At 39.3% G+C, this 144,179-nt stretch overlaps 1 protein-coding gene and 2 long non-coding RNA genes across 7 annotated transcripts; all 3 read right to left on the bottom strand.

Moving 5' to 3' along the window:
- Positions 1-37,619: 37,619 nt before the first annotated feature.
- Positions 37,620-97,687, bottom strand: LOC307184545. Of its 3 annotated transcripts, XR_013827741.1 has the most exons (5): positions 96,905-97,687; positions 96,091-96,286; positions 88,865-89,024; positions 85,566-85,688; positions 37,620-37,715 (listed from the first exon to the last, which is right to left on the bottom strand). It is a non-coding gene; the product is annotated as an uncharacterized lncRNA (long non-coding RNA). The 3 variants fall into 3 exon arrangements; XR_013827742.1 differs by lacking the exon at positions 37,620-37,715 and having other exon boundaries at positions 85,438-85,836; XR_013827743.1 differs by lacking the exon at positions 37,620-37,715 and having other exon boundaries at positions 85,438-85,688.
- Positions 97,688-122,730: 25,043 nt separating this feature from the next.
- Positions 122,731-126,926, bottom strand: LOC307184208. The gene is made up of 3 exons (XR_013827682.1): positions 126,891-126,926; positions 125,986-126,281; positions 122,731-122,904 (listed from the first exon to the last, which is right to left on the bottom strand). It is a non-coding gene; the product is annotated as an uncharacterized lncRNA (long non-coding RNA).
- Positions 126,927-128,916: 1,990 nt separating this feature from the next.
- On the bottom strand, positions 128,917-135,974 carry FAM170A (family with sequence similarity 170 member A). 3 transcript variants are annotated; one of them, XR_013827785.1, is made up of 5 exons: positions 134,032-135,974; positions 131,508-131,648; positions 129,975-130,701; positions 129,644-129,702; positions 128,917-129,039 (listed from the first exon to the last, which is right to left on the bottom strand). XR_013827785.1 is itself a non-coding variant. In XM_079918285.1 (4 exons), the coding sequence occupies exons 1-4, from the start codon at positions 134,099-134,101 to the stop codon at positions 129,696-129,698; spliced, it is 945 nt and encodes a 314-aa protein (XP_079774411.1). In that variant the 5' UTR covers positions 134,102-135,974; the 3' UTR covers positions 129,540-129,695. The 3 variants fall into 3 exon arrangements, 1 of the variants encoding a protein (XP_079774411.1); XR_013827786.1 differs by lacking the exon at positions 128,917-129,039 and having other exon boundaries at positions 129,540-129,702; positions 129,793-130,701; XM_079918285.1 differs by lacking the exon at positions 128,917-129,039 and having other exon boundaries at positions 129,540-129,702.
- Positions 135,975-144,179: the final 8,205 nt, after the last annotated feature.

The raw sequence follows: 144,179 nt of genomic DNA, 5'->3' as shown, positions 1-144,179 counted from the left end.
GGAAAGTGTTTCTGGAAGAGATTCAGCCACACACTTCAGACTATCTTTGCTTATTATGTACTGAGAATTTTTAACTGAGTCAGTGCCTACAGCTACTGGATCTATTTTTCATAAATTCCTTACTTATTACTTATATGAGGTTTACTTTATTCAAGTTTAAAGAATATTTCACATTAATTAGTAGTTTAATTTTTCTCCTGTGGGAGATGGAGTTTTCAATTATCAAGGAAGCATGACCTGGCTAAAAGAGCACCACATCACAAGTCAGGAAACCCATGAGCTCAGTTCATCCTGCTTGTTATCCCTGTAACCTTGGAAAACCACAATTTCTGAGCTTCAGTTTCTTCTTTCATAAAGTAAGGATAATAAAAGCTGAAATTCTCTGATTTACAGTAGGCTAGAATTTCTATTTCTCTAATTTCTATTTTTCAGTACAAATCACTGTGAAACGTAAAAATATTTTAGAGGGATAATTTAATTAAAAGTAAGTTGATTCTAAATTATGAAATGATATCAGACATCCAATATAATGGTATGATATGACATCCAATATAACTGGTTTGAGGAAAGAATTCAACCCAAATTTATTTCAGTTAATTCTGGGGAAGAAATTTCTTTAACTATGACAAGAGATTAAAAACATATCATTTAATAGTCTTTCTGAAAAGCAAGCTACATAAATAATACATGGGCTCTGATTCCATTTATTGTAAAATAAAACAAACCTTTATAACTACATTTGATTCAAAATGCATTGAAAAAGTCCACTAAGCTATATTCCAAACTATTGACAGTGGTTCTATATAAGGAGGTCAGTGGGTAGGAAAGGGAGGATTACCTACGGCAAAGGTCAGCTGATGAGGAGGAAGTGAAGATAAAGTGGGCAAGAGATAAAGGCAGTGTTAACTTTTTGTTCTATATAATTCTGTGTTGCTTGAATTTTTATAGTGAGAATTATACATGTCTCATTTAAAGAAGACACATTGTAAATAATGAGGATTCTGGATTCAAGGAGACAGACTAAGCCTCCACATTTCGTTGAAGAAATAACATCATAAACATAGTAAATGGGCTAGAAGGGCATAGATGGCAGAGTAGGAAGACCCTGAGCTCACCTCATCTCATAGGAGCACCTAAATTACAGCTATTTACAGAGCAACTGTTGATGAGAAAGACTGGACAACTAGCAAAAAAGATCTTCTACAGCTAAAGATTTAAAGAAGGAACCACAGTCAAGATAGATAGGAGGGGTGGAGTCATGGTATAGTCAAGACCCACACCCCAGGTGGGTGACCCACAAAGGAGAGGATAATCATAATTGTAGAGGTTCTCCCCAAGGAGCAAGGGGTCCGAGCCCCATATCAGGTTCCCTAACTCAGGGGTCCTGCACCAGGAGGACAAGCCCCCAGAATGTTTGAAGGTCTTTGGGGCTTTGAAGGTCAAAGGGGCTTACTTAAAGGGTGCGTACAAAATCTCACATGCTCCCAAACCCAGGGAAGAAGCAGTAATTTGAAAGAAGCCTAGGTCAGACCTACCTGCTGATCTTACAGAGCCTCCCAGAGAGGCAAGAGGCCAGTGGAGTTCACACTGGGGACATAAACACTGGCAGCAGCTATTTTTGGAAGCTTGTTCTACCACAAGGACACTGTTGATGGCAAGAGCCATCTTGGAATCCTTTCCTCTAGCTTATTAATGAAGGGACCTGACCTTGCACACCAGCCTGTGGGCACCAGTACTGGGATGCCTCAGGCCAAGCAGCTAGCTGGGCATGGACACAGCCCCACCCACCAGCAGGCTGACTTCCTTAAGACCCCCTGAGCCCACAGCCAACCCTAGACCGGTTCCGTCCACCAGAGGGCCTAGGACCTGGCCCCACACACCAGTGTACCAGCACTAGACCCAGGAGCCCCCATTGCCCCATAGCCAGCTGTTGAGACCTGGTCCCACCCACCAGCAGGCCAAAAGCAACTCCTGGATCCCCAGGAACCCACAGCCAGAGACCCCAGGACCCAGCTTGGCCCACCAGAGTGCTGGCAATAGCCCCAGGACCAGCCTTACCCACCAGTGGGAAGGCACCAGCCCAAGGACAATCTGGGACCCAGCCCTACCCACCAGGTGGCCAACACCAGCACCGGGATCCCCAAGTCCTGCAGCCAGAGACACCCAGACTTAACTCCACCCACTACTGGGCAGGCATCAGCCCCAGGACCACCCCAACCCCACAGCCTCCCATGTCAGTACCCAGCCCTTCCCACCAGCAGGCCAACACCAGCTCTAGGACACTTTGGGCCCCTCAGCCACCACCATAGGATCAAGACCCATCCATGAGCGGGTCAACACCAGCTTCAGAACATCCCAAACCCTACAGCCAGCCAGGTCAGGAACCAGCCCCACCTACCAGGATGATACTAGATCCAGGACACCCAACTCTGCTATCACCCACCCCAAAAGTAGCTCCCACCACTGGGCCAAAACTAGTCCCACAATCCCCCAGTGATCCACAGCCAGCTGCCTCATGACTCAGCCCCACCCAAGAGTGATGGGCAGCCTCCACCCAAGGCAGGGCCTGGCAATCAACCAAACCAGGGGACAGACACACCTTCCAGACTGCCCACAGTAGTCAGCCTGCCACAACAGAAGGACTCATGCAGCCCACGTAGGGAGCACCCCTAGAGCATACATAACTTTGTTGACCAAAGGGGAGTGTGCTGCTGGGACACATAGGACATCTCCTACAAAAGGCCACTTCTCCAAGGTCGAGAAACACAAACAACCTACCAAATACATAGAAATAAAAACAGCAAATTAGGCAAAATGAGGTGACAAAGGAATATGTTCCAAATGAAGGAACAAGATAAAAGCCCAGAAGAAGATAAACACACACACACCACACCACACCACACACACACACACACACACACACACACACACACAATAGGATATTACTAAGCTATTAGAAAAATTAAATCCTGTCATATGCAACAACATGGATTATCCTAGAGGGTATTATGCTACATGAAATAAGTCAGAGAAAAACAAATACTGTATGATTTCACTTATATGTGGAATCTAAAAAGTAAAACAAATGAACAAACATAACAAAACAAAACAAGAGTTATAGATACAGAGAATAAAGAGGTGGTTGCCAGAAGGTGGGGGTAGAGGAAGAAAAGAAATAGGTGAGGGAGACTAAGAGGTACAAACTTCCAGATGCAAAATAAACAAGTCACAGGTATGAAATGTACAGTGTGAGGAATAAAATAAATAATTATGTAATATCTTTGTATGGTGATAGATCGTAACTAGACTTAGAGTGGTGATCATTTTGAAATATGCAGACATATCAAATCTCTCTGTTGTGTGACAGGAACCAACATAGGGTTTTAGGTCAATTATACTTCAAAAACAAATACACATAGAAAAAGAGATCAGATTTGTGGTTACCAGAGGTGGGGGCTGGGGGGAAGGGGGAATTGGAGGAAGGGGGTCAAAAGGTACAACATGATAAATATAGTTAACACTGCTGTATCTTATGTATGAAAGTTGTTGAAGAGAGTAAATCCTAAGATCTACCATCAAAAAAAAAAAGTTTTTTTCTATTTCTTTAATTTTGTATCTATATGAGACAAGGGATGTTCACTAAACTTAATGTGATAATTACTTCATGATGTATGTAAGTGAAGTCATTATGTGGTACACTTTAAACTTATACAGTGCTATATGTCAGTTCTATCTCAATAAGAAAATAAAGCAATAGATAGATAGATGCTAAATGAATAGGACGATAACAATGCAAAGAATGGGGCATGGTTATCGCTCAACAAGGATTTCAGCAAATTTCTGGGAGACAAAGTAGATTCAAGTAAGTTGATAGTATAAGTCCAACTCTGGTGACAGAAGAAGACCAAAGTCCCAGCTCAAAGACAGTCAGGCAGAGAGAAATAATTCTTTCCTACTCAACCTTTTATTCTATTCAGGCCTTTAGTGGATTGGATGAGGCCCACCCATATTAGGGAGGGCAATGTGCTTCACTGTCGACAGATTCAAATGCTAATCTCACTTAGAAACACCCTCACAGACACATTTAGAAATAATGTTTTACCAAATATTTGGGCATTTCATGTCCCAGTCAAGTTGACACATAAAATTAACAATCACACTATTTAAGGAATGTCCAGGAAAAACCCAAAGACAATAGGGGAGACAAAAACAAGGATACCAGAGGAAATTTTAGCCTCTGACACCACAGTCACAGCAAACAGCAAACAGCCTAACTTCTAGCCAGATAAGCATAAAACATTCCACTAAAGACCTATATACCTAAGTTCTTTTACCCAGTACATCAGGTCTGGCTTTCAACCAAAATTTATAAAGCGCACTAAAAGGCAAAAATAAACAAACAAAAAAACACCATAGCTTGAAGAAATGGAGCAAACATCAGAACCAGAATCAGATATGGCAGAGATTCTGGAATTATCAGACCAGGAATTTAGAATAACTATGATTAATATAGCAGGTTCTAGTGGAAAAAATGGGAAACATGCAAGAACAGGTGGGTAATGTAAGCAGAGATGGAAACACTAAGAAAAGAAAATGATAGAAATAAACAACACTGTAACAGAAATGAAGAATGTCTTTGGATGGGTTCATCAGTAGATTGGACACAGACAAGGAAAAAAATCAGTGAACTTTAAAATATGTCAGTAGAAACTTTCAAACTTGAGTGTAAATTAAAATTTAAAAAAAGAATTTAGAAGATGGAACAGAATGTTCCAGAACTGTGTCACAATTACAAAAGGTGTCACATACGTATAGTAGGAATTTCAGAAGGAAAAGAAAAGGTGAAAGAAACAGAAGAAATAGTTGAAGCGATAATGGCTAAGAATTTTCCAAAACAGGCACCAAACCACATATCCAACTCAGAGAACACCAAGCAGGATAAATACCAAAAAAAAAAAAAATACACCTGGGAATCTCATATTCAAACTGCATATAAACAAAGACAAAAAGAAAATCTTAGAGAAAGGGTAACAAATGAAAAAAAATCTAGGAAAATAAAAGCTATACAGACGAATCATAACTTCCAAGCGTAGGAAACTAAAATGTGCATGATTTTGAGAGATTACTAAGGTATAAGAAAAAAATACTCCACTTGGCCTTGATGCTACATTCGCTCTCAAGTGTCATAGGGTAATGGCATTTGACCCACAGAGAAGGAAATGGAAACATATTAACATAGCCATAACGATGAAAAGACTTTTCACTGATTTTCAGATTCAAGAATTAACCTATAGAAATGAACAAGATTAATTATGGTTACAGTATAAATTGTAAATGTTTTCAATATGAAAAAATGTAAAAGTAGAGGTGTAGCTGTCAGAAATTGACAATGGAAAGAGCAATATGTACAAAAGTTACCAGCACAAAAACATCTATCTTACAGGGCAGGAATTCAAAGTAGACTATTGAAAGAGGATACATAAAAAATATATAGATGCATAAAACAATAGATAGGTAGATGGATACATAGAGAGATGATAGATAGATAGATAGATAGATATGACTGGAAGTTAGAGGAACTAATAGAATGTTTATAAAAACATTATGATTACTTAGAAGTATGGAAAGAAGAGAAAGGAGCAAAGAGGCAGGAGTTGTACAAGAGAGATAAATTCTTACCCTTAGGAATGTAGATAATGTCAGTAACTATTCTCAGTCATAAATCAAAAAGTAAAGGAAGAAGCATATTATTTAGAATTATGGAGGCAATGACTAGGAGAACTAAAAACAAAAGCAATTAAAATAAGGTAGTTGCCTCTGGTGAGTAGGACTGGGGATAGCGTAGAGTTAAGGGCAAAAAAACTTATTTATTATGAACTATTCTGCCTTTTTTATTTTTTAACATAGACCATATACTTCTCTGATAAAAGTAAAACTTTAACGACTTTAAAAAGAAAGGTTTAAAATAAAATTTAAACCTTTAATAGCATAAAAATCCTTTCATGAGAAACCCAGTCAAGGTGCTTTTAAATGGACTTCATTCATCTCAGCTAGCAGCATAGAACCCTACCAGAGAGGGTGATGCCTCTAGGTAGTTGGTCTTTTTACTGGAACTTCAGATACCCAGAGAAGGTAAAATAAACTTGACATATCCCTTAGCACAGTATGTTCACTACTGAAAGAAAAAGAAAAAAGAAAGAAAAGAAAAGCTGCCTGTAAAGTAGTGAGAGAAGATGTCCCACAGCGAAAACACTTCTCAACAAAGGACACTAAGAGAGGAAAGATTAATGCTGGACTTTGCCGATCGGGATGAATAAAAACTAAGGAGGGAAAAAGAAACCTAGAGATATGCAGTATAGGATTGGATTGTGGATTGTGCTACAACTGAAGCAGATATTTGGGCACCAAGAATGGGAACATAATCATCATGTTTTAAGTTCTTAAAACCTGAAGATTGTTATAAATTTATAATTATCAGTGAGTTGTTGTAAGGAGACAAGTTCAAATGCCAAATGTAGTGAGCATGCAGGTTTGCCAACAAAAAGGAAAAGAAAAAAGGATTTAGAGTTCAAGGACCCAGATTCAAGTCCATGCTTTGCAACTTACTAAGTACGGGACATTGGCAAAATCATGTAACTTCCGAAACGTAGTTCCCTTTTCTGTCTGTATCTCTATTCCTATCTTTATTAGGGATAAAAAATAATAACAAGAGTAAGAGCAGCAGTAACAATAGCAACAACAACAACAACCAACCATCCCAACATATCTGCTAGGTCTATTCTCATGATAATATGGTTTCATGGTTAATTTTATATGTCATCTTGACTGGCCACAATGCATCCAGATTAAAAATTATTTGTGGGTGTCTGTAGGACTGTTTCCAGATAAGCTTAGCATTTGAATTGAATAGACTCAGTAAAGTAGATTGCCCACCATGGGTGCATTATCCCGTCACTTCAGGGCCTGAATAGAATAAAAGGCAGAGTAAAGACAAATTCGCCCCATTTTTCCTGCCTCATTGATGGAGCTGGAACATCTCATTTCATCTTCTCTGGCCTTCCGACTGGGATTTACACTATCACCTCCCCTGCTTCTCAGGGCTTTGGACCGAATTACACCACTAGCTGTCCTGGAGACCCAGGAGATTGGCAGATGGCGAATTTGGGACTTCTCAGCGTCCATAATCACATGAACCAATTCCTCAAAATAAATCTCCTTTTTTCCTACTGGATATGTTTCTCCAGAACCCTGACTAATACATATGAGATATAGACTTAAAACTTTCAAAAGTTATGTAAGTATCAGCTATGATAACTGTCATCTGGGAGCAGGTTCCTTCTTCCCATGCTGTGGTTGACTACCGTGTGTCTATCCCTGCTGGGAGCTGAATAACTGAGGCATGGAGAACAACGAATGGAAGGGGGTCATGACAACAGCAGCCAGCTTGAAATAGCACCAGAATAACTAATCAACATCTATTAGTAAATTCTGACCTATTGAATGTAAATCTTGCCTATAATTTGCTGCTTATACCTGCAGGGTACTATGAGAATTACTAAGAAACATAAATGATATAACTAATCTATCACAATAGCCTAGAAATAGTCGACAAAACATTTTCTCATGTGTCCTTGAGGAATTTATAATTTTACGGATGGGGAGATAATTTTGATTAAAAGAGAAATCTATTGCAGAGAAGGAAGAAATAAATAAGTTGTGGAAAATGTTTTTAACATGGAGTTGGTAACAGGTTTTGCAGAAGAAATGTTATAATTGAAACTTTTTGGTTCATATTTATTTAGCAGAAATAAAATGTGTTATGCATGATTTCTAGCAAACATGTACCATTCAGCAAGGCAGTGGGAACATAAACAAGATATAGAAACAAATTATATGCAGAGGACTTATATTTCTGTGTCCTTAAATACTAGGTGAGTCAAGAATACAAGTTTAACTGATTAGGGCAGAAGTTTCAGTGTAATGAATGGTTAAGGATATGCTGCAGGAATGAGTAAGTCCTACAACCTCAGTGGTATAACGTGATAAAGGCTTATTTCTCACATAAAGTCTGCTGTGTTTCCAGGTAAATTTCCAAGACACTGTCTTTCCTGTGGTAGCTCAGCAATCAGGCTACTTTCATCTTGTGTCTCCATGATCAACATGCCAGAGAAAAAGAGAGCTGAGGACTCTTGCTTAGACAATCCAATGTTTTGACCCAAAAGCAAATCAAATCACCTCCACTCATAACCCCTTTGCCATAATTAATCATATGACCCTGCCCAACCTAAAGGAAGCTGAGAAGGCCACTTTCCAAGGTGTCTGGAAGAACAAAAGAACAGATATTCATGAATACTAGTAAAGCTTAAATGAACAGGCACCATCCCCTACTATTCTGCTTAGTGACTACTTTCTCCTATTAATATTATTATGCAAATGAAGTAAATAGAAATTAGTGGCAAAACACAAGGTCTAACTAGTTCAATTCGGAGGGAAGATCTGGAGAAGAGTCTGGATTAGAGAACCCAATGGATTAAGGGAATCTTGAAAAATGAAGATATATTGAACTTTCACTGAGATAACTATGATCAGTGTAGATAAATCAAAAGTTCCTGAACCCATGTTGTATCTCCTCTTTATCACTACCTTGACAGAACTCATTCATCAGTTGTTGACAAGCAAGGAAGCTTATGCTTGGAACACTCACTCAGCACCTTGCTTCTGCCAAGGACAATCTAGGCCACCCACAGGGAATGAGAAGCCATCCCTTAAGAGTCATAAAAGGAAAAAGTAAACAGGACAAAATGAGAAGTTGAAATAGAGGATGATGTTACTTTGTACAAGCAAATTTTCGAGGGCAAGATGATTCACTATACCAAAAAAAATGAAAATAAACAAGAGTTTATAGAATTTTGTCAACTGCATTACTTGCTGTCTGTGACCAGTTGCCTCTAGGCTCCAGCACAAATCTCTCCGGATGACATTTCAAGGAAAAAATTCAAATAATTTAGGTAACTGGACTTGGTTTGCGCTTGTTTGTTTTTGGACATATGGCTAGGAGTTCGCCTCAGTTTGCGTAGCTGATAAAAAAGAGGGTTTGGGGTTTGTGTTGGGTATTTTCTGTGCTATGTTTGTAAATGTTGCATTTATGTGCTGGTAGCTTTTATGGTAGCTTTTGATTCAAGGTCATTTATTTATACTGACATCAGTAGCATTTTCGAGCTATGGGGGTATACAAAAAAAGGTTACAGATTACACCACTAAATTCCCTTCTAACTCCTAAGGCATAAATGTGTCCCTTTTAGGCTTGGTTTTTAATATGTTTTGCAAAGGCAGGAATTCCTTTTTTAAAAGCCCCTTCTTTAAAAGAAAAATCGAGATTTTCATAGAAGTGGGTTTTTTAAGTACAGAGGGCTATTTCGCTCATGTTCAGAAAGCCATTCATTGGCCCCGAGGGAAATTCTGTTATGGAAGGATTGACAAAACTTGACACGATGGAGAGCAACTTAGTGAAACATGAAAAACCATCACAGTCATAGTCCCACTGAAACCCCTTTTTTTAATATTCAGTAGGGAATAGAAGTTACAGATTGATTCCTATCATATTCTGCCTTCTATCTGTTTTATAATTAAGAAATTTACTTGACTTTTAATAGGCCTCAATTCCCTTACCAGTGTATTAAGACCAATGAATAAGATGTTCTCTGTGGCTGCTTACCGTAGCAAAAATCTAGGTAGCAAAATTCATGATGTGGGACCGTCAAAAGAAGCATGTGGATTAGTTGCTAACATCCTCCCTTTCCTGTAAGTCAATATAAACTACCACGTCAAGATGAGACCCCTAAATTCTTAGCATGATAATCATGCTTATGGGATCTGGGGAGGCACAATGCTCTTGGGAAGTCTGGTGTCTTGCCTGAGTCTAGTAAATGACATCGAGGTTGGCCCAGGAAGAAGTAGAAGGAGAGTACTGGGAAGCCACCTGGACCCAAGAAAGGTTAAGGCCATTGGAACTTCAGAACATCTGATACTTTCAAGAAACTCTCAATCCTCTCCACCTTTCTGAAGGCAACACTCAGACCTCAGACAGAGGCAACAATTGAGGCTCCTATCACATCCACTGTGCTTGGTATTTATTCCTTCATTCTACTTTTTTCCTTCTATTTACTATCATCAAACATGACTTTCCAAAGGCTTTCCTGCCCATTTATCCCCCAAACTAGATCATCTCAGTGGATATCTATAGGTCCTGCCACGCTAGGATTCAAAAAATTGTACGACATGTAAGTCATCCTCTGTTTATCCTTAAACTCATCCTGGAGGCTCAAGAAGGTTATAACTCTCAATTTAAAAACTGCTGTGACTAACAACTCCAAATCTCTTACCATATTCAGCAAGAGTTCATTAACAAGTAAACTCAAGGCCTGACAGGTTATTGCTTTTATACAAATGAGCTTATTAACCAGCACAGTTAACAATATATTTGGTAGGCACTGAGCATTTCCTTAAGGAAGCTCCTAAATAACCTAATCATCGAAATTAATAGATTTCTATTGAACTGTTTACATGTTATTACTGGTAAATCTCATTAGCTAGTCAATGAACATGTTAAATTATCAAAACAAATAACCTGAACTAAACATAACAATTGTATGTTGCATACACGCTCTCTTCATTTTTTTTTTCAAATATTAATTTTTTTTTTAACATCTTTATTGGGGTATAATTGCTTTACAATGGTGTGTTAGTTTCTGCTTTATAACAAAGTGAATCAGTTAGACATATACATACGTTCCCATATCTCTTCCCTCTTGCGTCCGCTCTCTTCATTTTAACTGGGTACTTTCAGTTAATAAAAATATTTTCAGGGGCTTCCCTGGTGGTGCAGTGGTTGAGAGTCCGCCTGTCGATGCAGGGGACACAGGTTCGTGCCCCGGTCCGGGAGGATCCCACGTGCTGCGGAGCGGCTGGGCCTGTGAGCCATGGCCGCTGAGCCTGCGCGTCCGGAGCCTGTGCTCTGCAACGGGAGAGGCCACAACAGTGAGAGGCCCGCGTACCGCAAAAAATAAATAAATAAATAAAATTAAAAAAAAAAAATATTTTCAATCCTATGTCTTGCTAATCTGTAACAAATTGCTTCTTTATTTTCTATACTGTATTTGCACATTCACAAAATGCTCTCCAGATACTCTTGTTTTTGCTTTATTATTCCTTAAAAAATACACTGGCATTAACTTTGGCATTTTGTTACTTCATTCCTTCAGCCAACATTTATCAAGCACTTCTTTGGGCTGAGCACTGGGTATCTCTTCCCTGAACAACCGTAGTCACCTCCTCACTTGTTCACCCACAGTAACCTTGAATCTTCCAAACTATTTTCCACACTGAAGCCTGAGGCTGAGGCTTCCCAAGGCTCTTAGGACAAGACCAAAATGCTTCTTTTGGCCGCAAGGCTCTTCATGGTCTGGCCTCTACCTGTCTTTCCAGCATCATTTAGAACCACATTTTCCCTCACTCTCTGTACTTCAATCACGACCATGTTCTTTCAAATCCTCATGCTTGCCAGGTATTCTCCTACCCCCTGGTCTGTGAAGATGTTATCTGTTTTGTGTCCAACACCCTTCCACTACCCTTCATGAATCAACTGCTAATCATCTTTCAAAATTCAGATCAAGTACCACCTCATTAGCAAACTCTCAGCTGACCTTTCTGAGTGGGTCTATTACCCCTAGTATGTGCTCTCAACACACCCTTTGTCTAAATGATCACATTTGTAATCCAGATTTATTGCTGTGATAATTTAATGTCTGTCTCCCCTACTAGACTCAAAAGTCCAGAAGTCAAGATCACCATTTTATCTCCACTTAAAAGTGTAACGATGGGCACAAGCAGCTCTCAACAAATATGTATTGAAATAATGAATAAACGATAAATATCAGGACATTTGAAATTTCTGTATGATTAAAGAAAACAAAAACAAAGCTCTGCACAAAATGGCAGACTGGGTATGGTGGAAATCTGTCATTTGTGGCAGCCCAAACACCTCCGGACACCCTCCATTGTAATAGTTCTCCATATTGTTGATCCTCACGTTTCTCAAGATGAATCCAAAATCTCTATTTCCCAGAATCCCATTCTTTTAGCATGTAGACTTATATCTAGTTTCCATCAAACAGATGTACCAATGAGAGACTTGGAAGGCAGATTTGAAGATAATGAGGCACCAGGCTCTTCTGGCAAAAACAATTGCAGAGGCATTTGATATTCCACACCATACATAATGGGTGTTCTGATACTGGATCCTGGCTTTGTTGGTGTGGAGGAACAGGGAGAGGCAGCAGTGGGATTTCTACAAGGCTGAGCTGAGAGGAGTTTGGGCATTTCTCTTAGCTGTGTTACTTCTGACTGTACAGCCTTCACTAAAGATGGTTTACTGACACTCTTAGAAACTGCATGAGCTAACTAATTCCTTTCAGCTTCAGCTAGCCGGAATAGATTCTTTTGTCTAGCCAGAAACCCTAAACTGATACCCCTGAAGAAAATATTTGCAATGTGTCCATAGCAAACAAAAGACTTCCATAAAAAAAGCTCACACAAATCTAATTTATAAGCAACTCAAAAGAATTCACAGAAGCACACTGGCCAATAAACAAATGAAAACATGCTCAGCCTTATGTATGATCAGGGAAATACAAATTAAATAAGTCATGGAATATCGTTTTTTATCTATGAGACTGAGAAATACAAATAAAGATTAAAATATCCATCATAAAAAGGGATGCCGAGAAATGGGTGCTTTCATTAATTATTTGGAAGGAGAGAGGGTGTATAGTCATATATTTAAGCATTCTCATTAAGGTACAAACAAGAAAGTTACACACTATAGTCAATATTATTTAAAATTGTTCTGGAAGATCTAGACAATGTGATAAGACTAGAAAAATGAGTAAGAAGTATCAATGTTGGACACCAATAATTTTGATATGTTTCACTTGCATATGATATCATTTTCTACCTAGAAGAGTCAGGACAATCAAGTATTCTAATTATTTAGTGAGGTAGCCATATATAAGGTAAAAAATACAAAAAACAAAAATCAGCCTTTTTTATAATTCAGAAATAATTGGAAACTATAATGAAAAAATTCCATATCCAAAAGCAATGGAAGTCACTATAACACATAGAAAAGATTGTGAGATAGAAGTATACAAAGCCGCATGAAAAACAATCTATAAAAATGTACTATAGACATTAAGAAGAAAATTTAGATTAAAACACAAAGGCAAAGATATGCTTTTGGATATTTATTGTATCAATGTTCATGTAACCAAAAAATATAGGAAACAAATGTCCATCTATAGGAAATACAATTGGCATTGTGATACATCAATACAATGAATCCTCTCCAAAAGAAAACAAAAAAAACAAACAAAAACCTGGTAAAAAGAATGAAATAGAAACTCAAAGAAACAGAGAGTAGAGTGGTGGTTACCAAGGGCTAGGGAGTGAGGAGTGGGGTAAAATAGGAGATGTTGGTCAAAAGGTACAAACTTCCAATCATGAGAGGAGTAAGTTTTATGGATCTATTGTACAACATGGTGACTATAACTAATAATAAGGTATTGTATACTTGCAAGTTGCTAAGTGAGTATGTCTAAATGTTCTCACCACAAAAAAGATATGGTAATTATGTGACTTGATGGAGGTGTTAGCTAATACTATAGTGGCAATCATTCTGCGATATATAAGTGTATCAAATCAATGCAGTGTACACCTTAAACTTACATAATGTTATATGTCAATTATATCTGAAGGGGGAAAAAAGAATAAGGTAGTTCTATAAGTACTGGCATGAAAACTCACCAACCAAGTTTTGGTTATTTTTTTTAAGATGTAGAACAAAATGTGATCCAGTTTTTTGTTTAAAAAATATCCTTGATTGTATATATAAAAAATACAGACATAGTTCCATAAAGATATTGTATTGGACACCTCTTGTGCACACCTTCAATCATCCCATCACCTACAAGCTCTTCCTATAGCCCCTGCTGCTTCCACACAGGTTTTGACCAGCCTTACACAGGTACAAGGTGACCAGACCTCATTATAGTCCACATCAGGTACACCTAAGCTTCCTGCCCAAGGGTGAATTCTAAGAAGCATTTCCTATGGCTCCTTAGAATCTCAGGGAGCAAAGGGGACAAGAGAGAAACTTTCACTTTTTGCTTTGCACACTGTGTATGATTTAAATTTATTATCTTTTTAAAAAGCATTCACTTTTTTTTTAACATCTTCATTGGAGTATAATTACTTTACAATGGTGTTAGTTTCTGCTGTATCACAAAGTGAATCAGCTATATGCATAAGTATATCCCCACATCTCCTCCCTCTTGCGTCTCCCTCCCACCCTCCTTATGCCACCACAATAGGTGGTCGCAAAGCACCGAGCTTAAAAAGCATTCACTTTTGTAAATGATGAAAGTGTAGAGAATCAATAGGAAAATTACAAATTCAATAAAAGGTGTGAAAAAGAGAAGAATCTAGCCAGATGGATGGCCAGGATGAACAGAAATTTTGTGGAGTTATTTATAAAGACTGAAAACACAAGAGTAGCAGGATTAGCAGGGATGATGAAGTTCAATTTTAAACATAGTGAGTTTGAGACAATAACATCCAGGTAGTAATGTAATAGTATGAAGATTATTTTTCCATGATCTAGCCATATAAAAGAAGGACTTAGTGTATTTAATCATACACAGTCTAGCTGTTAATTCTGTTCAAACAAGATTTGGTCAAAATATGAGTTTTTAAGCAATAAGCAAAGTTAATTACATCATAAGATTTTTGAAGGTAAAATTTATAAAACTAAAAAATACAATTTGTTCTACTTTTACAATTTTGATCTTCTGGAAGGAGGTTTATCATTTAATTCTTAAGCATGATTGTCACTTGATATAGTATCTGAAACCACTGCACTATATTGTATGGTTTAAGTACAGTGAAGTTATTCTACTCAGTTGTTGAGGCAAGGCTTCCAAGGCTGGACTTCGAGTATTTATCCACTCAGTTTGACCCCAAACACCTATTCCCTTTACTCCAATTACCCAGATGTTATCATTTTCTATGTGTGCCGTTAAGTGAAAAGTTCGAACTCACTGGATTAAAATAGTTACAATAAATAAATATTATTTATTGTTTTATGAACCCGCTCAAAATATTTTTCCATTAGTTTGAATAGCATATCAAAAATGTTATTTTGGGGGCTTCCCTGGTGGTGCAGTGGTTAAGAGTCCGCCTGCCGATGCGGGGGACACAGGTTCGTGCCCAGGTCCGGGAGGATCCTGCATGCCGCAGAGCGGCTGGGCCCGTGAGCCATGGCCGCTGAGCCTGCAAGTCTGGAGCCTGTGCTCCGCAACGGGAGAGGCCACAGCAGTGAGAGGCCCGCGTACCGCAAAAAAAAAAAAAAAATGTTATTTCGGTACCAAATAAAATATGAGGCATATATCCCACCCCACACCTACTACTTTTTTATCTATTATTTTGTAGAAGAAAATATAAACATATATTTTTCCAAGATAGTACTCCACAGGATCATGGGACAGGGACGATGGTATGCAAAAGATCCCCCTTGCTGGTCTTTCCTTTGTCACCCTTTATTTCAGCTAAACTAAAATTAACTTTTCTTTTCCCATATACTTAACAGTACCACCTTGCTTTGCTGAGTCAAAGAAAAACATATCATAATTAAAACTCATGTTGACAAGACTAAATGCTGGGCATGTATTAAAGTCGTCTGGGCCAAAATAGTTCTTTGTAAATGGTAAAAGAGTCAAGCATAGTTTTAGTCCTTCCTGCCCTACAAACTAGGCCATCACCACCACCTCCTTTCTAGATACGTAGCGAACCTCAAATTCTTTCTGCTCCAGCCCATCACAATAAATCCTCAAGACATTACCTAGTAAACTCCTTTAAAACAAGATATAAACTTGTGATAATCTCAATAACTCTCTCTCCCAAGTATATATATATTTTTATAAGAGAAAAACCTTTAAAAATGTTTCAGATATTAGTATCACATTGATCAAGTATTCTAGGCAGGAGAAATCTTTTCAAATCCTCGAATTTATACTAGTTAGGTAGCTAGCTGACCCATGCATTATTCCTACAACCGTCTATGTGTAGGTTAAGACTTGGAGAGTAAAAATACAACGTGATGGAAGAAGGAACTATTATTTTCTTCAAAGGGAAAATGAATTTGTGCCTAACTAGCTGTTCCTCTTGAATTAGCTAGCCTCCTATCATTCCTGGTCTGGTTACTTTTCCCCATGTCCCAAAGCCCCAATCCTAAAGTCAACAACATCACCCAGATTTGGACACTGGGTACTTTTTTTTTTTTTTTTTTACGATATGCGGGCCTCTCACTGTCATGGCCTCTCCCGTTGCGGAGCACAGGCTCCGGACACGCAGGCTCAGCGGCTATGGCTCACGGGCCCAGCCGCTCCGTGGCATGTGGGATCTTCCGGGACCAGGGCACGAACCCGTGTCCCCTGCATCGGCAGGCAGACTCTCAACCACTGCACCACCAGGGAAGCCCTGGGTACTTTTTTAACATAGAAATAAAACAGTAAGTAGGACCACTAGTCACCATGTCTGCAAGAGAACTGAAAAACTAATATATACTTCCTTGCTCCACAGCTTGAGCACCACTGCTTTCCAAAAAAGGATTATAAATATTCTATTTTTCACATTCGACAACCGTGAAAATCAAGATACGCATTTAGTGCTATTTCTCTCTGAAATATACCACTCTTTACATAGAGCTATGCATAGAGGAGTGAGACATATAAAGTTTCTGTCCCTTGCACACAGGTTAGCAGAAGACAGAGATGAGGTTTTGACTCATGGCCATTGAACAGCAACTGTCAAGGGTGACTGAGAATCAGAAAAGACAGGCGAACAGCTAAATTTACTAACTCAAATCCTAACCCAATTTGTAGTCAACCTAGATAGAATATTTTTCAAGAAAAAAGGGAATATATCATACAAACTGTTCAAATACCAAGTTTAGGATTGTGAGTTCTGTTTCCCCTATAACTGTGAACTGCCTTCAATAGTCTTTACAATGAGGGAGAGAGGGAGACGCTTGACTTTCCACGACTTGGGCTTCTACTGGGTGAGTGAGACCTCCATTCCACATCCCTCCACCCAGAAGAAACAGTCAGAGTAACAATTTTACTCCAGCCCCTTACTGCTTCCTCCATATGAGGAGGTTTCCACACAAGGAGGTCACAAGATCTAGACTTGGAAATGAGGAGAAAAGTAGTAGGAGTCACATTTTGCCTTTGGATCCAAGCTGCATGCTCCCGTCCAACTTGAACTCTAATAAAGTTGCCGTTCTTTCACTCTCACTTGGATAAGAGATGAATAATTATGTTCTCCAACACACTTCTAAACTGGAGTAAATAAAAGATAATTCAAGCTTTCAGTTTTACACTTTTGATTCACCTATCATTACAATATTTTTTTTGAAAAAACACCTTCTAAAGATCATCAAATATTTTAAGCTATAAAAATAAGTCCAGAGTTCCCAATTCTCTGACCAAACTTATTCAAGATGCAAGAAAATCTGCTCTGCTAGGAGGCTGCCCTCCTCTAAGCTCAGCGATGATGCAAAACACATCTGCGGTCACTAAAACCACTTTCAAATTGAACCGCCTGATGTTTGTAAAGAGCAATGCCTTTAAAATGTCATAAGAGCTATAAAAAAACTGGAGAAAACTGTTTATTCCAAACAAATATTTTCACTTCGTCCACAGCAAACGTTTCTGTTTAATTCAAAGACCCTGAATTAGAACAGCGCACAGGCCAAGGTTACCTCTCATGTAATAAAATGTTAGACTGAAAAAAAGAGGCTAACCAGGGAGCTCCACGTGAACTTTGATTCCATAAATCAGTCACTGGATTCAGCAACCTCACTGCAGTTTAGTGGAAACTAAAGGCAGGTAATCTCCTAAAACCAAAAATAAGAAATAAGGGGAAAAGCATGTCAAGTCTCAAGGCCCCCAACACCCTCCCCATTACCCCCGGCGCTCCCCACCACCACCCCCTCTTTCCCACCACCATCCTAACCCTCACACTGAGACCCTCTCTTCCTCATCTTTAGCCTCAGACTCCACTCAGGCACACAAAGGGAATTCTTTACAGGATTTACCCCTCTGCTTTCTCTTTCTTTCAGATCATTTAGTTGACCTAAAATTCACAGTTGGTGAGAACGTTTGAAAAACTCCTTATCGGGTAAAGTACTACTAACCTAATCCTGGGTAATAATAAAACATTTTTAATATCAGGCTGATTTAACACAGTAAATGGTCTGCATATTGAAAGAATGAATGAGCAATTCTCCCTTAATTAAAATAGGCAAGCATTTATCCCCAAGGTTCTTGTAATAAAAGCAAAGTATTAACTAATATGAAAGGTTGTCTGTAGTCGTTTCATTTCTTTTCCAAGATGCACCATTAAAGAAATATCATATTATCATTTATATGTGGAATCTAAAAAAAAAAAAAAAAAGATACAAATGAACTTATTTACAAAGTACAAATCGACTCACAGACATAGAAAACAAACTTATGGTTACCAGAAGGGAAAGGTTGGGGGGAAGGGGGGGAGGGACAAATTAGGAATTTGGGAATAACATAATATACACACTACTATATATAAAATAAACAACAAGGACCTACTGTATAGCACAGGAAACTATACTCAATATTTTGTAATAACCTATTCTTTTTCAGATTATTTTCCCACATAGGTTATCACAAAATATATCACAAGATCTTCCCTGCAATTGCCAATTTTTTTAATATATAAAATCTTAGTTTTACTATCAACTGTTGATTAGAAGAAACTTCTCTGTACTTCAGCAACTAATCTGCAAAATGGGGACAGACCTTGTCCAGGTGATGCATTTCAGGTGCATGTATAAGGACAAATATAAAAATAAGAGGCTTAATTCTTCCTACTGCAAATAAGAGAAGAAATTTCCTTTCCCTCCTTTTCTCTCTGAGCATTTAATTTAGAAAATTTGTTACTGTAAGTACTTTCTTCTCTGTTTGAAGTGTATACAAATCCTCTTGAAAACTAGATAGGCTTTTCGTCAGCTTTGTGACCTAGGAATATCTTTCTCTAGGACCTGGGAGCCATCTCTTTGAAATGCAAATATCAAGAGAGATAGCACCCCTATACCCCAGTTTCAGTGAGAGAGTAGAAGTCTAATTTTGGTGGGCCTGTTGCTCCAGGTACAAAACTATCTCCTGTAATAAAGATATGAGAAGTTTGGTTTTCCTCTGGATAAACCTAATTAGCTAACACAGATGGTCACCTCAATTACCAGGTGAAGTAAGGATGATCTATGTGTGACAAGTGGCGGTGTCAAGTCCTCTTACTTGAGGACTAGTTATAGTTTATCTTGAAAAGATGCACGTAGTGGGTTGTCTTTGCTTGACTACAAAAAGGGTGAGATTTCTTTCTGTCCTTTCTAATCTGTTAGTGGATTGCCTGTGATATGTCTCACATTCTGGTTTAATAAAAGTGTTTCTTTCTCTACAACCTTTGTGGAAAGGATTTCCAGGTTGGGAGAAGATTTTGATTTAAATTCTGTTTCCCCAACACATGGGAAGAGCCATGGACAAACCCTCCAAGTGGCATATGGTTATGGCCAGTGTGGGGTCCCAAAAAGAGTGAAATAACACACATGAGCAACTGAATTGACCATGTGGCTTCATTGCCTCATTTGAATAATCGACCCAACCAAATATTAGATGCATGTTCAATACTCAGTAAAGTCCTATTGATTGTTGAGACATGCTATTTTAAGAGTGCCCCTATTCCTAAATTTACTGGCTTTTGTTTTATTTATCTCTAATTAACCAGTCATCCCCTATAATGGCTCTCCATTAATTTCATATGTCTATCCTTAATGGAGGTCATAAACTAGTTAGGTCATAAACATTGACTAACACAAATTCACAGAAGTATTTCATTTACCTCCACTATGTTTGAAAAGGATTTGAACTTGAATGCCTTTAGGTTTATGACCCCTTCTCTAGAACATCATCCTCCTTATGGTCAAGATATTAGCTAATATTGCTTATGCCTGCTTCGTAATGGGCATTCTTAGTACTTCTCCTGCATTAATTTCCTTAATTCTCACAACTACCCTTGGATAGATCATATTAAAACCTCCAATTTACAGATGAGTTGCTGAGGCACAGAAAAGTTAGTAACCTAAGGTCATAAAATTTGTAAAATATGGAGCCAGAATTCAAACCCTATCTGACTATCTGGCTCTGAACCAATGACTTCAACAATTCCATAATGCTCCTCGTGAACAAAAACCCGAACTTTATCATGCCACCTAAGGGATGCACAATTTTCCTAATTGTTTCTCGTTTATCTAAGTCTGATTCTGTTCCTATAAGGTAAACTGGCACAGAATTCCCCTTTAGTATATTTCTGGTTTCTAAATACTAACATAGGCTCAGATTTTGAGCCCTTAGGATACTCATTGCAGTCCTGGAAGTGATGAAGGAAGTACAAAGTCAGAGAAGCCTGTGAATAACTGTCCTGCGCTTTAGCATCTTGTTGCCCAGATATAAATTTCTTAGGCAGCCACTGAGACCCCACACTGGTTTAGAACAACAGAATGATCACCTATCTAGTGCAGTAAAAAAAGATCTGCTATTTTATTCATAATGTTTCAAAGGGTAACATAATAAATCTCCGTTGCATGGTAGCACTTCTCTCTAACAATCCCTTTACCAAAATACTCAGGAAGATCCTGGAGATTAAACCAAACGGTCACTAGGGACTGAGCGTTAACATCCATGAAGGGCAGAGTGAAGAGATGGGGCATGAAGAGCAATGTTACAATTGATACCACAGCTGTAAGCCAGGATTCACCAAGAACTATCACCACCCTGAAAGGGGGGAATAGAAAAACTCCAAAAAAGAAGACTATAAAGAGAGCTTTTCTCTGGGAAAGAAAAAGCAAGACCTTGGTGGGAAAGCCCAAGCCTGTACCTCTCATGGGTTTAGAATCAAAACATACAGTTCCTCAGAGGTGCGGAAAACTCTTGAGCTAAAAATTTAATGTAAACCTGGCACTACCCCTGAGGTGTTTGTCAGAAGCAAATGTAGGGCCATTCCGGAGTGAAGCTCCCAAAATCCAAGCCACAAGGAATTTTCACAGAAAAAAACAATCCAGACTAAAAATAATCTCACATTTTAAAATTATAAAGCTCATAAGGAAACAATTTCCCAAGACACATGAATCTTGAGACTAAGCATTAAAAATCTTTGGAGACAATTATCACCATAGAAAAAAATTATTTCCAAATCTGATCTCTTTGATGAAAGTTTAAAAAAATGCCTAATGGAAAAAAGTTGGAGTATCCCTCCCTGTGTTATCCTTACCCAACCCTAGAACTAATTCAAGTTGAACTTGAAGCTAATTCATTATTACTTAGAAATGTCTGACTCTAATCAAAGTAGGGTGTTCAGTTTCAGTTGGCACTTAGGTCAACACGATATGAAATGGAAAGTCATAAATGTTAGGACAGAGAAAATCCCCTTTGTCTTTTTCTCTGAGAAAGCTGGCATAGAATTATTTTATTTCTAATATTACTCTTTTGTTGAAGTCTTCTCAGCTTAGGCACTAAAATTTGCCATTCTCAGAAATATGTCTATAAAAGTCCATGCTGTGTTTACCTTTATGTTCACTCAATAAATACTCAGTGAAAGTTTACTGTGTATTTGTTCTAGATGCTGTAGACTGGCTGCTCCAGTTAGAGGGCAAGACTGAAAATAATTATTAGGAGTTAAACTCAGCAAAGAAATAACACCCAAGGTCAAGTCCATCACTAAATTCTCCAAGGGGTGAGTATATACAGGGAAGAGCAGAGTCTTGAGGCATAAGGCAGTGATTAAAGTTCAGGAGCAGTAGGAAAAATCTAAGCTGAAGAGAAAGAGTCACATTTCAAAGAGGAAAATGAACATAAGTTATTGAGAGATTCAAGAAAGTACAAAATTCAATGTCAGAACAACGGGAAACCAGGGCCATTGAACTTGGTGATTGGGAAATCACTGGAGATACTCATTAAACAGCAAAAATGAAGACCTTTACAAACAGGAAAAAAATGAGTGGTAAGGAAATGGCGACAATTAGTAGAAAGCATTCATTCCAGAAATTCAGCAGTAAATAAAGATGCTGACAGTTGTAGGGACAGCAACAGCTTATAAAAAGTTGCCTTTGAAGGAATGGAGTAAAATTAAATCAGTAAAAACTGATGACACTAATTCAAGAGGAGGTAACTAAAGTTACTTCCTTCAGGTATTAGAGTCAAAGATGGAGGTAGAGTACAGATGAACTGGTTTGCAAGACAGAAACAGAGACACAGACGTAGAGAACAAATGTATGGACCCCAAGGGGGAAAGCAGGGTGGGAGGGGGTGGGATGAACTGGGAGATTGGGATTGACGTATATACACTAATATGTATAAAATAGATAACTAATAAGAACCTGCTGTATAGCACAGGGAACTCTACTTCACTTTGCTGTACAGTACAAACTAACACAACATTGTAAAACAACTATACCCCAATTAAAAAAAAAAAGATGGAGGTAGAGGATTAACACTGAGGAGAAGAGACAGCTCTTCACTGGGCAAGCTCTCACAGATGTTAAGACATCATATGAAACAACACAGAAGCTCCTGTGAGAGGGGCTCAATCAGCACTGCAGTTCATATTCCTCTGTGGTGGAGGAGGGGAGGAGGGGAAAGCTGTGGGGAGGCCGTAAGGCTCCACAGAAGAGACAACAATGTGTGCGGTAGACCACAGCTGGAGGACCTTGGCTGTCTCTGAGATACTTATGAATGAATGAACGAATTAATAAATAAATAAATAAAACTAAAATAAAAAATAAAGCACCACTAAGAAGGAGTGAATCAGGTCCACTAAATTGGCTAGCAGGGTGCTCTCCCCAAATTAACTTTAGCAACTGAAAATGAGGCCTCTCATTACTTACAAAGCAAGGAAAGCTAACACAGAGCTAAGTTAGCTGGAGCTACTCCCACCCACCCAAACAAACAAATAATCAAACAAACAAACAAATAATCAAACACACAAACAAAAAAACAAGAAAAAAATTTCTAAAAAGCAATTATATAACACTTCAGTAAATAAAATATTTCTTTTTTGTATATTCTTTGGAAAGTATTATCATAAGCAGTTTTACCTTTTCTTTTGCATAGAAGAAAGACCCTTAGCTAAAAACACTTCTACAAAATTTGGATGTCAGTTTAAAGGTGAGGAAGAGGGAGCACGAGAGTATGTGCTCGGGTAAGGAAACTAAATCTACAAGAATGGCATGAGGCCCAAGGAGAGGCTCTTCACACATGGCCCTGAGTGAGAGCAAAACTCAGAGTCTGTTAGCACCGAGGATTCCCTTGCAATAATTAGTAGAACATGCAAAGGGTCATCAATGATTAAAATAATGATTTTTCGTAGGACAATTATGATGAAGCTCGTTGTGTGTAAATATGACTATAATGCAGATTTAAAAAACTAAAGTATATCAAATCTTTATCCCGGCTCATTTTTAAAAATTCTAACTCAGGCTAATTTCTCCTACACACGGAGTCATTTCTGAGCCATTAGTTGCAAATGTGAAGTCTTTTAACATAGACAAAAGAACCCTGTCTGTTACTGATATCTAGACAATATTATTTTGTGCCAGGGCACGTATGTTTACTTGTTTGACTTGTTTTGTTTTGTTGTGGTTGTTTTGAAATACAAAGGCAGGTTTTCAAGAAATACTCACCGGAGAACAAACCAATGCTTCCTAAAAACAACAAAAACCTGGGTTGCTCTCTACAGGCAGTGACTTATTTATTTTATCCACATTTGCCAGCTTGAAGCTGAATATTTTATATCCACCTGCTCAGGTGAAAAATCAGCAACACTTATTCCATTGAGACTCAGAGATAAAAAGCAATTTGATAAGTTTACCATATACTCAATCACCAGCTTTTAGCTCTGTTTGGTATTTTTGAAAAGTCTGATATGCTAGTTAGCAAAGCACAACACAGATTCAACAATGCCCCAGATTGTCTTTATGATTTTTTGTTCTCTATTTATTTATTTAATGGCTTTTTATAACTGTGCCCATTCTTGAAGCTTTGAGGCACACACACATATGTATGTATACCCACACACACAAATTTTCAGCAAATAACTGCAATGACATCAAAGAGAAAAATTAACAGGATTAAAAAAAAAGCATTCTTGCATTACCTTTCCATCTACATAGGCTCTATAGAAAAAGCAGTATTTCAAGTTCAACTGGAATCCCATGGACACAGCCTTAGGATACTATTATTGCATAAAAAAGACAGGTCATCTCTAAAAAGACAGAAACATAGGCTCAAGGATTCCCTCTTCTGCGAAAACTTCCCTAACCACATTGCAAAACAACAAACCATTAGAACTTGCATAATTACCAAGGATAATCTCCTTTAGGGAGACTCTTTTTTTAGTTTAACAATCCTTGGCATTTCATTTAAGTTTCTATAAGTCATTAAAATACTAATTTTTATCTTGGTTTTACTGTTATTACTAGTATAGAAATTCTAGGAAATATTAAAAGGTCATTTTTCCTATTTTTTCCCTGTGTAGGGGTCCCCAAGACCACAGCCAGCTTCAAAGATTCACTAGGAAGTCTCATCGGACTCAGCATACAGCTGTGTTCATGATTAATGCTTATTAAAGCAAAAGGTTACAAAACAAAACCAGCAAAGGGAAAAAGCCTATGTAACAAAGTCCAAAGGAAACCAGGTACAATCTTCTAAGATTTCTGTCCCAGTGGAGTCGTACAGGACTTAATTCCACTAGCATCAAATTATGACAACACATATGCAGTGTTGTCCACCAGAGAAGCTCTTGAGACTCCATGCCCAAGGCTTTATGGGAGACTGGTCGCATGCTCCCAGAAGTAAAGCAGGTGTTCTGCATAAACCATAGTGTTTGCACAAACAGACTGGGCACAGAGAGCCACTCTCTTATTAGGTAGGGAATAATGGGAACATTCCAGAAATCCAAGTTCCCAAATACCAGCCAAGAGACAACCCTGTAAACAGTCCTTTCTAAGGACCGTAGCCTCAGGCCTGCTATGTTAACGCTTTTCTGCCCATACCCTTAGAGATGGGATGGCCACAGTTTTGTGTCTAAAGCTGGAACCCTGTGGAAAACTTCAAGCTTTGAGGTGGGGTGGGGTGGGGGGGAGATGTAGATTCATGGAAGAGTATTAAACTAGATTTTCTTTGAGGAAGAAGAGATGACAGTATTGAATGAAAAAGGAACAACAGCCCAGTGTGTCTTTTCTGAGATGAAGAAAAAAATGAGGATGGCCTTTTAGCAAGCAGCAGGGTCCAATGTCCACCTCCAACACAGGATTGAGTACGGTAGCATTTTTCTTGAGGGCAGGTGATACATATGGATACCTTGCAATCTAAATACTAAGGGCTTAACTTTAAAAACCAAATCAAAAGAAACTTGAGCATATTCTTGGCAAAAAAGAGCAGAAATACCTCATGCTCTTGTGGACTTGAAATTCAAAGACCCAAGTGACAGACTTGATATACTGAAGACCCATGTCCAGGTTTTCTGAGTTGTATTATTTTTCTGGGGTTCTTATATGACTCCCAGGAAAATAATCCTCCCCTTCATACCATCAACCCCACCAAAACATTTTTTAAAAAATTTTGTTCTACCAAAGGAGATTCAAAGAGAATCCTTGAATTCTTTTTCTTTATTCTTTTTTTTTGTTTGTTTGCACAGGCTCCAGACGTGCAGGCTCAGCGGCCATGGCTCACGGACCCAGCTGCTCCGCGGCATGTGGGATCTTCCCAGACCGGGGCACGAACCCGCGTCCCCTGCATCGGCAGGCGGACTCTCAACCACTGCGCCACCAGGGAAGCCCTGAATTCCTTTTCTTTGAGAATGTTTTCTTTTAAAAGAAAAGGAAATTGATATTGGTCATCTAGCCAGAGTTAATTTTTATATGAATGTAAGAAATACAATTATGTGATTCTCTTTGAATCTCCTTCGGTAGAACAAAATCATTCCAGTTAAACACGTAATTACGTGGAAACTTCATGAGGAAGTACTACCAACTTATTTACTGATGAAGAAACTGAGGCTTAGAAAGAAAGATTGAGCAACTTGCTTGAGTTCCTAGAACTAGGTATTAGTAGATGCAGAGCTCAACCCCATTCTTGATGCCTTCAGAAGCTATTCATGTGACAACAGTACTACAGTACAGTATACTTTTTTTTTAACATACACCCTAATAGAATTTAGAAAAAAATGGGCATGACTCATACATACATTTAAGATGACATCTATTTTTCACTACAATTCAAGTAATTATAAGGGATGAAATGCCCTATGTATTATATTGACACCACATTTATGATTGTATTATTCTTTAAAATATACCCAATGGAATATAAATGTCACTGCAATTTGATCATCATCTGTTTGAAGAATTAATGAATACTTTTGTAACAGTTGGAAGTTTTGAATCACTCCTCTTTTTCTTTGACATGTATTCCATTCAACGTCACCAACAGAATTTTATCCTAACGTAATAATTTTTATGCTTAAACATCTTTCATGGATCATTTTATCCTACTCCATAATAAAAATATAAGGTTCTAGTAATGGATGGTTGTTACCGCCATGGAATGCTAGGAAGTAAAAAAAAAAATTTTTCCTGAATGGCCAGTTTCTTGTTTAGAATGACTTTTCTCAGATAAAACTGTTGCTTTTTTAAGGAAACATTACCATTACACTCACTTTCTCAGCACCAAGGCCAAGATTTCAAATCATCCTTTTGCTTGGAAGCCTAAGGGTTTCTGCACCCAAAACAAAGCAACACTTTAAGGTTGCAGTGGGTGAGAGGTTTCTGTTTCTCTACAGTGAAAGAAAAAGCTATTGTGAAACGTACACAAGATGAGAGGCCACAGCCCCACGCACACACCTTGACCGCAATCACACCACTTTAGGGCAGACCAACTGAAGAATAAAATACAAAAGAGAGTTGAGAAGTTAACAGTGAATTGTCTTAAAATAATCTGAGGGCCCAAATGCCGGGAAAATCTTCACAACCCTCTGGGAGTACATGTACCCTTGTTTGAAGAAACATCCTACCTATATGCTAGCTTTAAATACTGAGATATTACGTTGTGGTTCTTGGGCTAATTATATTTCCTCCACCTTGAGTGTAAAATGGTTCAGGCAGAAGTTGTGTCTTCTTTATCTTCTTTAGCAATGTCCTATAGTACCTAACATGGCATTTACTACATAGTACATGCTAATTAAATATTTGTTCGATGAATAAATGAATGCTATTACAAAGTAAACAAAATGTAGTTGAATGTCATACATTAATGAGTTAAAGCAGATTACAAATAGTATTTTTAGTAGGATCTCACTTTGGTCAAAAGAAGTATGTACGAATATGTATACATCTGTATTGGCAGATATTTCTAGGTGGCTGAATTTTTGGCCACTTTTTTTTTGGTAATCTCTATTTTCTGGTTTATCTACAACCGACTTACTTAAGCTTTATAACATTTCATAAAATGCACAAACAAAGCGATAAGTAGAAAAGATAGAACAACATCTGTTTAGGGAGTAATGTCCTGGAAACAGATGCACGCTGTCCTCAGCCCCAACAAAGGAAAACTGTTGGTTAACAAAGAATATTATGTCCTCTCTCCCTGATTTTCAGACAAACCATCATGGTCTTGAGAGGGGTCTGGGCATTTAGTTAAATGACAACCCACACTCAAATGCACAGAGACTCTGGCAGGCATTTTACTCATGTTCAAGAAGTAGCTTTTTTAAAGAACAGCTGCCTTACTGGTTAAAACACTGAGGAAATTTGTATTTCTCAGATTAAAAAATCCAGTAAATTTTCTACAACCACTTGGCTATAACAAGGAAAACACTTTAAGTTAGAAATGCTCCTAGCACATTGATCAGGAAAGAAAATGGATTTATCCTTAGATGCACAAAGACCAAATATTCTCAATTTCACATTATTGTATTCTTTTTAATAATGTGAATTTGGTAAACATATAACTAAACATTATTTACTGTTGATGAGTTTGAAGGATTTTTCATATAAATAAATTCACAAATCAAAAAAAATTTAATTGAATCAATAATAGTCACGTATTAAGGTAAATATGACATTAATATTTATCTCTTTTCAAACTACTTCTGAATTTACATTATTTTAGACATTTAGGAAATTAACAGCTAAAAATATTCTGACATAGCTCAAAATTGATCGGTTTTTTTGTTGCTGCCATTGTTTTATTATTTTCCAGTTTGAGCAGATAGATTCTGCAACAAACTGAATGTTTATGACCCCACAAAATTCATATGTTGAAACTTAACCCTCAGTGTTATTATAACAAAGAATATGACCTCTTCTAACCTCTCCTCAATTCACAAAGTAAGAAATAGAACACAAAAATAGGAAAATAAAGCATAAGGAATGGAAACTACAGAAGGGTGTCATTACATGTCAAATCTTTCTAAACTTTCAACTAAAATTTCTACTAGATACATCACAGGTAGGACTATGGAAGAAGGGCTGAATCACATCCTCTCTCATGTCCTGGAGAAAGAAGACTGAGAAGCCCAGGAGGTGAGTGAACAAGACCCTAGAATGAACATACTACTGCTCCTACAAGGAGAGGGGAAGCAGCTGAGATGAAAAACATAACTGGAGTTTGTCAGAAGCCACGGAAGACCTTCCTGGCCTTAGGGCTGAACTGAGAGAGGCATCTGAGCCACACCATCTCCTGGCGTATAGGTGACTATATGTTCCTAACTGCTGGTTGCCAAACTAAACATGAAGAGAAACTCTTCTAGACAGAGAAAGGCTCTCCACTGCAGCTCCATCTGAGTACTTTTGAGACAGGCCTGGGACCTGGGACCCTTTGCTGCAGTGCTGTAATGCTTGCACTCAGACACACCTCTCCTCAAGCCACAAAATACAAAGAAACTGCATGGGACTAAAAATACCTGCATGCATGCACAGTTGGGGCAAATTCTGGACCAAAAGATACAAAAAGGCAAAAAACCCAACTGCCGTTTCTGAAGAGCCGGGAGCAAAAACAACTGGGTGTCAGGATCAAAAGCAGGTACTGCTCGTGCCCCCCTGCACTCAACATCTCCTAAGGGGTGGGCAAACCACCTAAGCCACCACTCAGGCCTGACCCCTGGACACTCCCCTACCCTCACCCCAAATAAGCAACGAGCTCATCCCACCTTGGGGAGCAAGCAAGGGAACCTGTTACTTGTTTTCACTCCCTCCTGCAGCCGGCGCAGGGGTCTCAATAAAGCCTTGCCTGAATTTCTTGTCTGGCCTCAAGTCAATTTCTATTGATTGGGGAAAGCCAAGAACCCTGGTCGGTATCATTTTGATCAATGCCTTACCTCCCTGCATCCCACCACCACACAGGAACCTTGGCTTCTGGATTTCTGATCTAGAAAATTAATTGACAATGTGAAATTCCATCTTCATTTTCATCTAGGCATGCAGTACACAGAAATGGACATGGATTTCTTACCAAACTCACTTCATCTGCCACTATGAACAAATGTAGACTTCCTTCTGTAAGGATAAATAAATAAATAAATAAATAAATCTTAAGTTATGTGAAGCAGTTCAAATGAGAGATGACTCTGCAGAATCAGAATTAATAAGTTCCTGATTAATAAATTCAAGAAACCACTAATATATTTTTTATTGATTATCCATATAGCACAGGGAACTCTGGTCAATATTATGTAACAACTTAAATGGGAAAAGAATTTGAAAAAGAATAGATACGTGTACATGTATAACTGAATCATTTTACTGTACACCTGAAACTAACACAACACTGTTAATCAACTATACTCCGATATAAAATAAAAAGTTAAAAATAAATAAATAAATAATAAAATTAGAATGAAAAGAAAACATATTTTTTTAATGTTTTGAGTTTTCAACAAGTTTCAAGAGAACATTGCATCCATGAAACTAAATCAGATAGCCACCACAAGAAATATACATATATCTGAAATCATGTAAAACTGTACATAAATGGAAACTTTAGTGGAAAATTTAAGACTGCATGAAAGCAAACAATATATAATTAGCTACCATAAAAACAGCAAATTAGTGAGGCAGGAAACAAGTTCAAAGTTTTCTTGAAAGTTTTAAAAAAGATGAGAACAAAATAATGAAAGAAAAATAAGAGTTATGGAGAATAAAGTTGCTAAGAGAAAAATCTTAGAAGTTTTCACCACACACACACAAAGTTGTAACTATGTGCAGTGATGGATGTGTTAACTAACTTATTGTGGTAATCATTTAACAATATATATGTATTTCAAATCATCAAGTTTACAAATTAAATCCACACAATGTTATATGTCAACTTTATCTCAATAAACCTACAAAAAATAACAACAACAGACTACCTGTTAATCCATCGTTTAACTATATTGTAGTTTATTTTACTTTCTTCCTCTTTTCAGGAGATTTTACATTTTTTCATACACTCACTATTGCTAATAACTCTGTAATAAATAATCTTGTATATAAATTTCTGTATGTAGCTCTGATAATTTTATTAAGGTAAATTCCTGCCTGAGTCAGAAAAACATTTTAATTAATTTAAAATTTAAAAATAAATTTAAAAATTGTTTTCCAGTAAGACGAACTTTTTATGTTTAATCTTTGTGAATAATTTTATGTGTGTGAGATGTATATACATATATATATATATGTATCTAGCTGGGTGTATCTATACATATATATATATGTATGTATCTAGCTGGGTGGGCTTGCTGGATGAGTTCCATGTTTAAGTGGGGCTCTGGGTAGGCTGCCTGGTCAGGCAGGACTGCTGACTTTGTTCTGCAGTCAGGTGAGATCACTGGCTGGATGCCGCAATCACCCCTGGTTGGACCGGGCTGCCTACTGTGTTCACTGGCAGGGTGGTACCATTCGTTGCACTCTGTGATTGGGCAGGGCTATGAACTGGGCCCCACAATCCCTCCTGATAAGGTGGGTTACCAGACTGTGTTTCCTAACCAAATGGTGCTGCAGATGCAGGTGGGCCCACAGGCAGGACACTGTGGTCAGACAGGACCTCAGGTTGTGCTGTGCAATCAGGTGAGGCTACAGGCTGTGTCCTGAAGTCGGACAGGGCCACAGACTGGGCTTAGAGATGCTATGGGCCACTGGCTGTGCTCCGCCGTTGGGCATTGTCGCCGGCCTGGCTCGCTGGTCAGAAGGTCCTCCAGCAGTATCTCGCTGTTGGGTATATACCACAGCCATTAAAGCCCATTGACTGGGGATCAAATGTGGCAGAACTGCCAACTGAACAAACTGACCAGATGGAGCCACTGACTTGGCTCTGCAAATGGGTAGAGCCACGGGCTGGCATTTCTGCTCAGGCATGACTATAAGCAGGAATGTGTTCAGCCAGGATTTGAGTGCTGGTTGTTGTAAGCCCTGCCCCCCTTCTCTGTCTACTTCTGATCCCCAGGAGGAGAACCCCACAGGTTTTTCCGGTGATCCTCTTGAGGCGAAACCAGAGTGAGCCTTCTGGGATGCATCTCTCAACACTGGAGAAGCTGGATGTTCACCTTGGGCTCTCTTTTCCAACTGGAGAAACTGTAGACCTTGGGCGGGGGGAGTGCACTGCGCAGGTCTGGGGGAGGGACAGTGCAGTCAGAGTGTAGCCTCCACTGATTCTTTCAATGCGGCCCTTTTGGTCTATGGCCCAGGGAGTGCTTCAGCCTCACTCCCAGGTTCTGGGATTTTCACAGTGGTGTCTGTGGATAGTTGCTTGTTGCTCATCTTGTGAGGAGAAGTGAAATCAGGAACAACCTATGTCACAATCTTGATGATGTCATCTCAAGACCTTAGGTAGTCATTTAACATAATGTTTTTGAATTATATTTATGACATTTGAAAATGCCACCATATAATGTTAAATGGAAAAGATTTTTAAACTGAAAAAATTGACGCGGAAATGCACTAAACTGTTAGCAGCACTTATCTCTGGATATTGAATTTGAGGTGTTTTTTACCTTCTTATACTAGTCACTCGGTGCTTTTCAAATTTTCCATGAAATTTGAAAAGAACATTTTTATAATCCAAATAATTTATATACATATAAAATTTGTATAAGCATAAAATGTCTTTTCAACACAGAGCAACTTCTGATTGTGCCTGTCATATTCAAAATTTCTCTCATAGAGCATCTTTAAAATATTAAATGCTCTTTTTTCCCCTATACCTATAGGTAGAACATATTGTATATTTGTAAATATTTTGTGCTCTTTTTATATACACTTGGTTAGCTCTAAGAATAAAATAGTGTTTGAGCTGCACGATTCATCTTAAAGGACAAAGAAAAATATCTTACAAGTTTAGGTACACTGAAGGGTATGTAGTGGACAAGGATTACATCCTGCTATGAATCTGGTGAGTTGAACATGGGATAAATTACAGAATTATCTTTCTGCACAAAGCAATTTTTCCCAAACTTAGCTTTTATTAATGTTCATACTCTTCTTATTTTCTGTTCATTTAATAGTAAATTACCAGGTTATCTGAAAGCAATAATAAACTAACTTCTCTTTTGATTCTTCTTAAGGCAATTTATTTTAAATTACAGTTGGAAAATAAATGGAAAAGAATGCCCCTCTGCCTCTCTGAAGTACTTCTTATGTTATTGCTTTCCCTCTTCTCATTCCCCCCATCAAAACAGTGTCCCCGTCTTTCCATTAACCCTCATCACTTTAACAGCATCCCCTTTATTTCTATGAATGCAGTGGGCACCAACTACAGTGAGACGTCAGTGAACAACAGAAACATTAAGCCTTTAACCCACTATGTTAGAAAAGTCACTTACTGTCAAAAATATGATACATTTCAAATTGGAAGGCAGCCCTCTCGAACTCTACAACCCCTTACCTGCTCAGGATCCTGCTTGAATTTAGAATCAGCATCACAACTGGGATGTACCTGATTCTGATATATAACAAGCCAAACTCTCAAAAACAGATTAAAGATATCAGAAGGCGTGTATACACCACAATCAAACAGCTATTTCACAAAGCTGTTGAGCAGAGAGAATTGACTTTTTTAAAAAGAGGCCTGCGGACATCCAGGTAGGGCTTCTGTAGGTACCCACCTGTGCCAGGGATACTGCAGGATCAGGATGAAAGGTTAATGAAAGTAATTTTCCTAAGAAGGATCCATTGATGTTAACCAATATATTAAGGAGAATAACCACTTGTCAGTCTGTGGCTTGAAACCTAGCAGCCTAGCACGTGTCTACTGATCAGCTCCTCTCTCCAACAAGAATATCTAGGTTGGGAAACAACAGCTACAATGAGAACATTCACAGTGAACATACAGTCAGTGCAACGGGAAGTAGGTGGATTGGATGATCACTGGGGCACAAGAATCATCAGTCTGTGATGATCTCCACTATGAGAAACACCCACAAAGTCAACTAGTGAATGATCTCTTTCTGTGGGATCTCAGCTAAAGGAAAATTTGAGTACTTCTTGACCATTAGAATTAATTTTGTTAATTGAGCTTTAATTTACAAACAATGAATTGTATTTATTTTAAGTGTACAGTTCGATATGTTTTGATAACTTTATAAGCCCATATAAACGCTGCTTTAATCAAGAGAACTATTCCACTATATATGAAATAGATAAACAACAAGGACCTACTATATAGAACTATATTCAATATCTTATAATAACCTATAATGGAAAAGAATCTGACAGCATTTCTATACATACACACACACGCACACACATATATATAACTGAATCACTTTGCTGTACACCTGAAACATTGTAAATCAACTATATTTCAATTAAAAAAAAAAGATAACAATTCCATCATTGCTAGAAGTTTTCTCATACCCTTTCCAGTTTATTGTCCTTCCCACACAGAGGCAACCATTATTCTGATTTCTGTCACCACAGATTTGCTTTGCCAGGCCTTGAACTTCACATATATAGAATCATACTTATGTCTTCTTTGTGTCTGACTTCTTTTGATCAACTTAATGTTTTCGAGATTCATCCAGTGTGTTGCTTTTATCAGTAGTTTATTTCCTTTTACTGCTAAATAATATTCTATTTTATGGACATATATCACAATTTGTTTATCCATTTTCCTGTTGATGAATATTGGTTTTGATGCCAATATTTGGTTAGTATGAATAAAGCTTCTAAGAATATTCTTGTACAGGTCTTTCTGTAGACAAATGATTTTGTTCCTCTTGAGTAATTCTTAGGAACAGAATTGCTGGATCATAGTAGAAGTGTATATTTAACTTTAAAAGCAACTGTCAGTTTTCCAAAATAGTTGTACAATTTTACACTCCTACCAGCCATGTATGAGAGTTTCAGTAGTCCCTTATATTTGCCAATATTTGGCATTATCAGTCATTTTAATTTTAGCCATTCCAGTGGGTATATTATGGTATCTTACTATGCTCATAATTTTCATTTCTGTGATGACTACTGACGTAGAGCCCGTTTTAAGGTGAGTATTGGCCATTCCTATATCTTCTTTTAAGAAGTATCCAAGTCCTTTGCCCATTGTTTATTCGGTTGGTTTCTTTCTCACTACTGAGTTGTAGCAATTGTCAGACATATGTATTGTGGTGGTTTCTCCCAGTCTATGGCTTGCCTTTTTATTTTACTACCAATTTTTGTTTTAACAAGAATGACAATAATATTTTAATTTCTATGAAGATCCTGTTTACTACTTTTTCATTTTATAGGTAGTGTTTTTTGTGTCCTATGTGTGTCCTTTTATTTTTTAATAAACTTATATCACAAGACTATTCCCAGTTTATTAAAATATGATTGTTAATAGCTACATAGTAGTTCAGCAAAAAAAGTATTTTGTGGAAATATCAGTCATTTCAATTTTTCATCAATATAAATAATACAATTATAAATATTTTTCACAGATTTCTCTGCATGCATCTCTGATTATTTGCTTTAGACAAAATGCTATTATTGTAGATAGTGGATCAAAGGGTACATATTTTGATACCTACTGCTAAATTGGGTTTACCAATTTGTACTCCTACCAGCAGTATAGAAGAGTGGTTACTCTCAAGTTTCAAATATATGAAAATAAACATATATTTAAAATATATTTTTATATTTCTTTTATGAATCAATTTTGCCTGTCTTTTGAACATCTGGCTGGGGGGGGTGATTCATTAACATTATTAATCTTTTGATTTTCCTATATTGTAATTTTTTAGATTCATCATTGATACTGACTTGAAGAGTTTTAAGTTTTTGTGTACACAGGGATATCAGAATTTTCCTTTATGTTTTCTGTATTAGAGTCTGTCTTTTAAAAGACATTTCCCAGAATGAAATCCGGTATACTTATGAATACGAGTGGGTCTCTTACTACCAATGGTCAATGATGTCACCAAAGTAATGTAAAAACAGATACATACATTGATTCAACAGGAAACAACTCATATGCACTGAAACCCTTTCCAGTCACTTTACTGGATAGCTCCAATGAGACTCTCACCTGCAATGCCTGACTTCCCAAATCAATGGGGGCCATATTAGGTTCTCACAGAGCTATCTCCCTGTACTCTGTGTTGGTCACTTGACTGCTCCCTGGCCTCTGTGACTGCCCTAGCTCCATTTCTCCCCCTGAAAACATCCTCACACTCTATGACTAGTTTACTCAAGTCCTCTGCTCATTCAGCTTGAAGTGAGCAGAAGTACAGCTTCAATAACCCACTCTGTTATGGACTGAATTGTGTCCCCCCCTAGAATTCATGATTTGAGGCCATAACCCCCAATTTGATGATATTTGGAGATAGAGCCTCTGGGAAGGTAGTTAAACTTAAACGAGGTCATAAAGGTAGGGCCTGAATCCAATAAGCTTGGTGAAGACGAAGAAACGCAGACAGCTCTCCATATTCACAGACAGGAAAGGCCATGTGAAAACACAGCAAGAAGGCAGCAATCTACAAGCCAGGAAGAGAGACATCACCAAAAACCAAACCTGTCGGCACCTTTATCCTGGACCTTTAGCCTCCAGAACCGTAAGAAAATAAATTCCTGCTGTTTAAGCCACGCAGTCTGTGGTATATTGTTATGATAGCACTAGAAGACAAATACACTCTCCAATACAATCTTCTCTCTAAGAGTACCCTTATTTCTTCTTCTATACTCTTGATGTGGGTAATGGACTCAGAGTCACCAGATTTGTTTTGAATATCAATCATTTGAAGTTCTTCATAGATGATCCACAACCTTTCCTTAGAATACATCGTCCCTGAACACTCTGTCCTCAGTTTCAGAATTACAATTATGAAACTCATGAAAAAAATAGTACTTAGCCTCCTACACTATCTCAATTCGATTCTTGGACTAATCAAAATTCACCCCTGGTGCTGAGAAGGGCCAGTCTTTTCAAAAGCCCGTGGCCACCAATATTGGATCAAAATGAGAGTCTGTTAGCAAGGAAGAAGGATGGGAATGATGTTGGGCAGGCAGCCAGGAGTGCCCACAACAAGGAAGGTGTTTACAGGTGGCTTTAAAAGAAAAATTTCCTCTAATCAAACTGAGCTAAAATACAGAACTCTGAAGCCAATTCTTAACCATATGTAATAGTCAAACTGTAAATAGCCTTAGTCATGTTTAAAATCAGCTTTTTGTGCACAGACATAGAAAGAAGCTTGATATTCTATGCACCTCTTCCTATCTTTTGGACTTCTGCTTTTTTCCCTTTAAATTCTCTTAACACTCCACAGCTTAAGAGGGAGAAGGAAAAGTAAAGGAAAATGAAAAGGGAGAAGCTTCTGACAAGTCTGTAGTGCCTTTGAAATGCCCATTCTTATCTATTAGAGATCATAAGAGGCAAGAAGCCACTTTCTAAGTAGCACAAGCAAGAGTAAAGCAACATCTTCTTATGAGAAGTCAGGAAGAGAAAAGAGAAGAGGAAGCCAGGAAGTCAAGCATGATGGGTATCCCCTTCTGCCCTTCTAGGCATACTCTCCACCCACTCTACCCTGACTTTTTTCCCAGCAAGCTGACCTCTACAGACGGTACCACCTGGGCCCCTTGCCCTCTGGCTTCCACATTGGTTTGCTAATGGTTGGCACTGGTAGGAGATGGAGGGTGGGAGAAGGGAGAGGTAAGGGAATTTACCCCCCTGCATCCCTCCCTGGTGATGCTTGGCTGTGGCTATGTTCTTGTCCCCAAGGTGGCAACTCCTATCACATGGACTCCCTCCCCTGACTGCAACTCTCCCCACCTTTTCATAGCTACCACCTCCTTTTGTCCATTCAGGTGCAGGTGTAGCATGCTTCACCAAAGAATGCTTCACCATTCTTTGTCAGTTCCCTTAAGCCTACTGACACCATTGCAAATTGCCCCTTTGTTAAGCTGCTTTTTTACTTACCACTTTGAACTTGCCATCGGTTTGCTGCATGGACTCTGACACCTCAGATCACAAGTTCAGAAGAAGCATGTATCTAAGGCAAAGTAGATGAAAATCCTGAAACGCAAGGCAAAAAATAAATCAAGTTACCAGCAATCTGAGCGCCAAACTAAAAACCTGATTCTGATACAATATTGCATTAAATAAGGAAACTCTACTATGCTTATTCTAAGACAAACTGAAGCCAACAAACTGATGGGAGAGAAAGGTAGTAGATTGTGACAAAAACACCGGTAGAAGGGATTGGTCACAGGGTCAGAGACGGAGTGCAGAAAAACTGACCTCCACTGATCTACAGACCACCTCTCACTCTTCTTTCTTCCAAGTCTTCCGGTCTCTATCCCCAGATTTTCTCCCATTGTATAATTTTATAACCATTCTTCTTAAGCCTTCAACTATCACTTCCAGACAGAATAATGCAAAAGGCTTTTTCTAACCTAAACTTTACTCTTCAGTTACAGCCCTAACTGCCTGGATATCCCCTGCCACTCAAAATTAACTCATCCCAAATTTATCATATCTTCATCCTCTCACAGTAACTGGCCATTCCTCTTGACCTGCCTTTATACTGGTGGCATCAACTGTCTCCCGTTCCACCACGCTCACGAGTTCAGGCATCTTTTTACTACCTTCTCCCACAAACCCCAGGTCTAAGTCTGTTGCCACACAGAAAATCCAGATGGCGAATCACTGTATATATTCTCCTGTGGGTTTCAGTCTTCCTCTCCAGCCTCGTCTCTCACCTCTTCTCTTCATTATCGTCATCCTATTCTCATACTATAATGCATGCCTTGCCTCTACATTATTTAGTCTAATAGAAAAACCTTTGCCAAATAATCCTATCTGACACATGGCAAGTGCACTTCCTTCAAAAACTCTTCCCTCTTTTCTTTCCCCAGCCAAATGTCCTCCTCTTCTGAACATTTGACTTACACAACTCTTACAGACTTGTTCTCTAGTACGTATTACAATCATGTACTATGCATTATAATCATGTACTACTATTATGCATGATATCATTTTGTACAATAACTATTTTATATCATAATAATGTATTATGTATTATACTCCTGATTTTAAAATACAGAAATATTTTCTGTGCTAAATTTCAATTGCTTGAAAGTAGGACAGGTCCTATTTGCTTTATCCTCCGCAGCACCTGTCTTCAATAAATAATGTCTGAACTGCATTGTGTTGCATTGAGTTTTCTGATACGCATATCAAATTTTCAGGGAAAATTATTTCTAAAATTAAACAAAGACTATCAAAAATCCAAAAGCCGTGCCGTATATACCTCCTATATCTTGGCACAATTTTCATTTTTTAAAACATTAGAAAATAATTAAAGAAAACTAGATTAATTTCACAAACAATATTTAACTTAGAAATGTTAACCCAGTCCCTGTAACAGTGACAAGTTTGTGTCTATAGTTCACCTTAAGGGATTTGGTAACAATACATTTTTCTCTCCCAGACAAATTAAGTTATTCTAGACAAGCATGCAGTACTTTGTTAGCAAAACGTAGCTGCTTGTGTCTGCATTGTAATTTTACTAATTGGCACATATACGACGTAGAGACTGAAAAACGAATGTTGTTTTGCAAGGAGGTTTTCTGTTTTCACAAAAATACCCACTCTTACTGATAATGAATAATTTGGACCTAAAAGTTTCCCCCAGAAAACTTTGAAAAAATCCTTTAGTTTGATCAATCTTCCTCCATGTTTTTCTGGTTATTTGGGACAGCTGCATGAAAATATGTTCTTTGATTTAGCTATTCATTTTCTTAATAACCATAACTGAGTATTAGCATTATAATTTCTTGAATAATGTTCATCAGATTCTCCTCTAATGACATCAATGCCTGTTTTCTTTTTTTCCTGAAGCTCTCACTCCGCAAGGACCATTCTCCATCGTGATATTGTTTGTAACCATATGCAGTGGACCTCTTTGTTTGCTTTTTAGTTTTGCTTTGTTCACCTATCTTCTTCATAGCCCATTCTTTTGTTTTCTTTTGGGGAAATTCCCTTCTCCACACCCTCAGTCCTTGTGGTCTGGGTTCGTGGAGCTGACTCTACCCTAAGCACCAAAAATGGGCACGTTCCAGCCGGAGAAGTCAGATCATTTTATCTCCTGACTACGGTGTTTAGTTCACAAAGGAATAATGAATCAAATTGAATTCACAAGAATCAGGCCAGGGACTGGTGGGAATCCTTAGAAAAGGTACTCTCTTTCCATTTGGGTTGCTAAACAGGAAAGATATAGCTTAGACATTTCTTGGTGGCGGGGCTGGGGGGCGGGGACCTGAAGAGGAAACTAATACAGGAAAGCAGAACAAGAGGTGGAGAAAGATTTCTGACATAACTACTTGTGCACCTGGATTCACGACTTCTCTGGATTTTTAATTATGTAAGCCAGTTTTTTTTTAATTAAGCCAGTTTGTAAGTTAATAAATTCCCTCTTTTTTATATTTAAAAAAGAAACTGATTTTCTCTCCCTTGCAAATGAAAAGATTCATAGCTGGTATACCATGGGGCACCATATGCTCTTCAACCGTCTTCCTCTCTAACCAATGACCAGTGTCAGCCTGGCTTCCTCCTCTGCTCTGCAGCTGTCATTATCACGCCTCTTTCCAGGGCCTGATGTATAACCTTCATCTGCAAAGTCCAGAAACACCTTTGGGCTTTATTCTAATTATCCTCAACTTCTCTCTATCTACCAGTGCACTGTGCAATGTCATTTTTCAAATGTTGATTCATCCCTGAACATGTTTTAAGTCCATCTGCTTCTTTCATATTTCCCAAAATATGCTTTAAATTTTTAAATTATTTTAAATAGAGACACAATAAAACATATAGAAGTAATTCACAGCAAACATATAAATTAATAAGGTCACTGATGGGGGCTTTGATATCCATATTCTGCAAATCGATGATTCTAAAATAGGCAGAGCAAGTAGCTAGTATAGGTTGAGGACTTAGAAGGCCCCCACTTGATCTCCTAACTGTACCACCTCATTTCTATCCTAGCGCCTGTGAAACCACCATTAGTAATTTTACCATTTGATATATATATATATATATACATACATATATCTATATATAGATATAGATATACACAATGGAACATCACTCATCCATACAGAAGAATGAAATAATACCATTTGCAGCAACATAGGTGGACCTAGAGATTATCATACTAAGCAAAGTAAGTCAGAGAAAGACAAATACCATATGATATCACTTATATATGGAATCTAAAACATGATACAAATGAACTTATTTACAAACAGAAACAAACTCACATAGAAAACAAACTTATGGTTACAAAAGGGGAAAGGAGAAGGGGGAGGGATAAATTAGGAGTTTGGGATTAACATATACACAATACTATATATAACATAGATAAACAACAAGGTTCTACTGTATAGCACAGGGAGCTATATTCAATATCTTGTAATAAACAGTAATGAAAAAATATGAAAAAGAATCTATATATGTATAACTGAATCACTTGGCTGTACACCAGAAACTAATACAACATTGTAAATCAACTATACTTCAATTTTTAAAAATGAAAATAAAGTAATAATAATCTTGTCATTTGATTTTTAAAAAGTGAGCTGGACAGTAAACACATTGCCCAAGTTTTGCACACTAAAAATCCAAATTTATGGCATGACATCCATGAGTATATCCATGGGAAAAAAGAGAAAATATGACAGTGTAAGAAAATCCTAGAAAATCCACTCCTCATGGGCTCTGAAAAACACCACCATTCAGTTTCATGTTGCACATGAATAAAATTTTCATTAGGTCAGACTGATCCACCTACAGAAGATCCTGATTTTCTACAAAAGATTATAAAATACTGGAATAGGAGTTGAAATAAACTGCTCTGCCTTGCTCAAAAAAAAACTGACATGTGTAAATTTTCCAAGCTTCATTTTCACCATCAAGGCTGTTGACAAGGGACATTATATTATTTGACTTTATCTCACTATTCAGAAAGGATGATCAAAGCACCTTTAATAACAGATCAGTTTCATTAATAAAACCTCTGCTCTACTCCAATTTACATGAGCTTCATTATGAAAAGTAACTGGCCACTCTGAATTTACTGAGGAGTCAGCTAACACTGAATATAAAAGCACAGAAAGATTTAAGAGGAAGACCTGATTCAAGGTCATCTATGTTGTAAAGAAAACTGAGTGATCCTTAAGGGGGAAAAAAAGTTGGGCCTACTTAAAAAGCACTCAACCTGAAATTAAGCTTTAAATTTTGAATAAATAAATGTCTTGCTGGACAGAAAAATCTAGTGCCCCAAACCCAGTGGACACAAGAAAATGGTTTTGTGACCTTGTCACTGTCAGACATCAATGTCATAATAATTGAAAACTGGTTACTGGCTGATTTTGTCATCCCTCCTCTTGAACGTCCTATTCCAATAACTCATCTAACGTAACTGTCAGAGCTGGGGAGTGATGACAAGGCCCCCATCACAAATCTGTGATACACAGTTAAATTTAAAAGGTTCTTATTTCACATGCAATACTGAACAGACTTTTTAAGTGAATAAGATCACTGGAGCTCTCAATTCCAATACAATGTTTCTGACAGCTAGTTCAAAATGCACGTGGGTGAGGGGCTTGGGCTATACATTTTGAAAGAGCAAATGATAAGGCTATAAGATAATACTAGTACTTCTTCTTCCCCAATCACATTATGGAAAAGTGATAGTGAACAACCTTTAGAATTCCCTCCAGTTGAGAGTGTACAAATAAGAAAAGTGAATGTATTCTCTTGCTTGTATTTAGTAGTAAGGCTCAATGATGTATGTTTTGCCCTCATCGTGGAGACTGGAAATTATATATATATATGTATACACATATATATATATACATATATATATACATATAAAATACCTGAAATGTGTAAATTTTTTATATATTATATATTTAATACATAATATGTGTAATACCTGAAATATGCAAAAATTTAATATATTTTATATATATTATATATATTTTAGGACAGATTCTGAAGGTATTAAGAAGGTCTAGGAATTCAGAGGGTTCCACAGGTACATATGTGTCTGTTTTACACAGATTATTCAAATTTGACCAAAAATAACATTTTGTAGAAGGCTCTCTCCTCCAACAATCGAAATTCTATCCAATCCTGAATCCCTGTTCAAGGTCTACCTTCTCTGTGATCTTCCCTAATAAATCCAGCCCACACCCTCCCTTCTCTCTCAAATGTGATTTCTACTTCACCACCACCGTCACACATTTATTAAGTACTTACTGAAATGCAGGACCTTATTCCTGAAGTCATCAGGCTTCAGGTTCCTAAGCTTGAAACAGTTTAAAGTTTGCAGTGAAGACCGATGCAGACACACAAAAAAGTATAAGCAATCGCCCACAGTAGTTGTAGATCACGGGGTAAGTGAACACAGGAATGCGGAGGAGGATGGGGTCACAAAGGCTGCATTAGTCAGAGGGAAGAAAGGTTTATGGAGGAGGTAGACTTCAAGTTTGTCCTGGACGAAGGGCCCCTCTCATACAGCCACAGCGTGAACAAGATGTAGAGGCAGAGACGGACCAACATAGGACCGATGGGAAGGTTTGGGGAACTCACACGTTCTCTTCATCTGTGGATTTATCCGTCACTAAAGGTGATCTCACCTGTGCTTGAGGGAAAACTCGCTAACCAAAGAGTGAAAGAAATGCAACAGCATGTACTTCTAAAATAATTTAGTTTAGATAGCATTAGCAAGACAGCAAAAGGATGACAAACTACCACTGGGGTCCACACTGACTAGGGTCCATTTTTACTGGTTGTCTAAATTTGGGCCCCAAGCTCAATAACTGAGAACAAGTCCAGTTAACTCTCACATTTGAGGTAGGAGCCTTTCATTTATGAACGATAATGTAAATAGTAAAAAAGGGACTTTCCTTAAAAGTCACAATTGAATTTGAAATCCCCGGTGGGGGTTGGACTAAAGCAACATAAAAAAATTAATAAGACTTACTCCCAAGTGCTTACTCCCTACTGCCCTTTAATCTCTATGGAAAACATACAGAGATTCAGAGATTTATGCTTTGCTAAGAGCTATTCTGCAGAAACCCAAGTTTCCCTCCCAAAGCCCAGTGAGTCTCAATCTTGGTGGCATATTAAAGGCACCTGGAGAGCTGTTAAAACCCACTAAACACAGTATCTACCTGGTCCACTAACTCAGAATCTTCAAGGGTGGAGCCCAGACAGGCTATCTTCCCGTGCAGCCGAGTTAAGAACGACTGACATCTCCCTTCTTACAACCACCAATGCCCTTCCCAGTTTAGGAAGGGCTCAACCATCTGCCCATTTACCATCATTTTGTGAAAACAGGGGGACACAGCACAGCATATATAAACTTTTAAACTTAAATAAACTTTTGTCTTAACTATCAATACTGGGCATAACTGACTAAGCAATTAGTAAAAGAATCAGAAAAAAATCAAGCAATGTAGGCAGAGGTTTTAAGGAAAGTGTTGAAAGAAAACAAGAGAGACAAGAAAAATAAGAGTAGTGAATCATTTTTAGAAATAAAATGTCCTGAAATATACAAGTGTAGCCAATATTAACTCCGTTAATATTTAGGATGACATAGGTATTAACCACTATGACAACAGTAATACCTACCTGTTTTTAATTCTTGCTAGAGGTCACTCAGAGTATTAAGTGTTTTGTATATTAAACTCAATCTTACAACAGTTCTGTAACAGAGTACCCTATTTTATAGATGAAATAAGGCTCATAATAATTAAGTGATTTTCCCTGATGTAACCTAGCTAGTGCCTGAACCAGTTTTCACACAGATTTACTGATTCCTAAAGTGTCACAAAAGCAATTTGATTCAGTTATCATACACCGGTATCATCCAAGCGCTCAGTTTACAGCCCTGATCTGTAGCTGAGAGGGGAGGTGGGGGGATGGGGTGGATATGAATTGATATAAATGACTTTTGAGTCCAGTTAGTCCTAATTTAGGGCAGAAATCACTTAATTTGTAATTTGTTGATCCGGGGTTAATTTCTGACTTATTGGGTGGGCTGTTTAAATGTCATTCCTGTTTGACCGTCATTCTGACTTATTGGGTGGGCTGTTTCAAACTTCTCTTCCTATCGGCAGCTTTCACTCATGGACCCAGTTTGCCAAGAATTCCCAATATTTTTGGAGCAAGAAAGACTGTAACTTGTTTTTGGAGCCAATTCTTTTCATGGTACTAGTCTTTAAAACATTGTTCTTTTTCAAAATAGGTGGACACTGATAACGAGCCAGACTTAAGGTAAAGGATAATACTTTAAAGTTTCGTGTAATCATTTCAATAAGTTCTTGAAAGTGTTTTTAGCTTTAACAAAGCTCTGTATATGAGTGAGTGCATTCTGTTTATAGAATGGAGAATTAAGGAGCACACTCCAGCCTAACTTATCCACAAAGGGCCAAAGCAGAGAAAAAAAACAACTCCCTATGCATAGCACGAGGCCCCCATCCTGAAAGTACTCTGCTATCTAATTTAAAGCCTGCCTCACTCTCGTTACCAAGAGGAAACATGCCACAATTCCAGCTAAAGATTAGAATGTGTTTCCCAGAGACCGAAGGAAAACCCTCTCCCACACTGAAGACAGACCCTTGAAAACCCTAACTTACTTTCCTTATTTGTTGCTTGACATGTCATCCTGCTTCTCATAATTTATCCCAGCTCTTTCTATGGAAAGTATAGTATTTGCTCAAAAAGGACAAAGAAATGGTAAATCATCAAACACTGATCACCAAGTCAAAGGAATGGATATTTCTTTTACTAGGGGAAGACACAAAGAAGATTATTAGGTATTTGTAGTTATAAATAACAGATGAAGTTTTCCCTTTTATGCATAAAAACCTGGCAATGTCATGATTATATACTCAAAATGTATTACACGTCTAAGTATTAAAATGTGAAGGATAATAATCTCAGAATATGTTGTTTTCTGAATATGCTAATCTTAATTGCCATGAAATTTGCATTTCATATCATTTGAAGTCTGAATATGAGCATACTTGATATGAATCCAATATCAGTCACAATTTTTCTTTATTTTGTTACTCTCGTCCTAGATTTAAAAACAACACAGAAGGCAGGAGAGGGGGAAGATGGCGGAAGAGTAAGACGCGGAGATCACCTTCCTCCCCACAGATACATCAGAAATACATCTACACGTGGAACAACTCCTACAGAACACCTACTGAGCGCTGACAGAAGACCTCAGACCTCCCAAACGGCAAGAAACTCCCCACATACCTGGGTAGGGCAAAAGAAAAAAGAATAAACAGAGACAAAAGAATAGGGACGGGACCTTACCAGTGGGAGGGAGCTGTGAAGGAGGAAAGATTTCCACACACTAGGAAGCCCCTTCGTGGGCGCAGACTGCGGGTGGCGGAACAGGGGAGCTTCGGCGCCTCGGAGGAGAGCACAGCAACAGGGGTGTAGAGGGCAATGCGGAGAGATTTTCGCACTGAGGATCGGTGCTTACAAGCACTCACCAGCCCGAGGCTTGTCTGCTCAACCGCCAGGGTGGGCGGGGCTCGGAGCTGACGATCGGGCTTCGGTCGAAGCGCAGGGAGAGGACTGGCGGCGTGAACACAGCCTGCAGGGGGTTAGTGCTGGCCGGGAGGGAGTCCGGGGAAAAGTCTGGACCTGCCAAAGAGCCAAGAGACTTTTTCTTCCCGCTTTGTTTCCTGATGCGCGAGGAGAGGCGATTAAGAGCGCTGCTTAAAAGAGCCCCAGAGACGGGCGCGAGCCGCAGATACCAGCGCGGACCCCAGAGACGGGCATGAGACGCTAAGGCCGCTGCTGCCGCCACCAAGAAGCCTGTGTGTGAGCACAGGTCACTATCCACACCTCCCCTCCCGGGAGCCTGTGCAGCCCCCACTGCCAGGGTCCCGTGATCCAGGGACAACTTCCCAGGGAGAACACACAGCATGCCTCAGCCTGGTGCAACATCACATTGGCCTCTGCCGCCGCAGGCTCACCCCGCATCCATACCCCTCCCTCCCGCACGGCCTGAGTGAGCCAGAGCCCCCGAATCAACTGCTCCTTTAACCGCATCTTCTCTGAGCGAAGAACAGACGCCCTCAGGTGACCTACACGCAGCGGCGGGTCTAAACCCAAAGCTGAAACCCGGGAGCTGTGCAAACAAAGAAGAGAAAGGGAAATTTCCCCCAGCAACCTCAGGAGCAGTGGATTAAATCTCCACAATCAACTTGATGTACCCTGCATCTGTGGAATACCTGAATAGACCACGAATCATCCCAAATTGAGGAGGTGGACTTTTATAACAAGATATATTATTTTTTCCCCTTTTCCTCTTCTTGTGAGTGTGTATGTGTATGCTTCTGTGTGAGATTTCATCTGTATAGCTTTGCTTTCACCATTTGTCCTAGGGTTCTGTCTGTCCGTTTTTATTTTTTTTCCTTAAAAAAATTTTTTTTTCTTAATAATTATTTTTTATTTCAATAACTTTATTTTATCTTACTTTATTTTATTTTATCCTCTTTCTTTCTTTCTTTGTACTTTTTCTCCCTTTTATTCTGAGCCATGTGGATGAAAGGCTCTTGGTGCTGCAGCCAGGACTCAGTGCTGTGCCTCTGAAGTGGGAGAGCCAACTTCAGGACACTGGTCCACAAGAGACCTCCCAGCTCCACATAATATCAAATGGCAAAAGTCTCCCAGAGATCTCCATCTCAACACCAACACGCAGCTTCACTCAACGACCAGCAAGCTACAGTGCTGGACACCCTATGCAAACAACTAGCAAGACAGGAACACAACCGCACCCATTAGCGAGACGCTGCCTAAAATCATAATAACTCCACTGACACCCCAAAACATACCACCAGACGTGGACCTGCCCACCAGAAAGACAAGATCCAGCCGCATCCACTAGAACACAGGCACTAGTCCCCTCCACCAGGAAGCCTACACAACCCACTGAACCAACTTTAGCCAATGGGGACAGAAACAAAAAACAATGGGAACTATGAACCTGCAGCCTGCAAAAAGGAGACCCCAAACACAGTAAGATAAGCAAAATGAGAAGAAGAAAAACACACAGCAGATGAAGGACCAAGATAAAAACCCACCACACCTAACAAATGAAGAAGAAATAGGCAGTCTGAAAAAGAATTCTGAAAAAGAATTCAGAATAATGATAGTAAAGATGATCCAAAATCTTGGAAATAGAACAGAGAAAATGAAAGAAACACTTAACAAGGACCTAGAAGAACTAAAGATGAAACAAACAACGATGAACAACACAATAAATGAAATTAAAAATACTCTAGATGGGATCAATAGCAGAATAACTGAGGCAGAAGAACAGATAAGGGACCTGGAAGATAAAACAGTGGAAATAACTACTGCAGAGCAGAATAAAGAAAAAAGAATGAAAAGAACTGAGGACAGTCTCAGAGACCTCTGGGACAACATTAAACGCACTAACATTCGAATTATAGGGGTCCCAGAAGAAGAAGAGAAAAAGAAAGGGACTGAGAAAATATTTGAAGAGATTATAGTTGAAAACTTCCCTAATATGGGAAAGGAAATAGTTAATCAAGTCCAGGAAGCACACAGATTCCCATAAAGGATAAATCCAAGGAGAAACAAGCCAAGACACATATTAACCAAACTATGAAAAATTAAATACAAAGAAAACATATTAAAAGCAGCAAGGGGAAAACAACAGATAACACACAAGGGAATCCCCATAAGGTTAACAGCAGCAGAAACTCTGCAAGCCAGAAGGGACTGGCAGGACATATTTAAAGTGATGAAGGAGAAAAACCTACAACCAAGATTACTCTACCCAGCAAGGATCTCATTCAGATTTGATGGAGAAATTAAAACCTTTACAGACAAGCAAAAGCTGAGAGAGTTCAGCACCACCAAACCAGCTTTACAACAAATGCTAAAGGAACTTCTAGAGGCAAGGAACACAGGAGAAGGAAAAGACCTACAATAACGAACCAAAAACAATTAAGAAAATGGGAATAGGAACATACTTATCAATGATTACCTTAAATGTAAATGGATTAAATGCTCCCTCCAAAAGACACAGACTGGCTGAATGGATACAAAAACAAGACCCATATATATGCTGTCTACAAGACACCCACTTCAGACCTAGGGACACATACAGACTGAAAGTTAGGGGATGGAAAAAGATATTCCATGCAAATGGAAATCAAAAGAAAGCTGGAGTAGCAATTCTCATATCAGACAAAACAGATTTTAAAATAAAGACTATTAGAAGAGACAAAGAAGGACACTACATAATGATCAAGGGATCAATCGACGAAGAAGATATAACAATTGTAAATATTTATGCACCCAACATAGGAGCACCTCAATACATAGGCAAATACTAACATCCATAAAAGGGGAAATCGACAGTAACACATTCATAGTAGGGGACTTTAATACCCCAATTTCACCAGTGGACAGATCATCCAAAATGAAAATAAATAAGGAAACACAAGCTTTAAATGATACATTAAACAAGATGGACTTAATTGATATTTATAGGACACTCCATCCAAAAACAACAGAATACACATTTTTCTCAAGTGCTCATGGAACATTCTCCAGGATAGATCATATCTTGGGTCACAAATCAAGCCTTGGTAAATTTAAGAAAATTGAAATTGTATCAAGTATCTTTTCCGACCACAACGCTAGGAGACTAGATATCAATTACAGGAAAAGATCTGTAAAAAATACAAACACATGGAGGCTAAACAATACACTACCTAATAACGAAGTGATCACTGAAGAAATCAAAGAGCAAATCAAAAAATACCTAGAAACAAATGACAATGGAGACACGACAACCCAAAACCTATGGGATGCAGCAAAAGCAGTTCTAAGAGGGAAGTTTAGCAATACAATAGCAATAGAATCCTACCTTAAGAAACAGGAATCATCTCAAATAAACAACCTAACCTTGCACCTAAAGCAATTAGAGAAAGAAGAACAAAAGAAAACCCAAAGTTAGCAGAAGGAAAGAAATCATAAAGATCAGATCAGAAATAAATGAAAAAGAAATGAAGGAAATGATAGCAAAGATCAATAAAACTAAAAGCTGGTTTTTGAGAAGATAAATGAAGTTGATAAACCATTGGCCAGACTCATCAAGAAAAAGAGTGAGAAGACTCAAATCAATAGAATTAGAAATGAAAACGGAGAAGTAACAAGTCACACTGTAGAAATACAAAAGATCATGAGAGATTACTACAAGCAACTCTATACCAATAAAATGGAAAACCTGGAAGAAATGGACAAATTCTTAGAAATGCACAACCTGCCAAGACTGATTCAGGAAGACATAGAAAATATGAACAGACCAATCACAAGCACTGAAATTGAAACTGTGATTAAAAATCTTCCAACAAAGAAAAGCCCAGGACCAGATAGCTTCACAGGCGAATTCTATCAAACATTTAGAGAAGAGCTAACACCTATCCTTCTCAAACTCTTCCAAAATATAGCAGAGGGAGGAATACTCCCAAACTCATTCTACGAGGTCACCATCACCCTGATACCAAAACCAAACAAGGATGTCACAAAGAAAGAAAACTACAGGCCAATATCACTGATGAACACAGATGCAAAAATCCTCAACAAAATACTAGCAAACAGAATCCAACAGCACATTAAAAGGATCATACAACATGATCAAGTGGAGTTTATTCCAGGAATGCAAGGATTCTTCAATATACGCAAGTCAATCAACGTGGTACACCATATTAACAGAATGAAGGAGAAAAACCATATGATCATCTTAATAGATGCAGAGAAAGCTTTCGACAAAATTCAACACCCATTTATGATAACAACCCTGCAGAAAGTAGGCATAGAGGTAAATTTCCTCAATATAACATAGGCCATATATGACAAACCCACAGCCAACATCGTCCTCAATGGTGAAAAACTGAAACCATTTCCACTAAGATCAGGAACAAGACAAGGTTGCCCACTCTCACCACTCTTATGCAACATAGTTTTGGAAGTCTTAGCCACAGCAATCAGAGAAGAAAAGGAAATAAAAGGAATCCAAATCGGAAAAGAAGAAGTAAAGCTGTCACTGTTTGCAGATGACATGATACTATATAGAGAGAATCCTAAAGATGCTACCAGAAAACTACTAGAGCTAATCAATTAATTTGGTAAAGTAGCAGGATACAAAATTAATGCACAGAAATCTCTGGCATTCCTAAACACTAATGATGAAAAATCTGAAAGTGAAATTAAGAAAACACTCCCATTTACCATTGCAACAAAAAGAATAAAGTATCTAGGAATAAACCTACCTAAGGAGACAAAAGACCTGTATGCAGAAAATCATAAAACACTGATGAAAGAAATTAAAGATGATACAAATAGATGGAGAGATATACCATGTTCTTGGATTGGAAGAATCAACATTGTGAAAACAACTCTACTACCCAAAGCAATCTACATATTCAGTGCAATCCCTATCAAACTACCAATGGCATTTTTCACAGAACTAGAACAAAAAATTTCACAATTTGTATGGAAACACAAAAGACCCTGAATAGCCAAAGCAATCTTGAGAATGAAAACAGAGCTGGAGGAACCAGGCTGCCTGACTGCAGACTATACTACAAAGCTACAGTAATCAAGACAGTATGGTACTGGCACAAAAACAGAAATATAGATGAATGGAACAGGATAGAAAGCCCAGACATAAACCCATGCACATATTGTCACCTTATCTTTGATAAAGGAGGCAGGAATATACAGTGGAGAAAGGACAGCCTCTTCAATAAGTGGTGCTGGGAAAACTGGACAGGTACATGTAAAAGTATGAGATTAGAACACTCCCTAACACCATACACAAAAATAAGCTCAAAATGGGTTAAAGACCTAAATATAAGGCCAGAAACTCTCAAACTCTTAGAGGAAAACAGAGGCAGAACACTCTATGACATAAATCACAGCAAGATCCTTTTTGATCCACCTCCTAGAGAAATAGAAATAAAAACAAAAATAAACAAATGGGACCTAATGAAACTTCAAAGCTTTTGCACGGCAAAGGAAACCATAAACAAGATGAAAAGACAACCCTCAGAATGGGAGAAAATATTTGCAATTGAAGCAACTGACAAAGGATTAATCTCCAAAATTTATAAGCAGCTCATGCAGCTCAATAACAAAAAAACAAACAACCCAATCCAAGAATGGGCAGAAGACCTAAATAGACATTTCTCCAAAGAAGATATATAGATTGCCAACAAACACATGAAAGGATGCTCAACATCATTAATCATTAGAGAAATGCAAATCAAAACTACAATGAGATATCATCTCACACCGGTCAGAATGGCCATCATCAAAAAATCTAGAAACAATAAATGCTGGAGAGGGTGTGGAAAAAAGGGAACCCTTTTGCACTGCTGGTGGGAATGTGAATTGGTACAGCCACTATGGAGAACAGTATGGAGGTTCCTTAAAAAACTACAAATAGAACTACCATATGACCCAGCTATCCCACTGGGCATATACACTGAGAAAACCATAATTCAAAACGAGTCATGTACCAAAATGTTCATTGCAGCTCTATTTACAATAGCCAGGAGATGGAAGCTACCTAAGTGTCCATCATCAGATGAATGGATGAAGAAGATGTGTCACATATATACAATGGAATATTGCTCAGCCATAAAAAGAAATGAAACTGAGTTATTTGTAGTGAGGTGGATGGACCCAGAGTCTGTCATACAGAGTGAAGTAAGTCAGAAAGAGAAAGACAAATACCGTATGCTAACACATATATATGGAATCTAAGAAAAAAGAATGTCACGAAGAACCTAGGGGTAAGACAGGAATAAAGACACAGACCTACTAGAGAATGGGCTTGAGGATATGTGGAGGGGGAAGGGTAAGCTGGGACAAAGTGAGAGAGTGGCATGGACATATATACACTACCAAGCGTAAAACAGATAGCTAGTGGGAAGCAGCCGCATAGCACAGGGAGATCAGCTCAGTGCTTTGTGACCACCTAGAGGGGTGGGATAGGGAGGGTGGGAGGGAGGGAGATGCAAGAGGGTAGAGATATGGAAACATATGTGTATGTATACCTGATTCACTTTGTTATAAAGCAGAAACACCATTTTAAAGCAATTATACTCCAATAAAGATGTTAAAAAAATCTCTAATGCTAAAATCATAATTCTAAAATTAAAATCATTACCATTCTATCAGCTTGCTAATCTTTCAGGCTTAAGAATAGACTAGTGCATTTTAGCAATATAAGGTTAAAATACAATTAAGGTTGAACTTTGTATTTTTCTACTTAAATGTCCACTTTCTTTACATGCTTATAGGTTAACTCATTTCTACCTCTTTGTTTTTTAAAATTTCTACCTCTTTTTAAAGCAAAAAAAGAGAGACGAAAGAAAACGAGAAAGAAAAACTGACAATGCTTTCCGCATTACTGATGCAATGAAAATAACAGAAATAGTGAGAGAAAAATAAAACAATTTCATGTACCTGTTTCAGGCTAATTTCTTTTCCAAGAAAAACATTAAAAAAAAAAAAAGAATGAGCCACAGATTGCCCAGTCTATCTTCTCTATTAAAATAACTGCAAAAAAAAAAAAAAAGGAAGAGAGGGCTAATGGATCATTACAAAATAAAGTTGTCCCTAGTCACATTACAGTCTGCCAAAAATTTTTTAAAAGTCCATTCTTCATTCTTCTCTCTCCCCATTTACCTTGGTTCTTGAAATCACTGATAGAGCAGGATCATGGGAAAATAACAGTGCCTGATATTGTGATAGTATACACATAAACAAGTGAACTCTTTATAGGATTGATGGATACATCAGACCAAAAATGTCAAATTAGTTCAAATTTTAAATTATTTTACTTAATTTCTTTGGATACTGACCTCTAAAACTTGTTTGTTTGTATAGACACAACCTGTATCATTGCTGAGTTAGAAACCAGTAGCTCACAGCATATCATAACCACAGCAGCCCAATTCAACTCACCAACTTAAAAAGGGAGCAAACTCCACCATCTCCTAGTCTAAGAATTAGCCTCGAAGCTCTACCAACTGGTAGAGAAGGCAAAACAACAAGGAAGTAGATTTGCAACAGCCTAAGACATCCTCAAAAAGGCACACTTAGTTTTATAAATTTATATAAAACCAAAGCCCCTCCCTTCCTTGTCCCTTCTTTGACTTTATCCTTGTTCTCTGGGACTACCTCCCTTAGGGTGTAACCGAGAAGGACCCTATGGGGTTCTCCCAGAACAGGACTCTTCACCATGTCCTCCACCTGCCTTTTGTCTGTACAAAAACTTTAGTCAAAGAATAAATTTAATCAGAGAAGTGAGAAAATGCAGAAAGAAAGGAAAACAGTCAAGAAAGACAAAAAAAATAATAGTTTAGCCATTAAAGTCAAGGACCTTTAATTCCTCCCTAAGGGCTCTAGATAATATTCTAAGCCAGGTTCTTTGAGCTGTTTTGCAGATACTGAAACCCCCAACAGGTGGAAGAAGTTAACTGTATGGTTGCCCACAAGCAGTGGACCACAGACTGGTTGGAACCAGAATGTTCATGATGTTGGCTCCCAATTACCTCACCAACAAGGAGTCAGAATAATGTCCACAAGCTGACCCCCTTCCTCACCCTGTCTTTAAAAACCTTTCCTTGAAAGCCTTCAGGGAATTCAGGTCTTTCAAGCACTAGCTGCCTGGACTCCTTGCTTGGCACCCTGCATTAAATTCAGCACTTTCCTTCACCACAACCCTGTGTCAGCAGATTGGCTTTACTGTGCACAGGCAAGTGGACCCAAGTTTGATTCAGTAACAAGGGTAGTGATGCCAGCCCCTTATTTCCATGAGCAAATATGCTTTACACATCCACCTTTTGTACTATCATGACCCTGCTGATGGAAGTAGTTTGGTGCTTGGCTTACCATGTTTGCTGACTGACCTATCCTTCCAGATCAGTAACCCTAGGCTAATTGGTTTTCTCCCAATAACATGAAAACAAATTTTGCTTCCAGTATAATTGTGGAAAGAATTGATTGTACTTCCTGATATATCTTACAGACACCACCTGCTGTCAAATAAATCTTTCTGACTTATCACTATGCTTGTATTTTGGGGTATGTTTCCTAGGATGAGTCTATTTTTCATTAGAGCATTATAAAGGGATAGATGACGTTGAAAAAAATACTCTTTACATATGAAGATAAGGAAGAGCCTCCTATTTAGAAAGATACTTAAGCTGAGTTCTAAAAGGAGGAAGAAAGCACACTGAACAGATACATGGGGGAGAAAATTACAGACATGAGAAGAGGTAGTGTAAAGGCCCTGAGGGACGAATGAGTGTGCTTGATGTGCAAGGAATAGCAAGGAGGCCAGTGTGATGGAGTAGAGTGGAATGGACTGGAATAGAGTGGAGTAGTGTAAGGGGAGATGGTAGAAGATGTTAGGAACTGTAGACCAGAGCAAGAATTTTTTAAATGTGAAACCATCTTAAAGTTTTGAAAAGAGAACTGACAACACCTGTCTCTCATTTTTAATGCTCTATGGAAAAGAGGTTATAAGGGCAGAGTTAGAGCAGAGAGATGCATTAAAATGCTATCGCACTTCTAAGCAATAGATGAGGTGGACCAGCATAGGAGTGGTGGAGGTAGTGAGAAATAGTTTGATTCAAGAAATAATTTGAAAGGAGAAAGAAGAAGGTTGTGGATAGATTGTTGCATGTGGGGTATGAGAGAAAGAGAGGTAAGGATGACTCCAGATTTTTTACATGATCAACTGGAAGAATGGAATTGCAGATACTAAGAAAGAGAAGAAAATGAGGAACAAATGTAGAGAAAGAAATTAAGAATTTGATTTTACAGTATGGAATTAAAAATAGAACTATCATACAATACAGCATTTCCACTTCTAGGCATATATCCAAAGGAGATGAACTCACCATCTCAAAGAGATATCTGCAGTCCCATGTTCACTGTAGCATTATTCACAGTAGCCAAGACATGGAAATGACTTAAGTGTCTGTTGATGGATGAATGGATAAAGGAAATGTGGTGTATAGATAAATAATGGAATATTATTCGGCCATAAAAAAAAGAAGAAAATCCTCCCATTGTGACAACATGAATGAATTCTGAGGGTATTATGCTAAGTGAAATAAGTCACACAGAGGAAGATAAATACTGTATGATATCACTTATATGTAAACTTTAAAAACATTAAACTCACGGTAACAGAGAGAGAATGGTGGTTGCCAGGGCTGAGGGATGGGGAAAACAGGGAGATGTTGGTCAGAGGGTATAATTTTTCAATATAAGATTAATAAGTTCTGAGGATCTAATTACAGCATGGTGACTACATTTAACAATATTGTATTATATACTTGAAAGTTGCTATGAGCATAGAGCTTTAATGTTCTCACCATACAACAAAAACAAAATGGTAATTATGGGAGATGAAGGATGTGTTCACTAACCTTATTGTGGTAAATACAGCACAATATATATGTATATCAAATCATCACACTGTACATCTTAAACTTACACAATGTTAATGTCAACTATAGCTCAATAAAGCAGGACATTTTTTAAATTTAAAAACATAATTTGGTTTTGGACAAATAAAATTGGGATTCCCATTAGTCACTCAAGAGGAGATGTCAAATAGGCAGTTGCCTATGCAAGTCTGGCATTTGGTAGGAGAAATCTGGGATAGAAACGCATATTTGGCAATATCAGTATATAGGTGGCATCTGGTTGGGATAGAGTAAGTGACTCTGTTGGTAAGGGATTATAAAGAAGACTGCTTTGAAGACCCTTGTTATTCCACATCCAAAAGGTGAGGGAGAAGACTCAATTTCAAATCATTCAGTCATGCTTCTTAATGTCAGAGGTCTCTTTTGTAGCTATATGCAATTGGTAGTTATCATTAAGTAGTATCATTTTCAGAGGAATCAGTGCTAGTGAAGTTCACATCTTATTTATTTGCTGCTAAGCACCAGCTACTAGCCTCAGCTGATCTGAATCTGGACAAAATGAGTTCAAGTAACGGGAGAGTTGGACTTCGGTAAAGAGCACTGTGCCTTTGAATAATGTCCTTTAAGATACCCCGAAGGCTCTGCCCAGCCACCTGGTGTTTGAGAAATTGGTAGGGCTGCTCTAGAGCATTTTGATTCTGACAAAGGGTCTTCAAGGAAACCACAAGCTTGGGTTCATATTATTCAGCTTAACAGACATCCACCCTTAAAATAAAGACAAATATTTATTTATTTTTATCCCAGTGTAGTAGCCTAGATAGACCCAATGATTCCAGACTCCAGACCTTTGTAGTCCCATCTCACATTGAATAGGGCTGACCTGTATAACCAATAGGATATTGTGGAAATGATGGTGTATGACTTCGAAGCTTTCTCTTGAATTACTTGCTTGGGGGAAGCCAGCTGCCATGTTTCAAGGACACTTAAACAGCTCTAGAGAGGAAAGCTCTTGGCAAGTTGCTAATACCCCCTGCCAACAGCTAGCAAAGAGCAGAGGCCTCCTATCAACAGCCATAGGGCTAGGCATCTTAAAAGAAGATTCACCAGCTCCATTCAAGCTTTCAGATGACTGCCGCCTTGGCCAATAGCTTGACTGCAGCTGCATGAGGCCCTTAGCCACGACAACCAGCTAAGTTGTTCCCAGACTCCTAATCCACAGAAATGAGAATAAGAAAGGTTGTTGCTCTAAGCTGTTAAATTAGGGAGTAATTTGTTACGTAGCAATAGATAATGAATACCTCCATAGTCTTTTCTTTCCTATGCCTTCTTTCCCCTTGTCTACACATTTGATTTGGGGTTTGCTTCACTCATAGGACGACAAAAGTTGGAAGAGTGAGTTCTCAACTGTGACTGCATACTGGAATTTATTTGGGAAGCTTTAAAAACACTCACACTTGGTTCCCAACCCCAGAGATTCTGATCTAATTGGTGTGGGATACAACCTGGACATCAGGATTGAGTAAAAATTATGTTCAAACAATACACCACCTGATTTCACATGAGATATAGAGCCAACTTGACCTGCCAAACTTCCTTCCAAAAGTGAAAGGTAGGGTAAGTGTTTTATGGCTCAGAGTCTTCTAGATATGGACTCTGCAAAAAAGAGTCAGCAATTAAGGTATGTCTCCCATCATTTGGGATGCATACAGAGCAAATAAAGCCACAGCAGAAGGTACAGAGGAAACACCAGGTAGATGTGGGCTGCTTTCCACCTGTACCCACTTAACACTTGCTGCTGTGTACCTACAGTTTCATAAAGGGTGACTTGAACTATTTTCTTCTTTTTACCCAAACTTTTACCACATTCAGTCCTCCTCATGCTCCATACACACCACATCCACATCAGTTAAGACACTTTTAACAAGTAAAAAAAAAAACCAATCAGCTTAAAAATAAAAATGTATTCTTTACTTGCAGCTGATTCACTTCGTTATACAGCAGAAACTAACACAGCAATGTAAAGCAATTATACTCCAATAAAGATGTTAAAAAATATATATATCCACTGACAGAAAAAAAAATGTATTCTTTCGAATGATACAAAACTCAGAGGTAAGACAGTCCAGAGTTGGTTAATTGAGTAGCACATTGGCATCAGGCACTCAGGTTCATTTCCCCTCTGCTATACTCAGGTGTTCCTCGATGGACACAGTTTCCTCAACTCCAGGAAGAAAGAGAGAAGAACAAAAGAACAGAGAACCTCTCTTCCAACGTATCCTCTTTTACCAGGAAAGGAAAAAAACTCACTCACACACACATACACACACACACACACAAGATTTCCCATACATCTCATTAATGTGAAAACTAAGTTATATGCTCATTTCAACCAAAACAGGAAAAAGAATAGGAAAACATGATTGCTAAGGCTGGACATGATCTACCTCACAGGGCTAAGGATAGGATCATACACACATGCTTCCCTCACACCATCAACATCCATATATTCCATTGATTAGAAAACTTTCAATTGCAAATAGCAGATATGTATGTTAGCTATTGTGTGCTACAAAACATACAAGCACAAAACCTCAGTGGCATAAAACAAAAATCATGTATTTCTCAGAGAGCTGCAGGTTAACAGAAGATATTTGGTTCTATTAATCTCAGCTGGACCTGTGTTTCTTTTGATAGGCAGCTAATCCAGGCTGGGCTTGGCTAGGTGGTGCTGCTTCAAAGTTCAGCTGGACTTTGCTCCTCACTGCAGGTTGGGCTAAGGTCTATCCAATATGCATTCATTCTGGGGCACAGGCTAAAGGAGCACAAGGTACCCAAAGAAGCTTTCTCATGTCAATAGCAGAAGCCCAAGAAGGCAGGCAGAAATGTGATACCTGCTAAGGTCTAACTCAGAACTGACACAGTATCAAAGTCAAGACATGAGGAAATGCACACCATTTCTAATGGAGAGGACTGCAAAGTCACATGGCAAGGAGCTTGAATATAAAGAGAAGTTAAGGACCAAGGTTGGTATTTCTATCTACCACAGATACTAAATCTGGCTCTATTTACCAAAAATAAAATTATTAGAAACGTACTGAGGACTCACACAATTGATGGAAACTTAATGATCAGGCTCATAAAATAAACATCTCTAAAACCCAAGGAGCTGGAAGCACAACAATCATTTTTAGCAGTAATAATCTGCCAGGATACTGCCACCACTGGACACTCTATGTCACTGCCACTCCGGTGAACCCAGCTGTCCTTTCTCGTATTTCCTAATTTAAGGTTTTAAATACCTGGCAGGAGCATCCAGTCAGCTGAGTATAGGTCATGCCCAAGCAGTATTATCAAGATAAGGGCCTAACCTTTTGCATTTCCATATTGGGAAGTGGACACTGCCTCCACCAAGACTACTCATAATTAGAGATTCTCTCAAGATATGACGGGACTTAGAAGTCAGAGAGAAAAAGACACAGTGTTAAGGGGCTTCACTAAACTGGAAAATAATAGAGATTCTGTGAATGGATAAAAGATATTCCATTATAACATCAAAGCATCCCTTACAAAGGGAGGTATTTCATGCCCAAAAACAGGAGGGTGAATCTTTAGATCATTCATGATAAATCATCTGGGGCCTAGCTAGCATTTACTAGTAATACATATTCAAACAACAGTTTCTTTTGGATCGAAGAGGAGAGATATCTGTTAGCCTTGCAAAACTCTAATTGCTTTGTGCCCCTGAATATACTTAAGGAAATTAAATATGTTCTCAATTTTATACTCAGCATTTAAATAATCTAATATACATGCTGATATTTGGTCACTTCATGTTCAAACATGCTGAGGAAAAACTGTTGAGCCTTGCCATTTGCAGCAACACAGATGGACCTAGAGGATATTACGCTTATGGAAATAAGTCAGACAGAAAAAGACAAATACTAAATGAAATCTAAAAAATAATGCAAATGAATGTGTATACAAAAACAGAAACAGACTCGCAGATACAGAAAACAAAATTGTGGTTGCCAAAGAGAAGAGGGAAAGGGGAAGGGTCAAATTAGGGGTTTGGGATTAACACATACAAACTACTATATATAAAACAGATAGGACTTCCCTGGTGGTCCAGTGGTTAAGACTCCATGCTTCCACCGCAGGGGGCATGGGTTCAATCCCTGGTTGGGGAACTAGGATCTCACATGCCGTGCAGCACGGCCAAAGAACAACAAAAAAAAGTAAAGTAAAATAAAATAAATAAGCCACAAGAATTTACTGTGTAGCACAGGGAACTATACCCATTATCTTATAATAACCTATAATGGAATATAATCTGCAAAAATACTGAATCACTATGCCATATACCTAAAACTAACCCAATATTGTAAATCAACTATACTTCAATTAAAAAAAAAAACCACTGGGCCTTGACATGTCCCTCAGAAGGCTTTTTTATGCTGAGAGTTCTATACTGGGATAGGTGTTTAATGCTACTCACAGCTTTAGGAGATCTTTAAATTCAAATTACTATTATTATAATTAAATAATGTCATTGCACTCAAGGGACATAGACTGCAGTATCAGATTAGGTCATGAGATTATTACAGCCATAAAGAGAGCTGTTTTTAATAAAGGGCAAGTTTTATTATATGTTTGTAGTAGATCAGGTCTATATCACAAAACAGCCATTTGGTTAGTGAAAAGAAGTGGAGAGGGAGCAGAAAGGAATATTAGAAAAGAGACTGAAGGGAAAGGAGGAGAGTCAGGAAGGGAAGGAGGGAGGGAAAAAGGGAGAGAACGGGAGCTGGGGTCAGGCACCTATATCACCTCTCATTGCTCTCCGCACACAGTGGTCCTCTGGGTTATTGGTGCATTGCCGTAGTAAGATGGCACAGGATCCGTGCAAGGAAGGTGATGCCTGTTCTCTTTGGAAATTTTCTTCTTAAGCAACTGGGGACACTGCCAACAGGTGAAACATTATGGCTCTCAGTTAACCACACCAACCACAACCACATTGGTAGCCCAGGCTCCTGCGATCCCAAGCCTGCTCTTTATCTTCCTTTTTCTGAAAATAGGCAGAACAAGGATATCCTCATCACAAGGTGCCCACTCAAAGGAATAGGAGTGGAGAGAAAGGAATGCAAAGGTAGGGCAATATTCTTAAGACTCTGACTTCTCATCTAAACAACTTTCTGGCCAGCTGTGGTTTTGTCCCCATCACTGCCCTTCTAGAACTCAGACTGTCCCCACATAATCTCCTTGGCCTTTTAGTTACTCCTGACTATATTCAGCGGAGCCCCAGTTCCTCTCTCTGTAGACTACCAGACTGAGTGCCTAAGAAAGAAAATGGAACCACTATTTTCTACACTGAAATTGATAATAGACCCAGGAATCTTAATACATATAATGAAGAAGCTTTCCCAACAATGCCCTGAAAGGTCTCACCATATAGGAAGGAGAATGAATGAAGTAAATTAATTCCATTTAGTTGTATGAGCTGATCAACATGGCACAGTTTGGAGAGTTCATCAGTAAAATAAACGGCTTTCTAATTTAGGATATTCTTAAGCTTCTCCATTAAATAAGTATTTCTGCATGTATACATTTAAATAGGCTATCTAGTTCTAATTAGATCTAAAATGAAAGTGGATAAAATAGCTGAAATGTTCACAATTTATGCTCAATAAACTACAGTAATTAAATTATCAGAATAGTTCTTGCACAGAAGAAAACTTTATGTTAAAAATTATATACCCTTTCTCGGGGGCTTCCCTGGTGGTGCAGTGGTTGAGAGTCTGCCTGCCGATGGAGGGAACATGGGTTGAAGCCCTGGTCCGGGAAGATCCCACGTGCCACGGCGCAACTACGCCTGTGAGCCACAACTACTGAGCCTGTGCTCTAGAGCCCGTGTTCCACAACAAGAGAAGCCACCGCAAAGAGAAGCCCGTGCACCACAACGAAGAGTAGCCCTCGCTCGCCGCAACTGGAAAAAGCCCACGCATAGCAACGAAGACCCAGTGCAGCCAAAAATAAATAAATAAATGTATTTATTTATTTAAAAAATGATATACCCTTTCTTTATATTAAGAGATCCTAAGACTCCCAATAACTAGATAGAGGGTCATTCTTTTTCTATTCCTGACTGAAAATGGGCAGACAGTATTTGAAATCATTTTACTTTCTAGCCTAGACAACTCAGTGACAAATGATGGCTTTCGGGCTTCCCTGGTGGCACAGTGGTTGAGAGTCTGCCTGCCGATGCAGGGGACACGGGTTTGTGCCCTGGTCCGGGAAGATCCCACATGCCGCGGAGCGGCTAGGCCCGTGAGCCATGGCTGCTGAGCCTGCGTGTCCGGAGCCTGTGCTCCGCAATGGGAGAGGCCACAGCAGTGAGATGCCCGCGTAGTGCAAAAAAAAAAAAAAAAAAAAAATGATGGTTTTCAATACCAGTGATGGATTTTAGTTCTCAATTGCACTAGTGCTAAAAAGTCCTGATTTCAAAAGAAAAAGAAAAAGAGACCTTCCTATTTTAAATTCCATAAAACCATTGAATAAGTATAAAATTCTTACTTTTTTGGTACTTATAGCCTCCAAAAGAATTATTGTCATGTTATTCCTTAATTTTTCCAATAAATGTTCTTACAAGACTCAAATTTACTCAATTATTTGCATGCTTTACCTCTACTATTCAAATTCCTGCCAAAATCCAAATTAATTCTATTGAGCATTATTTCCTGTAGTCAAACAATAAAAGAATATTGTCTAAATGCTAATCTGCTGTTTATTCATTTTCCTCATATAGCTTCAGTCCCCCAGAGTTTGACATTTCAATAAATCCTTAAAAGGGATTATAATGCCGCTTGCTATATTTTGTTTTCTCCAAGAAAATAAATTAAGAAACTTTCCCACCTTTAACCTCTTAAAAAATTATAAAGAAGCCTATCTTTCTTCCTCTAGAAAACAGGCTTTGAATGTGGAATTAATTCCAAGCATCTGGAATAAAGAAACAGTCCCCGGGTAACAGAAGATGATTTCAATGGATTCTAGCAAAAGCTTCCCTGTAATTTGTTTCCTTCAAAACAATCTGATCACCCTCATTCTCATAGGATGCTAAAGCAGAGAATCCCATATGTGCTTATGCAATATTCAAAAGATCCCTGAATTTTTTTTCTGCAGCTCTAACTACAGCCCTTTGGTTTGCCTGTCATTGGAGGCAATCTGTGCATAGTGGATGGAAAATGTAGTCCATGATGTGGTTCTTAACAGCACAAATTAAAGACAGGTTAACATTTTAGTCATGATTGGGGGGAAATTTAATATGCAGGAGTTAATTAATGTGAAAACAACTAACTGAATTAAGAGCTATGCATAGCTGACTTGCTCATATGGAGCAAGTTATGTTGAAGAACCCAAATCAATCTTATTCTCTTCATGCACTCATTACTTCCAAATACTCACATTGAGCAGGTAGAGCCTGAGCGCTGTGCACAGCCTACGATTGCCTGGGGTTTTTTTTTTGTTTTTTTTTTTTGCAGTACATGGGCCTCTCACTGTTGTGGCCTCTCCCGTTGCGGAGCACAGGCTCCGGACGCACAGGCTCAGCGGCCATGGCTCTGGGCCCAGCCGCTCCGCGGCATGTGGGATCCTCCCAGGCCGGGGCACGAACGCGCGTCCCCTGCATCAACAGGTGGACTCTCAACCACTGCACCACCAGGGAAGCCCCGATTGCCTGTTTTTTAAAGCTGATTCTATCCAGTAGTTCATGCCCACCACACAGGTCAGATTTACTTCACAGCTGCCCCAAATCATAAGGGCCTCACTGCCTCTGGCACTCAGATGTTCACAGTACATGGCCAGTCTTACCAAGGAAATAAACCCCTGCGGCCAAGGTGTTTCTACAGTTTTTAAATCTGTATTGGTCCCTGCAATTGATAGGTGCCAAGAAACGTAGGATTTGTAAAAAGAATGAAATCTCCTCCCAGAAAACAGCTATTGGCTCAAAAAAAAAGTTTCACTTCAATCAAATGCTTCACTTCAAAGCCAATATAAACCACCCTTTCTAGGACCATGTCAGTCAGTTCAGGGGTTTAAAATCCAGAAAAATATTCAAAGTGGAAATCAGTTTACACCTCCAACTTCCTAATGGAGTGCCCACAGGCTAAGTGCCCACTGGACAGTTGAGTGTTTTGCCACCACTTTCAATTCAATTTGTGTCAGGCCACGTCCTAGGGGCAATGAGGTGAGGAAGCCAGGAGACAGCAGGAAACAAGTGTAGTTAGGGAAGAAGAGAATAGCACATGGAGATTTACAACCATAGGTCAAGTTGGATAGGAACGAGAGTACAAAGACTGGCCACAGACTAGGGAAGGCTGAGAACATACAGTGATCACGTGAGGGTTGAGGAGTATTTTAAGGGACAGGATGAGTGTGGAGTGCATCACGTCTATCAAACTTTTTCATGGTCCCACCCAACTCAGAAATATAGTCTAGCCATGGGCCCAGGATAGGAAATAAGTGGATTAGGAAATTGGGTTTCATGAATACATGAAAGTCCTTGACACATCAGTCTAGAATTTAAATAGTTTTAAGTCTATGCATCCACCAAGCCTTCACTCAAATCCAGCTCTTTTATGAAAATTTTCAATTCCACCTCAGTCAGATGAAGATCTGGCCAGCTTCTGAATACAAACACTGATCTCTCATTTGACAAATAACTCCCTCTTGTGATATCTCTTTACTTTTATCCTATTGTTTTCTAATTACCATCTTGTTTTTAACATTCTAAGAATAGAAGTTTTGTTTTTCCAAATAGATAATGAGTCACTTATAGGCAGGGAGTATGGCGTATTTCTAGTTCAGACACATATGAACACACAGGCAAATACTTACACACGGCCTCTGTCCCTTATGCTTATTAGGTATATTACAGGAATGTGGTGAATGAGAACGTAAGAATCAGAATGTGTAAAACTAACTCATCAATGCTAAACACTTTTGAGTTTACAACACAAGGTGCAGTGTTTGGGGAACTAGAGATCCAAAAGATGTCAACCAGCGTCTACCTCCTCAATGGACTTTGTAAAGAATGAATATATGTATAAAGTCATTCTTTAAATAGCAAATAGGAAGTTCTACATAAAATGGTGGTTTGACTCCATGGATTTATTTCTTGAAACAACTTTAGCATAACATAAAAGAATAAAAAACATTATAAACTTTAAAGGACAAAGGAAATGGGAAAAAAGGCAACGACAGACAAGATATTTTTATTATAACTTCAGAGGGTGGAAAACAGATTGGTAAGTGGTAAATGACTTGAAGCATAAAGAAAGCTGAAACTTGCAGAGAATGATAATGATGACAAGTAGATTAAGACTCTCTTTAGAACCCTGGAAAGCTCTCAAGAATTGGAGGCACCAGGTATCTTGGGAGGCAGAGAAAAGGATGGGGCTACATAAGGATTCATTTGATACTACATACCTCCTCTACCCTGCACCAAGTGAGCTTCCCTCCCCATGCCCTCAAGAAAAGAGAAAATGTACTCTAGAGAAACTGAGTCCAGGAAGACTTGGGACTCAGACACACCCAGGCTTAACAGAGTGAGAACAAGGTGTATGTTGAAAACAAGGAATTAAGAAAATGCCTATTAAATAAAAAGATTATTCTGACACTTGTGAAAGACTTTTTTCAGGGAGACTATTACAATGGGGTTTGTAGTGGGGGATAGAGACTGGGTCAACTCTGAATAGAGCAAGAAAAAGTGGAAATATATAGCCAAAGAGCAGGGTGTAAATCAGTGGATGGAAAATTACTAAAAGGAAACATCAGGAGTAAGGAGAGATTCTGCATAATCAATTTGACAGGATTATTGCTGAAGGCAGGCCAGGGTGATAAGATATCTAGAGTGCAGGATAAGGAATTTGGTGAGATGCCAAAGCTAAGAGATGAAAATTTTGATCAGATATCAAGAGTGCAGGATTTTCTCTTTGGTGGGGCTAATAGTGGACTCCAGGAGGGCTTGTACCAAGGAGTACTTCCCAGAGCTTCTGCTGCCAGTGTCCTTGTCCCCACATTGAGCCACAGCTGCCCCCCGCCTCTGCAGGAGACCCTACAACGCTAGCAGCATTAACCAAGAAGAACTACAATCCTGCAGCCTGTGGAACGAAAAGCGCATTCACAGAAAGATAGACAAAATGAAAAGGCAGAGGACTATGTAACAGATGAAGGAACAAGATAAAACCCTAGAAAAACAACTAAATGAAGTGGAGATCGACAACCCTACAGAAAAATAATTCAGAATAATGATAGTGAACATGATCCAGTACCTCGGAAAAAGAATGGAGGCAAAGATAGAGAAGATGCAAGAAATATTTAACAAAGATCTAGAAGAATTAAAGAACAAACACCTAGAAGAATTAAAGAAGAAACAGACAGAGATGAACAATACAATAACTGAAATGAAAAATACACTAGAAGGAGTCAATATCAGAATAACTGAGGTAGAAGAATGGATAAGTGAACTGGAAGACAGAATGGTAGAATTCACTGCCACAGAACTGAATAAAGAAAAATGAATGAAAAGAAATGAAGACAGCCTAAGAGACCTCTGGGACAACATTAAATGCAACAACATTCACATTATAGGGGTCCCAGAAGAAGAGAGAGAGAAAGGACCCGAGAAAATATTTGAAGAGATTATAGTCCAAAACTTCCCTAACATGGGAAAGGAAATAGCCACCCAGGTCCAGGAAGTGCAGAGAGTCCCAGGCAGAAAAAACCCGAGGAGAAACACACCAAGACAAATAGTAATCAAATTTACAAAAATTAAAGACAAAAAAAATTATTAAAAACAACAAGGGAAAAACCCCACAGATAACATACAAGGGAATCCTCATAAGGTTAACAGCTGATTTCTCAGCAGAAACTCTACAAGCCAGAAAGGAGTGGAACGATATATTTAAAGTGATGAAAAGGAAGAACCTACAACCAAGATTACTCTACCCGGCAAGGAGCTCATTCAAATTCGACGGAAAAATCAAAAGCTTTATAGACAAGCAAAAGCTAAGAGAATTCAGCACCACCAAACCAGCTCTACAACAAATGCTAAAGGAACTTCTCTAAGTGGGAAACACAAGAGAAGAAAAGGACCTACAAAAACAAACCTGAAACAATTAAGAAAATGGGAATAGGAACATAAATATCGATAATTACCTTAAATGTAAATGGATTAAATGCTCCCACCAAAAGAAACAGACTGGCTGAGTGGATACAAAAACAAGACCCATATATATGCTGTCTACAAGAGACCCACTTCAGATCTAGGGACACATACAGACTGAAAGTGAGGGGATGAAAAAAGATATTCCATGCAAATGGAAATCAACAGAAAGCTGGAGTAGCAATACTCATATCAGATAAAATAGACTTTAAAATAAAGAATGTTACAAGAGACAAGGAAGGACACTACTTAATGATCAAGGGATCAATCCAAGAAGAAGATGTAACAATTATAAATATATATGCACCCAACATAGGAGCACCTCAATATGTAAGGCAACTGCTAACAGCTGTAAAAGAGGAAATCGATAGTAACACAATAATATTGGGGGACTTTAACACCTCACTAACACCAATGGACAGATCATCCAAACAGAAAATTAATAAGGAAACACAAGTTGTAAATAACACAGCAGACCAGATACATTTAATTGATATTTATAGGACATTCCATCCAAAAACAGCAGATTACACTTTCTTCTCAAGTGTGCATGGAACATTCTCCAGGATAGATCACATCTTGGGTGAGAAATGAAGCCTCAGTAAATTTAAGAAAATTGAAATCATATCAAGCATCCTTTCTGACCACAAGGCTATGAGATTAGAAATCAATTACAGGGAAAAAATGTAAAAAACACAAACACATGGAGGCTAAACAGTACGTTACTAAATAACCAAGAGATCACTGCAGAAATCAAAGAGGAAATCAAAAAATACCTAGAGACAAATGAAAATGAAAACACGATGATCCAAACCTATGGGATGCAGAAAAAGCAGTTCTAAGAGGGAAGTTTATATCTATACAAGTCTATCTCAAGAAACAACAAACATCTCAAATAAACAATCTAATCTTACACCTAAAGGACCTAGAGAAAAAAGAACAAACAAAACACAAAGTTAGTAGAATGAGAGAAATCATAAAGATCAGAGCAGAAATAAATGAAATAGAAACAAAGAAAACAATAGCAAATATCAATAAAACTAAAAGCTGGTTCTTGGAAAAGGTAAACAAAATTGGTAAACCTTTAGCCAGACTCATCAAGAAAAAGAGGGAGAGGACTCAAATCAGTTAAGATTAGAAATGAAAAAAGAGAAGTTACAACGGACACTGCAGAAATACAAAGCATCATAAGAAACTACTATAAGCACCTCTATGCCGATAAAATGGACAACCTGGAAGAAATGGACAACTTCTTAGAAAGGTATAACCTTACAAGACTGAACCAGGAAGAAATAGAAAACATGAACAGACCAATCACAAGTAATGAAATTGAAACTGTGATTAAAAATCTTCCAGCAAACAAGAGTCCAGGACCAGGTGGCTTCACAGATGAATTCTATCAAACATTTAGAAAAGAGCTAACACCCATCCTTCTCAAACTCTTCCAAAAAATTGCAGAGGAAGGAACACTCCCAAACTCATTCTACAAGTTCACCATCACCCTGCTACCAAAACCAGACAAAGATACCACAAAAAAAGAAAATTACAGACCAATGTCATTGATGAACAAAGATGCAAAACTCCTCAACAAAATACTAGCAAACAGAATCCAACAACACATTAAAAGGATCATACACCATAATCAAGTGGGATTTATCCCAGGGATGCAAGGATTCTTCAATATATGCAAATCAATCAATATGATACACCATATTAATAAATTGAAGAATAAATCCACAAGATCATCTCAATAGATGCAGAAAAAGCTTTTGCCAAATACAACAGATTTATGATAAAAACTCTCCAGAAAGTAGGCATAGAGGGAACCTACCTCAACATAATAAAGGCCATATATGACAAACCCACAGCAAACATTCTCACCATTCTCAATGGTGAAAAACTGAAAGCATTTCCTCTAAGTTCAGGAATAAGACAAGGAGGTCCACTCTTGCCACTATTATTCAACATAGTTTTGGAAGTCCTAGCCACGGCAACCAGAGAAGAAAAAGAAATAAAAGGAATACAAATTGGAAAAGAAGTAAAACTGTCACTGTTTGCAGATGGCATGATACTATACATAGATAATCCTAAAGATGCCACCAGAAAACTACTAGATCTAATCAATGAATTTGGTAAAGGTGCACGATACGAAATTAATGCACAGAAATCTCTTGCATTCCTATACACTAACAACAAAAGATCAGAAAGAGAAATTAAGGAAACAATCCCATTCACCGCTGAAACAAAAAGAATAAAATACCTAGGAATAAACCTACCTAAGGAGGTAAAAGACCTGTACTCAGAAAACTGTAAGACACTGATGAAAGTAATTAAAGATGATACAAACAGATGGAGAGATATACCATGTTCTTGGATTGGAAGAAACAACATTGTGAAAATGACTATACTACTCAAAGCAATCTACAGACTCAAGGCAATCCCCATCAAATTACCAATGGCATTTTTTACGGAACTAGAACAAAAAAATCTTAAAGTTTGTATGGAGACAAAAAACACCCTGCATAGCCAAAGCAATCTTGAGAGAAAAAAACGGAGCTGGAGGAATCAGACTCCATGACTTCAGACTATACTACAAAGCTACAGTAATCAAGACAATATGGTTCTGGCACAAAAACAGAAATATAGATCAATGGGGGCTTCCCTGGTGGCACAATAGTTGAGAATCCGCCTGCTAATGCAGGGGACATGGGTTCGAGCCCTGGTCTGGGAGGATCCCACATGCCGCGGAGCAACTAGGCCCATGAGCCACAACTACTGAGCCTGCGTGTCTGGAGCCTGTGCTCCGCAACAATAGAGGCCGCGATGGTGAGAGGCCCATGCACTGCAATGAAGAGTGGCCCCCGCTTGCCACAACTAGAAAAAGCCCTCGCACAGAAATGAAGACCCAACACAGCAAAAATAAATTAATTAATAAACTCCTACCACCCAACATCTTCTTTAAAAAAAAAAAGAAAGAAAGAAATATAGATCAATGGAACAGGATAGAAAGCCCAGAGATAAACCCACGCACCTATGGTCAACTAATCTATGATGAAGAAGGCAAGGATATACAATGGAGAAAAGACAGTCTCTCAATAAGCGGTGCTGGGAAAACTGGACAGCAACATGTAAAAGAATGAAATTAGAACACTCCCCACACATTAGAACACCATACACAAAAGTAAACTCAAAATGGATTAAAGACCTAAATGTAAGATACTATAAAACTCTTAGAGGAAAACACAGGAAGAATACTCTTTGACATAAATCACAGCAAGATCTTTTTTGACCCACCTCCTAGAGTAATGGAAATAAAAACAAAAATAAACAAATTGGACCTAATGAAACTTAAAAGCTTTTGCACAGCAAAGGAAACTATAAACAAGACAAAAAGACAACCCTCCAAATGGGAGAAAATATTTGCAAATGAATCAATGGACAAAGGATTAATCTCCAAAATATATTAACAGCTCATGCAGCTCAGTATTAAGAAAACAAACAACCCAATGAAAAAATGGGTAGAAAACCTAAATAGACATTTCTCCAAAGAACACATACAGATGGCCAAGAGCCACATGAAAAGCTGCTCAACAACACTATTAGAGATTTGCAAATCAAAACTACAATGAGGTATCACCTCACACCAGTTAGAATGGGCATCATCAGAAAATCTACAAACAACAAATGCTGGAGAGGGTGTGAAGAAAAGGGAACACTCTTGCACTGTTGGTGGGAACATAAAATGATACAGCCACTATTGAGAACAGTATGGAGGTTCCTTAAAAATCTAAAAACAAAATTACCATATGACCCAGTAATCCCACTACTGGGCATATACCCAGAGAAAACCATAATTCAAAAAGACACATGCACCCCAATATTCATTGCAGCACTATTTACAGTAGCCAGGTCCTGGAAGCAACCTAAATGCCCATCGACAGACGAATGGATAAAGAAGATGTGGTACATGTATACAATGGAATATTACTCAGCCATAAAAAGGAACAATATTGGGTCATTTGTAGAGATGTGGATGGACCCAGAGACTGTCATACAGAGTGAAGTAAGTCAGAAAGAGAAAAACAAATATCGTATATTAGGGCATATATGTGGAATCTAGAAAAACGGTACAGATGAACCGGTTTTCAAGGCAAAACTAGAGACACAGATGTAGGGAACAAACGTATGGACACCAAGGGGGGAAAACGGGGGGGTGGGGGGAGCAGGGGGCTACTGTGATGAATTGGGTGATTGGGATTGACATATATGTAATAATATGTATAAAATGGATGACTAATAAGAACCTGCTGTATAAAAAAAAATAAGTAAATAAAAATGACAAAAAAAAAAAAGAGTGCAGGGTTTTCACTAAGCTGAACCAGCAGGAATATTTCTAAAATTTGATCAACGGCAGGGCCCAAGAGTGACGCCTAGTCAAAAAGAAGACTCAGAGGAGCCTGACTGAAGTTTGGTCTTTGTCAGTATGAATGGTGAGGGAGGGAGTGGGGCACAGGTAAAATGCCAAGAATTGGGCCCAAAAATGGCATTATATTTCTCAGCAGCATGGCTAAAAGCTGGAAAATAATGGAATAATATCTCTAAAACTCTGAGAGAAATTGTTTTTCAATCTAGAATTGTATATCCAAGTAGCTTGATTCAAGTGTGAAAGTCTCCTGAAAACATTTTTTGATTATTCTTAAAAAATTATTTTCCATGTTCCTTTTTTTTTTCAGGGACATACATAGGATATGCTTCAAGTAAAGCTGTAAGCCCAGAAAAATATACCATGACAGCTTGCTGCCTGTGAGGGGAGCAGAATATGTGACCCCAAAATATGTCACCTTGGCACGTGGATTATTTTGAGCTGAAGGTAAACAAGACCCAGCAGACCTAAAAAAAAAAAGCAACTTTTACTCCCTTAATTACCTAAAAGAATTTAGATGGAAGACCTGGCCCAGAAATATAGCTATTACCAAAGATAATTTTTTATCCGAAAGACCAAACGTAGGCAGGGCAAATATCTAATTACCAAGCATCTGCTCTTCTTATTCTCCTGTGAATTTCCCTCTTCCCCTTTGAAGCCCCAGGCCCCTACCCCATTCCTCACCTCAGTATGGCATATAATCCTCAACTGCCCAACTTGCTCTTGGGGCTCAAATCTTTGGGGGTCCCATATAGACAAAATTAAATATTTCTCTTGATAATCGATCTTATTTCAATTTAATTACTTATTTCAATTTTAATTACTTTAAAAACCTAAAGGGGAAAGAGGGAAAACGTTCTGCCTCTATACCTGCAGAAAATTATTTAGCCTTTAACAGTTTAGGGAAATTAAACTATAACCAATTATTTTACAAAGGGTTTTGGAGTAAGAATTATAAACGAGAGAAGGGGAGACCTTTAAAAAGGTGGGAAGTAACACTTTCCTCGTGTTTAAATTTTTTAATTGACATTATCTTTTATTAAGCTTGTTTTGCAAGATAAGTATCCCATAAATGCTTCTATCAATACCCTCTTCAGATCTTTTAGTTTCATTTTTGCTGGCGCCAACATTCAATGCAATCATGTACTTGTGTGACCTTTTCGGTTTGTAAGGCATGGTAACCTGATAATTTTTCTTTTAGTTTTTCCATGTAAACACTTCACTGTGTTCAATGGGGCATAAGAATAGGAGCCTGCTTTTTATTCAGTTACCATATTAGTTAAGTCACCTTTTGTTGCAGAATAGACACCTTACGGATGCTAACTTGGCAAATAAAGGAAGTTATTGAATCACATGGATTAAAAATTCATGTATGACTTGAGGCCAGGGCTTGAACTACGTCAGCATAACCAGGCTTTCTCCTTCTCTCCACCCTGTTCCTTAATGTGATGGCTTAATGTGATGTCAATGAGGCAAGATAATTAATCCACACCTTTCATGTTCAAGTCTAGCAGAAAATATAAAGAGCATCTCTTTTAGAAAGCTCATCTTAGAACCCAAATAATTTACTTTGATTGGCTCACTTAGGTCAGGTGACTTTCCCTGAAACAAACACTATACCCTGGGAAATCAGGGTCACAGCTTTCACGCTGTAGAGTCTCTGGCCAGAGAATAGGTAATCCAGTTTCCCAAAGGAAAACTGGCATATTTTTTCCTGTAGAGGGGGAATAGATGCTGGGCAAGCAAAAATAGCATACATATGTTACAGCTCTTAATACATTCAAAAGCCCATTGTTCTGCTGTCCCCACCAAGCAGAATTCCCAAAGAAGAATTTACCTCAGCCCAACTAAATGCTTCTCTTGGTAAAAAAAAAAAAAAAAAAAAAGTTAAAAATTAACACACAATTTCTTTTTAAACTTATGATCAAATCACACACAAATGCATATTTTTCAAGTTCTACATAGTCATTTGGAGTCTTTATAGAGTCCTTGCTCAATGTTTTTAGTAGCTTATAGTTATGACAGAAACTAACTATAAATGTAAGGAAAAGTTGTGATTTTCTTTCCTCAGAGGATGTGCATTTCTACCTGCAGTTTTCTCTTGAATATCATCACATTCTACCCTCAGCTTTGATGATGAAGTATAAGGGTTTTCTTTCACATCGATGCCCCCTGGGTTGCTGGCTATAATCAGCCCCCCGGGCAGGAAGCTGAGTATTCTGGGGAGTCACGTTGCATGTCTCCGAGATCAGATGAGGAGAGCAGCTCCATGGAGGCCTCCTGCATATTCCAGGAAATGGCTAAAGTGATGTGGTTTTCCTCTTTCCAAATAATTAATTTTCAAAAATTGGCATGAGGCTCTGCTATTTCTGTACTTGCATAAGATAAACCACTCTTGTTCCGTTCAGCTGCACATCTGCCTGTGGAGCACTGGGTTAATAAGTTACCCCTGCCATTGCCACCCGTGAAGGACTGGCTAGGGCTTTATTTCTTTTCTACTTTTATTTATTTATTTATTTTGTGGTACGCGGGCCTCTCACTGTTGTGGCCTCTCCAGTTGCGGAGCACAGGCTCCGGACTCGCAGGCCCAGCGGCCATGGCTCACGGGCCCAGCCGCTCCACGGCACGTGGAATCCTCCCAGACCAGGGCACGAACCCGCGTCCCCTGCATCAGCAGGCGGACTCTCAACCACTGCGCCACCAGGGAAGCCCTAGGGCTTTATTTCTACAGAAACAATCCATTCTCTGCCAATGCATCTGAAGGTCAGACAAAGAAGCATAGCTTTTCTAGTTTCAAACCTCACATTTTCTTTTCTAAATGAAAGTTTATCACATTTTTTTATCCAGTACCTAGCAGAATTAAGTATCCTCTCTAAGAGATCATAGTCTGGTAGAAATTCTGATATGTTATTATGCTATACAATGATTTAGAAATGTATTCTAGAATCCTAGTATATATGCATAGCTAATCTCCTAGATTAAAAGTTGTCTTTGGACTTCCCAGGTGGCACGGTGGTTAAGAATCCACCTGCCAATGCAAGGGACATTGGTTCGAGCCCTGGTCTGGGAAGATCCCACATGCCACAGAGCAACTAAGCCCACGAGCCACAACTACTGAGCCCGTGTGCCATAACTACTGAAGCCCACGTGCCTAGAGCCCATGCTCCGCAACAAGAGAAGCCACCGCAATGAGAAGCCCGCGCACCACAGCGAGGAGTAGCCCCCGCTTGCCGCAACTAGAGAAAGCCCGTGCACAGCAACGAAGACCCAATGCAGCCAAAAATTAATTAATTAATTAATTTTTTTAATAAAGTTGTCTTTGATATTAAGTAACCACCAAAAAAAAATCCACTTATGTATTCATGAATTCTGAGAGAGAAATATTTTTAATACATCTACATATATACATTTATATTTATATATATATTTATTTTTAATACATCAAAGACATTTTGATACATTTACTTAAAGCATTTTTCTCCTATTGAACAAATCCCTGTTCTTTGGTTTTGTCAAATCATAATGATTATAATAATTTGCAAATTTAAAAAATTAATTTTGAACTTCCTTAGGGTATACATGGTTTGATAATTCTTTATATATCTTTAGATTCCATTATCAACTTCTCATAATTCTTTCCTGATAAAGTGGATTGGTGATGAACAGAAAGGACAACCCTAGAGGGGAAGCAAACTTCTTTTTTGTTTTGTTTTCTGGTCACTTCTTGAATGGGATTTCCCATGTATGGCTTGGATCTTGCAGCTAAAGAGAAGTAACTCATGGAAGAAGATATTTAGGAGCTAATTTATATAAGACTAATAAATCCAAGACAAGAAGAAACCTTTAGGGTTATAAATTATAGGATTTTTCCCTATTATAGATCCAAGTACAATAAATAAAAATTGGGATCTATTTTCCCAGAGATTAAAGTACCAGAAACGAATCTCCCATGCGGAACTTGCTCTTAGGCGCAGCATCGGATTTCTCCCTTGATGTGTAAAGCAAGAAGTAATGGAAAAAAATACCCCAGCTGAATGAAAACCACAAGTGTCTCTGATGCCCTGGCCCTAATGGCTTTTATTCCTCTTGCAAAAACTTTTTTACCCTATAACCAAAATAACTGTCTAAGGCACATTGTCTGCAGTCCTTTGCAAGGCTTTTAAAATACTTTCAAATATAGTTTAACCCACCAAAGAAGCAACAGGTCAGATTAGGATTTGAGGCTATAGTAGTAATTACAGGTCCCTTTGGTTGTTTAACACATAACAACTCGTCTGGGGAAGGCTGGTATTAGAGTAAATTAAATTACAAAATAAACTTGTTAGACAAGTGTACTTTGACTAGACTTTTGAAAAAGAATCCAAATGATGAAAACATCATCCACTGTCATTTGTTTCACCAACCCACAAAATCTTCACTCAAATATTAGGGTCAGTTATATATTTATCAACTCGTGTGTGCTCTGAAAAGATAAACTAACGCATAGGGAATAGAAGTGTAAAGTGGGACTTTAAGTTGTGTATCAGGGAAACACATAAGTCTTTGAGAATCTACACTGAAGATCAAATTTAAAACTTTCACTTGATTCTGGAAGGCTGAGAAAGCCCAAGGAAATAAAGTGCTAATAAATGAGGAAGTAGAAATATGCACTGAAATGCAACAGAATAAGGAAACAAATGTTATCCAGCTCAAGATACACTTAAAAAGATTCAATGTAGCTGGATTCTAAAATAAGACTTAATATTCAGGTTTAAGAGGTATTTAATTTTTTCCCAGCTCTGTCCACTGAAAGGTCCTAGAAGCCCAGAAGTAATTACACCCCCGGAGCAATTAGCACACCCAACACCCAGATCTTTATTCCTAAATACCATTCTCTATTAAAAAGAATCAGGTAACCCTGGAGAAATGACAGATTCCAGGGTTGGTGCAGGGAAGGTACAAGATGAATCTGAACGTTTTGTGCCAGAAAGTAAGGAACTGCTAAAAATACACTAAAAATTAAAAAAAAAAAAATTGACATGTCAAAAGGACACATAGAGCCAGCTCAAAGGCATTCCCACTGGGCAAGTCAGAGACAATTTAAGCAACAAAATAAACAAGGTCCATAACATATTATAACCCATTGAATAAAATAATCCATATTGACAATAAATAGATGATTGATAAATAAATAAATAAATGGTATAGATAGATCTTTCTAACTAGAATGCCAACTAATAAATCTAGAAAGATCCAATTTGAAAATCACATGCAACTATCATGATAAAAATTTATTTAGATAAGGCTAATTGATAGATTAGTCTTGGGTGATAAGGGTGGTGAGTGAGTTTGGTGAGAAACAGGATATTTCTATAGTTCCACCCCACAAATTATCACAACTATCACACCAACAGTGGAGCACAGCCAGCAATCTACCCAGTAGTGAAGCCTAGGCTGCAACCTTCACATCTTCAGGGTACAGCTCTTGGCCCCAGTGATCACACAACACAGCCTGAGGCCCTGCACCAACTTAGTACCCTGTCTGTGGCCCCACCTGAACACAGAGTCAAGCGAGTGGCACCACCCTGCCAGGAAACACAGCTTGTGATACTGCCCAACCAGAGGTGATTGCAGAGCCCAGCTGGTGGCCCCACCTGACAGCAGAGCACAGCAAGTATCTCTGCCAGACTAGGGAGCCCACCCAGCGGCCCCACTTGAATGTGGAGCCCAGCCAGCAGGCCCAACAAACTGTGGAGTCCAACCAGCAGTAACTGCCCTGACTTCAGTGCATGGACAGTGGTCTCATCCAAATTTATCCAAGGAGATGAAAGATCTGTACACTGAAAGCTATAAAGACACTGATGAAAGAAATTAAGCAGATACAAAAAAATGGAAAGATATTTCCTGTTCATGAGAAGAATTATATTCTTCTTATTTTGGATTTTAGAAAGTTTATTAAACATTTTTGGATTGTCTGGGCTATTGTTCTCCATTGCCAGTGTTCACAGAGTATAGGAATTCATGCTTTGGGGTTGAGAGAGAGAGATTTATCCTGCCTTGTAGTCTTGGCTATTTCTTATCACACTTAGGGGGTTTGACAGTTTGGAGGAAGCTGGGAGTAGAAGATGTTTCCATTCACTACTGTTTGAGGACACACTGGAGGAGGTCAGACACGCTCTCTGCAGTGACCCTGTAATTGTCCCTACTGGAGAGAAGTATTCTTCTGAATATTTAATATTATTAAAATTTTCATACTACCCAAAGCCATCTATAGATTCAATGTAATCTTTATAGGAAAAAAAGGCATTTTTTTACAGATATAGAAAAAGTATTTTAAAATTCATTTAGAGCCACAAATAACCAAAGCAATCTTGAGAAAGAAGTACAAAGGTAGAGGCATCACACTTCCTGATTTCAAACTATATTAAAAAGCTATAGTAATCAAAACAGTATGGCACTGGCCTATACATTGACACATAGACCAATTGAACAGAATCAAGAGCCCAGAAATAAACCCCCATATATAAGATCAACTATTATTTGACAAGGGAGCCATGAATACTCAATGGGGAAAAAACATTCTCTTCAATAAATGGTGATGGGAAGACGGGAATAAAGACACAGACCTACTAGAGAATGGACTTGAGGATACAGGGAGGAGGAAGGGTAAGCTGAGACAAAGTGAGAGAGTGGCATGGACATATATACACTACCAAACATAAAATAGCTAGCTAGTGGGAAGCAGCTGCAGAGCACAGGGGGATTAGCTCAGTGCTTTGTGAACACCTAGAGGGGTGGGATAGGGAGGGTGGGAGGCAGGGAGACACAAGAGGGAAGAGATATGGGGACATATGTATATGTATAACTGATTCACTTTGTTATAAAGCAGAAACTAACACACCATTGTAAAGCATCCAATAAAGATGTTAAAAAAAAAATGGTGATGGGGAAACAGGATATTCACATGCAGAAGAATGAAAATGGATCCTGATCTTACACCACTCACAAAAATTAACTTGAAATTACTTAAAAAAGTAAATGTAATACCTAAAAACTGTAAAACTCCTAGAATAAAATATAGCAGATAAGCTCCTTGCCATTGGTCTTAGAAATGATTTTTTGGATATAACTCCAAAAGCACAAGCAACAAAAGCACAAATTTTTAAAGGACTACTTCAAACTAAAAGTGTCAGAGTATCAAGAGAAACCATTAACAAAAATGAAAAAGCAACCTTTGGAATGGGAGAAAATATTTGCAAATCATGCATTTGATAAGAGGTCAATAAAAAGGTAGGAATGTAAATTGGTGCAGCCACTATAGAAAACAGCATGGAGCTTCCTCAAAAAAATTAAAAATAGAACTACCCTATAATCCAGCAATCCCACTTCTGGCTATATATTCAAGGAAATAAAATCATGATCTCAAAGATTTATCTGCACCCCCATGTTCAATGCAGCATTATTCACAATAGCTAAGACATGGAAACAACCTAAGAGTCAATCAACAGATGACTGGATAAAGAAAATGTTGAGATATATACATATCTTTTAACATTCCCACCAACAATGCATAAGAATTCTCCTTTTCCTACATCCTTGCCAGCAATTGTTATCTCTTCTCTTTATAAATACAATGGAATATTATTCAGTCATTAAAAATAAGGAAATCCTACCATTTGCAAAAAATAACATTAATGAAACCTGAGGGCTTCATGCTAAGTGAAATAAGAATGACAAATACTCTATCCCACTACTGGGCATATACCCAGAGAAAACCATAACTCAAAAAGACACATGCACCCCAATGTTCATTGCAGCACTATTTACAATAACCAGGTCATGGAAGCAACCTAAATGCCCATCAACAGACAAATGGATAAAGAAGATGTGGTACACATATACAATGGAATATTACTCAGCCATAAAAAGGAATGAAATTAGGTCATTTGTAGAGACGTGGATGGATCTAGAGACTGTCATACAGAATGAAGTAAGTCAGAAAGAGAGAAACAAATATCGTATATTAATGTACACATGTGGAACCTAGAAAAATGGTACAGATGAACCAGTTTGCAGGGCAGAAATAGAGACACAGACGTAGAGAACAAGCAGAAATAGAGACACAGATGTAGAGATTGGGATTGATATATATACACTAATATGTATAAAATGGATAACTAATAAGAACCTGCTGTATAACAAAGTAAATAAAATAAAATTTAAAAAAATTTTAAAAAAGAATGATATACTCTATGATCTGATGATCTCCCTTATGTGTAGAATCTAAAAACATTGAATTCATAGAAACAGAGTATATAGTGGTTAATGCCTGGGGCAGGGGATGGGGGAATGAATGAAGGTGGTCAAAGGGTATAAACTTCCAGTTATAAAAAGAGTAAGTGGGGCTTCCCTGGTGGTGCAGTGGTTGAGAGTCCGCCTGCCGATGCAGGGGACACAGGTTCGTGCCCCGGTCCGGGAATATTCCACATGCCGCAGAGCGGCTGGGCCCGTGAGCCATGGCTGCTGAGCCTGTCCATCCGGAGCCTGTGCTCCACAACGGGAGAGGCCACAACAGTGAGAGGCCCGCGTACCACAAAAAAAAAAAAAAAAAAAAAAAAAAAAAGAGTAAGTTCTTGGGATCCAATATAAAGCACGGTAACTGCAGTTAACAATGCTGTATTGCTAAGAGAGTAAATCTCAAAGGTTCTCACCACACGCACCAAAAGAAACACCTATGTGAGGTGCTGGATGTGTTAACTAACCTTATTGTGGTAATCATTTTGCAATATATACACATATCAAATCATCATATTTGTATGTCTTAAACTTACACAATGTTATATGAAAATTATATTTTGGTAAAGATAGAAAAAAATTTAAAACACAAGCAGATTCTCTCTCTCTCTCTCTCTCTCTCACACACACACACACACACACACACACACACACACACACAGTTAAAAAGCAGTTGAAAAACCTTAGAAGCCCTGCTCCTAAGGCCTTTCAACTGCTTTAATCAGGCCCTAGAACATCCCAGATAATCTCCCATAGTTAAAGCCAACTGAATAAGGATTTCAATTACATCTGCAAATTCCCTTCGCAGCAATACCCAGATTAGTGTTTGAATAACTGGGGATGTAGCTTAGCCAAGTAGACACATCAAAAAGAAAAAGAGAAACCATCACATTATGAAAACTCATATATATAAACAAGGAGGTTAAAAAAGATTATTTAAATGTAGAAACTATAGCCATTCATTCAATACTACTGCCATCATAAAAAAAACGTATAACAATAAAAGCCAGGCAAACCTTGTAAAAGAATAAAGATATTTCAATAGGCACAAAACAGACATTTAAGATGAACATCATTCTTGAGACAAAAGTAAGAAGCTATCAAAGAATAGTCAAACATAGCCATCTATAATATACTGTTTCAGAAGGAAAGCTTTAGCTCGTAAGTCAGGTTCACCATGATAAACAACCAGAACCTGGAAAATACTGGACATCATAAATGACACAGAGACTGAGAAACAAGAAGTTGTCATATTTTATCATGGTTCAAAACAAAATGACTCTCAGTCCTATGCCTTGAAGGGGACAGAGGTTAGAAAAACGCTAGCAGTTGTTTTATGACCTTTCCAGCTTTGAAAAGAAAGGCCCCTTAGGCCAAGCAAAGCCCATTTTTCCCCATAATTTGAAGACCAACAACATTTTATCCTGGTGTGAGAGGTTGATCCTCGCTGTTTGACGGCACACATCTTTTCACAGATGGAGCTGAAGGCATCCATCTGGAAGGTTCTGTGCTTTCCCAGAACCATGACTCTTTTCCTCCTTTACCCTGAGCCTGCAGTGCCTGGGTACACTTCACTCCAAGTGACTGTTCCCTACAAGCTATAGTTCATCTTTTCTTTTCTTTTTTGAAACACTATATTGGAGAAGAAAGCTGCAGAGCAGCTTTTGTGAGACTCTATTATCAGAACAAAAGGAGGAAGAGCATGCATCAGTAGTTCATTCTTCTTAATAATTTTTATGGACTGAATGTTCTCACTGAGAAGTTAGAGAAGTCACTTAGAAATTCATTATGCAGGGAGAAAACTCAAGATGGCTCCTGGCACTAAGCAATTTTTTTTTTCTATTAGATCGCTAAAGTAGTTACCCCACACCTGGGTGTGAACAAAGCTTAATAAAACCTTGTAAGTGATAACACTATGCTCTCAGATTATTATCTTCAGGATGTCTCTGTACACAGTGCATATAGTCATCTTCAGTATCACTGCCTACACTGAAACAAGCAGAGGCCAGGAAGACCCTGCTGAGATGGAGATACTATTGGGTCGCTGATCGGTTCACTTACTAAGAGGTCCACTCCTACCCACTGGCCTCGCCTGTGAGACCAGACTCAGCTTCAGGGTCTGCCTGTTAGTAGGGTGGGAAAACTCCCATAAAGTTGAAGCTTGAACTTCAATTTACCCAAACAAGCCCTCTCGTGGGGGAGGGTGAGTAAGCCTAAAGAAATAACGTTACTGAGAAGTTAAGACTTCTACAGTAGAATCCCCTCCTACCAGCACTAAAAACGAGGAGTAGGACACAACATGGCATAAGTATTCCCTATTGGCCAGATAAAGGGGTGAGTATGTGAAATTCATAGGAAAGTTGGTGAAGACTCATAGTCCTGGATTTGTACAGAGAAAAGACCACAAGGAGCTTGAGAGGTCAAGGGTGAGTCAAGGTCACTAGATGGGTAACCAGGACAGAGTGCTAGTGGCACAGCAGGCCAGTGCGGACAACAGCAGCAGCGCATGTTTTGTACAGCATCCTGGAGAGATAACAGGAGCAGTGGCTACAGCACACAGAAGCAGAGGCACAAAGAGAGGCACAAATCTTATGTAAGATAACCTTCCTCTTGGGGTCCCCCAGAAAGACTAGAAAGGGGAAGGTGTAGGTACCTGTTGAGGCCCTTGAGCTCTCAGATTTCTTGCTGCCTCTGGAGGTATTGGTTAAGTCCCCCTATGATCTTAGCTCCGTAGTTCTTGCATTATGCATTTTCAGACTTTATTTGAGCATTTCTTTTTCCAGACTGGGTCTGAAAACCAGTGGTGTCAGACTAAGTGTGATTTAAAAACCAGACTGGGTCTGGGATCAGACCCAGACCCCCTACAGGGACTTGAACCTTTGGTTCACATCCCCCAATTAAAAAGGGTTACAGCAGGCTCTTGGAACGAGCTGGAGATCTGAAGTTAAAACTGACCTAGGGAGGTTTCTCTATAGAAGCAGTTGGCATCTTAAGGTGGACAGTTCTCCCAAGATCGTGGATCAAGATCTTAACCTCCAATATGAAAGCTTTATTCCTTTTGCTTTTTCACTACTTGCCTTTTCTCTCTGTTAATGTACAGGAAGATAAGGTTCCTTATCTCCGATATCTTTCACTGAATGTACTGCTAAGGTCATAGCTGCACAACAAAAGTCCTTAAAACTTTCTTGCTAAGGTGGTTTAGATAATAAAATTGCAGAACTAGAAGGAGTCTGTTTCATAGTAAATATCTCTTACTGCACCTACATAGACACCTCTGGTATTGCAACAAATACAAGAAATTATCAAAGAAGCCACTTGGCTAAAACAGGTTGATGCTCCTTCAGGTACATTCTTTGATTTATTTGATGCCAATTGGTTTGATTCTTGGGGGTCCTGGCTAAGGAGTACACTCAGTCTCTTGGTATTATCCTCCTAATAGCTATCATTATAGTTTCCCTGGTGTGCTATATTCTCTCAAAAGTCTTAAATGCATGTTTGCAGCCATCAGCAGTACATCAAACGGTCTCACTGCACTTGGAAAAACAGAAACAAAACAAACAATGAGATGAACAGCAAGAACAATTCTTTCACGATCTGGCATTATAACCTAAAACTTTTACAAGGAGACAAGAAGGAACTTAACTCTGATGGTTACTGAGAGTGGGCTAATACCAATTTTTGGTCAACCTCTCATGTATGAGAGGATGAACAAAAGGGTGGAATTGTTAAATGAATAAACAAGGAGGGCATTAGACTGACGTGGCTTTAATGCTGTGGTGACCTATATAAGCAACCCAAAATCTCAGCCTATAAATGCCTCAAGACTACAAAATCAAAATACTGAGGACAACTAATCACAGTCAACGAGTCTTTAAGTTATAGCCAATAACTAATTTCCTTACTTTGCTTCTGCCTTTTCTCTATAAAAGCTTCTCCCCAAGCTTTTACTGGTGGACTATTCCTAAACACTTCTGGTTTGGTATTGCCCAATTCAAATCAATTTTTGCTCAAATAAGCTCAAAATGTTTACTATGCCTCAATTACTCTTTTAACAGCATGAACACTCCAGTCCTTCACAGTCCCCACAACTCTCAATTGTCTTTTAACAGTTGTGTTTCACATTTTTGTGACTCAGTGACATTTGAGCTTGAAAGCCTCTGCTATAAGTGAGTATGAGGTGGGTCCAGTGGTAGATGATTCAAGGAAAGGCCAATTAAACTGTAGGTCACTCTTCCTGATACCCCAATTAACACATTTAATAAAAAGCAAGCTATGCTGTATTTCATGTTCTTCCAGGCCTTTCATCCAGCATTCCAAAGCTCATGATCAGAAAAATATGCAGTCCCGATAGCTCTCTTCTTATAAAATATGTATATTCATAGAATCTTTTCTGTTCGTTTCACAGAATCACAGCATACGTACATCTCTTTTTTGGCTTATTTGTTTAGCTTGAAATATCTTTTCTCAGTATAGAACAATGGATGAAGTATTTACAAATACTGACACAAATCTAACATTTTTCTTTCAGCTTAGCAATGTACAATAAAACAACAAACAGAAAGCGTTAAGAGCTGAATTATTCTGAAATTGGTCACACAGAACTCCAAAATACTTGTCAGAAGATTTTAAGCAATAGATATTAGGAAGGTAATGCATATATTTACATGGATCTAAGAACATTTTTGTAGCCTCCACAGTTGAAATATACTGAGCCACAACAAGCCTCCAGACAAAGCTCAATTCTGTAATTTAAGTCCCATTTGCAATAACTTCATAGGACAGCACAGACATTGAAACATATAATTTGTGTCGGCGGCAAAGAGATTCCATTATTCACTTATTCATCTTGAGATTCTCAGTTACAAACCAAAGAAATTGTTCTAGCTCATTGAAGCAGAAAAAAATACTTCATTAAAAGGATATAAGTTTCAGAATCTCTGGGAAAGACCCAGAAGCAGGCTTGATGTTCACTCTTCCAAGAACAGTCTCCAAAATAAGACACAAGACTGTTCCAGCACCAGGGCTACCACCAGGTACAACATCACAGTTTGCACTGGTGGTTCCAGGTACTAGAGACAACTACTAGAGTCTTTTGGACTGTGCCTCTGGAAGGCTGGATGTCTTGGCCTGCGTCAATGTTTGTGCTTGGCTGCAAAGCATGATGGCTAGAAAAGTAAGGTTATGGGCTCTGCCACTGTGAGCAGTGGGCTAATAAGGCAAAGAACTCCCCACACACAAAAAAAGGTATACAAAGGTGCTGAGGAATCAAATGACCACTGCCCACCCACCCACCCCTGCCAAAGCAACAGGGCATTAGATACTGGGTGAGAAAGTGTTAAAGAAAAATAAAATAACATGTTAAGAAACAAATTCTTGTGGAATTTTTAGTCTGTTGGGGAAGACAGGACAAAAATTAAGCAAATAATCACATTAATAAATGTATAACTGCCAACCGCATAAGTGATCCAAAGGAGAAAGTTCTGGTTCTCTGAGAGCTCGTATCAACTGGAGATCCAGAAGACTTCTTAAGGAAATGATTTCTGACCTGGGATCTGAAGAAGAAATAAGAATTAAACTGATGAAGGGAATTGAAGAACATTCCAGAACATTCCATTCAGGGGAAGCACATACGCAGACAGCTGTGATGAGTCAACTGGAGATCCAGAAGACTTCTTAAGGAAATGATTTCTGACCTGGGATCTGAAGAAGAAATAAGAATTAAACTGATGAAGGGAATTGAAGAACATTCCAGAACATTCCATTCAGGGGAAGCACATACGCAGACAGCTGTGATGAGAGGGAACCCAGCAAGTTTGAGGAGGAGGAAGGACCATGTATTTACTTGAGATTAAGGTTAGGGTGGGAAAAGAGTTGTGTAAATAAGGTTTGAGAGGTAGATGGGGCTAGATGAGGCAATATTTACGTCTTCATTCTGAAAGCAAATGTGGAAGGGGAGTGCAAGAGTACTCTAATCAGATCTCTCTGATAATTTTGTGTCAACTGAGCACTGGGAGGCTGTAGACAACATGTGGTTCAGGAGGGAGGTGACTGTAGTCTCACCTCTTACAAGACACTTGGAGAAAACCCACCAGCCACTTTACAGTAGATTCTTGTTGCTTTTTCTTCGGTGTGTGTAAGTTCTGTTTTAATCAGTTTTGCTATAACTGTTATTTTGCAAAATTGAATTACATACATGCTTAAAACATTTTCAGATTTTGAAAAGTTTAATGTCATAAATATTCCTTTTTTGGAAACTGCATCTCTGATGACACTCTAGAGCATTTGCAATTCATAGCCTAATGCATTTGGCTAAGTTGAAATTCCTTGAAATTCAGAATTTATAATAAAAGGCATTATGGTTTCCAAATAGTAGTGGATGACCAGGGAATTACAGTATTTAGCGCTGCTTTTCAGACTTCCACCTGAAAACTGCCTTTCCCTGGTCGTCTGATCTACTGTCTCTTCGCCAATTAATTCTTAGTTAATTTCTGCATAAATAGCAATAGAAAGCTCTATAAGAACTTCATTAATTTTTTCTTCAATTACTTGAAATTTGGTTAGAACTGAAGATTTCTTTGCATTAAAGCAGCCTGAAGTATTAGCTTTAAAAAGTGTGGTTTGAAGCCAGGAGACTTGATGTTAAGTTCTGTTTGCATCACTTCCCAGATATATGACATTTTGAAAGTTATTGGAGTCTTTAGCCTTTATTTTCTCAACTGCAAAAGAGAGGGCCTCCAGCTGAGTTGTAATGAAGATAAAATAAGAGGATATTTCATCAAAGTGATTCGCATGCTAGACAAGTGTAGAAGCATAAACATGAAAATGATTTACTAAATAAACAGGGTTCGGAAATGCAGAAACATTGGGGTGCTTCATAGCAAAGAAAATATTCAAAAATTTTGCAGCATTTTAAGAATACGCACAAAAGTAGAGACCGGAACTGTTTTGACTGTGCCTGTGTTCCTTCTTTCGGGATTTTCCTTGTTGGTCTCTGAGTTTAGAGCACGTGAAAACCCTGGATCAGCCTCCAGCAGCCTCCCAGCTGGGCTACACCCCAGAAAGCAATCGTGGCAGTAAATTTAAACAGAGTCCAGGAGTAAGCAAGGCGTATCTCTTCAACAGCCAGGTATGCTTAGGTTCTTTTGGTGCCCTATGTTTCATTTCATTTTATTAGCTGTTTATCAGATATACAGGGCGGAATTAATAATACGCCTCAGCTCAAGGCACTTTATAATCATCGATCCATATGAGTCTCTCTAGTCTAGTTTTAACAGTTATTTATTCTACTTATCCACATCTCCAAGGTAACCATTCTGCTGTATTTCTTTTTTTTTTTTAATTAATTAATTTATTTATTTATGGCCACGTTGGGTCTTCATTGCTGCGTGCAGGCTTTCTCTAGCTGTGGTAAGCAGGGGCTACTCTTCGTTGCGGTACACAGCCTTCTCATTGCAGTGGCTTTTCTTGTTGCGGAGCATGGGCTCTAGGTGTGCGGGCTTCAGTAGTTGTGGCACACGGGCTCAGTAGTTGTGGCGCACGGGCTTAGTTGCTCCACAACATGTGGGATCTTCCCAGACCAGGGTTCAAACCCGCGTCCCCTGCATTGGCAGGCGGATTCTTAACCACTGCACCACCAGGGAAGCCCTATTTATTTCTTTTTATTTTAAAGTGCTCTAAAATGTGTTGTGTGATTTTGTTAGCATTTCTTTTAAACTATGTAAATCCTTATAGATCTCATTCATTTCCTTACTCTTTTGGACTAAGTACTATCTTTTTAAGATCCAATCTTATTTCTATGTGTACATCAGATATGTCCCTCCTAAAGCTCCATAACCACCCATGGTATGTATCCTCCAAGTCTTGCCTATTTACTCTACCCAAACTGCCACCAACTCCCACCACTGTAAACATTACTGTAATAGCTGTCTTTATATAGTTCACACTATAAAAATATTTGAAATTTTCTGTGGGATAAATTCTCAGTAGCAGAATTGCTGTGTCATAGTATGTATGTACACTTAATTTGTCTACATCCTGCCAGACTGTTCTTCAGAATGGCTGTATCAATCTACTCCCCATGAAGCTTTCTGCATAGCTGCTTCCCTGACAACACTTAGCATTATCCAGTTTTCTAATTTTTGCCATTTAATACTGTTAATTTAACCTGAATTTCTCTGGTTACTATCTTCAGCATGCCTTTGAGTACTTGGTTTTGAGAGTTTTCTTTTCTGTAAATTGCTCTCTCATAGTCTTTACCTGTTTTCCTATTGCGGTAACTGACTTGTCAATTTACAGAAATTCCCTGCTAATTATTAATTCCGTTCCAGTTTTGAACATTGAAAATACCTTCTCCCATTTAGTCATCTATTAATTTGGTCCATAGTGTTCTTCATGAATGAAAAACCTTAATTTTCCTGAGCATAATGAAGCTTTCACAGATTATTTCTTCTTTTCTAACTTTCTCATCCTTGGAGATCTTCCCCTGTGGTCCTCTCCCTGCCTGAAGTCTCACCTGAGGGTGCTGGGGACAGAATGACAGCTGCTCAAGTACAGAGGATGGATCAGTTTTGTTTGATGCTCTTTCCGCACAACTACAACAATGCCCGGACCAGGGTTAGTGCCATTATATATAAGTGCTAAATGAATGAAGTTAGAAAGTCTCCCAGAGCTATGAAGAGGTCATTTCACCTCCTGGATTCTTTAAGGTGCACAGCTCCCCACGACTTACTTGGTTTGCGTACAAGAAAAATCCTTCTTGCTCAGGGAGGGAGGAGGGCTGCAGTGGGGTGGAGCAACGGAAGCTGTTTGTCACTCTCTTTCCATGATTTCAATTTCCATGATTTCAATCTCCACATTGTTCCCAGTGGATCGTTCCGAAAAGTCAGTATCTGGAAGATTTTACATAGATATGCATATGAGTAAGTATCTTGCTGGTAACCAATATTTCTTGCTGGTACAAACCAATCCAAAACGTACATTCCCACAATATTTCTGATTGTTTTCTTTATTGGGGTATAACTTACATGCAATAAAATTCTCCCATCTATACAGCATATTTGCAGGGGGAGCCTTAATTTTGATATAATTGTATTTAGCAATCTTTTGCTTTGTTTTTCCTTTTGAAAATTTTTGAAGTGTTTCTAGATTGTAAAGATTATCTCATACATTCTCTTAAATCAGCTGTATTTTTTTCCCTTCTAACTTACATGTTTAATCAATCTGGAGGTAACTCATTATGTAGTCTTAGGTAGGGATCCAATTTTTCTCCATATAGTGAGACAATTTCCCCAAAAAACTTCAACTAAACATTTTCTACTGATTTGTGGTAATTCCTTTCAAGTTTATTAAATTCCCATGGATATATGAGTCTCATTCTGAGTGTATCATTTCCTTCCACTTATCTGTTTATCTGATCTTATACCAATAGCACATTGCTTTTACTACTCTGGCCTTGTAGTATGTCTTAATATCTGGCAGGGCAAGCTCTTCATCTTTACGACTTCTCTTTAAGCAGCAGACAGCCATGAACTTTTATTTCTCTCTACAAATTTTACAGCAAATTTAATAGTTTCCCTAAAATATCTAACTGGAATTGTTACTGAAATTGCATTGCATTTATATACTAAATTAAAGAAAATCTCTGTCTTAATAATATGAATTCATCCCATCCAAGAGCATGAAATGTCATTCTCTTTCTTCATAGCATCTTTCATGTCCTTCACCCAAATTTTAAAGTGTGACAGGAAAATTATTTGAAACTTGGAAATAAGACCACAAAAAGGTGAGTGGGATATCCTTTCAATATCACATGAGGGCAAAGGTCACAAAAGTATAGTTATGAAATGTATTTAGTTTATCTCATTGTTTACCATTAATAAAAGGTCTCAAACTTAGTGAGGTTACATGTTAACTTCTAGAATTTTTTCCAGTAGATGCAAATAATTTTGTGTCTAATGAAAGAGATGACTCCAAAGATTTATGGTCTGGGTTTGGGACATTAGTTTTATAACTAATTCAGCAGTCCCGATATTTCTCTGCTAAACTGCCTATAAATCCCTGGCATCTTAAGTTCTCTTTGAACTGGCCATACACCTTATTGGTCCCCGTATTAATTAATGGGTTTAAAATCTTTAACATGTTGATTTTCTATTTGCATGAAAGTCATGGTTTTAACTTTTTGAAAAGCACACTTTGGTGAGTTCCTTCATAAAGGTCTTACATATTCTAGGTTACTTTAAGTCTTAGATAGTTTATAGTTGTATTGCAATTATGAATGAAATATTATTTTTCTGGAGTTTCCCGATTAATTACTGCTGGTATAGAGAAATATTTTTGATTTTGTAAGTTGATGCTGTATAAAGCAACTTTGCTAAACACATACTGGTTCTAATAGGTGGTCTCTGGATTCTATTAGTTCTTTTAAGTACACAATTACAATATCAGCAATTAATGAACAGCTAGATACTATACACTAATAAATTTTTAAAGATAGATAAAGTGGATAAATCCCTAGAAAATTATCAAATGCCAAAATTAGCCCTAATTTTACAAATACTTCCCTTGAGGTTGATCCTAGGTTTAGCTTCTGACTCTCAATAAAATTCATATTTATGTTGTGTACATAAATGACCTCATTTAATATCCACTAAAATTCTGTAAGTTAAGTGCTATGCCCATTATATATTGAAGAAAATAAAAAAGCGCATCGTAAAATAAGCGCATCGTACAAAGTCACAACATTAGTTATGGTGGCTCCTTGTCAAAAATTCAGCTCTTGTGCCTTGAAACCTGGTACAATTTTCTGAGGCAGAAACTTTTGTGTGTCTCTCTGCCCCTATCCTCCAGGTCGTTTTATTACCTAGAAGTTCAGAAAAAAATAAAACTGATCATAGCAAAGAAATGTTCATCAGCTAATAGGGTAAGTATTCACATGAGGTTTGATTTTTGCTACCCTCATATCTACAAAGGAAGACCAATTTGTTATCACAGAAAAGTGAGAAATACAAAATGATATCTCATCAGGGGTTTTGCTTTCTCTTTGGAGTCTGGAGAACAAGCAGGTTCCTATAACTGATGAAGCTGCTTTTAAGATGTACTTGTGGCAGTGTTCTCAGATTCGGCAAATAAATATACAGGGTGCCCAGTTAAATTTAAATTTCAGGTAAACAATGGATATTATTTTAGTATAAGCACGTCCCATGCAATATTTAGGATATATCCAGTATGTGTATATGTGTGCGTACTATATATCCAGTGTATATTATATACACATAGTATACATTATAATCTTTACCACAACCCTGAAAGATTATTATTCACCTTTTATATTGATAAGGAAGCTGAGGTTCAGAGATATTAAGTAAATCATTCAAGGCCACCAGGTGGTAACTGGCAAAGCTGATCAAGACCATCTAAAACCCATGCTCTTATACTGCTTCCCCAGTTCCTCAAGTAACCCTGTGGGACAGCACCATGTTTCAGTTAACCCCAGTCCCATTCCCAGCCCTCTCCTCCCTTGCTCCACTCTATGGCAGGGGTTGGGAAAACTAAACTCTCCCTTTCCAGCTTCCATCACTTCCAGAGCAGGCCATGTGACACAGTTCCGGCCAGAGAAGTGAAAGCAGAAGTTGACTGGAGCTTCTGGAAAATCTTGGCTTTCACGATCAAAGGGACAAACATGAGTCACTGATCTGCCCCTCCTCCTCTTGCCATGATCACAGATTTGATGACGGGCGATGTAGCCCTCATCTTGTGATGACTATTAAGGAAAGGCCAGGGGGTCTATAGAGTTGCCAGCCAACCCTGGTACTATCGAACCTCTGAACCAAGGAAGAGCAACACCTACCTCCAGACTTCCTATTAGGTAAAGATAAAACTATTTGTTTAGCTACAGTAAGTCAGGGTGCGAATTTCCTTTCCACACTAATTATTTGGGTGTTAGGGATTCTCAATAGATTCAAATTCAGACAACATGAATTGGATGCCTAATACTTCCAGGCTCCTTGAGAGATGTCATCATAATTTAACCCTTACAATAGCTTTGTGTGGTGGGGATTACTGTACCCATTTCACAAAACTGCTTCAAAGAAGCCTCGCAGCCTGTTCAAAGTCTACCCTAAGCTGGTAGCAACATCAGGATTCAAACCTGTGTCATCTGAATCTGACTGTAGGCTTTTCTCTTTTAGATGACTGGAAACACTCGTATGATACTGAAATAACAGTTTGGTTTCATTTTGAAAGTATGCATTCAACAGGAATTTTCCAGTTTTCAGAGATGAATAATCATTTTATAAGGAAATTTTACTTTTACCAAAACTCATATTCCTTAAACTCACTGAATACATTAAACTAGCCTATGGTTTTTCATTTTTCTGTAGAGCAAGTTATGTTCTCTACTAGGGAGAAAAGATGTGTGATAAAATAAAGGTTGAAATCCAAGGAACATTTTTTTAAAAACCAAGTACCAAAAACTACTACGTTACAAATGTGAAAAAAAAAACATGGAATATGATTGTAATAGTTACATCTCACATTGGCTGAGGATGGAGTATGTAATGCTGGAGAATTCTTTTACCATTGCATTGTACGCTGAGTTCATAGTACTACACTGACTGGCAATCTCTCTTCATAATGAGAGTCTTTCGGCAGAGGAAAAGAAAAATAAGTTGTCATCTTAAAAAAGAAAAAAAGTACTATAGAAAGGGACAAAGATTTGTCAAAGGGCAGCACAATAACCATTATGGGAAGACATGACAAAGTCAAAGACAGCTGGGTAACCACTCATTTGCCCACCAACTTAATAGGATAAATTCCTCCAGGCTCTTAAAAGATAATGAGCACACCAATTATTTTCTCAGGGCACAGGAGCAGGTCGAGGAATTACTGCTGTGTTCTGACACAATAACACAAGCCAGACAAGTCAGAAATGTCATCGTCAAGCAGTCTAAGGATATTTGAGCAGAGAGATGTTAATCACAGGTGAGTCTTGCCAGTGGCTCTCCAATCACAGAAGTCAGGGTTCATTTTCAGTTCAAGCATGATGCTCTCAAATCAAATCTGGTATTAACGACATCCCACAATAAGGAGATTTGCAGCAACCATAAATCTTTAGATCTCTAAGTCAGTTGTCTATTTGTCCTTGTTGTCAGAGAGCACATATTTACTCAGCTTTCAGAGCAAAATACTTCATATAGATGCCAGAGATAGGGGAAGATAGCATTGATTCATGGACATGGGTTGCTGTGCAGTAGGTCTTTTGACGTAATAATAATTGCTATTTGTTTTGTACACTAAAAATAATTTCCAGGTACAAATATTACAATCTGTTCAAATCTATTAAGTTTTCAGGGGAAGTAACAAGAGTTTTGCTGGCTTAAGCAGTCCTCTGAAGTTCTTTTGTTGTTTCTATTGCTGTTCCATTGGGCTTTTAACTTTAAATATTTTATTTAAAAATTTTTAAACCTACAAAAATGCTGAAAGAAGAGAACAATAAATACCATTCATCTAAATTCATCAAAATATTAATATTTTATCACCCTTGGTTTTTTTTTCTGGGAATTTTCTTTTTTATTTTATTTTATTTTATTGATTTACAATGTTGTGTTAACATTTCTTTCCTTCTTGCCTATCTCTGGACTAACCATATTTTTTAATGTAAGAATATATCTACTTTCTTGCTCTACCATTTGAAAATAAGTTCCAGACACCATGACAGTTCATCCCTAAATATCACACATCTGCTAAGAATGAGTGTTCTCCTATATAATCAGAGTATCACTTTCATATATCCACATTCAAATTTCCCCAGTTGACCAAAATTGGTTTTTTTAATTGTTTTACTTTTTCAATCTAGGATCAAATCAAGGTTCACACATTGCCTTTGATTATGTCTTTTAGTATCTTAAATCTTTTCCTGAAGAGCATTCTTTTTGTTTCTGTTTCTATTTTCACAACATTGAAAAATTCAGGACAGTTGTCCTATATTATGCCCCACATTCTGTATTTAATTGTTCTTCACCACGAGAATCAGGTTAAATATTTTTGGCATAAGTACTACATAGCACACAGGGGATGCTGTATACCTCCCATTGTGTCAGGTATCTATTCTAAAGGTTAATTTTCCTTGGCAATGAAAACACATAATCCATGGGATAATACCTCTTGCCACCTCCAACAACATTTTACTCAAAAGTTTTAGTATTCTTTGATGATCTTTGCTTGAATTGCATTCAGGTGCAAAATGGTGATTTTTTTAAAAATTCTCTCCTTTTTCTACATTTACTATAATCTTCTGTAAAGAAGAGCTTTCCTACTTATTTCTTCTCTCTCCCTCTCTTTCCCCTCTTCCATCTATCACTATAGATTTATGTTCAATGTGATATAATCTCTTACCATCATTATTCTTTTCAATGCTCAAATTGTCCCAGTTTTTTTTTTTGGTTTTTGTTGTTGTTGTTGTTTGGTTTTTTTGCCATACGCGGGCCTCTCACTGTTGTGGCCTCTCCCATTGCGGAGCACAGGCTCTGGATGCGCAGGCTCAGCGGCCATGGCTCACGGGCCCAGCCGCTCCGCGGCATGTGGGATCTTCCTGGACCGGGGCACGAACCCGTGTCCCCTGCATCGGCAAGCGGACTCTCAACCACTGCACCACCAGGGAAGCCCTCACTCAGACTTTCTTATCAGATTTCCCAGAAGTGGGGCAGAATGGGAGGAGGGAAGGATGAGGTTTAAGATGTCAGCAAACATCAAATAAATGGGGTCAGATAAAATTTTAAATATTTTTTAAATTTGTTTAATTTAAAAAACTTTAAAAATAGAAAAATTTTAAAAAGTTATTTTAATTTTAAAAAATAAATTAATTAAAATGTTTTTAAAATGTTTAAAAATGGGGTGAGACTATTACACTGGGCTACACTTACATTCTTTTACATAAGTCTATGAGATAGAGATCTGTTACATAGGTACCATGTGCGCCCAAATCACCTCCACAGGGTACATGTGAAGTACCTGGAATAAGAACACAAGGAACTTCCAGCTCTTTAAGTGGGAAACAACCTCTATTAATACACAGTAGCAGCAGAAAAATCATTATTCCTTTGCAAGTTACTTGACATTTTCAAATTGTTTCTAAATCAGTTATGGACAGGGCTATCAATTTTCTGTTTAGAAAATCAACTTTAGAAAGGATATGTGCTTTCATGATGTCAGAGGGCTCCTCAGAGGGTCAAAAGCATTTAAACTTGTCTCTCAGTCAAGACATCAAGATAATTCTAAGAGCCTCTATATTTCATATAAATGTCAGATTAGAGCAGCTCATCATTAAGTTGAATTAACAGAAATAACCATTACATTTAAACACTCAAAAAATAAAGCTACAGATCTTTGTCAAAACATATAATGATAAAACAATAATATTAGCAGCTAACATGAATTGAATGTCTTTATGTTCCAAACACATTATAGTCATCCTCGTAACAGTTCTTTGGATTTAATATTAATATTATCTCAAGTTTGCAATGAGGAAATTTAAGCCCAAAGAGGTGAAATCATGTGACCAACATCCCACGGCAGGTAAGTGAAGAAGTGAGAATTCAAACACAAAGCAGAAAAATAACATTGAAAAGTCAACATTTCGGGACTTCCCTGGTGGTCCAGCGGTTGAGATTCTGTGCTCCCAGTGTAGGGGCCCCAGGTTCGATCCCTGGTCAGGGAACTAGATCCCCCACACACCGCAACAAAGACCCCACAGGTCACAACTAAGACCAGGCACAGCCAAATAAATAAAAAGATAGATAGATATTTTTTTAAAAAAAAGAAAATTCAACATTTCATTACTGTATATTAGCTCTGAAAGTAGAACATGGATTGATTTCCACTAAAGATAGAAAGTGCCAGACTGGCTCAGATTTTAACCTAATCAGCATAAACTTTTATTCCCTTCTCTTCTATTTTTACCTTAGAATATTAGGGTCCAGCATCCAAGACAGCCAGTAGCCAAATGACCAGGGATGGGGCAGAAGAACTGTTTGGACTTTTCCAATCCAAAGGATCACATCAACAATCAGTTTGGAATTCAGTGAAGTATGCCCTGTTGCGGTCTTGAGGTGATTTTTTTCAGCTGAAATCCAGATTTCTCTGTGTTGTAACCACGCTGAAGAAACAGAATAAACCCCCCACCCAAAATCTGGTTGGAACGTCAAGACTGATGACACACAACAAGAAGGTATGAAAGGTTTATTACTTACATGAAATGAGAGAGGCGTTGAGTTCAAAAGTACCTATAGACTAATGGGTTAAAAAAATTGTTCAACCACTGTTTGACCTTCAGCTTTGGAGATCTCAATATCACATGTGTAGTGTAATAGTCTACATGACATTTTTCAGAGCACTTTTACACACATCTCATTGAATCACCTCAATAACTGAGAGTGAATGACAGAAAATTTACCTATGCAAACGTGAAGCAAATATCTCATGTAATCAATATGTGTATTCCAGTAGGCAGAGGGTGCTAAACACCTTTATAACCCCTTGGTGCACGGCTTTGCTCAAATGGCTGTGGCAACCAGCTGTGCCGCAGATATAACCTTTGACAAAATGACACACCTCTGCTGTACTGCCCGTCACTTGCTTTCTGGCCCAAGCTTCTCTGTCCATTGAGATTCTGGGCTGTGATGGGTCATATGCAAAACTGTAAGTACAAGGAAATTAGCACCCCTGGAGCAACCCTTGATTAACATAGGATAGGAACTGGGAAATAAACACTCACCTTTCCCCGTCCCTGGTGGACGATTCTGAGGCACATTCTGTATAACTCCAGTGGGGCCCTGCTAGCATTGAGCCCCAGCTGCACGCAGCCACCTTCTTAAAATTGCATCCTTGGATTCGCTTCCTTTCTTTCCTGTTCCACTCTTTCCAATCTGCTGTGCTTATCCTGCTTTATCAGATTTGGCTACAGTAGTTAATAAATCGTTAATATATACTTCAAGAAAAATCACATTCCCTGGGGACTATTCATCAAGCCCTTGTCATAGAATCTGCTTTAGAAGGGAACCCAAACAAAATCAGAGAGTTTAAGTAACTTAAAAAAGAGTCAGTTAATGTTGCAGTTAGAAAACAGGTCTTCTGTCTGCTTATGGGATGTGATTAAAAGCACAGGCACTAAAGTCACATTCAACTGGGTCTGAAACTAACTGGTGTACTTTAAGAATGTGACTTGATTTTTCTGATGCTCAACCACTTAATCGGAATATTAATATAAATGATAATAACAATGGCCAGTCATTATTGAGTGCTTCCATGTGTACACTCTTTGCATATATTAACCTCCTAATCCTCACCGTAACCTTATGACATATATATGTATATTATATATATATATATATTTTTTATTCAAGACCCATTTATTCTCTAATTCTGCCCACATGGAGACACCCTCCTTGAAAAGGCATTGAATCCTTCCATTCACTTTAACACCTTGTGCTGAAAACATGTGTTCTGAGGTTTCAACTATGAGATCCACATTCTTAAAGCACTGATTCTTAAACCTCATCTAGATTTCTCCCCTTGGATGCGGGGAGATGACCCAACCACAGCGAAGAACAGCTCAGGACTGTGGGCTCTGCTCGCCCAGAAGACCTTGCAGCTCCCCTGACCACCCGGCTGGATCCAGGACTAGGGTCCTGAGACGAGGGGTGCCTGCTGGACTGCCGCCAGCGCCACCGCCCCCAGCTCCTGTCCTCTTCACTAGGCTGGCTGTCACCTCTAGTTTCCCTGGAGTTTGGGGATTCCAGACGGTCTCGGCTCACACTTCTGTATGACGCCTGCTGCCTCAGCACTGCTGATCCACACTAAGGGGGGAAAGCACACAGAACTGCTTTTCAACACACCAACATTCCACACAAAAGTTATTTTATAAGCCTGCGAGTTCTTTTTCAGCAGAGGAGATTCCCAAGGTCATGACTTCCCCCGGCTCCCCACTGCCCTTGCCGGCAGACTGGATATGCGTGACCGCCAGTGCTGAGTCCGGCACACCCCCGTGGCTCCACTCCGGAGCACTCTCCTGGAGAACCGAGGACGGTTCCCTGGGCTCATCTGTCCTGAAGCCAGCCCTAGAGTGACAAGAGCCACACCTGCAGGTCTATTCCACTGACCAGCCGCACAGGACCGAGCTGGGCCCACGGACCTTGGTCTGGATTGTGTTGGCTGGTCATTCTTGCCTAGGTTCACAGGCCAACAGCCAGTGTCCTTCCTTCCCTGCTCATCACTGCACCAGTGGCTCACTCCTACCTGCTGCCATCACAGGCCTGGCAACCTCGTGTTCGGGGCCAGCCAAGAACTGAGACCCCAGCAGGCCCCTAGTTCCCAGCAGGCAAACTCCCCATTAAACTACCGCTGCCTGGCCGTGTTCTCGAGGCTTCAGAGCCGGGAAAGTGCGGAGGGCATAGCAAGCCGCGGCGCCCCCTGCCCCGGACCCGCCATGCTCCGCGGAGGCGCCGGGTCCTCGCCGCACCACTACCCCCAACACAAGCGACCTCTGCGCCCGCCTGTCCCGCGGACCCGGGTGCGCCTCCGGCCACCGCGACCCAGGACGGAAGCGCGGGGCGTGGTGCTCGGCACGCGGCGGGCGCGCGGCGGGCGCGGGGACGGACGCGCGACGGGCGCAGGGGCGGGCGCGCGACGGGCGCTGGGGCGGGCGGGGACCCCGGGTTCCGGCCCCGAGGCCGCGCGGACCCGCCAGGCCCACCTCCGTCCCCGCCGCCCGGAAAGCGAGATATAGTAATAATAATATTAATAATAGTATTACTAATATAATAATATTAATATATTATATTAATAATAATATATAATTATATATTATATAATTATATAATAATGTTGGTATTCTATTATTAATAATTATTATTATATATTATTGTCACCATTTTGCAGATGAAGAAACTGGGGTACAAAAAGCTTACTATGCCCAAGATCATAGAGCCAATAAGTGGCACCTCAGGTATTCCAACTCCAGACGCTCAAACTCTAGGGCTCACACATTTAATCATTATTAAACACATTTAAACACTATTAGCCTCCTCACAGGGTTGTAATAATAAAATTTAAAATAAAGCATCTAGTACAGTGCCAGTTGCATAAACAGTGCTTATAAACATTAACGCAAAAAGGAAAGAAAAATACTTTTTAAAAAGTTTAAATCCTGATTTAAAAATTGACAAATACTTCTTTTCTGTTAATTTATCTTTGTTTCTCTAATTTCCTTTTTTCTTGGACTCTCTTCCATTAAAATGTCACTGCCCTTCCACCACTGTGACTCACTGATGTTTTATCTTTCCCTTGTTCCTGGTCCCCAATCACCTGCTCCAACTTTACCCATTTCTTCCTTTCAAAGCTCATTTTTCTCAATTTCAAGGCTGCTGACAGATCAGCTTGTGAAACATTAGAGAGTTTATTTTCATACCATTCCCTTCAGAATATCACCAGAATAAACGTATTTGTGGTACTTGAGACAAACACCCCAAAATACATGGACAGTTGCAATCAGTATTTATCAGACCCTTCAGGATGTAAACAGAGGCTTCTCAGTGATCAAAAGGGATCAAGAAAAGGATTTCCCTGCATTGTGGGTGCTGCTTACAGTCTGAGGTACAAGCAAAAAATAAATAAATAAATAAAATAAACACTTTATTTGATTCACTAACAAGATCATCTTTCTTTTAATTAATAGCATAAGTACTAACTCACCTTAACTTTCCTCACAAATGATACCAATGAGGATAATTTGCATATGCAAAAGATTCACTCAGGGAGCTTTAATTAAGGTCCCTGATAACTTCTCTGATTGCATTTTTCACAACTGCCAAGAAACAGTGCAGTGCGGACTTCTTTCCCCTGGTGGAAGAATATTTTTTATAGAATTCTGAATGATTCAATGATCACTAGTGAAACATCAGCAGATGACACATAGATGATTCCACAACTGATGCACTTTGTCTCCTTAGGCAACCTTGAATTATCCTAAGTTTTAGGAAAGCAACATCTATAACAGCTTGACTCTTCTTTGGAACTAAGCCGAGTATGAATTAATTTAATTTATTTTAATTATATTAGGTATTTCCCAATGAAGAAACATTCCCAGGCACCGTAAGTAAACTTGCAGTTTAGGATCTCCTTTTGATATAGCCAATATTTTATGATAACTGTAAATGGAGTATAACCTTTAAAAATCGTGAAACACTACATCGTAACTTATATAATATTGTACATCAACTATACCAAAATTAAAAAAAAAAAACCTTCCATCGAACAACCTTTTCAAGGTGGTTGGCACATTGACATTTCCAAGGTTTGCACTGGTTCCTCTATTCCTGTGGAAAACAGCCATTTGCTCTGACTTCTGCACAATGGTTAATTAATAAAAAAATTAATCTACACATCAAAAGACCTTAATGGATCCACATCTCACACTGAAATATTCCCCCAGCTGAAGAGTTTACATATTGCTTACTCTTTCAGTCATCACTTGTTTCAAATGAGTAATTAAAGGAAAAGTAGAATTCTCAGGACCCACATATTCAATGGTATCTGTGTTTGTCTAATGTCAAGGATGTGCATATCCTTGCATTTTAGGAGATAATATTTTCATGCCAAATATCAATATACTTCAGTGGTAATCATATAAATGTCTATAATTTCAATTTTCTCTGTGTGTTCCCAGTCTAGTTAACTCAAATACAGAACCCCATATTAAACATTCTGAAACATTGTGTCCTCCAGCTTTATCAGCTGAAGAAGTTGTACTGAACTTTAAAATGAAATAAGATGTTTTTAAAGGGGAACTCTTAGCACCACTTTTACAGAGCACTCTTGGTACAGGAATCAAAATTATTAGCAGTGCCTTTTTTTTTCTTGTTTTAAGAGACTTCTCATTTCTGGCTGATGGTTACACCTCTAACTGGATTTCAAGCTCCATGCTCAGAGAAAGAAAAGCACACACAGCTCTCCTAATATCCAAATAATAATCTCTTCACTGATCATCACAAAAGTCCAATCTCTATCCCGAACCTATTAAATTAACTACAAAATCTTTGCTGGACTCGAGTTCTCACCAAAAAAGCCTGTCTGTGAGGACATTGTAGTCATTTAACCTCACTATTCTACAGGATGTTCCTACATTCCATAATGTACCTGAAAGGGTTAAAAAAAAGTCCTTTCCTGTGATCCTGTGAATTAATCATAATGACTGCTCTCGATGACAAAGGAGGTCCCACATGAGGAGAGATCTGAGTGTGAGAACTACTGCTTGGTAAAAGCTCTGGCTTAGGGATATGCCATCATTTAGCCATAGGAAGTTCAAGTTACTATAGTTCAAAAACAAGAAAGGGATTACTTGCAGAATCCAATTGAAGATGGTAACAATCCAAGAGGCAATTGATTCCAAGGGAGGCACTGACGCCAAAGCTAAGCAGGGCTCTAAGAGAATAGCCAACATTGGAGGTCAGAAATCGGGTCATAGAGTAAGGGTATCAGGAGGGGGCAGCAGACAATCAGCTCAGAGGACACCTGCTCCCCAGGAGTGACACACCCCCACTGCTCCTTAAAGACCTACCACAGCAATGGTGCCTGGCAGGGAATATTCACGAGAGATGAAAGCTTTTCCTTTTGAAGCTTTGATGGCTCTCCATAGCCTAGTACTACCCAGAATCATCCTGTGCTGCTGGAAAGCATGCAGCTAACAAGTGAGAATGGCAGTTTCATCCATTTGTTTCTCAATTCTAGAATGCTATCATTTTAAAAGAATATTCGAAAGAGACCTCAGAGACCTTACAGTGACCTCAGAGAAGAGGGACATACTGGGTGCAAATATGTTGCTGTCATGCACACTCATTTAGTGCTGACTCCACCTCTCCCAATATCACCTTCCCCACAACCATCACTATCAGTCAGTTCACCAGGAACCAATAAGCAATATTACCCAAAGCTACCAAAAATTTAAGTTCGAAATGGTTTCAGAGGGTGTCAAAATTGTTAATGCTACAGGGCCTAAGCCAATGCTTCTCAAACTTTAATGTGCACACAAATCTCCTGAAGGATCTTGTTAAAATTCTATAGTTCTGGGGTGTTAACTGAGTGCTTGCATTTGTAACAAGCACTCAGGTGATGTCAAAAGCTGCTGCTCTATGGATCACACCATTGAGTCCCTTGCTGACTCAGAAGCCCCATAATTGTCCAATATTCTTGATGCTCCTTCAGATTAGAATTCAGCCTAGAATCAAATCAAATTCTCCAAATCAAGGGTTCTCAAACTGAACTCCATGGGTCTCCAGCTCTGGCACCAGACTCCCTAGGTTTTAATCTCAGTTCCTCTGCTTACTTCCTCCATTTCCTCATCTTATAGAATGAGTATAACATAGAACCTGTCTCATCAGGTCATTGCTGGAATTAATTGAGATGACTCAGGTAACACGCATCACATAGTTCTTAGCATGGTAATCAAACAACAAAGGTTAGTTGTCCCTAGAGGACCCCAAGAAAAACTTCAGGGCACTCTATGAAGCCTTCAAAGTTATTTCTAAAATATTCTATGTGCTGCAATTCATTTACCCGAGAGAGAGTCTATGTCTTTCATAGATTCTCAATGGGATTCACAACCCCCAAAAGTTTGAGAACTGAATTTAACAGCACATTAAAAGTACTATACACCATGCCCAAGTGAAATGCAGTGATGATTTAACATATGAAAATCAATCATTGCAATACAGCAAATTAACAGAAGGAAAGACAAAACCACATGATTATATCAACTGATGTAGAAAAAACATTTGACAAAGTTTAATACCTTTTCACGATAAAAACACAGCGAACTATTAATAGAAGGGAAGTACTTCAACATAATAAAAGCCATATATGAAAAACCCACAGCAGTGAAAGACTTAAAGCTTTTCCTCTAAGACCAGGAAGATGGAAAAGATACCCACTTTCATCACTACTATTCAACATAGTACTAAATGTCTTAGCCAGAGAAATTAGACACACAAAAAAATAAAATAAAAGGCATCCAAATTTGAAAGGAAGAAGTAAAATGATCTCTGTTCACAGATGACATATTAGCACAAAAATTCCTAAAGATTACACACACACACACACACAAACCTGTTAAACCCAAGAAATAATTTTAGCAAAGTTGCAGAATATAAAATTAACATACAAAATTCAGTTGCATTTTTATACGTTAACAGTGATCAACCTGAAAGAGAATTAAGAAAATAATCTCATTTACAACAGCATCAAGAAGGAGAAAATGCTTAGGAATAAACTTAGCCAAGAAGGTGAAAGACTTGTACATTGAAAACTACAAAACACTGCTTAAAGATATCAAGGAAGATTGTATTTGTATATAAATGGAAAGACATCCCATGCTCAAGAATTGGAATATTGTTAAAATGGCCATGCTACCCAAAGAAATCTACAAATTGAATGCAATTCCTATCAAAATCCCAGTAGCAGAAAAATATCTTATGATTCTTATGGAGCCTCAACTGTCCATAACAATCTTGAAAAAGAACAAAGTTAGAAGCCTCACAATTCCTGATTTCAAAACACAGTACAAAGCAACAGTAATCAAAGTGGTATGGTACTAGTAGAAAAACATTTAGACCAATTTAACAGAATAGAGAGCTTAGAAATTAATCCTTGCTTATATGGCCAAATGATTTTTGACAAAGGTGCCAAAAATGCACAATGGGGACAATACAATCTCTTAAACAAGTGATATTGGAAAACTGGATATCTACTTGCAAAAGAATGAATTAAAGAACTAAGTACAGGACCAAAACTATAAAACTCCTAGAAGCAAACATAGGGTAAAAATTTCAGGACATTACATTTGGCAATAATTTCTGGGATATGACACTAAAAGCACATACAACAATGCAAAAGTAGACAAATAGGACTACATCAAATTTTAAAACTTCCATGCAGGTAAGGAAACAATCAACAGAATGACAAGGCAACCTATTGGAATGGGAAAAATATTTGAAAATCTTATATCTAATATGGAATTAATATCCAAAATATCTGAGGAACTTCCACAACTCAACAAAAAACCCCACAAATAACTGATTTTTTAAGTGCAAAGAACTTGAATAGACAATTCTCCAATGAAGATATACAAATGGCCAGCAAGCATATGAAAAGATGCTCAACACCACTAAACTTAAGAGAAATGCAAATCAAGACCACAATGAGACATTATCTCACACCCATTAGGATGGCCACTGTCAAAAGAACAGAAATAACAAGTGTTGGAGAGGACATGGAGAGGTTAGAACCCTGTGCCCTCTTGCTGGGAATGAGAAATGGTGCAGCCACTATAGAAAATAGTACAGAAGTTCCACAAAAAATTAAAAATAAAATTACCATATGATCCAGCAATCCCAGTTCTGGGTTTCTCTGCAAAATAATTCAAACCAGGATCTCAGAAATAAATCTGCACACTCAGCAATATTATTCACAATAGTCAGGAGGTGGAAGCAAACAAAATATTCCTTCACAGATGAATGGACAAACAATGAAATATTATACAGCCTTAAAAAAAGAAGGGAATCCTGTCAAATGCTACAAAATGGATGAATCCTGAGGGCGTGATGCTCAGCAAAATGAGCCGGTCACAGAAGGACAAATACTGTATGATTCTCCTCATATGAAGTATATAGAGTAGTCAAAATCATAGAAACAGAAAGTAGGAAAGTGGTTGCCAAGGAAGGGCTGGAAGAAGGAGGGTGGGGGAATTAGTGTTTAATGGGTATCGAGTTTCAGTTCTGCAAGATAAAAAAGTTCTAGAAGTCTGTTGCACAACAATGTGAATACACTTAAAACGCTAAACTGTACGTTTAAAATGACTTAGATGATAATCACTGTGTTTTTATTACAATTTTTTAAATATATACTGACGTCTGAGTGCTAACCACAGAGAATATCATTTAATTTGTCTGGGATGCAGACTGGACACTGATATTTTTTAAAGGCCCCCTGTAATTCATCAGTGCCATACAGGACCATGGGCCTAGTGTCCGATGTTATGATTTTTCCAAGAGAGGCTAAAATCAAGATTTTTATCTTTATTTTTAGTGTTTATATAAACATTGCTGATTTTTTTTTAATGCTGGCAACTAATTTTTTAAATTCTGTGCAAACCAAACACACCACTTGCTGCCTCTTGGGCTACCGATCTCCAAGTTCCTTTCTAGTTTAAAATGTCTGTGGATCAAAATTAAGTTTCCTGTGTCTCAGTAGGTGGCCTCCTTACCAGGGGACTCTCCTCTGGCTTTTGAATCTTCCTATGTGAAGTACTCATCAATAAAATGGGTCACTATGCACAATGGGGTGTCCCAAGAAGTGTATCATGGTTACAAGTCCTTAGCATGTGTGGGTTATCGTTTTGGTCAATAAACTGGAGGTTTTTGAACAACAATTTCAGGCAGAGAAACCTGTTTTTTTTGAGGGGGTGGGGGGATGTTTGTTTATGTGATTTCCAGTTTGAAAGAACCCTGTAGTTTAAGCTGAATAGTACATGGATTCCTAAATACATTTACCATACAAAAGCTGAATTGCTTTGATGTAAGTAGAACTGGAGAAGTGGGAAGCGAACGACTGTAATTCATTTCCTGCCTTATCAACAGGCTTTTCTGTCCTGAGTAAACTCGGCTGCACAGAGCCTCCATCCAGGTTCAAAGGGAAAGGTTCAAGGGCTGGAGGAGGGAAAGCAGTGAGCTGAACATCTTCATCCCCTGCTCCTGAGTAACCACTGCTCTTACCCACTGTACTGAGCTTCTACTTAAGCTTTTGTTAGAAAAGGGGTTCAAGTGCTTTAAAGAAAGAAGTTAAAAAACCCTGACCTAGGGGCTTCCGTGGTGGCGAAGTGGTTGAGAGTCCGCCTGCCGATGCAGGGGACACGGCTTCGTGCCCCGGTCCGGGAGGATCCCACGTGCCGCGGAGCCGCTGGGCCCGTGAGCCATGGCCGCTGAGCCTGCGCGTCCGGAGCCTGTGCTCCACAACGGGAGAGGCCACAACAGTGAGAGGCCCGCGTACAGCAAAAAAAAAACCAAAAAACCCTGACCTAGATGAGGGTATCTAGAATACTCATTAATTTTTCAGATAACACTAATAGAAAAGTAACTGCACAAATAGAAAATACAAGCACCAATGAACAGTGAATAAATAGATGGAAAAGAAAGTGGAATTCTGAGGCTATCCAACAAACCAAATCATACATGAGTGTTTATAACACAACTTCAACCTAGAGAAAGCCTAAGTAAAAGCATGGGGATGTAAGGTCCCTTGCAGCCTGCTCACTGACCTTCTGCGTGGAGCAACACTCCAGGCTAGATTTTAGTGTCTGTGAGAGTGAAAAGCATGCTTAGCAGTGAGGTTAAGTAAAGGTCTATAACATGAATCTTGAGGAAAGAGTAAAATAACCAAGATTATTCTTTCAAGATAAAAACACTATAAAAGATTGAATATAAAAAGACAAAGGCTGCAGAAGCAGCAAAAGAAAAAAATAGGTAAATTGGACTATATCAAAATTTAAAACGTTTATGCATCAAACTTTTGTACTATCAACAAAGTGAAAAGGCAGCTCTTGGAATGAAACAAAATATTTGCAAATTATATGTCTGACAAAGGGTTAATATCAAGAATATAAACAGAACTACAACTCAACAACAAAACAAATAACTCAATTTAAAAATGGGCAAAGACTTGAATAGGAATTTCTTCAAAGAAAATATACAAATATCTAATAAGCGCATGAAGAGGTGGCTTTACATCTCTAATATTAGGGAAATACAAATCAAAACCACAGTGAGATACTACTTCCCATTCATCGGAATGGTTATTATCAAAAAAACAGAAAATAACTATTGGTGAAGATGTGGAGAAATTGGAACTCTTGTGCACTGCTGGTGGGAATATAAAACCGTGCAACACTGTGGAAAGTAGTATGGCAGTTCCTCAAAAAATTAAAAATAGGATTACTATCTGATCCAACAATTCCACTTTTGGATATATACCCAAAAGAATTGAAAGCAAGGATGTGAAAAGATATTTGCCCACTCACATTCATAGCAGTAGTATTCACAATAGCCAAAAGGAGGAAACAACCCAGTTGTGAATCAGCAGATGAATGGATAAAGAAAATGTGGTATACACCTACAATGAAATATTATGCAACCTTAAAAAGGAAAGAAATTCTGACGCATGCTACAACATGGATGAACCTTGAAGATATTATGTGAAGTGAAATAAGGCAGTCACAAAAGGACAAATACTGTATTACCCCACTTATATACAATACCTAGAATAGTCAAATTCATAGAGACAGAAAGTGGAATGATAGTTGCCAGGGGTTGGGGGAAGGGAGGAAAGAGGAGTTATTGTTTAATGAGTACCGGGTTCCCATTTTACGAGATGAAAAAAGTCCTTGAAGTGGACAGTAGTGATGGTTGCACAACAGTGTGAATGCCACTGAAGTGTATACCTTTCTATAAAATGGTTAAAATGGTAAATTACATGTTATGTATATTTTACCACAATGTTTTCAAACATTTTTTAAAAACAAAGACTATAACAATCATGAAAGCATATTAGTCCACGTGCCAAGTGAGTTTCATGTGATGCCAGCCATACTGACTTAACATATTTCTTCTTTACAATATCATCCCACTTCATTTGATAGACATGAGAATCTGTGATCCACCAGGGTGAACTCTGAGTGCACCTGCAATGGCAGGACTGGTCATAGGGACTGTGACTTAGAGAAGGAGATCAATGGAAACAAGAAGGAAAGCTTAGAAGGGCTGGTTGAACACAATGAGGTGAGCAGGAATACTGAAAACATTTCAGGCCAAAGGGATTTTAGTGAACCTGATGATTCTTGAATATTATTGGCAAAGCTACTTGTAATAGACATCAAACTACTTATTGTAACAGGGGAGATAAAAGTCAACTGGTACAGTTTGTGAGAATGAAGTCTTTAGACTACTAACAGGACAAAAGTGTAGACAGTAGGGATTGTTTATCAGACACTAAATGTAATACAGAGAGAAACTAAAGGATCTCATTCCAAAAACACATAAAATTGCCTCATGGATGCTGAAACAATCTTGTGCTTGGAGACAGCAATGATTTCACACATTTTACAATATTAGAAGGTCTGGCCCCCCTTCCACTGGAAAAGTGAAGATTCTGATTTTTTTTCATCCTCTCTGCTTCAGATGGATCTGAGAAACTCAGACTTGTTTGGCATGACGTGTACCACCATTAAATATGCTTAAAGGAGTTTAAATATCAATGGATAATAAATAACGTAAAATTAACAATGAATAAAAGACATACCAAATTTGATACTTCCACGAATTGAGAACTAATAGCAAATTCACAGCAAATAAGAGAAAACTCCAACAAAGGAACCTGGAAAAAGCTCCAAAAGATTTAGTTATAATGTAAAAAAGAATTTTCAAGAAAACATGTCGATTAAGCTTTTGGCAAGATTTAAGAGCAGAGGCAAAGCTCTCAAGTTCAGGGTGGTGCTAGAGGATCCAAGCCCCTGCTGTGCCTGAGGTAGGCAGTGAAGGAAGAAGATAAAGACATGATGCTTCATGGGAGGTAAGAAGAGCTGGAAGATACACAAAGAGTTGCCAATGAGCTCCATCAGCCAAGTGGCCCCCCAGCCCACTGGCAGCACAGTGGGAGCCAGACACCTGCGCACGATGCCTGAAGCACACGCCAGAAGGATGTTCTGTGTCCAAAGACATGCCAAGCTTCAGAGGCAAAAAGCCTGTCCAGGTGGGCAAGATGTAATTGACCTATGTGCTTTTCTTCTTTTTGTTCCTCTTGTTATTGATGTCAGGTCACTGGATATTCATATCTTAAAAGCTGTGTTCCACTTCATAGAGATAGCCATTTCAGCGTTTGGGATTTAGACAAATGATCTACTTCACAACAACCATCGATAAGACCCACATCACTTTACTTCTCAGTATTCAACCTTCCTAAATCCTCCTAGATGGCTACATTTTACCCAAAAGACATCTCTCCATTCACAGGAGCAGGGCTTCATGGGGGAGCAATTGCTCACACTTTCTGTGACTCGCCAACCACGTTTCTTGTGAGTAAAGGTCACCACGGCTTAATAACACTTTCTATGTAGAATATGGAGAGGAATACAACTGCATTTTATAACCAGATCTACGTTTGTCCTTGTGACATAGCAACAGAGGAGAATAAAACATTCACTGACTGTCAAGCCTCAGAAGATGACTTTAAATCGCCCAGCCTTATGTTTCAGTGGCCTTTTTTATTGAAACATAATCAACTCATATTTGATGAAACAGACACAAGACTATGGGAAGAACAACGATTCCAAATGTGGGGAAGGTCTAGACTTCTTACTGTTTGTTATTTCAGTAATTTAAGCGTTTTGAGATTCAGGTCTATGAAACTCCTTTCTAACCCAAGTCAAGGACTTGGTCTCTCTCCAAAGTTTTTTAAAGAAAACACAGATTCAAAGTGAATGCACATCAGTCATGTGGGGGAAAGGCGGCTTTTGTAGTGAAATACGGATCTGAATCTCAGCCTTATCACTTATTAGTTACATGACCTGACATCAGTGTCTTTACCTCTCTGAGCCTCAATTTTCTGTCTGTAACAGGGTTCTGATAATGCTTACTTCTGCTGCTTGCTGAGGATATTAAATGGGGTAATGAAATCAACATTACCTGGCACAGAGCCAGGGACATGGTCAATGTTTTAAAAATTGAAGGTAAAAAGAGGTTAGGAAATTTCTGGCTTCTATATTGTCTGAGGAGAAGGAAGAGGATGGGGAGAGAAGGAAAGAAAAGAAGGAGTATCACAGCACAATGCACTGATATCCCTAAGATATGTCACTATCCTAACATCCTTTCTAACAGAAACACAGAATAGAATCAAAGACCCATCTTATGCAGCCAACTCATAAAGCAGGTATAGGACTCCCACCATAACATCAGGAGTCCAACGGGTTCCACTGTAAGTAACTTGGATTTGTACTCAGACCATTCAGATGTGAGGATAAAATCATTTCTTAAATAAAGGGAATTTAAAGCTATCCCTCTACCCCCAGTCTTTACTGCAAGGGCTAAAGAATTTCCATATTCATCTCCCTTTCCCACTCACTTCAGACGTGCCATGTCCCACTAAGATGCATTTACCCTACTTCCCTCTCTTCCATCTCTGTTTGGGTGAAAAAAATCATCCATTCCTGTATTGGTTCAGTCTTTTGGACCATTTCTAATCGATTTTTTTCATATCTCATCACAGAATGATAACTTTAGGCAAGGCTTGAAGAGTAAACTGCAGCCAACTAGCAAATTCAAAACAAGCCCAAGGTCAGCAGCACACCTGTGAGACCAGGGTTCATTCCTTAAACGTTAGAATCATTTCACGTGAAAATGAAAAGGAGGGTTAATCAGTTAATGGATCTGGCACGGTAGCATCCAGAGGGGCAGGGGAGGACAAAACACTGAATGAGTCCAGAGACATTATAAACAAAGAGGGTCATTGCCTACATGTTCCTGCTTCTCTCCTTAAGATCTGAACGTCCTTTGAATCCTAACATTTAAGAGTGCAACCCTTTCCAGCTCTGGGAGGTTTGAATGCCTCTAGTGAAATGCCAGCACTAATGAAAGTCTAATACCTTTCCACCTGCAGCACCTGTGCAGACAAATTGTACCAGGCTTCAGACAAGCTGAAGAGCCTCCGTGTGCTGTAGATGGAACAGCTGGTAGAGTCAGTGTTCATTTGCTGAATGGTTCCTGTAATCCCAGCTTGAGCTGGATAGGAAACTCTACAAAGGTAGCTAACTCGGAGCTTCCACGCAAGAAACATCTGTCAACTAAACAACTTTGTGTGAGACGCCTGCCTTCTCGGCTGTGGTGAATGATGACAAAGACTGCCACCAGATAGACTGACAATGGTAGTCAACACATCCTTTCTGAAGTGACACAGCAAGACTCTATCGCCACTAGCTCCAGTTGTTAAACAACATCTGGCACAGAACCGGAGTCATTTACCCAACCCCCTCTTTGGAATAAAATGAACACTTGGTTATTCACAATGCATTTGGTCCCCTTCCATTGAGAGGTATTTTAGCTACCTATTTGTTCCATCTATTAAGTGTATTCTGCATCATTGTATCTACTCTATAAAGCCTGTAAGCATTATTATCAAAAAGAAAGATGAAAAAAAACCTTTTCAGGAACCTTCAAACCACCCAACTAACTTCAAAGTATTATCTTACTCCCAGAATTACCCCAGTGGGTACAAGCATATACTATGGAGAGAGTGTATTTTTCAATAAAATATTCCCTTTGTGTGTATGCATTGGTTGAAACATGCCCTATCTTCTTATGAAATTATTAGTTCGTTATTAAAATTCTTCAATTGAACTATTTCTTGAGATCTGTTCCTTTGCTGACTCGTACCCACTATCACTGATCCTAATCCCACCCTACACCAGAGATTCTCAGTAAAAGGAAACGAGAAGATTGTACATACACGAAGCCTATGTTCACACCTTCTCTCCAAAACTAATACACCAATAAACCAATTGAAAATCAACAAAGAGAAAAAGAGATCCTTCCATGCTCCATGCCCACCTGATCTCACATTGTGCTACTTCTACTCTCAGCTTTGTCTTCCATTTCTAGATCTTTTCCTATCTTTTGGGAAAATCTGAACTTATCTTCTGAATGAGAAAACTAAATGCCTTTAGTGAATACTCACCCCTACCTCCTCCTTCACTACACAAACTTCATCATGCATTTTCAAGGCAAGCACCTTAACTGAGCTCCCCCTGACTCTCCACAATGAGGGAAGGGGACTGTCCAGAATTTCCCATCAGAATGAATTTGGATGCAAAGAATTTGGATGCAAAGTTCCCATCCGAACTTTAAGGCTAGAAGAGGTTGTTCTGAATTTCACTCTTTGAGGAAAAGGATTTCTTTAAATGATGGTCCTTTAAAATGTTAATCTATTGGCAATGTGCTTCAGCATCACTTTAGGGAAAAACAAATGACACTTTGTTTCCTATAGACACTTTACAGTCTACAAGTTGAGTTGATGAACGCTTGATATTCGTACAACATGATGGCCCAAAAGCTAATAAGAAACTTATTATGAATGTCTTCACAGCCTAAGACAGTAGCCTACAATTCCTTCCCATTACTGGTTCTGTCTTCCAAGCCTAATGATTACTCCTGCACATAACTTTACACTTTGATTTTTTATCATTACCAAGCCATCAGACATGGATTAGGAGAAAAGTCAAAGTAATAGGAAGTTATATCCCAATATTATTTTTGAGCAACTAACAGTTCTCACTTGAATGAAATGAATTTTATTTTACACCAAACTCAACGATATAGCTGTCGTCTGGAACTTCAGTGCTATACTCTACTTACTGGAAGTTTAGCTCATTGGATTCCTGGATTTCAGCACAGAAACCCTGAGTTCCACTCTTCAGGCCTTCCATTGAGTTACTATGTAATCATGCCTGAGTCATTTTTTTGATTTGTTTGCTTTTTCTCCATTTGTAAAATGGCAATAATCCAAATTCTCCAAGTCAGGGACCTCATTTTAGGATTTATTTTTAAGCTATGTTTCTAGAAGCCCTAAAATTCTGCATAGTTGTTTCAGGTGTTACATATAAATAATTTAGTCCAATTTTTTTATTTTTAATGTATATTTTAACACTGTGGGAATATTCTAGGAGTCACTAACTCACAAGTGATATATATTAGATTTTAACACATTTTGGTGAACCCCCTTGCAAGATATGTCTAGTTAACTCATTCTTGTCTTCAAATCTCAGTGTAAAACTCCTACCAAATTTGTGTATATAAATGACCTTACTTTAAATATGTTATTTATTAGTAAGTGTGTAGATTAGCCCTGGTCATTTTTTTAAAACGGCAGTACCTGGTTTGCTCTCATTTCTAAAGATGTGTAATCAAGTCCTCATGTATGTGAAAGCCTTTGTCAAAGCCTACATTCTAAAACAGTCCATATTGGGCATGTGCAGTACCTAGTCTTATCATGCAATCTTTGGGCAATGAGGCAAGATGGTGCTAGTGGTATATTGAGAAACTACTAGAGCCAGGTTACAAGGGCTGTTTGATTAATGGCAGATTTTGCAATCATGTTGGGGAATCATGCTGGATTTTCAGGGTGAAAAACAGTTTTGGGGATCATAAAGGGTTAGATGAGACACCATTCTGGGTTTCATGCAACTGGATAGGACCTCAGAGAATGGAAAACCCATGTTCCTTGAACATCTCACAGACTGGCCTATAGGTACAATTTGCTAAGTGCATATCATTTAAGTTTAAACTGTCCCTTCTCTAAGATTTATATAATAAGAGAACTCAGTTTTCCCATATCAGTAACACAGTTCTACAATAACATGCCCCTCCAATTTCTATACCATGTAAAATTCAGATTCATCTACCTGGAACACAGTCTTATCACATAATAGTCAATTACTCAATAACTAATTTCCAACAGATAATGTTTTAATATTATTTAATTATAAATCTTTTAGTACTAATTAGAAGTTTTGTGTGCTTCTTCTCTGACTTTGATGCTTATGATAAGAAATACAAGGGCTTCCCTGGTGGCGAAGTGGTTGAGATTCCGCCTGCCGATGCAGGGGGCGCGGGTTTGTACCCCGGTCTGGGAAGATCCCACATGCCGCGTAGCGGCTAGGCCCGTGAGCCATGGCCGCTGAGCCTGCGCGTCTGGAGCCTGTGCTCCGCAACGGGAAAGGCCACAACCGTGAGAGGCCCGCGTACCGCAAAAAAAAAAAAATACAAGCAGTAGTTAGGTATTGTTGGTGATGCAATTTTGAAATGGAATTTCTTACTATACCTCCCATGGGTTTCTGGGTAAAAACTGCAGAGTGTCCTGAGAGCACACAGAAGTCCATTACCATTTTCAACTACCTGCCTGTCAAATCAGTATTTTTATAATATAGTTTATACTTTGGAGTTCTAGAGAAAATTATATTTGTAAAAGGAATCAATCACTGGGGAAAAAAAAGTTTGAAAACTGCTATTTTGAAGGTACAACCACTGGCATCATTTGTAAATCAACCTGATAGGTAGAACCAAAACATCCAAAGTGTATTCCATGCTGTATTTTGTCCGAGTTATGAGTAGGCATCCCCACTGAGAGGGAGACTGCTTACTTCAGCCCAACTCAAAACACAGATGGAACAGCTCTCCAAAATCAAATATGCAGTCAATGCATGAAAAGAAAAAAAGTAAGTTTTGTGAGGAGACACAAAATTTGGGTTTCATCTGAAACAGAAAGAATACACAGAGGTCTCATGATGATACTATCATGTCACTGATATTTATTATAAATATTGGATGCTTCTGGCCTGGTTTTATATTTATGATAAGGAATTAAAGCAGTTGTTAAATGCTGAGCTGTGATTACACATGGGTTCCAGCTATGCTCTTAGCCTTCTGGTCTGATTCAATCTTTTTTTTTTTCTTTTTTTTTAACATCTTTATTGGATTATTTATTGGATATTTTTTGGATAATTACTTTAAAATAGTGTGTTAGTTCATGCTTTATAAAAATGTGAATCAGCTATACATATACATATATCCCCATATCTCTTCCCTCTTGCATCTCCCTCCCTCCCACCCTCCCTATCCCACCCCTCTAGGTGGTCACAAAGCACAGAGCTGATCTCCCTGTGCTATGTGGCTGCTTCCCACTAGCTATCTATTTTACATTTGGTAGTGTATATATGTCCATGCCACTCTCTCACTTCATCCCAGCTTACCCTTACCACTCCCCGTGTCCTCAAGTCCATGCTCTACATCTGCGTCTTTATTCCTATCCTGCCCCTAGGTTCTTCAGAACGTTGTTTTTTTTTTTTTTAGATACCATATATATGTGTTAGCATACGGTATTTATTTTTCTCTTTCGGACTTACTTCACTCTGTATGACAGTCTCTAGCTCCATCCACCTCACTACAAATAACTCAATTTTGTTTCTTTTTATGGCTGAGTAATATTCCATTTTATATATGTGCCACATCTTCTTTATCCATTCATCTGTTGATGGACACTTAGGTTGCTTCCATGTCCTGGCTGTTGTAAATAGAGCTGCAATGAACATTGTGATACATGACTCTTTGTGAATTATGGTTTTCTCAGGGTATATGCCCAGTACTGGGATTGCTCAGTCATATGGTAGCTCTATTTTTAGTTTTTTTAAGGAACCTCCATACTGTTCTCCATAGTGGCTGTATCAATTTACATTCCCACCAACAGTGCAAGAGGCTTCCCTTTTCTCCACACCCTCTGCAGCATTTATGGTTTGTAGATTTTTTGATGATGGCCATTCTGACTGGTGTGAGGTGATACCTCATTGTAGCTTTGATTTGCATTTCTCTAAAGATTAGTGATGTTGAGCATTCTTTCATTTGTTTGTTGGTAATCTCTATATCTTCTTTGGAGAAATGTCTATTTAGGTCTTCTGCCCATTTATGGATTAGGTTCTTTGTTTTTTTGATACTGAGTTGCATGAGCTATTTGTGAATTTTGGAGATTGATCCTTTGTCAGTTGCTTCATTTGCAAATATTTTATCCCATTCTAAGGGTTGTCTTTTCATCTTATTTAGGTTTTCCTTTGATGTGCAAAAGGTTTTAAGTTTCATTAGGTCCCATTTGTTTATTTTTGTTTTTATTTCCATTACTCTAGGAGGTGGGTCAAAAAGGATCTTGCTGTGATTTATGTCATAGAGTGTTCTGCCTATGTTTTCCTTGAAGACTTTTATAGTGTCTGGCCATACATTTAGGTCTTTAATCCATTTTGAGTTTATTTTTTGTATGGTGTTAGGGAGTGTTCGAATTTCATTCTTTAACATGTAGCTGTCCAGCGGTCTCAGCACAACTTATTGAAGAGGCTGTCTTTTTTCCCTTGTATATTCTTGCCTCCTTTATCAAAAATAAGGTGACCATATGTGCGTGGCTTTATCTCCGGGCTTTCTATCCTGTTCCATTGATCTATATTTCTGTTTTTGTGCCAGTATCATACTGCCTTGATTACTGTAGCTTTGTAGTATAGTCTGAAGTCAGGGAGTCTGATTCCTCCAGCTGTTTTTCTTTCTTAACATTGCTTTGGCTATTCAGGGTCTTTTGTGTTTCCATACAAATTGTGAAATTTTTTGTTCTAGTTCTGTGAAAAATGCCATTGGTAGTTTGATGGGAATTGCATTGAATCTGTAGATTGTTTTGGGTAGTATAGTCATTTTCACAATGTTGATTCTTCCAATCCAAGAACATGGTATACCTCTCCATCTGTTTGAATCATCTTTAATTTCTTTCATCAGTGTTTTCCAGTTTTCTGCATACAGGTCTTTTGTCTCCTTAGGTAGGTTTATTCCTAGGTATTTTATTTTTTTTGTTGCAATGGTAAATGGGAGTGTTTCCTTAATTTCTCTTTCAGATTTTTCATCATTAGTGTATAGGAATGCAAGATATTTCTGTGCATTAATTTTGTATCCTGCTACTTTACCAAATTCATTGATTAGCTCTAGTAGTTTTCTGGTAGCATCTTTAGGATTCTCTATGTAAAGTATCATGTCATCTGCAAGCAGTGACAGCTTTACTTCTTCTTTTCCAATTTGGATTCCTTTTACTTCTTTGTCTTCTCTGATTGTTGTGGCTAAAACTTCCAAAACTATGTTAAATAAGAGTGGTGAGAGTGGGCAACCTTGTCTTGTTCCTGACCTTAGAGGAAATGGTTTCAGTTTTTCACCATTGAGAACGATGTTGCCTATGGGTTTGTCATATATGGCCTTTATTATGTTGAGGTAAGTTCCCTCTATGCCTACTTTCTGGAGGCTTTTTAACATAAATGGGTGTTGAATTTTGTCGAAAGCTTTTTCTGCATCTATTGAGATGATCATATTGTTTTACTCCTTCAATTTTTTAATATGGTTTATCACATTGATTGATTTGCATATATTGAAGAATCCTTGCATCCTGGGATAAACCCCACTTGATCATGGTGTATGATTCTTTTAATGTGCTGTTGGATTCTGTTTGCTAGTATTTTGGTGAGGATTTTTGCATCTATGTTCATAAATGATATTGACCTGCAGTTTTCTATCAATGTGACATATTTGTCTGGTTTTGATATCAGGGTTATGGTGGCCTTGTAGAATGAGTTTGGGAGTGTTGCTCCTTCTGCTATATTTTGGAAGAATTTGAGAAGGAGAAGTGTTAGCTCTTCTCTAAATGTTTGATAGAATTTGCCTGTGAAGCCATCTGGTCCTGAGCTTTTGTTTGTTGGAAGATTTTTAATCACAGTCTCAATTTCAGCACTTGTGATTGGTCTGTTTATATTTTCTATTTCTTCCTGGTTCAGTCTTGGAAGGTTGTGCTTTTCTAATAATTTGTCAATTTCTTCCAGGTTGTCCATTTTATTGGCAAATAGCTGCTTGTAGTAATCTCTCATGATCCTTTGTATTTCTGCAGTGTCAGTTGTTACTTTTCCTTTTTATTTCTAATTCTGTTGATTTGAGTCTTCTCCCCTTTTTTCTTCATGAGTCTGGATAATGGTTTATCAATTTTGCTTCTCTTCTCAAAGAACCAGCTTTTAGTTTTATTGATCTCTGCTGTTGTTTCCTTCATTTCTTTTTTATTTATTTCTGATCTGATCTTAATGATTTCTTTCCTTTTGCTCACTTTGGGCCTTTTTTGTTCTTCTTTCTCTAATTGCTTTAGGTGTAAGGTTAGGTTGTTTATTTGAGATTTTTCCTGTTTCTTGAGGTAGGATTGTATTGCTATAAACTTCCCTCTTAGAACTGCTTTTGCTGCATCCCATAGGTTTTGGGTCATCATGTTTTCATTCACATAACTGATGTGTCTTAGATGCTTAACATGAAAGCAAATATTCTAAAATCAGCAGTGTCCTTTGATTTTTGTATCACTTCTATATTATATAATTATTTAAACAATACTGTAGCCAATGTGCATAGGGAAAAATGAATCAACTGTAAAGAAAACTTAAGTTTTTCTATTATTTAATATCTTTTCATAGAAGGCAACTTGACAACTTTTTTTTCTCAAGAAAATGACTTCCTATGTGTTCTCCCAGAATCAAACCCAATCACAAACATTCCAGTTCAAATAGTTAATATGAGAAATGGATGAAACTCCAATAGGAAAGTGAGATAGGGAAGAGAAGGCAAGCATTAAATACTGTGTTATAGCCATGTGGAAAAGTGGAGGTAATCCACAGAGAAACTCTGGGAAACACAAGCTTCCAACTTGAAGGGCCAGGGAGCTGGGGCATTTAGATACCCACTCCCATCAGTCCTTGGTTGAGGACTGCTGCTGGGAAGCTATTAATTCCCCTCACTTCCTCCCTGCCATCTACACAGGCAGAGCAGACTTCAACAGCTTCAGAAGTTCCTGGGCTGGAAAATGCCAAATAATGGCAGTTGAAAGTTTGCCACATGCACAAAATGGTAGGGTCTAAGAAATATAGGAGGGACATTGAACAAATTTCCAATAGCAGGCAAGTGTCAAATGCAAATTCAGAGGGCTTCACAAGTGATCTTAGCAATTAGAATGGATAATAAGAAACCTCTCTCAACAAGAGCCTGAGATGCACTATCCTTATCATTTGAATAATGAGTGCTGCTTTCCATTTTTTTTTTTTTTTCTTTTTTTTTGCGGTATGCGGGCCTCTCACCGCTGCGGCCTTTCCCGTTGCGGAGCACAGGCTCCGGACGCGCAGGCCCAGCGGCCATGGCTCACGAGCCCAGCCACTCCGCGGCATGTGGGATCTTCCCGGACCGGGGCACGAACCCGCGCGCCCTGCATCGGCAGGCAGACCCTCAACCACTGCGCCACCAGGGAAGCCCTGAGATGCACTCTTCTTATCATTTGAATAATGAGTGCTGGTTTCCATTTTTTTTGTGAGTGTGTGGTACGCGGGCCTCTCACTGTTGTGGCCTCTCCCGTTGCGGAGCACAGGCTCCGGACGCGCAGGCTCAGCGGCCATGGCTCACGGGCCCAGCCACTCCGCGGCATGTGGGATCTTCCCGGACCAGGGCACGAACCCGTGTCCCCTGCATTGGCAGGCGGACTCTCAACCACTGCGCCACCAGGGAAGGCCTGGTTTCCATTTATTAAACAGTTCTTTTGTGCCAGGTACTGTACCAATGGCCCAACGTCCATGATCTCATTTAATGCCCACAACAATCCTATTATTACATCACCAGTTTATAGATGAGGAAGCTGGACTCAGAGGGATTAAGTAATTTACTGAAGTAACAGACACCAGCCCAGGTCTCTCAGTTGCCAAAATATTTTTTCTTTCTGCCTCCCACTGTTTTCAATGTCCCTAGATGGACAGATATATTTTCTTTAGCTTGAGTATGTCATTAGCTCTGGAAATTCTATCTAAAAAACATCACAGTCCCCCGCCTTTCAGAGAAAGACCTGTGTCTTCATATCTTTGAAATTCCAGCCTGTGTACGAAAAATGGAGAGACTTCTCACCTGGTGCCCCTGCCGTTTTTGCCGCATGGACTTTTACGAGAAGCTCTCATTTAGTGCTCTGCACCTGCCCCTTGGTGGTTAGCACTTTCAAAGAGCTGCAGGCTCCATGAATTACAAAATCATCTCTGCTTCTATTTCCTTTCCCGTCTGATTTCCATTTGCTCTGCCTGGTCATGGATGGGAAGTTTCTTTTCTTGTAGCATCATTCCAGTCTGACTTTTCTTTCACCTCTTCACATTCCACATTCCATCAAGTGGCAATTTTATTCTAAGATCACCAGTTAGATCTTTAAAATAGATTTTCAAAGAATATCTGACTGTTAGAACTTCAAATAGCTCAAATATAACCATTTTCTTCAATAAACCTAAATTCTAATCTATTTTAAATAGCATTTTGAGCAAAATAATAATTCATACTCACTTGTATTGGTCCCTTTTTCCTCCTGAGTCTCCAAGTCACTCTTAAAACCTTCAAACTTTACGTCCTGTAATGCTATCACAGCACATTTTTAATTATTGGTATCAAAAGAAAGGGACTATCATAGGGGAAAAGCCTTCAATGTTATTTTACCAGCTTAATTTCTACACAAAAGCTTTGAAGTAATCAACAAAAAGAAGAAATGTGAATCCAAATATGCCACAAACTAGGAAGACAGTCCAAGAATTAACAATGAAGGTCAAATCCAAGTACAACAAATCCCATGGAGAATACTGATATGTTTTGCTGTAGTGACATTTCATGGTTAATTGGTGGTTTGTTAAAGATTACATTTCCAAGACCAAAAAGAATAATGATAAAACACACTCAGAAATGGAAAGCAAGAGGGCTCTATAAACAGTAGCTGTTTGGAAATTATAAATGGTACTAAATGACTAATAAGGAAGATAAACAGCTTACCACTTCTCAGGGAATTTTGTAACTTTCAAACCACAGAGTGTTGTGGGCAGAATTTGATCAAAGGTCTCTAGAGTACACTTTCATCCTCATGAGGTTGGGGGCTGTGAGTTGGAAAGGCCTTTAGCGGTTATCTACTTCCAGCATCCTGCCCCAGAATTCCTCAAATTCCATTTTTTTCCCATAAGCTGTTATTTCCATCCAGGTGTTACATGTACCAGACCCCTTTTCTACAGCAATGGCCCTTTCAGGTCTTGAGGTAATTTTAAATAATACAAAGAAAAATCTGCCTTGCAGAATCTTAGATTTCACTGATTTCACATTGCTCTTAATGGAACGAAGGCATGGCATCATCTGCCTAGCCTCATATAAAAAAGGAGGAAAAAGCCAAAAAACATTCATTGCCCCATTGAATCTGGTGACCTACATAGTCCCATGTGTGACACTGGTCCCACATAGAAAAATTTGAGCTTACTGTCCACGCTGAGGCTCAGTTAAACCCACCCTATACACAGTCACCTAAGTGACTTTTCTAGAACACAATCTGATGGAGTCACTCCTCTGCCTTCACCTTCAGTGAATCTCCATCGCCTACAGAACAAACTCTAAATGACAGAGCCGTGGCTCTCTTTCCAGCCATATCTCCTATCAACCCCCTTTCTCAGAGTTCATGCCCCAGCCATACTGAAGAACATACAATATTCTCTTTATCTTAAGGATTTTGTACAGAGTGGTCCCTCTGCCTGAAACTTTCTTTCTTCCTTCCATCTTTGCCTGGGAAGGTCCTGGAAAATTTCTACTCACCCTGCTGATCTCCACCATCACTTCGTTCAAGAAGTCCCTCTGGGTCTCCCATTCCCTACCTCCACCACTGGGCTTAGTTAAATTTAGCCTCCTGTGTACACCCACAAAGACCCACTTCCTCTATCAAATGACTTATTTCCTATGTTGTAATTACCTATTTCTTTATCAGTCTCTCTGACTGAACTATACACTCCTTAAAGACTGAGAATTTGTTTTCTTCATTATCATATCTAAAAACCTAACAGAGTAACTGACACATGACAGTAACTCAGTAAATACGTGTTGGATGAATGAATGAATGAATGAACGAAAGAACAACACACTGACCAGCTGTATGAGGTCAATCTCTAGTCCATCCCTCTCTCTCTTACCTGCAACCTAAAACAAAGCCCAGTACTTCTGGATGTCTTCCCTGGTCCTGGAGCATTTGTGAACTTACAGCAACATCATTCCCATCCCAGACACCTCCACTTCCAATAATTTGTTCTCCTTGGCTATAGTAACACCAGTTACCTAAATGTGACCCGTCTTCTCCCACCACATCCTAAATCCTCTGAGCCAGGTGCAGCAGCTTCCTTTCACGATGCTAGGACAGGCCACAAAACAGATGATAATCCCTTTGCACATTTCAAGGAGCAGCACCAAGGGAACAGTACCTGGGAAATGCCGTTGAATATCCATGGCATTTCAGAATATAGCCTCAGCACTTCTCTCACTCTGGGAATGAAGGTCCAAAAAGCACATCAGAGAATGTTCATCGTTGTAAACAAGCTCCACCTTTGAAACACAATCTAGATAGAACCAAATATAAAAGCCTGAACAATGAGTGAAACCAAGGTCTCCTCCATGATTTCCCTTCTGACAACCTTATTGTCTCCTCAACCATAAAAGGTGAACTTGAAACTCAGGACCTTGCCTTGTCACCAGAAACATCCAAGCTTGGATCAGTCTTTCTAAGACCATATATTTGCTCTGTGAACTATTAGAGACTTGTCACATACACAGAAGTATAACAGGATTATTTCTATCTACCTGGGGACCTGGAGTCTTTCACATTGCTCCTGTTAAAACCCTCAGAACAGCAAAACTTTACCTACAAAGTGTTAAAGCTATGACACTCCCAATTTTCACAAACCTCCTCATCTCTTGTGAGTCACATGCAGCCAATTCCAGGAATTGGAAACATGGTTGTGAGGATGAAACTGACTTTGGGGCTCCCCTTGGATATGGTCTTCCAGACTTACCAAAAGGCCATTAAGAGGAAGGTTTACCCCACCTCAGGGAAACCCAAGGAAGTACTTGCAGCCAAGGGCTGCCCGTGGCTTCTGAGCTATGTCCGAAAAGAATTTCCTACTGTACCTGGATCTGCTGAAGCAATTTCTGACTGTCCGAGAGCCAGCATGTACCGTTCCTGAACTGCCTCCATTGTGGATCATCCGTAGGGCTGTCAGATTTAGTAAATAAAAATACAGGATACCCAGTTAAACTTGAACTTCAGATGAATAATAAATCATTATTTTTAGTATAAGTATATCCTATGTACTATTTGGGGCATACTTATCTTAAAAATGTACTCATTGTTTTTCTGACATTCATATTGAACTGAACAGCCTATATTTTATCTGTCAACCCTACTCATCAGAAATGATGGAGGATTATAGAGATCCAAGAGATGCCTCAGAGCATCCTCAACTTTTATTTATATGTCCTGGACAGTGAGCACGGACTTTCCACTCCCATTAATTGGCTATAATGGAGTATATTCCCAATTTTAGAGCTTTTTCTACTTGTCATTGTTATTATCTTCCTTATTTTAAGGAGATGTTTATTTTTCTCCAAACTTAATAGCTCATCAAAAAGTATTTGAAAGTTCATTAGACAAGGGAAAAACAACATGATTCTGAAAAGTGAAGGAAACTGCCTGGTGTTTAGCAAAGAAGCATTAGGGAGATTGAAAAAGCCAAACTTAATAAGCAAATCTCTCCAAGGGTATTTTCATAGCTTGATACCCTCCCACACCCTGAAAATATTATTACATCAAGAATGTAGAACTGCTAACCAAATGTAAGGCTCCCATATGATTCTATCAAACTGAGGAGGCTTCTTTACTAAGCAGTGAGCAGACCTGCTGCCCCAGGGACTTTGGCAGTTGCAACATAGAGCTCTTCCCTTTGGGATGGAAGCAGCAAGTTTTCCTGTGGTCTACACGTTGGCCCCCAAAATACTACACTCCCAATACTTGTCAACTTTAAGTATTTTTCTACATATCTCCATTTTTCTGTTACTATTTGGACTACATCCTAGACTTGACATTACATAAATTGCATTCAAGAAGGTATTTTTAAAAGTTGGTAGGAAATCTTAAATCTATAGCTTGCAGTCCCTGGCTTACTTTCATCCAGATGCATAAGGGTTTTCAAAAGTAGTCAGGTTAGTTACCCCATATCACAACCCCACCCTTGTGTCAGAGATATAAAAATGTAACATGATATTTAAGGTTTTAGTTGCAAAATCATCAAGCCTTCCAGACAGAGGCAATAGAGCAAAATGATTACAGAGGCATGGATTTTGATTTGCTCCAGTGTCTTGGGCAAGTCACTTGGCCTCTGTATTTATTTGTACTTATCTGCACTTATCTGTCACTTGGGGGTTATAATTGTACCTAGCCCATGGGTATATTGTACAAATTATCTGTAAAATAGTTAGAAGAAACCGACACAGAGTAAGCACTCCACAGACATTGGCTATTAGCTATTGGAAATATTTCTCCATGAAAAAGATTACTTTATCAGTGGATGACTCAGTGGGAGAGAGTGAATCACAGAATCACAGCATGCTGAAAGTGACCTAGTTCACACTCTTATGTGAAAAAAAGAAAAGTGTGTATGTGTAGAAAATGTCTGCAAGTTTACATAACAAAGTCAATCATCTTAACTTTGAGGATTAGAATAAATCAGGAAAGAAGAAAAGATTGAGTGTAATTCAATTTCTATATCATTTGTGTTTCTACACTGAGACTTTTAATACATTGGAAGTGCAATTTTTTTTAATGTGGCGGGATAAAGGTTTTCAAGTCTTCCTGATACATCTGTATTATTATTTCAGAATTGCTGGCATTTCTTGTCATCTTCGGATCTACACCCATTTGAGTCAGTGGGCCATTCTGGACGGAGGATATAATAGAGCAGAAGTGAAGTGAGAGAAAAGGAGAGAAAAGATTTTCTCTTTTCTCTTAAAAGAGGAAAGGTCTTTGGAATGGGAACAACTCACAACCAAACTTTTGGAAAGGATGTGATGGAAAATGAGACAAACATCCTACCCCTGTGATGAGAAGGATTCCTTGGGCTGGATGGAGGGAGGTCAGAGGTGGCTGGACAAGGAAACCAACTAGGGAGAAACACACACAAGTGCAGAGCAAACACCCTGAGGCCACTCAGCCTGACTCCATGCAAACATATGTCCAGCAGCCAGCCCTTCACCTGTGGTTCCCCAGCAAGACAGGTACCTCGGGGGTACCAACTCATTCTGAGTCCATTATGCCTGGCCATTCATATACCGCTGTCTGACTTGTGAGGAATAAACTCTAAATGTTTATGAGGAAATTGGGGAAGGAGATTGAAAGGTTACTTAAACAGAAAAACAAGTTCAGGAAGGCAGGATGATAGAGAGACAAGAAAAGGACCTTAAAAGATAGAAAGGATTTGCCAAAGAGGAGAAAGAAAAAGAAATGATTCCGAATGGGTTAATCTGCAGCTAGGAAGTTAAGGAAGATTATTGATGTGTGAGGACTATGGAATAAAGTGAATAAAATTTATCAGAAGTTGCTGAGAATATGGTAAGAAGCATGATTATCAAATTATTAATTTCCTGCAATGGCATTCTAGGGGGACACTAGGAAGGGGAAGCAAATGTTCATGAGATGACAGTAGCAGGTGGAACGTTGTTTCAGGGGAATATCAGTCTTGCAGTGTGTATCAGAGGAGGGCAAGTGTGAGCAAGCAATGAAATACTAAGTGTATACGGTTCCTTCACTGAGTGCACCCAGCCCCGTGGTCAGACTTGAGAACAAGCAGGACTTCAGGTACTGGAGCTACATTTCATTCATCAAGACTTGAGAAGACACCCTTAACTCAGGTCTTCTCTTCAAACTCCATCTTTCCTTCTTGAGCTTCATTTGGCCTCCTCCCTTACCCTCAAGCTGTGGACTAATGCCACAGAGCAAGATGGGTCACTAGTGTCCTCCATCCCCTAGCGACTGTGGTTCACATCAGTGGAGTACCAAAGGCAATAACCAAGTAACAGACACAAGAGTGTATGAACAAGAAGAGATTCTGATAAGGCTTTCTGTGACAGTGTGGACCAAGTCAGCTGTATATGCCTGGTATCACCTTCATCATGAGCATCCTTAGGGAAGAAGTTCTCAGAAGGCAGAGCCTGGCTCTCTAGAGGCTCTGCGTCCTCACGGCCCACTCAAAGACCTCAGTTACAGCTTCGGCCCCCAATATCTCTCCCTCTGCCTACTCACAGTTTTTGAAGTCTTTCCTCCACATTTCTCTTGAGAGATGGAGGAGGAGGAAGAGGTTCAGGCCAGCTCAGACTCCCCTGGGATCCCAGCAGGATGCCTATCATTAACCTCCCACCTCCTAGGAAGCTCCTAAGATCTCCACATTTGGAGGAGTTTTCATTTCATCTGTGCTTCAAATTGCTGGCTAGAGATGGCCTGTTGGAAGGTGGCTAAAAGCAAGTAGGAATCCTTCGGGCAGCCTGGCCCTTCTCGACTGTCAAACATCTTCAGGGAGATTCTAGGAAACATTGTTTGTTCTAGAGAAGGGAGGGAAGCAATCCAATTGTCCAATAATGCTTGAATGGAAAATAAATGATGCTATACGCATGTGACGAAATAATATCAGTCAAAAGTAAAAGACCTAGATCTATATGGATTGACGTGGATAAATCTTGAAAACATAATATTGATTGAAAGAAAATAAGATAAAGAATGTTAGAGTATGATAACAGGTATGTAAGTATTTAAATATTTAAATCAATTCAACATATTGCTTGTATATATATATATAGATGCAAGAAAATAAACTTTATCCAAAGAACACATTATTTACATTTAATTTGCTCATTTATCTAGGAAACCCAAAAGAACCCACAGATAAACTAGTAGGAACTAATAAGATGGTTCAACAAGGCAGACAGATACAAGATCAATAAATTTTAAAAACCAATCAGGCTCCTCTACACTGGTGATAACAAATTAGAAACTGTAAAAGAAAATAAGAAAAAAATAAGATCTAAAAATAGTTACAAGAGCTATATAAATTATTTAGAGCTAAGCATATGTAAAAGTAAATAGAACTAACAAACTGAGTATGACCAATTAAACTCTGCCCAACCCAAGGATTAAAAAAAGACCGTTCTTACTTTATGAGAACAGACCCTCTTCTTAAGTAGCAGATCAGTAAGTGAGAGTGAATCAAAGAAACACAGCATTTGAAAAGTCAGCTAGTCCAAGCCTCTTGATCACACATACAGAAGCTGAAGCCCAGGAAGGTTGAGTTACTTGGTAAAGGGCCCAATGTCCTGACTCGAGGACTAGCATTTTTCACTAATTCATAAGACACAATCAACTTCAGTACCTTGGAAAGAGATGGAAAAAAAATGAAGAAATCAATCATATAGTTACTCATCTTTAAGTACAGAAATAGCCATGACAAAATTACAGGTATTGAGGGAAAACTGAAGTACAGAGTTTAAAAGGTCAATAATCCACAGGGAAACTGGAGACTATTTAAAATATTAATATTATATCTCTATATAAAAGACATTAAAAGATCTCCAATCAAAATGTTAATTTTAGAATAGATATGGTATGGCACAATTTATAAATCAAAAATACTTAGAAGAAACACAATCTGGTTAACAGGTAAAGTCACAAGACAATTGCAGGAGAAAAAGAGTATCTTTCTCGAAATGTCCATCAATAAGGGAATAATTATATTATGATTTGTCACTAGAAGTAAATAAATAACATTTGCCTAAAAAATGGGATAGACCTACAGCAAAGATTTATACTAAATCTCTATATTAAAGACATTAAAATATCTCCAATCAAAACGTTAATTTTAGAATAGATACGGTATGATATAATTTATAAATAAAAAATCTCTATAAAGCTATAAATCACATATAAAGCACCTACATATGTAAATTCATGGACCAAAAGTCTTGAAATCAGACAGCTAGTGATCAATAATCTCTACAAAAGGAAGTAGTCTTGAGAGTGGGGTTGGGGGGTTATGAAGGGGGACTTTTATTGTACTTTTATACATTGTACCCTTTAAAATAATTCAGTTTTTTTTAATTAATTAATTTATTTGGGGCTGCATTGGGTCTTTGTTGCTGCCAGCGAGCATTCTCTAGTTGCAGTGAGCGGGGGCTACTCTTAGCTGTGGTGCACGGGCTTCTCATTGCAGTGGCTTCTCTTGCTGCGGAGCACGGGCTCTAGGCGCACAGGCTTCAGTAGTTGTGGCATGTGGGCTCAGTAGTTGTGGCACACGGGCTCTGTAGTGCAGGCTCAGTAGTTGTGGCGCGCGGGCTTAGTTACTCCGTGGCATGTGGGATCTTCCCACACCAGGGCTCGAAGCCATGTCCCCTGCATTTGCAGGCAGATTCTTAACCACTGCGCCACCAGGGAAGCCCAATAATTCAGTTTTTTATAAAGAGAATATTCCTAATATTATTCCTAAATTTTAAAAATATATAGTTGGATAACACTATGAAAAATTAACTGATATATTTTTTATTATTTCTCTTTGCTCCCTGGATTTTTTTCCCCATCCAGTCAGCTAGGCACTCTGAGTTCACTGCATTAGGAAGGTAAAGACTCAGCAGAAATGAGGGAGAAAAAAAGAAAATTCTCAGCTTTGGAATGTTAAAAACGGAGGTCACAGTAGAACAGGTGAGAATTCTGTGAACAAAAAATAAATCTCGTCTCAAATGTAAAAAGTATTCTCTGCACTGGGAGGCAGGAGAGGGAGGGAGGGAAGGACTGAAGGAGAGAGATCAGTGTGGCCAGGGACATAGAAACTGTGCTTGAGGACGATATGCCCAGGAAGAGAATCAGAATCTGGAGAAGATTCAGCCTGCACGTGACCATTACCTCCAGCCAGCACCCCCATCTCAGACCTCAGGAAATTCAGAGAGAGAGTGGGAGTAAGTCAGGAGGGCCACGCACACAGTCTGTGTGGCAAGGGTTGTGGCCATTCCCTATGTGTGAGAAGTCCCCAGCAATTTCCAGGCCTCCTTCTGGAAAATGCTGGCGGACGTCTCTAGTGCTTATGCGAAAGCTTGTTCACAAACCTTGAAAGATACAGATGTAGATGACTGATAGATAGATGCATAGATAGAAAAATGTAATTAAATAAAACATCCAGGAAAGGTTTGGAAAATGCCCTTTATTGCATATGATGTTTATAACATTATATTAATGTGAGACTGAGTGCTGGTCCCTTCATCCTCCTTCAGACCACGGCATTCTGTCTGCTACTATCCTGAGGGTCCTTTCTTCTCCCTGGAATGGAGAAAACAAATGAGGTAGAACAGGAAGAGACAAGAAGCACTATAAGCTCTGCTGGTCAGGGTTACCCTCCAGCGTTGCCTTAAAGCTCAGAGCCACACACAGCACAGTGAGCTTGGCTCCAGATCCACTACTACACAACGAAGGTTCTGGAACATTTCCATATCTCGGGGGACCTCATTTCCACGTGACTCTCTTTCACATTCCCCTTTGCCCCAGAAGGCTAGGTACAGTGGTCAGGGTGAGATCTCAGCTCAGGCCAAAGGCTCTCAGACCTCAAAGTTCTGGTCCTGCAAGGGGCCCTGTCCTCTCTTCAGACCACTCCTGGCTCTCTCTGCCGAGAAGGAGCTGCTGGAAGTACATCCTCTTAGAGTTGAAGTCCACCGTGCAGGCCCTGAGAAAACTCCTAGTCAAAACGCTCCACATTCTTGTTTAAGTCAACAGAGGTCAATTCCTTTGGAAGTGCTGGGTGTGTCCCCAAGTCGACGCAACTGCACAGCCATTAGGTAAACCAGCACATCTCTGCAGCCCCTTCCTTTAGACTCCTCTGGGCCCTCGTGACATAGGCTCAGGAGACTGTGCCAGCCTCCAGCCTTACCTCTTCCAAGAGAAGGCCACACCGTCTTCCGGGATCTTCTGTCCCATGAATCTCAGTTGCTGTGTGGAAATCAAAAGAGAGAAAAACACTTCTTAGTTAAAGAGAATTTCCTGTGGGAGCTGAAAAGCTCAGGATAAATTCCCACTTACAGTCATGACTTTATTATTAAATGACTGGGCCAGAAGCACGGGAGCCGGTTATCTCCCATTCAGTTGTCCCCTGAGGTGCTAAAGCCCCCAACTCTCCCTTATGGAAGCATGAGCCTGGGGTGGTGAGACGGGACTGGCTCAGGGAAGGTACAGCTCCCTCCGCAGCCGCAGCCCCTGCTCACTTCCTGTCCTTCGGAGAATGAAACACATAGACTGGACACTGGCTCCTCGGGCAGAGGTCTTCCCCCGTGGGCTGCTGCCCCTCATTCTCCTTTTCTTCTTGCTCCTCTTTCTCCTCCTCAGAGGTGCTCTCGGATTCCACATTGTCCGTCAGCTGGGACATGGCGAGATGAAAGACATGGCAGCTGAAGCCGTCCTGGACACTGTACTGCACGTGCTGCTGGAGGATCTCCAAGGTGGGGAAGACCCGGCAGCAGGCCATGCACCTGAAGCCCATCTCCATGGTCACCAGCCAGTCCGGTGTCTTGGCCCTGGGCGTCTCCTTGACTGCAGGTGACCCTGATGGGCTGTCTGGCTCTGCCCTTTCCTCACACTCATTCTCCTCCCCAGTGGGCTCACTGTCAGACAGGTTTCTGGTGGACACATGAGAGATGGCATTGCCTACCCACACATGCTCAGGAAGGGTCACTTCTTCTCTCCTCAGCTGCTTTTCTAGCAACTCCAAGGGTTTCTCTATCATCCAGGAGACAGCTACACCCTTGTTCACTTGTACCCGCATGTAGAATATTTTCATGCCCCTTTCCTCTTCGTCTGTATACAGAGAGTCCTCATACGATGAAGAGGATGAGAAGGAGACATACTGTGATGGGGGAGTGGTCTCCCCTTGTTCCTGAACCTGGGCTAGGGGTGCTCTAGGCTGGGCAGTGTCTCGATGTAATCTCTGGATTTCTGAAAAAGGAAATTAAAAACATAATAACATGCATGGGCCATGCCAGAAGCTGAGGGAGCAGGTGTGGTAGACGAGGGAGGGACATTTGCATGACATAGCTGTGTCATGACCTTGGTGTCTGTTGGCCGTAGGATGGAGTGGTGTATCTGGTGTCATCTGTGGGCTTTTCATCTGCGCGTGGGGGGATACTGGGGCGGTGTCTGTATACAGGGGTGTGGAGTATGGTGGTGAGGGCTGTGGTATGTGAGGGATGCGGAAGGATGCGTGTACGACAAGGAGTGTGAGTTTGGGAATATCGGTGGTGCATTACTTGTGGAATGGGGCTGTGGTGCAGGAGAAGAGCACTGTGGATCACGTGCCTGGGGTTTATGTGTGCACTGAGAAGGGCTGTGCCTGGAGGGCGGATGTATGTGTGAGCTGTGTGGACCTCAGCTGGGTGGTCCTGCTCTCAGGCTGGAGGTCTATGATGAAGAACTCTGTCCTTCTCTGGAAGCAAGGGCAAAGACAAACCCTACATTTCCCCCTGAAGATGCTTAATCCGGTCCCTCTGCCCTCCACCTCAAGCCCAGACCTTTCCGGCCCCTGCTCCTTGACTTCCCCACCATGGTGGTACCAGGATTCACACGCCCCCCAGACTCAGCTGGGATCCCTGCCCTCGTAACAGCTCAGCCATCCTGCCCAGGCTCCTCCACAGAGCCCTCATCACCTCCGATGACCCTGGGTTTCCTCTCAGCCTCCCTGGGATCTGTGTGCGTCCTGCCTCACAGCCAAGCACCCCCTCACCTGAGGAGCCCCGCGCCCTTACCACTGCAGATGAGCTTGCATGGAGAAGAAGCATAGGAGAAGTATTCAGAGGCAGAGGAGACCTCCCCTGACCCTGGGCTGCAGTCTTGGGCCACCACAGTGGATCCAAGCGGTGGGGGATCCTCTTGTGACTTCAAGATTCCTGAGGGAGGAATGAAAGGCTCAGGGTGGGTTCATCAGTCCTCTGTCCACAGATATTTACTGAGTGTCTGACACGTGTCAGGTGCAGCGAATACACACAGTTGAGAGTGTGGTTCCCGGTGGATACTCCAGTATTTAATTCAAATCAATACTTATTCTGTCAGTGTCTTGTTGGTAATGTAGGCCTCAGTGATGACTGCGTATGAGGGAAGAGTGAGTGATGTGTATCAGTTAAGTCTGTGGTAAGCGTGGGGTTGGCGTGGGGAGCACAGTGCAGATGTGTCTATCTGTGTCTGTGGCCTTTGTGTGCGTGGTTTCTGTTCACAAGTCAGGAATTCTGGGACATGTAACTTTTCCTCATTACATGGTGTGGCTTGTATTTATGGTGTGTGTTCATTCTTTCATTCACCAAGATTCAGTAAGCAGCTATTCCTATGTATCCGGCACTCTTCCATTGTTCTAGTCTCTGGTAATGCTGCACATTCTAGTAGGGGAAGACAAACACTAAACAAAAATACAATAAATATATAATACATCAGCTGGTGGTAAGTATATAAGGGTTGCCAGACTTAGCAAACAAAAATACAGGGCAGCCAGTTAAATTTCAATTTCAGATAAACCCAGAATAATTTTTTAGTGTAAGTATTCCCATGCACTATTTGGTCTTACTTATTTTTAGTGTAAATATGGCCCATACAATATTTGGGACATACTCCTACTGAAAAATTACTTGTTGTTTATCTGGAATTCAAAGTTAACTGGATAGCCCATATTTTATCTGGCAATCCTGACATGGGTTAGTGAGACTGTGGTTTACTGTGGTTTGTACAAAGCGGGTCTGGCATTACTCAAGAATGTGTTATAAGTGTGGTGTGTGTGACATGTGACTGGTTCTTATAGAGGTATTTAGAGATAGCTGAAGTTAGCTGTGTTTGTGCGAGAGTTGAGGAGATACATATATATATATATAGTGTGTGTGTCATATATATATAGTGTGTGTGTCTATATACATATCTCATCTCCAGCGTTTGGTGTTGGAGGAGAGGATTGTGACACAGGTGGGTTGTATGAGAATGTAGTACAGGAGTGATGCGTGTATATACCTACACGTGCTGTGTGTGGTTTAATAAGGAAGTCGTATGTGGGGTGTGTGATATTTTTGCTGTATCAGAGTGTACATGGGTGTATGAGTTACTGTCTCATAAAACACCCCTAACAATAATTCTGTAAACACTCTTACATACACCGAGTGTCACCCAGGTCCAGGCAGGGTGACAAGAACTTTACCATGCAGACTTTATATCTGATAAGCACTCTACCCCCATTCATCCCGCTCTTCTCTCCACTACCACACACACACACACACACACACACACACACACACACACACACTCTCTCTCTCTCTCTCACACACACACAGGAACATAGAGAAAAATATTCTGAATGGTGGGGACAGGGGCAGTCATTGCCTTCCCCAGCCTGTCCCAGCCACTGCCTGAAAATCTGCCTGCTGTCTAGACCTCCATTCCCAGGGCCCATCCTACAGTCTCCAGGGCCCTGGGCCCGGTAGAAGCTACTGGGCTCTAATCTGGGGCAGAGGCCTCTAGCTGGAACTCTGGGGTGGGCTCCACTCTGCCCCACTTCCTCACATGACCACCCCTCTCCCAGGGCAAGCTACTCGCCTACATTTAATGCACGCAGGCACCACGTGGCCCGTGGCTCTCAGAGCTCCCCGCAGGACCCTGAGGACATTTCTCACCCCTGCCCACGTGGTCTCAGTCTCTGGAAAGCCCTTCCCTTCCCTTGATTTCCTGTGGGAAATTCTTCCTGTTGAAGGAATAAAACTTCCTTGCTTTCAATATGACACCATCCCTAGACAAGCAATCTTCTTTTGAACTGCATTCCACTTCTCAAGGTATTTTTCAACAAGGCCTTCAACTCATGGGGCTTCTCTTTCCACTTTGGTAAAAGGGGCCAAGCAACTCATGGGTCTCTCTCAGCATCCTTGCATCCTTCACATCCCACACCTCATGACCCCAGGGAAAGATCAAAGAGACAACTTGGGGACTGAGAAAAGCTGCACCTCTAGGTCTGTGCAAGCAGGATGCAGCCTGCTGTGAGTCCAACAAAGCTCCAGGCCCGGCAGCCCCAGGAGAGAGTCCTCAGACCGGCGGAGCTGACCTCCCATCTCCCAGGGGCATCTGGCCCGTTCTGTGCCGTCTCACACCACAGGGACCCTCCGGATGGATACGGCAGCATCAGTGAGACAAGGTCTCTCGCTCCCTGCTTCACAGGTGACACGTTCTCAGTAACCCCCCCTTCCTAGAGAAGGTTCAGTTTGGCAGAAACCCATGTGCCCCAGACAAGGTGCCCCTCCCACATACCTCCTCCCTTCTCGGCAGTTTCCTGGGACTCTTCATTTTCCAGATGTTTCCTCTTTTGTCGCTGTTTCATCGTACCAACTAGAAGTCTCCCTTAGAAGATGCCTCACCTCCAACTCCTCCTCTTCCCTACAGCTTGGCCCTTCTTGGCTCTTGGGAAATCCGTTGAAATGATTCAATACCAATAAAAATAGTCAAGTCTCCTAAATGGCTGAAGAACTTAGACCACTTAGTGAACCGGCAGTACTGCCTAGCACTCACCAGGGCTGCTAAGTTTCAAAGGTTGCCACGGCCACAGCAGAGTTCTCTGACCTCAAGGATGACCTCAGAGCATTCTGTGGACCTAGGTTCAACAGTCTCTGCAACAGCACAGACCCCATTTCCAAGAACAATTCCTTTTTCCCAGTAGAACCTTTCCCGTGAATTCAACTCTCACATCTTTCCAATGTGGCAGGATATTTTGAGATGTTAATCTGTTCTTGTTTATTGTCTTTTCTTCTTTTATTTCACCCTTTCCCTCCTGCATTCAGGTGGGTAGCAGACCCTATGTTCTCTGGCCAGTGGAAGAGCCTGGCAGGGCATAGCAGAAATAGCATGGTGATGATCTTGGCTTTTATTTCTAAAATCGCAAACTCCATGGAAAAGAGAGGATACTTGAGCAGAAACATAACAGAAGCAGGTTTTTGAAATTAGGTACTGTCTTGTTTCCCTATTGGAGTGTTGAAATGTGCTAATTAAGTCAGAGAGAGATGTCTGCAAATCCTGGAGGAGAAAAGGCCTCTCAAGTGTGGCTGGAGGGGTAAATGGGGCAAAAACTCTAAAAGGAGATGGCTATAGTATGCATACAAGCAGAATCATGGCAACCGGTCCCATGCCTGGCACAGCAGCCACCAAACCTAAAGGAGGCATGGCCCCCGAGCTGATGGACGTCTACACTTACAACTGTGGGCTCCAGTCAACAATGATCATGCTTCCCTGCACTTCCTCAAAAGCTTGGCCCTGTATGACTTCCAAATAGGGATGGCGGAAATCCAAACAGGACACCAGCAGGATCAAGGCTTAAAATACAAATTACGTGGAATTATAAAAAAAAGTTTTGTACTGTTTCTTGCACACCTCTGCTTGTGGGCTGTAATTTATACCAGTTATGAGTGGCAATGCATCTGGATCCTCCTGATTCCACTCTAGAATTAGAGACACCTCATTTTGAGGTAGTGGCCAGGATCCAGTGGGAGTATTGGTGCACGGGACGAGGTAGACTCCCAGAAGTCACTGCTTTCATTAGAAATACCACATGGACTGAGGCGGGTCCCAATTTGAAAGGGCACTGCAGAATGACTTAAGGTTTCAGGCAACAGGAGAGTGAAGAGAGGACAACTTCAGCCTTGTGAGGGTTTGCTGATGAGATTAAATCTTTCTGCTTCTTGGAGAATCCCTAGAAAAGATGGGGCAAGGAGGATTTTTCTTCTTAGTTTTTTGGGGGTAGAAATTTCCAAACATACACAAAGTAAAGAGAATGATATAAAAGGAGTGCAGCACCATTTACCCATCACCCAGTTTCAACAATTATCAAAAGTCTGCCATTCTTGTTCTGCTACACACACACACACACACACACAAACACACTCACTCACTCACGCACTTTTAGTTTTTTGTGTATTTATTTTGGTTTAGGAGTTTGGGGAGGGTGGGGCAAGTGCTGTTTTTTATTGCAAATCTCAGACATTATGTCATTTCTCCTTACATGCCATAGTATTTATCTCCAACAGATAAAAACTTGTTTCTAACATAACATCATTATCTCACCCAACAAATTTAATTATCATTTTTTCTTACCACAATAACTAAGCCATACTCAATTTCCTCCAAATGTGTTTAAATGTCTTTTTTTATGATATATTGAAATCAAGATCTAAAGAAGGTCCACACCTTGCAATATGTCAATGTGTCTTTTAGTCTACAACAGTTCTCCCTCCCTTTTTTTTGGCACTGATTTGTTGAAGAAACTAAGTAATTTATCCTTTAGAATTTTCCACAGGAATCTGTTGATTGTATTCCTGTGATGTCATTTAAGATGTTCCCTATTACCTCTATTTTCTTATAAACAGGTAGTTACAGCTAGAGAATTAATTAGATTTAGATTCGATTTCATGTTACTACAAGGTTATTTTATAAGTGATGCTGTGTACCTTCCTATTGCATTGCAACAGGAAGTACAAAAAGTTGTCCGTTTTTTTGTTTGTTTTGTGGTACGCGGGCCTCTCACTGTTGTGGCCTCTCCCGTTGCGGAGCACGGGCTCCGGATGCGCAGGCCCAGCGGCCATGGCTCACGGGCCCAGCCGCTCCACGGCACGTGGGATCCTCCCAGACCGGGGCACGAACCCGCGTCCCCTGCATCAGCAGGCGGACGCTCAACCACTGCGCCACCAGGGAAGCCCTGTCTGATTTTTAATGAAGTTAAGGTTGATCGGTGAGGTCAGGTACTGTCAGCTTGGTCCCTCCATCCATAATGATGAGGAACCACAATGCTCCTCACCAACCTTTCAACAAAGAGCATAACAACCGTTGATGATCACCACTTCCTTAGGAGTTGAACTTTCATTAGAAGTTCTAATTCCATCATTCCAAGGAGGACGATTCTTTAGGCATCTTTCTTAGACCCTGAATTTCTGAAAGAAATGAACCTCCCCTCAGAAAAGGAAAGACGATTCCAAACGTACCTGCTCAGGTTGTCCAACCTAGAAGCAATGGATTCATCACAGCAAGCCCCAGCTAGGTTGGGACATACTTTGGTCATTCCTTCATTTCTCTGTCCATTCTTCATTATATAAACAGTTATTTAGCCCCTCCTATGTGCCAGGCTCTCTAGATTCTGTACTTGAACATTTAAGAACAAAAGAGATACAAAGATTTTCTCTCAAGGAGCTTAATTCTAGAGGAGAAGATAGACAATTTTTTTAAAATAAGTAAAATACCTAGTAGGTTAGATATTTGCAAGTACCGTGATGAAAAATAAAACAAGAAACTGGATATGGGACTATAGGAAATAGGGGAATTTCTATGCTGAATGGGAGATCATGGAAGGCTTCACTAAAAGGGCCTCATCTCAGTAGTACCTGAGGGCAATAAGGGAGCTTAGAGCCAAGGTTACATTTTTTAGGCAAAAAGAGACTGGAGTCTGGGTCAGGGATTGCTTGGCGTGTTTGAATACCAGGAAGAAAGCCAGCGTGGCTGAGGGAGGGAGAGAGTGGTAAGAGGGGAAGTCAGAGGGATAATGAGGAACCAAATTATATAGGGTTTATAGGCTACTGCTAAAACTTTGGCTTTTACTCTGAGTGACGTGGGAAGCTTGGAGAGTTTCAAATGAGAAATTACATTTTAAAAGATCACTCTAATTGCTTTCTTAAGAACAGACATTTGGAAGGCAAGGTCAGAATCGGAGAGAACAGTGGGCCTATTGCAATAAACCAGGAAAGAGATGAACCATAAAAGGAAAACTAGGTAAACTAGACGTCATCAAAACTAACATCGTTTGCTATGTGAAAGATTCTTTTAAGAGTATAAGAAGTCAAGCTAGAGACTGGGAGAAAATATTTACAAACTACATAGCCAACAAAGAAGTAAGTCTATAACATATAAAGAACGCTCAAACTCAACAGTAAGAAAATAAACAATTTGATTAGAAAATGGACAAGAGATATGAAGAGATTCTTCATTGAAAAGGATATACAAATCACAAATAAGCACATGAAATGATGTTTAATAGCACTAGCCATTAGGAAAATGAAAATGAAAACCATAATGAGATACCACTACTCATCTATCAGAATAGCTATGCGATCCAGGTAAAAAATTAGCTTGTTTCTCCAAAAAAATTTTTCTTAGCACCTGCGAAGTCACTATGAAAGGTACAGTGAATAAACATTTTGCTATCCACGGAAGAGCAAGTAAGTTAACACTGGAGAAAACACTTCATAAACCATACAAGCTGCACAAAGGTGAGGCGCAACAGTTACCCTCAGGAGCTGTAATTCTGAATACTTTTAACCTCAAATGGACCATGAACTTCTCTGTTCCAACCTAAGATTCTATAGCCGTTTCGCAGTATCTTCAGGGGATTGGTTCCAGGAGCCCCTGCAGACACAAAAATCCACGGATGCTCAAGTCCCCTATGTAAAATGGCATAATATAGTCAGCCCTCCTTACCTACAAGTTTCGCATATGCAGATTTAACCAACCATGGATAGAAATTTTGATTCACATTTGGTTGAATCTAAGGATGTGTATTTACTGAAATAAATCCACCTGTAAGTGGACCCACGCAGTTCAAACCCACGTGGTTCAAGAGTCAGCTGTAGTACCAAGTCCAGTGTGGAGGCACAGGGGGTTCCCCGTATCCCCAAGCAATTATCAGACACCACCTGAGTGTTGTACAAATGCAGCTCAATTCTGACACTATTTACACAAAGATAGCGTCAGATTCCACAGATTAGGGCTCAGTCCTACAAGACTGCTCCTACCACACACACACACACACACACACACACACACACACACACATTCAGACACCAGTAGCAAATAATGCAGGTTTCCATCCTTGCTTCTGACCAACCAGATGTTGCTTTCAGCTTGATTAATTCATTCACACAAAGCGGGCTCACAGAACTCAGAGAAACATTTTACTTACTAGATGACCATTTTACTTACTACATATTACAAGTTTTAAAATATATAGACTCAGGAACAGCCAGATGGAAGAGATGCATAAGGTAAGGCATAGGGAAAGTGTCTAAATCTTTCATGGTCTCTGAGCATGCCACTCTCCTCGTACCTCCACATGTTCACCAACTCAGAAGCAATCCAAACCCCCTCCTTTTGGGTTTTTATGGAGGCTTATTAACATAAGCATGATGATTAAATCATTTGCCTTCGGTGAATGATTCAACCTCCAGCCCCTCTGACCACTTCAGAGGGGTGGGAATGGCAGTTCCAACCCTCTAATCACTTGGTTGGCTCTACTAGCAACGAGCCTCCGTCCTTAGACACCTTTATTGCCCTCAGCACTTAGGAAATTCCAAGGGTTTTAGGAGCTCTGCGCCAGAACAATTGAAGACCAAATATCTATTTCTTATTATATCACACAACCACCTTCAATTTCTACAGCACTGCCTTCAAGAGGTTGCCCAGTCCATATTTCAGTATTTCCAATGATAGGAAACAATTCCCCTCAAAGCAGCTTTGACATTTATGTATAGAAAACTTAAACTTTAATTCAGTAAAAAGAAGGATCTTCTATATCCATAGGGCTTTCCCTATGTATCCCAGTTATACTCTTTTTTTTTTTTTTAAGAAGATGTTGGGGGTAGGTGTTTATTAATTAATTAATTTAATTTTGCTGTGTTGGGTCTTCGTTTCTGTGCAAGGGCTTTCCCTAGTTGCGGCAAGCGGGGGCCACTCTTCATCGCGGTGCGCGGGCCACTCACTGTCGCGGCCTCTCTTGTTGTGGAGCACAGGCTCCAGACGCACAGGCTCAGTAGTTTTGGCTCACAGGCCTAGTTGCTCAGCGGCATGTGGGATCCTCCCAGACCAGGGCTCAAACCTGTGTCCCCTGCATTAGCAGGCAGACTCTCAACCACTGCACCACTAGGGAAGCTCCAGTTATACTCTTTGAAGACCATATCAATCAAGAATAAGCTTGAACTACCACTGGCATTTTTCACAGAACTGGAACAAAAAATTTCACAATTTGTATGGAAACACAAAAGACCCCGAATAGCCAAAGCAATCTTGAGAACGAAAAACGGAGCTGGAGGAATCAGGCTCCCTCCCTGACTTCAGACTGTAATACAAAGCTACAGTAATCAAGACAGTATGGTACTGGCACAAAATCAGAAAGATAGATCAATGGAACAGGATAGAAAGCTCAGAGATAAACCCACGCACATATGATCACCTTATCTTTGATAAAGGAGGCAGGAATGTACAGTGGAGAAAGAACAGCCTCTTCAATAAGTGGTGCTGGGAAAACTAGACAGGTACCTGTAAAAGTATGAGATTAGATCACTCCCTAACACCATACACAAAAATACGCTCAAAATGGCTTAAAGACTTAAATGTAAGGCCAGAAACTATCAAACTCTTAAGAGGAAAACATAGGCAGAACACCTTATGACGTAAATCACAGCAAGATCCTTTTTGACCCACCTCCTAGAGAAATAGAAATAAAAACAAAAATAAACAAATGGGACCTAATGAAACTTCAAAGCTTTTGCACAGCAAAGGAAACCATAAACAAGACCAAAAGACAACCCTCAGGATGGGAGAAAATATTTGCAAATGAAGCAACTGACAAAGGATTAATCTCCAAAATTTATAAGCAGCTCATGCAGCTCAATAACAAAAAAACAAACAACCCAATCCAAAAATGGGCAGAAGACCTAAATAGACATTTCTCCAAAGAAGATATACAGACTGCCAACAAACACATGAAAGAATGCTCAACATCATTAATCATTAGAGAAATGCAAATCAAAACTACAATGAGATATCATCTCACACCAGTCAGAATGGCCATCATCAAAAAATCTAGAAACAATAAATGCTGGAGAGGGTGTGGAGAAAAGGGAACACTCTTGCACTGCTGGTGGGAATGTGAATTGGTACAGCCACTATGGAGAACAGTATGGAGGTTCCTTAAAAAGCTACAAATAGAACTACCATATGACCCAGCAATCTCACTACTGGGCATATACCCTGAGAAAACCATAATTCAAAAAGAGTCATGTACCAAAATGTTCATTGCAGCTCTATTTACAATAGCCCGGAGATGGAAACAACCTAAGTGTCCATCATCGGATGAATGGATAAAGAAGATGTGGCACATATATACAATGGAATATTACTCAGCCATAAAAAGAAACGAAATTGAGCTATTTGTAATGAGGTGGATGGACCTAGAGTTTGTCATACAGAGTGAAGTAAGTCAGAAAGAGAAAGACAAATACCGTATGCTAACACATATATATGGAATTTAAGGGAAAAAAATGTCATGAAGAACCTAGGGGTAAGATGGGAATAAAGACACAGACCTACTAGAGAACGGACTTGAGGATATGGGGAGGGGGAAGGGTGAGCTGTGACAAAGCGAGAGAGAGGCATGGACATATAGACACTACCAAACGTAAGGTAGATAGCTAGTGGAAAACAGCTGCATAGCACACGGATATCAGCTCTGTGACCGCCTGGAGAGGTGGGATAGGGAGGGTGGGAGGGAGGGAGACGCAAGAGGGAAGAGATATGGGAACATATGTATATGTATAACTGATTCACTTTGTTATAAAGCAGAAACTAACACACCCTTGTAAAGCAATTACACTCCAATAAAGATGTAAAAAATAAAGAATAAGCTTGAAATTTTATTGTAACAAATAATTTCTCCAAATCTCAGTGGTTTAAAACAACAAAGGTTCATTTCCCGCTCCTTGTACATGCCCATCATGGGCTGCCTAGGAGTTCTGCTCTTCATTTTCCTTATTCCTGCCCCCAGCTTGACAAAGCCACCTCTCTCAGTCATCTTTGTAGAGAGAAAGAATTCTGGAGCCTCACACTGGCAGTGTGAGTTCTGGCCCAAAAGTAACACACATCACTTCCACCCAAAACTGTTGACCACAATCTTATTTTTAGGGAAACCACTGCCCAAAACCGCCTGCCCTGACCAGGCCCGATAGTAACCACTTGCACGAGTTATCTTACAACAGGAGGTCCTGGTAAGGAACGCGGAACTAACAAACTACCACCAACCGGAAGAATTCGGGATAGGTCAAAAGGAGAGAGGAGACTCCAGTCCATATGTCCTACCAACCTCCCAGAATCCTTCTCGCTGGAACCTATCCTAGCTGAGCAATGTGTGCACCACCAGAAAGGATCCTGAGTCAGAATGATCGGCCAGAGACAACCCAGAAACTAACCCCATTACCATAAAACCTGAGACTGCGAGCCACATGGCAGAGCAGTTCTCCTGGGTTCCCTTACCCTGCTGCTCTCTGCCCGGACACGCCTTCCCAATAAAGTCTCTTGCTTTGTCAGCACATGTGTCTCCTCAAAAAATTCTTTTCTGAGTGGTAGACAAGAGCCCACTCTTGGGCCCCGGAAGAGGTCCCTCTTCCTGCAACATTATCATATGTCTCTCCATTTTCTAAACTCCTTAGGGAAAAGTAATTGTGAACAATACTACTGAATAGTACAGAAACCATACAGAACAATTCTAATCCCTCCCTGTTAAAGATAAGACTTGACAAAACCATCAAGCTATGCATTCACAAAACTGGGTCTAGAACTCAGATCTCTTAGGTCATCATTCAGAACCTTTTTCCACTATGCTATGTTAGGATTTTTATACCAAGACAATGTAGTTGGGTTAATAATGCCTTTACTTCATTTTTTGTTTTTGTTTTTTTTCATAAATTGATTCAGGAGGGAGGCTTTGGAAGCCCCTAAAACACTTGCTTTAAACTGAAAAGCAACTGGAAAATAATCCCACTGCCTTTTGAAATGGTTGACCTAGTCAAGATTAGATGTCTGGGAGGCTTTTATGTTCTGAATATAGGGAATAAAAAGGAAACAATCTTCCTAAGTCTTTAAGAAACAGGGGGAAAGACTCTTGACTCCCACTTTGCCATTTTGATTAGCTTGTTGACACTTCAGTTCTTTGAGTAATAGCAGTGGCAACAGCTAGAGTTTAGCCAAGATAAAAGTATATGTAATAGTGTGGCGGCCCCTGCAGAACCACATACCGCTGTAAATGCTTTAGCTCAATCCTATTTGCTCACAGGTCTGTGCAAAGTAACAAATGGTTCTGAAACATTTATTCCAAATAGCTTTCTTATTATTACTTTAAAGATAACTTGGCTGCCAAATACTTGCTCCCTGGTGAAAAAGAATGCATATATGGGAGGAGGATTTATGTATCAAGATATGCTGCTTATTTCGCTCCTGCTGATACAATGCACGTCTAATGAATTAGAGATAATCTCCCTCTCTTCCCCAAACTGTAGATAAATGAGTATGTCGTTTCTCCCTCCCTTCAATTCATCCTGGTCATAGTTATTTTCTTTAAGAATATTATTCCCCTGCTTAAATCTTAAATGGCTTCCCAACGCGAGAAGAATAAAACCTAAAATATTCAACCGAACATTCAAAGGCCCGTAGGGTTGAAGACCCTGCCGAGTTTTCCAGACTAAGCATAACACTCACCTTCCCGCCTCCACTCAACTAGGCCAGACTTCCCTCCCTCCATCAGAGGACAGGCGCTTGCTCAAGTCATTTCTTTCAAAAGTATAATTTTTCAAAGTACAATTTGTTTTTAAGTCCAATTAAAATCCCACTTTCTACAAGAAGCCCTTCCAGATATCCCAGTGAGAATGGACCACACATTTTCCCAGCATGTAAGTTGTACCTCTGTGATAACTCTTTTCACATTCTTCAGTCGGGCAGACTCTTAACGAATGTGTCTGATTTTCCCCACAACATAGAGTAGGATCCCTTGGAAAGTAGAGGCCAAGATTCCTTATCTCTGGATTTTCCACATCTCCTTGCACTGAGCATGATCCCTAGCAGGACCCTGGGGGCTCCTGGGCACAAAGCCTGTATCAGTGTCCCCCATTTCTTGATTACAGGAAATAGGCTTCATTCAGCCTCCATGACCTTCCCTGAGTTCCAATGAGCAGGTTCAAACAGTTGCTAATTAGAGAAGGGAGGGGATGTGAGACAAGGGAGGAATAGTCAAAAGAAACAATAGTGCAGCCTTGGGGCAGGGTCTTGGTTCCCCCTCAAGGGATACACATAACAATATCTTTGAGCTGTTTTGCAGATACTGAAACCCCCACTAGTTGGGAGAAGTTAATGGTGTGCTACCCACAAACACGCAGACCCCAGAACCAGTTGGAACCGTAAGGTTGATGATGCTGACTCCCACTTACCTCACCAACAACCAATCAGAGGAATGTCCATGAGCTGATCACGCCCTCCTCTTTGACCGATTACTATAAAACTCCTCACCACCCTCTCCAGGTCAGGGCCACAGAGTTTTGAGGGCAGTCGCCTGCTCTAGCCCCCCTTTGCCTGGCAAAGCAATAAAGCTATTCTTTTCTACT

Source organism: Stenella coeruleoalba, assembly GCF_951394435.1.
Source record: "Stenella coeruleoalba genome assembly, chromosome: 3".
Lineage (NCBI taxonomy): Eukaryota > Metazoa > Chordata > Mammalia > Artiodactyla > Delphinidae > Stenella > Stenella coeruleoalba.
This window is presented reverse-complemented; position numbering and strand designations above follow the sequence as displayed.

Bases quoted from the DNA above. Each gene is read 5' to 3' on its own strand.
- FAM170A (XM_079918285.1), bottom strand. From the start codon at position 134,101: ATGAAACAGCGACAAAAGAGGAAACATCTGGAAAATGAAGAGTCCCAG. The intron at 131,649-134,031 runs GTATGTGGGAGG...TTCCTCCCTCAG, and splicing joins AACTGCCGAGAAGGGAGGAG to GAATCTTGAAGTCACAAGAG. The intron at 130,702-131,507 runs GTAAGGGCGCGG...TTCCTTTTTCAG, and splicing joins ATGCAAGCTCATCTGCAGTG to AAATCCAGAGATTACATCGA.